Source organism: Thunnus thynnus, chromosome 11 (assembly GCF_963924715.1).
Source record: "Thunnus thynnus chromosome 11, fThuThy2.1, whole genome shotgun sequence".
In the NCBI taxonomy this organism is placed as follows: Eukaryota; Metazoa; Chordata; class Actinopteri; order Scombriformes; family Scombridae; genus Thunnus; species Thunnus thynnus.
Genome location: NC_089527.1, coordinates 3,152,621 through 3,268,271, shown reverse-complemented (window position 1 = coordinate 3,268,271; position 115,651 = coordinate 3,152,621). Strand labels below are relative to the sequence as shown.

At 39.1% G+C, this 115,651-nt stretch overlaps 2 protein-coding genes across 3 annotated transcripts; one reads left to right on the top strand and one right to left on the bottom strand.

Annotated features, from left to right (window-relative positions):
- Window positions 1-13,583: 13,583 nt before the first annotated feature.
- On the top strand, window positions 13,584-27,524 carry LOC137192262 (alpha-tectorin-like). The gene is made up of 15 exons (XM_067602801.1): window positions 13,584-13,659; window positions 14,008-14,104; window positions 14,599-14,722; window positions 14,924-15,158; window positions 17,641-17,797; window positions 20,165-20,252; window positions 20,386-20,448; window positions 20,790-20,992; window positions 21,413-21,544; window positions 22,321-22,508; window positions 22,885-23,033; window positions 23,424-23,669; window positions 25,078-25,243; window positions 25,514-25,606; window positions 25,720-27,524. Exons 2-14 carry the CDS (start codon window positions 14,053-14,055, stop codon window positions 25,604-25,606), a joined length of 1,896 nt encoding a protein of 631 aa, XP_067458902.1. The 5' UTR covers window positions 13,584-13,659; window positions 14,008-14,052; the 3' UTR covers window positions 25,720-27,524.
- A 30,570-nt stretch (window positions 27,525-58,094) lies between these two features.
- Window positions 58,095-91,999, bottom strand: LOC137192261 (glycophorin-C-like). Of its 2 annotated transcripts, XM_067602798.1 has the most exons (4): window positions 91,728-91,996; window positions 89,894-90,141; window positions 60,681-60,722; window positions 58,095-58,575 (listed from the first exon to the last, which is right to left on the bottom strand). In XM_067602798.1, exons 2-4 carry the CDS (start codon window positions 89,964-89,966, stop codon window positions 58,379-58,381), a joined length of 312 nt encoding a protein of 103 aa, XP_067458899.1. In that variant the 5' UTR covers window positions 89,967-90,141; window positions 91,728-91,996; the 3' UTR covers window positions 58,095-58,378. The 2 variants fall into 2 exon arrangements, with proteins under 2 accessions (XP_067458899.1, XP_067458900.1); XM_067602799.1 differs by lacking the exon at window positions 60,681-60,722 and having other exon boundaries at window positions 91,728-91,999.
- Between the last annotated feature and the right edge of the window lie 23,652 nt (window positions 92,000-115,651).

Genomic DNA, 115,651 nt, shown 5'->3' with positions numbered 1-115,651 from the left:
TGCCCTCTATCTCTTGATATAGTTGACAGATACAGAATCCTTAGAAAAAATGATTCACAATTTTAATAATAAGCTTCTTACTCTCTGGCGAAAGAGAAAGCAATTCCAAAGGAGAATGTCTCTCAAAAGTGGACTCAAAATGGGGACGTTTTCTCTCACAATTCACACAATTCAATTTCCCTGGCCAATTCACACAGGAAGTGTTTTCTCAAGGAACAGATATGCTTCCATTTTATTAAACGTATCAATCCACACTGAATCCGAGACGCTTTTTACACTCTGAGTCTGTTTCTGTCGCATTCAGTGAAGCGTAATCTGAGCAGGCAGCTGTTTAAATCACACAGATATCCCTGCTGTATATGTGGTTTAACATTTTTAACATGTGAGAGGAACAGAAGTGACTCTACAGCTGACGCATCGCTCTGGATTCTGTGATTGGGTGTTTAGTTCAAATATCAGCAATCTTTCTCCAGAATAACTGACTCTACCTCTACGCTTAACTGACCAAAAGATGCAAACTTGTTGTCTAAATAGAAGTCCTTTATGCACTTGAGCCCTTTTACACACCATGTAGCAAATCTGTTATCCAGCAATGCTGGAGTAAAGGTGTAGTCCTGGCAAAATGGTGTATATATTGAAGTACTAGGGACTTTGTAGATATGTTTAATTTGAGTAAGAACCTTCAGTGAATTTCTGACAACAAAACTGTGACTTACTGATTCAATAGCAGATGCAGGAATTTGTAAAAAGTAAGGAGGACAGTGAGGCATATGGTTTCATTAAGGACATAAGCTCTAATTTTAGTCACAAACTGAATGATTCATGGTCTGGGAAACCCCATTACCAGTATGCCAGTGCGCTAGCATTAGCTGCCCAATAGTAATCTCTAAATAATGGAAGACCCAGACCTCCAACCAGAGTGGGCCTTTATAGATGTTTCTTTGATAATCTGTGTCTTTTATGACCCCAAATAAATTCTAAAATGACTGACTCTAGCTTCTTAAAAAAGTCATCTGAGACCAATATTGGCTGCATTTTAGTTTTTCAATACCTTCTCAAAGGTTTAGGATTTTTTTTTTAGATTTTAAGTCCTAAATATGTGATATAGTCCTGAAAAACCTTAATGGGGCAATCCTGTAAAATTGCATTTTCTCCAGTAAACATAAGTTCACTTTTAGCCCAGTCTGTTGTGTGACCAGAAATTTTACTGAATGATTTAATATCTCTCTATATAAAGCAAGGAATCTCTGTCTGTGTGTCCTTTATCTCTTGAACTGTTCATCAGATTGACTCTGCGCTTGGCAGGTGTATTGCTGGGGGAAAAAAAGGGAGTGCCGTGTCGAATTTGGTGCAGTTCGGACGCGCAGTATGATAAATATTAATAAATTTAAACCCTGAATAAATGAGCCATCAGCCTCATAATTGTGCATTTATATTGCAGACAATGATTTTATTTTTTCAATTTTGCCCAAACCTAATATGTAAGAACTGTCTTTGGTATTCTGAATAGCTAATAAACTACATTAAGCAATATCTTTTATGTAGAAATCCTAAATATATTCAGTATTGTGGCCTATATTGGCTGGCACTTACAATCACAAACACAAGAAAGCAACACCTCCACTGTAATATATTAATTTATTTAATGTCATAAATTGTACATAAGGAAAGATATTTCTCTCTCTCTCTCTCTCTCTCTCTTACACAGTAGGCTGAGTGTATGTAGCGTAATTGTTTGTTTTCCATTCTTTTTAAACTTCAGTCACTGATTTGATGTCAGGAATATTATTTGTTTTATTGACATTTAACATTTGTTTCTGGGGAAACATTTTTGTTTTGTTTTGAAGTTCTACTCCTGTTGTTTTGTTGTTACCAGACTAGTAGGGAGTATCGGTAAAAGTAGAACAGGCCTAACATGCCCTTTTCTTAACAATGGGTAAATGTAGGGTGTGACATTTACACTGTCTTGCCTATAGCAGTTATTACACACATAAAGACGATGCGTTCAGAACATATCTGGATGATTGCACCCTGTCAGCCTTCTGCCCCTTACCCATCAACACGCTCATGAAGGAGCCTGTTTGATTGTGGCTCTGGTACATTCTTAGCAGGTTTCTTGCTGCTTTGCATATTGCAGCTAATATCATCGGGCAGATTTCCATGTTGAAAAAACAATGTTACACAGCTGGTTTTTTTTACCTGTCACATTTAATCCCTCTATGTAGGTCACACGTCATGGAGTCACATAATGTTTGATTCAGATGTCGCGTGAATACAAAATCCAATTAAAATAGTTGGTAGAACTGCCACAAAACTAATTTTTTTAAATATACTTTATCATACATATTATATTCTATAAAAATAGCTTTTTTCTGTTCTTCAGTGTAAGATCCCTCCCTAATAAAGCAGCTGTGGCTCAGTTGGTAGAGCAGGCCGTCCACCAACCACAGGGTTGGTGGTTCATTCCCCTGGCTCTCCCTTTAACTCTGTTATAATAGTACTGTATTTAACTTTATTATAACACTTCATTTAACTCTATTATAACAGTAATTTATTTAACTCTATTATAACATTACTTCATTTAACTTAATAGTTGTTGGAGACTCTATCATTAGATTTGTGAGGCTTCCTGGTGTTATTACATACTGTCTCTCAGGAGGCAGGGCAGCTGATGTTACTGAACTAATTCCAGCTCTCCTCGACATGCATCCCTCTGTCCACATTGTGATATTGCACACAGGCACGAATGACGTCATGTCCAGGCAATCTATTAAGCTGCATTATGAACTTGAGTCTCTAGTCTCCACAGTTGAAAGCCTGAGTGTGGGGTGTGTCCTGTCTGGTCCCACTCCCACTTTGACCGAGATCTCTGAATGTTTTAGCTGTTCATTGCTTTAGCCTTAACTGGTGGTTTCCCCAGCAAGACCCTGCCCAGCATCCCGGCTCTGTATTTCATAGCTTTGTCCCTGACAATGCGGGTCCTGCTGCTGCTGGTTTTGTCTCCCTTACTAATTCATTCATTTCTGTTAGGATCACTGAAAGGCAGTATGCAATACCAAAATCTATTCACAGTCCACACAGGAACAATCTCATCACAGTTAAAACCACCTCCTCAATTCCTGCTGTTGAATCAGCTCAGCTCTGTTTACTCAATCTAAGATCCCTTGCCAATAAGTCTTTTATCTGCCAGGATTTTATCATCACCAATAATACTGACTTTTTTTTTTATCATCACTGAATCCTGGATAAATTCTGATGAATGTGCCCCTCTCTCTGAGTCATCACCCCCAGAATATTTATTTTTCCAACAGCCACGAATGACAGGCTGAATGGGTTGGCCTTTCAATAATACATAAACATGATGTTAGTTGTTCTTCAGTCCCCCTTGGCTGTTTCTCCACATTTGAGAGTCTTAGTTTTTTGTTAAAGAATAAATAACCCATGTTATGTGTTTTAATTTACAGACCCCCTAAACTTACTTCTAGTCTTATTCAGGAATTTTTAGATCTTTTATCAGTCATTATGATCAAATATGACAGAGTTCTTATTCTCTGTGATTTTAATATCCATGTTTGTTGCCCTTCTTCTTCATTTACATCTGATTTTATCAGACTTTTAGATTCTTTTAATTTGACCCAATATGTGAAGCACCCCAGCCATGACAAAGGGACACACTTGACCTTGTGCTCTCTTATGGTTTCTGTGTAGATATGAACTTTATTGATTTTGCTGTCTCTAATCACAACACAGTGCTGTTCCCTGACCCCAAACCCACCACACTGATTCACTCCAGCCCCTTAAGCACACTTCCTGTTCCTCACCTCTGCCAAGCCCTCACTGCCTCAAAGTAATCTTTTAAAAGTCAAACATGGCCGTTACTTACCGGACTTACCAGAAATGATGATCGCAAATTAGCATTAGCTAGCATTAGCATTCATGTCGTCATTTGTGCTACCAAATCATTACAGACTACTAAATTAAGCCAATAAACATACTGGTGGCTTATATCTGACAACAGTATAGTGGTGCTTAGTGGTAAAAAACACATGTATAACTTACATTTGTATAATGCAGCTTTATGTTCTCATCAAAAACATACAAGATATCACATGATTTACATGTGTTTCCTATGTATTTTCTTAGTATACAGAAATATATAAAGTACCACAAAGCTTATAATGTGATACAGGAACAGATCAGTGCTGAATACTAGAAAGACTGAACACTAAAAACATTCACAGATCTAAAAGTGTAGGTTCACATCAGAAAGTATTAATGCATGTATCAAATACATGACTTACACACTCTTATCTATGTGCACGACATACAAAATATAGTCTACAAAGCTGACATGTTAACACTAGGGGTGCAATGAATCACAAAACTCACAGTTCTGATCGTATCATGGATTTGAGTCACAGATCGCATCATTTTTAGGATCAGCAAAAAAAAGAGGGAGACAAATAAAACTTTGTTTTCCATTTATTCTGTAACACACTTGCACGAAACAGCAATGATCTTCTGCCCATGGTCTTGAAAAAAAGAAAAAGAAAAACATTCAAGACAAGCAACATTTAAGATGTCCAATGTTTAAATAAAATAAAATAAAATATATAAAATATTCAATTCTCAATTATTGTAATATGAGGCATGATACCTTCCTCTTTTAAACACGGTAGTGAATGAAACAGCCTCTGTCCACATCATCAAAACTTGATGATAACTTAGAAACATGAACACCCGTCTTGTCCTGCAGCTTGTTGAACGAGCCACCAAACAAACATTCACCGCTAACGTCAGTTAGCAGCTACATGCTAATTAGCTGCTCAGCTGCAGCGCAACAAACAGTGTGTAAACATACCTACAGAGTCACTTTGGACCCGTTAGATGCTGGTTTGATCGTTACCCTTCAAAATCCTTGTTAGCGACACGCTGTCTGCCCATGACTTGTACTTACAGCAGTTTGTTTACTTTGTCTTAAATGAGACATTAAATTTTACAATTAATCCGCAGTTCATATGCCTGTTCATATACCTCTCTAGGACATTCCTACGGGCCGTGGCGGCCATTTTAGTTACATAGGTGGCACTAGAGAGCGCATTATGGCACTTTGGGGGTTAATTTTTACATTTGATAAAACACTTTACCAGACCTGATATGTGTGCCAAATTTGGTGAGTTTTTGAGCATGTTTAGGGGGTCAAATTTAGGGTTTACGTGGCGTAATAATAAAGAAAGAAAGAAAGAAACAAACACACAAAAGACAATAGGGTCCTCTGTCTTTTGGGCTTGGTCCCTAAATACAAATACTGACACATAGCATCGATTTCCATTGCTAAGTGGATGACATTCAATTGCATGTCCCATAAAAGCCTGCTACCCCTGATGTTTCGTGTATTATGTCTTGCCTCACTGAAATTAAAAATTGTCTGTCCATGAACTTCCTACAGTTGAATGACTCCAAAACAGAAGTCATAATAATTACCCCCTCTGGACCCAGCACTAGCAGCATTGACAATCTGTCCTCTAGTCTGGGTGCCTTATCTAATAATGTTTGAAAAGAGGCCCGCAACCTGGGGGTTATTTTGACTCTGATTTGTCTTTTGATGCTCAGTTGACCAAAGTGCTCCAATCCTGCTTTGCCCAATTGAGATAGCTAACCAAAATCTGGTCATTCCTTTCATCTGCAGACTTAGAAAAGGTCATCCATGCTTGTATCTCTTCCAGACTTGATTAATGGAATGCACTTTATTCTGGTATCAGCAGGCATAATATCCAAAGACTGCAGTTGGTAGAGAGCACTGCTGCCAGGCTTTTAACACGCACTAAGATAAGCGACCACATTACACCAATCCTTGCTGCCCTTCACTGGTTACCTGTGAGTTTTAGAATTGATTTTAAGATTTTACTTCTTGTTTTTGAAGCCCTGAATGGTCAGACTCCTGTCCAAATCTGTGATCTGCTAACTCCTTATGAGCCTGATCGCTGCTTGAGATCCTCCAGCAAAGTCCTATTGATGGTTCCAAAATCTCAACTTGTCTAGAGGGGACCCGGCCTTTGCTGTTCGGGCACCTCAGCTGTGGAGCTTCCTGCCTGGAGATCTCAGGCAGGCAAAGTCAGTCATCTTTTAAATCTTCTCTTATTAAGAAACACTTTTATCCTATGGCTTTTTCTTATGCTAATGATGCTAATTGTTGTACTATTTAATTTATTGTATCTTGTCTATTTCTTTGTTTTGGATCTTATTTACTTGTATTATCTGTGTTTATTGTAAAGCACTTTGTAACTTTGTTTTTTAAAGGTGTTATATAAAAAAAGTTATTATTATTGTTATTATTATTACTCTTATTATTACTCATAGCCATGCAAATACCACAGTAACAACAGTAACATCAAAACAACAGGAATAGAATTTCATTATAGTCTTAATACAACAAAAATAAATAAGCAGCAACAGCAAAGTTATTATGAACCCAAAAATGTCTCCCTGGAAACAAATGTTAAATGTCAATAAAATGAATGATATTCCTAACATCAAATCAGTGACTGAAGTTTAAAAAGAATGGAAAGCACAGTTAAAACAGTTATGCTACATTCACTCAGCCTACCTATCAAATGTTCTTCAATGACTGAACAACATTGTATCCTGAGGGCTTTTTTGTTTGTTTTGTTTTTTTCTGCAAGGCCTCATAGCTGGGTAATTTAATTATGACTGCAGGGAGTGGTTCAATAATGATCAACATCACACAGGAATGTTGTAAAGGCTGATCTGCGTGTGTGTGTGTGTGTGTGTGAAGGAGTTCAATGCTGCCCTCATGCAAACTTCGACACAGAGAAAGAGCAGCTGCACACATGAACATGAATAATAATGTAAATGTAATATTATCAATAAATCAATAAATCAATCAATTTTTATTTATATAGCGCCATATAACAACAAAAGTCATCTCAAGGCACTTTTCACATAGAGCGTACTCTTTAATTTACAGAGACCCAACAATTCCCCCATGAGCAGCACTTGGCGACAGCAGTAAGGAAAAACTCCCCTTTAACGGGTAGAAACCTCAAGCAGAACCCGGTTCTTGGTGGGCGGCCATCTGCTTTGACTGGTTGGGTTGAGAGAGAGAAAGAAAGAGGGAAAGGGGGAGGAAGGGGGGACAGAATAACAACAATCATAACAACAATCATAACAATATTGACAATGACATAGCAGCAGCCACGGAAGGATGCCAACAGGACTGTGAAGGACCGCGAAGGCTCGGCCCAGAACCCAGGGTTTCCTGTGAGATGAGAAAGCACAAAAAACTCCGGGGAAGAAGCAAAGTTAGTGAAATGCATTGATGTTACATGAATGCATACAGATGGAGAGGAGGAGGAGGAGGAGGAGAGGAGCTCAGTGCATCATGGGAAGTCCCCCAGCAGTCTAGGCCTATAGCAGCATAATTAAGGGCTGATCCAAGGTGAGCCTGGTCGGCCCTAACTATAAGCTTTATCAAAAAGGAAAGTTTTAAGCCTACTCTTAAACATAGAGAGGGTGTCTGCACCCCGGACCGAATCTGGAAGATGGTTCCACAGGAGAGGAGCCTGATAGCTGAAGGCTCTGCCTCCCATTCTACTTTTAAACACTGTAGGAACCACCAGTAAGCTGCATACTGGGAGCGCAGTGTTCTAGTGGGATAATATATAATTATATAGTATATTATATGTCATTCATCCTGTCCTCTTACAGTTAATGTGGATAATGTGGTGAGGCTGACAGAGGGAGGAGGGGAGAGGTAGTTTGGGAGAGGTTGTTGTCATCTAAGCCATGAATCTACAAAAATTTGCAAAATTTTAATGCATTCAGCTGACATATCAAATGTTCTTCAATGACTGATAAATCTTCCTTCCATAATTTTTTTCTTAACTATACTGTATTTTTGAAACTTAAAATGGGGTCAAATTAGCTATAGGTATGAATACACAAACAAGTGCTATATCTAATTTATTGACATTATATAAGTTGGATAATTACCTCAACATCTGTACAAGTCAACCCATCCACAAACATTGAATGCAGTGAAACCAGTTTGCCTAGATGGAATCATTATAAATATGTGCTGCAGTGTGACAGGGGAGCATTGCAGTTGAATATTGCATCTCTCGGTGCCAAAACCTCATAAGAAAACATTTTCTTCCCGTCTGGCCATAAAAGCCTCCCTAAGGTAAGACAATCTGACCACTCGTCTCTCTGAACACAGGAACTGTTTGCTCAACCTGTTCTCATCTCCAGGTCATCCACTGTTGCTATGGAGACGAAGACGTCCGCTTTTTTTACTTTACTTACTTTTACTTTTTTGTTTACTTTTAATTACTTACACACAGACACACACAATATTAATTGAGGAAGACTTTGTTTTAAGGATGATGATTTCATATTAAATATCCTCAGCCACATATTCTTGAGAATATAAATAATGAACAACTTGTACAGGCTATAAAACACCTTTTATTAACAGAGACAGTGTTGTTTGGAGATTGGAGATTCTAATTTGCATATTAAACACATCCACTCTAAAAAAAAATACATTATTAAACTAGCAGGCTGTGAAATAGAAGCGTTCAGGTGAGTTTGAAAGAGCTCTAAATATATAAACTAACTTTTAAAGAAATATTTAATTGAGATGTTCTTACCATGATGTCATGAGGATGTGACTGTATGTGTGAAGATGTTACAGTGTCGCTTATGATTTTTCAAAAGATGTTGTGCTTCTTCCAAGGATTGAACTCTGAATCTTAATCTTATTTCAAAGGTAAAACGGTTGAAAAAAACCTGTGTGCTTCTTTATTCCACAGAAGATATTTCAGTTGGTTTGTGATTTAATATTTGGAAGGAGCTGTAACTACTACTACTTTATCTCTGTAAATACTGTAATTGTCAAGTTTCAGCAGCAAGCTCCTCTCTCTGGGAAGCTTTGTTATAGTCATGATTTCTCACCTCACAGAGAAATTCTTTGGAATAACTGTCACACACCAGCCAGGAATCAAATCTGTCTGGTGTGACACAGATCATTAAAACCATTTGTCTTACCAAACAATAAATAATAGAATGAATATTTTAACAATTACATGCATGCATACATTAAAGATCCAAAGTGTTAGAACAACATAATAATAGATCATATCACTGATAAGAGAATTAAAGCCAGAGGAGATTTTCATTTAAATACTCACATAGAAGATATTATATTGTATTATATTTCCAGCAAAGTAAAAGAAATAGTGTTATCCCTGTAACAATATTATTGGCTGATTTACTGACAGTGATAAAAGCTCTACATTTTATAAGATTATTATTTTTGTCATGCTTCAGCTGTGTCTCAGTTGTATTTACTGTATCTATTTTTAATAAATGTCCTGTTATACATACAGAGGACAGACTGAATGATTGCTGTGCTGTGTATTTATGTGATGTGTGATGGATGTTTTCATGTTTGGAAATGTGATCTTTTTCTACTGTGACACATGGTCTGAGATAAAGTCAACTGAACTGAACTACATTGAAATTATGGGATATCAGTGACATGTGACTGTGTGTCCTCCAGCTCTCTGTCAGCTGACTGGTCTCCTCCAACATGCTCCTCCTGCTGCTGCTCTCCCTGGCTACAGTCAGCCACATGTCAGGTAAGAACACACATGACTTCATCCCCACGGCAGCCATGTTGAAACTCTACCTGCACCATGAGTTTAGGGATGTCAGCAGACCTGACAGATATCAGATGATCTGACACTCTGAGGAACAACAGAATTATTTGAACTGAGGCAGGAAGGTCATTGTCCAGCTGACTAGTTAGTAAACATTTTGCCAGCTTGTTCGTGATCATGGACCAAACATGTTGATCTGTGAGTCTACGTGGCTGCTGTGGGCTCCTTAGAGCTCTTTGTTCCTCAACATTAGTATCTGCAGCTTTTCCTGTTGTCCTGCTAACTGACTTCAGTTCACTAACTGACTCTCATCATGTCTCCATTTCTGCAGCTACACGAACGTATTTTACAACCAGTGTTGCAGCAAACGTCAGTGCATGTCCCATTACCTTTTATGGACAAGTTTACAAGACTCTATATGTGAGTATGATGAATCGTCACGTTTGAACAGCTGTATGTCTTTGTCCTCGTTGATCCTTTGTGTCCGTAACAATGCTTCACTTTTACTCAGAAACTATTCAATGTATAAATCAAACTTCTTTTGACTTAAAATGCTCTAAAACAAGCGTAATTTCCACTGAGGATGCATGAGGAGACATGTTTTATTGTTTCAGGTTGATTTTTCTTCCTGCAGTTTCTCTGAACTTTGTTTTTTGACTGTCCTGAGAAAAGATCTGAGTTGATCAAAATATTGATACGTTCATCTGAGGCTCCTTCAGTTACTAATGTGAGCTCAAAGCAATGAGCATAACTTATTTTGCTGTTGGTTCTGCTTCTCAGATGTTTGTTATGAACAGGCGGCTGTGGTTCAGGAAGCAGAGTGGCTCGTTCACCAGCAGGGCTGGGGCTTCGATCCCCGGCTCTTCCTGTCCATGTGTCAAAGTGTCTCTGAGCAAAGCACTGAACACCAAGTTGCTCCCGATGGTCAAGCCGGCATCAGTGTGTGTGTGAATGAGAAGTAAAACTCATAAAGCGCTTTGTCTGTGAAGGTTGACAAGTGCTTTATAAATGCAGTCCATTTACCATTTGCTGGGGCTGTATGCAGCCTGCAGACACAACTCAGGGCAGAAAAAATGTCCTGCAGACTTTGTTTCCAGTGAGATAGTTAAGCAGAGAGCTCTTTGTAGTAAAGTTTGTATTAAACATTATTTATTAGAATTAGGTTTTTTTATACTTTCATTTTTATGGAAAGCACATGAACATTTTTTTTTTACATTTATTTCTCTTTTTTACGTCATGACGCTCTTAAATGTTAGAGGTCTGTGAAGTTGGTTCAGAGTAGATGGTAGATGGCTGCAGCACAGAGACAGAGGAGAGCACGTGTTTTACAATGACTCTTTATCATTGGTCACGATGGAAAACATGTTAAAAAAATGCAGATCGTTCACTGTGAGGCAGTTTTAGCTCTTCAGCAGCTGCTGCTTTGTTGTGAGCTGTTACCTCCAACACACTTCTGTTAGGATGTTCCACGTCAGTGGTAACTACTGCGCCTACAGTCTGAAGCCAAAGCATTACCTTACAGTGCAATGCCACCGACGGCCCCTCGATGCAGGCTTCAAAAAGAAAGAGGCTCAGCTCCCCCAGAAAGAGTCCTGAGCTCCCCTGGAAGCAACAAAATTTTGAGTTTGGGGGGTCTTGATAAATAAGTATTAACACTTCTAATGCTGCAGTGAATGATATAAAAATATATCAAATCTATTTCAAATCTGATGTCCCGTCATTTTAAAAGTGCGTGTGAAACATGGAGCAACTTAACCTGCTTGATGGACATGTTCAGGGTGTGTTTATGTATCATGTGCTTCTGTTCTCTGTGTAATTATTGTGCACAGATTCATGTCAGATCAACAATTCTCAGCATGCGGTCGGTGCAGTGTTGCTGCCGGAGCGCACATCCTAACCGTGCATTCAGTTCAGCAGCCTCTCATCATTTCTGCATTAAATCTGAGTGTCCCCTCCGTCTGTCAGACTTAGCTGCTGATCCCGATCACGTACCGTCATGAAGCAGATTTCTCTTTTACAAAAATAAGATTTCAGACAATAATACATGTAAAAAAACACCCTCCTAAAATTTTTAATTAAATTTCTCACTAAGTGATGAGTTAATTTTTCAAATGTTTCTTTGTAAATATTATAGACAGCAATAGCCTAAATAAGTCTCTCTCTCTCTTCTTCCCTCCTCCTGAAGCTGTCCGTGGTCCAGACTGTTGCTTGACTGACGTATCGCCTTCAAAACACTGATCTGGCTTATCTTTGAACTTTATTAAATGCTGTATTTCAGCTATATGTATGTAAGCTGTCACTGATGAAAGTGTCTTATTCTTTGTTGTCAGTGAACCTTTTTACTCAGTTTGCTTTTAAGAGCAGTCTGAGTGTAATTATCAGAAATATGATGAATGTGGGGCCTGACCAACGTGGCAGCATGTAATCAAACACATGGTCACATGTAAACACACACAGTCCATTTACAGAAGTGTCATGTAGCACAATGAACCAGCCACATGACAGAAACTTTATCCTGGTTTATTTGTCTCAGCAACTCTTGACAGTGACTGTGATCATCTCTCATTCTGTCTTCAGCTGAGGCCACAGTGGGAACATGTGAAAGGATCAATAGTGAGATCTTGGTTGTGCTCACAGTTGATAAGCAACGTGCTGCTGAAACATGTGGACCTCAGAGTTCAAACACAAGCGCATCGCCTGCTGTCTGAAGCTTTGATTTCATTCATCGGCAGCGAACATGGAGACTCAGGCTGTTTGATTTCTGTGCACGTTGGAAACTGTTGGTTTAAGAGGCTTTTTCAAGTCCTGTTGGTTGATTTGTTTGCACGGATCCACAGCAGGTTTTGTCTGTTGCCTGGTGTTGGTTTGTGTGTGTGTGTGTGTGTGTGTGTTTGTGTGTGTGCGTGTGTGTGATAGCCTTCACCAGGGTACTGTACCATGAAGTGAGACTACTATTACTACTACTAAACTATTACTGCATCACATACTCAGAATACTTTGTTCATCATCTGATAAAAAAACTAAAATACTTAGTTTACTTACTTACTTTAAGCTGTAGTCTTATAATATTTGGGAATTATTTCTAGTGTTTCTACATCTTCTATTGTGGTCATGTGATTATATTGTTTCCTTTGATTTTCACTTTTTGCTGTTGCTTTAACCAAATTCTCCTGCAGGTGTTTGGTTTCATCTCATATCATATTAAGTACTTCATTCATGGTTCTGATGATGTCACTCAATATTAACAACCCCACTTCTTTCACATTAACTCACTCGTAGCTGGAAAACCAAAGTTAACAGAGCTTGTTGATTTCCAACTTCATGATAGCAGTTATCCAGTGAAGCAGCTGACCAAAGAGAGCCAGACTAAGCTGAACCTGCTTCATGGTTCAGGCCTCTGGTGTGTGTCAGACTGTCCGTGTCCCCGCTGGGATTCGAGCCCACGTCAGAGAGACATCCAGAGAGAGAAAGAAGAACAGAACACATTCACCTTCATCAGTGTTGTTGATTTATTTGTTGTGTATCTCTGATGTTAACAGGTGAACTTGACGGACAGCAACGTCGCATTTTGTTTCAAAGGCCCGTACAGGCCTGGAAGCAAAAACGACTGTATTCTGATACCTAAGGGAGCAGTCACCAGAGGTTATCTGGGTACAATTCAAAGTACATATAGACCAGGATCCCATTATCATAGAGGTCTGCCTCAACTCACAGGTTCATCAACATGCGAGGTGTACGTGGTTACAATGAATGGAAATAGCCGGGCGGTGAGTGTTGTTCAGTTTCATCAGTGTCCATCTGTATATCTCTTATAACAAATCAGTCAAAGCCTTTTCTTAAAGATTTAAGATGTTATTTCCTAACAGTGTCTGAATCTTCTGTTTTATGTTTGCAGGGTATATTCTACTTCATACAGTTTGGTGAACAAGGAGCTTTATCTGCAAGACCGTATCCAGCCTGGTCATCCAGTCCTGGGGTAGGTATATGTTTGATATGTTTGGGGACAAGTTAACACACACACACACACACACACACACACACACACTCACACACATTTCCAGCAGTTGACTGGAAGTGATTCAGATGGAGTTTTGATGCTTTTGGAGAGGCTGGTTTATGTTTAAAGACTTTTAAGAAAAATAAGAAAGTATCCAGGATGTTAACAAAACCATGAAAGCTCTGAACACTTCACAGACATGTTGCTTTATTTGGACGAGACAGTTTTAGTTCAGTTTGTCCACAAAGTTTTGTTCATATCTTCACGTGTTGTGCTTCTGTCCTGTCAGTGTGTGACAGTAACCTCTGTGATGTCGCTTCTTTGTAGGAGGCCATTGTGCAGGTCGATGATGTTAAAGTGGATGACTGGAAAATGATCCCAGGTCTCACAAACTACACGGACATAAGTGGATGCAGACACTCAGGTTAGCAGAGCAAATAATTATTAAAGGACCAATTCACCCAAATTACAAACAGTCGTATTTCATCTCTTCCCTCTGGTGGAATCTGACCAGTCAGATAGTTTTGGTTTTATTTGTCCAGGTATTGAGCTCTCTGTCTGAGATTTCTGCCTCCACCGAACACAGTGCAGATCATTCAGTTTGTGATGCTGACAGCATTATAAGACATTTAAAACATTCAACAGCAACGTCTCTTTCCACAAACAGGGTCCATCCACACAACACACTGGAGTAGTTCCAGTTCAACTACAAACCACAAACTGAACTCCATTCACCTCCATTGTATCAGAGTGGAGGCAGAAATCTCACACGGCTGGACAGATATGATAAAATCAGTTGCTTTGTAATGTGGATGAATTGACTATTTAAACGGGCCCTCAGGGGTCCTCGAAGCCAAACGACATTATAAAGTTACTGTTAGAGTTTGTACACGATTCAGCAATCTGAGTTTTTTACAGGTGCTCTACTTCTACCAAAAACGGGAAAATGTGAATCAGAAGACTCCCCTGTAACCTGTAGTGCTTCAGCAGTCCTCAACACCACTCCTTGTGGCTCCGGAGAGATCTGCCAGGGCGACGGCCAGTAAATATTTTTGATTCATATGTCTAACAGAATGCAGTTTTCTGTTCTGTCATCATTTAGTTCTGTGTCATAGCTCAGTGTCAGTGAGTAGTTTCTGTCCCATACATCAGTAGCATCTTTTCATGTCACTGTTGCTGTTCCTCAGTCATTTCCAAATGTCTCATCATGCTGATGATGCTACTTGTCCCAAACCTCTGTCAGATGTGTCTTGGATGCCACGTGCACTGTAACCGGCTCCACTGTCATCGATCTCGGCGGTCAAGTTGTCTCTGTCCCGGATCGCTGTGCGTACACTCTGATGTCAGAATCAGGCGTCCACCTGCAGGCCGTCTTCCAGGACCGCCGTCGTAAAGATGTTAGTTTTTTGGACCATGTGATCCTACATCTGGATGACCCAGGCGTTAACTTTCACCTGGGACAAGGCGGGAGGGTTCAGGTAAGTTATCTACAGCCACAGTTTCACTTGGAGCGAGTGACGGACTTTGATCCAGAGTCCTCCTCACATCCTCCTGGTTGTTGGATCTCGTCAGTGTTCAGAACATTCAGCTGTTACTGTGGGTTGAAGTTTCTGTTTTTGTGCTGCTGCTTTCCATTAATGTGCCAAAAGCAATCATCATTTGATCTTTTTGTTTCGTCTGCATCCTTTCAAGCCAAGACAAGAAGTTCATAAAAGGAGGCACCCCCCAACATATTATTTATTTCATTTTATTCCAAAGTAACACCATGGTATATGCAGACACTGTGTTAATGTTCTGAGGTAAAAAAGTCCTGTTTACTCAAACGCTTATTGTTTGACGTTGTGGTTTAGTTCACAAATATTCACTGTGCTCCAGTTTCCATGATACGGTTAATAAGTTGAAAACACATATATGGCAGGATATTTGTGCGAGTTCCATAAGACTGTCTGAGATTCAGTGTGGATTGATACATTTAATAAAATAGAAGCATATCTGTTCTGTGAGAAAACACTTTCTATGTAAATTGGCCACGGCCTCTCTCTCCAGTTCACCGGCCCTCCCCCACCATGCAATGGGTGCTGGAGATAGGAGACTGTCACATCCTCATACAGACAGCTGCTGTGATGACTTCCCCCTGTCCTGTGCATAAGCATGAACGCCCCCTGCTGCTGATTGGCCAGAGTAGTGTTGTGTTGTTCGCTCCAAGCCACTGTGTTTACATGCCCATTTACAGAGCCAGGGCTGCGTATGGACACCATTTTTTTCAGTCCACACACAGAATGGACAGTTAGCGGACCTTGAGGAGATATTTGCTGAATTTGACAAAAAGTGTATTGGATTAGAATCACTGACTTTACTTTTAATCCTGAATGAAGCTTGCAGAAAGAGTGTATACTTTAAGTTTTACTCTATTTGTTATGTAGCAAAAACATTCACAAGCACAATATATTATTAAGGTCCTATGTTACCTGAAACTGGAGAACATAACAGCCATTATAATTTCAATGAATGTTATTGAATGTGAAGAACATATTTAAAAATTGATTTTTGAATAAATAAGGGTCAAATTGAACGCAGAACACTCTCTACAGTTTGTATAAAAATGAGTATCAGCTGCACAAAAATAGAAAAGTTGTGAAATTTGATCATTTTTATATATTCTCACTTTGAGAAAAGTCATAAAATATCTGGCTGAAAGAAAAAGTGTTTAGGGTGTTATTACTGCACTCAAATGTAAAAGCGGGTCAGATTTGACCTGGATGGTGTGTAAGGGTTCACATGAGAGTTGACAGTGTTTCCTACTTACACCACAACAGGGAGTGTGACCTTACATCTGTCACACATGTTGTACTGCAGTGCTGAGAGGAAAGGCTGGACAGAAACCTGTCAACAATGTGTCATTTTGTGTATTTTTGTGGATAAGCGAGCATAAAATGTGTAATAAGTGGACATATGTGTAGAGTTATTGCAGAGGGTCATATATATGGTGGGAAAGTTGGCTATTTATTCATGTTGAGAATGTTTTGGCAGAGGTTTAACTGTTAGCTATGTCAACTTAGCAGCTAAGCTAACCTGTGCTAGGTGTTCAGGGACCCTGTGGTGCTATGTTTTAAGAGTCTGTGCTTGAATTACCTTGTTACCAGTGATGGAACAAGGACTCAGGTCCTTTACTTAAGTAAAAGTAGAAATATCACAATGTAAAAATACTTAATTACAAGTAAAATTCCTGCATTTAAAATCCTACTTAAGTAAAAGTACAGAAATATTAGCAGGTACATTTACTTAAAGTATTAAAGGTAGTAGTACTTGTTTTGCAGAAAAAAATTGCGCTGTGAATATATTAAATACATTTGATAAATTGCATTATTAATACTGATGAATCAGTTCATAAACAGCAATTTATTGTCATTATTTGATCTTCAGGAGTTTATAAGAGTCACAAGATAAATATGAGCAACAGTGAGATGATAGTTTGTGTAAGAAAGAAGAAAACTAAAATTCTGCTTCATAAACTGAAATTCATTTTCTCGAACTTTTCTCTCATCTTTTTGTTTCTTTGTGAAATATTGCAGTTTCATCTCTTTGGGTTTTATGTGTTTGAAGTTTAGAGCAACTAACAACTCACAGACATCTGAAAACACGATGAAAAGACACAACTACACACTGATTTCATGTTAAGTTCAGAACCGCTGCTTTAATCTTAACTAATACAGCAAAATTAACAGACTCATCTTATTTCATGTGAAGTGTTAATCTGAAAATCAACTAAAGCTGTAGATGAATGTAGTGGAGTATAAAGTACAATATTTCCCTCTGAATTGTACAGAAGTAAAAAAAATTTAAATACTCGAATAAAGTACAAGTAATTTATATTCAAATGTAGGTTGTTACTTTTGATCACTGCTTGCTGTCATGTTTGATGGTGTGTTTCCTCCACTTTGTCCCTCTGCTGTGATGCAGCTGAACGACACAAAGCTGAGCCTCAGCAGCACGCCTGTGGAGCATCATGGTGTGCAGCTCTCTAAGGACCAAACTGGAGTCACAGCCAAGCTGGTGCACTCCAACTACAACACCTCTATCTTCTTTGATGGCTACACAGCACAGATCCACATGACAGGTACAGAAAAACATGTCCTACATGGATAAAAGAAGGCGGCAGCCAGTTTTTTCTCTGTTTGTCTCCATATGAGAAGAATGAACAACTATCTTACAAATGTTGTTTTTCAAACTGAAACATTATTTTGCTATACGCTGATGATGCTGATTGATTTACAAAAAAGAATTTGGCTGTATGGTGCAGTAAACCCAGAATGCATGGCATCATCTTGAACAACCCATGTTTCTTTGCACAAAGTAAATTTAGTATGTGTTGTCTATATTATGTTTAGATGTTTATATGCTGTACATGTATGTTTATATTACATTTATATTGTGTGTTTATATTATGTGCTTTACTAACTCCGTTTACATTTTCTTACATTTTTCTCTGTTTAATAATAATAATAAGTTTATTTAGTATAGCACCTTCACAGAAATGAAATTCACACAGTGCTTCACAGGAATAAGAGTTAAAAATAAGACCATAAAAACATACATAGAGTAAAAACATATGCCACAAGTTCAAATTTAAAAAAACAAAACAAAAAAAAAAACACAGGCAGCAAGGTACCTCAAGTAGAAACACTTGAACAAATGATCATTACACGTAACACACACCAATCAGACAACTCAAAAAGATAGAAAAGCCAATTTAAAAAGATGGGTCCTCAATAGTTTTTTAAAAGCTTCTATAGAGACTGCTGACTGTATATATACAGGAAGAGAGTGTTGGAGCCACGAATGCAAAGGCACAATCACCTTTAGTTTTCAGCCACGAGCGAGGGACAGCCAGTAGGTCACTTAGGTCGTCCAACCAGGACCTACTGGCTGTCCCTCGCTCGTGGCGTAGGGATGGATAAGTCCATGATGTACTCAGGAGCCTGTCCCTGCAGGGCTCTATATGTAATAGCAAGAACCTTAAAAGGAATCCTAAAATGGATGGGCAGCCACTGCGAAGAACTTAAAATAGGAGAGATGTGAGTCATCCTGCTGGACCTGGTTAACAGCCTTGCAGCAGCATTTTGGACCATTTGTAGCTGGTTCACAGATGCTTTGCTGAGACAAATGAAAATGGAATTACAATAGTCCAAACGGGATGAAATGAATGCATGGACGATCATTTATAGTTCTGGTTGTGATACGATGGAATTTAGCGATATTTCGTAGATGGAAAACACATGTACGGGTCAATAATTTAATATGCTGATCAAAATGCAAAGCCTGGTCAAATATGACACCAAGATTTCTTAAATTTGACCTAACAGCTGATGAAAGGGACCCAAAACTCTTAGCTACCTTGGGAGCTATACTGTCAGAAGCAATAATGAGAACCTCTGTCTTGTCAGTATTAAGCTGTAGGAAGTTGTTTGACATCCAGACCTTAATAGCAGTCAGACAGTTGTGCAGCACAGACAGTTTATCAGGGTTATCAGGCTTAAAAGGTACATAGAGCTGAATATCGTTAGCGTAACAATGATAGGAAACATCACTAAATTTGCTGATAACCTGCCCCAGGGGGAGCATATATAAAGCAAAGAGAATAGGACCCAAAACGGAACCTTGCGGCACACCACAGGAAAGAGAAGCAGTTTCGGACATGTAAGGACCAAGAGAAATAAGCTTGTATTCTGTCTTCAACATGTTGTATCTCTTTGCACAGTGGGATGGGAGGGGGGGTTGTCAGTAAAGTGAACGATATATTTCAGTTTGGATCTATGTCTAACAAATATCTATTGTGTTTTATAAAAATACATGCTTCACAGAGGGAATAAAAGCAGCTCTCAAAGACTTATAAAGAACAGTGGAAAGAGGAAATCTGGAATAAGCCCCAACTTTCAGATCAAAGGAGATTACTGCACAGAATCATACATTACAGTTATCAGAGAGGTCTGAGGTCCTTATGTGCACGCTGGTTACTGAGGCCTTGATGTGTTTCTTGTGATTTTGGTTTTGTTGAGGATGAATTTCATTTTGTTTCATCAGTTCATGTACAGCAAACTATTGAGTTCATTATCTGCAAAATTCCATGAAAGGATCCTGATTCGTTTCAGTTGACTGAAGGTGAAACTGTATGCTGAGTCTGTATTTTAAGAGATTTTTGTTTTGGTGAGATTAATAGAAAACGTGTGCTGGTTAATATTAGCATATCTGTTAGCATATGGCCCGATGCTGCTGAGGTTGGGTCTATGACTGAAGACACTTGACAGCTGGCGTTAAGAAGGACGGGGAGCTGCTGGTCTGCTTTCTGCTCTGTTTGTACGTTCAGATGTGATCATACTGTGACTGTATGAATCAGTGGTTGACAGCTGTCCTTTAGTGAGCAGCCGTGTGCATCCAGTCCGACAATTTATTGATCTGAATCACATTCTCTCCTCAAACTGTCTAGGACCAAGTGGAAACACCCTGCAGGGTTTATGTGGCAACTCCAGCCGGTCTTTGAGTGACATGAAGGTCTCTTCGTACAGCTCAAGCAGGTAAGACCACGTCACTGCTGTGACTGCTGCCTCATCACTGGGCTGCATGTATACTAGTAGTGCCTGTGTGTGTTTATATGAAGGAGTGGGGCCTGGGTAACACTCCTGACTTCTGCTGTTTGTCTCTCCCTAGCTGTGAGAAACAGTACAATGACACTGCTGACAGTCAGATCGACTGTAGGACAGTGACTGAACGGTGAGCAGAGACACACCTGAACACACATCAAACTCTCCTTTGATCTATAAAACAACCAGAGTTACTCTTCATCACACGTTGATCTGCGAGAAAAAGAACATGTTGTTCATGTTTCATGTTGTCTGATGTGAGCAGGGATGAAGCTGGAAGCAAAACACAACTGAACTCAGATTATACACCTTTTTATTTGGGGAACAGAGTTTTTGTGTCAATCTGTCTACACAACACCTGTCCTGTTATTAGACCCAATAACACTAACCTTTGTCTTGTTCTTCATGTTAGTAATCATTGACCTTATCTTTCTGTCTGACTGGACTTGATCGTTCTCTCTCCCATGACAGCTGTAATCTCCTGAAGGAGGATCCCTTCACCTCCTGCCACAAGCGCACCAACCCCGAGCCCTTCATCACCGCCTGCACCAACACTCTGTGCAAATACCCAGCAGTGGACGGTCTCAACTGCCAGTTCCTGGAGGCTTACGCCAGAGCCTGCAGCCTGCAAAGCAAAGTCACGCTGGAGGACTGGAGGTCAAAGGCCAGCTGCCGTAAGACCGTCCTTTACTGTCATTAAGTTATGTTTTATAGGGCATGATAGGACAAGATGAGCCCAGATAACAGTGAGGACAGAACAGGAATCAAGAACTCTACTACAAGTAAAGACCTGCATTCAGATTTACAGTAAAATATGAAAAATAGAGGCAGTAGGTGCAGTGCATGTGATCAGATCAGATCTTCTGCGGACAGTGAAATGGCCACCTTCTCTGTCTACAGTGTTCCAGATGTAGACGGGACAAAGTGTTCTTCATATTTGACTGAATAAAGAACAAAGTTTGGTTGAGCTGTGTGAAAATCTCATGCACGCTGTTACTAAACTGCTCACAAGGAGTCAGGATCCGATCAGCTGTCGTTCCTGTTTATCTTACTGACTGACTCTAGTAAGTATTGATCTTTGTTTGATCTTTCAGCCTCCCCCCGGGCCTTCTGTCAGGACAAGTTCTGCAGTGTTCATGAGTTCTGTGCTGAGGACATCAGTGGTGGAACCAGCTGCTACTGTCGGGCCATTTTTGGCTCCAAGTACAGATCGACAAACACTTTTGGTATGAAGACTGAAAAAGGAGACCCGTCTCACACGTGAAATGACACAATATGACATTAAATATCATAGTTTACATGTGAAAACATGAATTTATTTTGTGAGCTGGAAATACAGCATCTGACATACTGTCACATGAAGTGAGAATTCTCTGTTGGTTCACAACAACCACAGACACTTTCTCACACTGGATCGATTATTAATTTTATTAAAAAAGTATTGATTAGTGGAATGTGATGTGCTATTTTAACCACGCAAGTACAACAACAACTGCAAGGTGGTAGGTCTTAGGCACACGGACAGTGTAGGCGTCTCTATGTGCACCTGCTGTTTTGCTTCATGTATGTGCAGCAGCACAATGTGCAAAAGGGCTGAATGAAGGTGAATAGAGATCAGCAGGTGTGATGATTATTAAATACTCTCTCAGCCAGTCACATCACTGCTCTCATAGCTCTGAAACAGCTGAGCCAATCACAGTTAAATGTGATAACAGCAGCTCAACACACAAAAGGCTTTTCTTCAGGAAATGTCTGGATGGTTCAGAGCGTCATGACATGAACACACATCACCACAAATCTGCAGCCAAAGACAGGTGGACTAGTAGTCAGTTAGTTACTATAATAATAATAGAATAAAATAAAAAATAAACACATTGATTTGGTGAAGTTGTTTATATGATATGGGACAAACGCTATTTCAGCAATAATTCTAATGTATCTTACCTCGTACATGTTCACATGTTCCCTTACTGTTTTACTCCTCGTCTGTCCTACTGTCCAGGTGAGCCGACCGTCTGCAACCAAAGCTCTGCTTCACTTACTCTGGTTGGTTGTCTCCTGGAGGAAAAAAGCATCGACTACTCTGTCTTACACCTCAATGACCCAAACTGCAGAGGTCAGCGGGACAGCAAGACCCACATGGTGACCTTCAGCTTCAACAGCAGCAACGTCTGTGGAACGGTGGTCAAGGTGGGCTTCTCTTCTCTACTTACTGACTCTCCAGTCAGAGCCAGTCAGATCCCTTCTACCTCTCAGCTGAGCTTTTCCTCACACTTGTAGTGTTTGTGATCCATGTGTGACTGCAGGGGCGTGGTCAAGACCCGCCACCTCCTTTGTTCCCTGAAATACTGGGGATTTATGAAGCTTATTCTGACACACAGCCAGTCAACACCTCAACAGTGTCAGACGTTACAGTATACAATACAGTTTCTGTACAATACAATACAATAACTAATGGGGATCTGAACAAACAAAACAACAGGTGAAATCTAAAGATGAATGCGTGGTTACCTTCACCTGAAACCTCACCTGCAGTAACACTGTCTGAATCCCTGTGACCCTGCAGGCCGACAGCAAACAAGTCGTGTACAAGAACGCCATCATGACTCGGGACAGCTCTGGCACCATCACTCGTCATGACCAAGTGAACATCGACTTCTCCTGCTTCTACAACCAGCCAGACATCGAGACCGTGGCCTTCAAAATCAAAGACAGGTGAGTGGTTCAACAGGAGTGGTTCACTGTCATAAATACTCTATTATATCTTTACATAGCAAATAGTTGTTTGCTGACATCTAGTGGGGCTGAATGTCGTATATTGCACCTTTAAATAAAGCTATGAAATGCTGAATCATGGATCTTTGGGATCAAATTCAGCTGTTTTCCCTCTTAATATGACTTAATCCATTCACCATTCACTGATTTTCATGTGCACAGTTTAAGTGACTCTCAGCTGAAAAATTAAGGATTCATGTTTCCTGCTGAATGTGAAGTGAAAATGTTACAACTGAATTTAAAACGGGAAGTTTGAGTTTCACTGTACTTAAGCTTGTTGGAGGCCTGTGCTGAAGTGTGTGTGTGTGTGTGTGTGTGTGTGCTCTGCAGCTCTGTGGTGGAGGAGATTGTATCTGGAGCATGGAAATACACTCTGACCATGAAGGCCTACACTGATGCCGACCGCACTCAAGCTGTGGAGTCCAGCACAGAAATCCAACTGGAGGAGACCATCTGGGTGGAGCTGAAGACGGACGGGCTAGATGACAAACTCGTCGCTGTGGTGACCGACTCCTGTTGGGCGACCAATGAAGCGTCATCCAGCGGGAGTCTGAGATACGACCTGATCGTTAAGGGGTGAGAGACACAGAGGTGGAAGCCAGTCTGCAGCTTTTCACTGCTGCTTTGACATTTCTCAGTCAGCTCTATACGAATAAGAAGCGAGGATTCATTAAGAATCCTGCTTTCTGATTCGACTTATCGACCACTGAAAGCAAAGTCTGGTCCTACCACACTTCCCTCGACTCTGTCGGTTACCTAACAGACAACAGAGTGTTGTTGAAGAAAATCACTCAAGTCCTTGTTCAAAGTTTGCTGTGGTGGTGGGGGGGGGGGGGGGGGGGGCTCTCAGGTAGGTGAAATCAAGGGGGCAAAAACAGGAGGGGGTGCTGCATTCAGACAGGATCAAAAAGGTCAAATCAGCAGGGGTCAAAGGCAGGAAAGACACACAGTTGGCATCTTGTTGATCAAGGAGTTGTTCCCAGACATCACTTGATTTTCAAGTCTCTACCCAGATGTGTATTTTCTTCTTCAGTGTTTACAGTATGGTGGACCACAGCCAGTGCTCAAAAGTCAGGCAAAGTGTAGTCAATCCCTCTCTTTGCGATTGCTTTTCATGTTAGCTTGTTTTCAGGGGTTAACAATTGTTAACGTCAGTGACTAAAGATACAGGAAGCTATCGCTGCTTCACAATAAAATGTCGTGTTTTCACTACTAGAAGCTGAGCTGTGACAGAATTCAGGTGTTTCAGAGATGGATGAAGAAACACTGAAGACCAAATGATCTCTTTATTAATGAATAAAAATTTAGTCTTAGTCTGGTTTTAAACATTTTTCTTGCTAAAATGATTCGTTAAGAATCAAAACCAGCAGCTAGTATTGCTTCGGTACTTACACATTATCCATTACTCATCATCTCTGTTTATTTTTACAAAACATCTCAAACATATACTGGTAACTTCCAGAGTACAGTGTTTGACTGTTGGACAACTGCAATGACAAAAATTGTTACATATAATATTTTTGCCTCTTTATTTTTCTTTCATTCTCAGTAGCCTTTCCATCCCTGATTATTTTTATATAAATGTAATTCTGTTTATTTTGTTTTTAGGAGACCTCTTTGTATAAGCTTTTAGCTTCATACCTCTCATCTGCACACACCTTTACTTTAGATTAATGTATAGCTGAATCTATGCAGGTCTGAGTGTGTTTGTATATATGTAAATGTCTTTGTATATGTGTCAAATCTTTAACCATTTTTAGTTGTGCTTTTTAATGTGCAAAAACAAAGAATAATAAGAGCCAGAATCAAGGAGCAGAATCAGAGTCAGAGTCCATAAAATAGAAACTGTCACTAACTCTCAGCAGAGAGACTCGCAGTGAATTCAGACTGAGTCAAATGCAGACGAGACGTTCAGAGGAATCTGTGATTCTGGGGATGCTGATGCAGCTTCTAACATCTGGTGTGTTTTCTTGTTTCTGAGCAGCTGTTCGAACCCTGCTGACCAGACGGTGAAGGTGCAGGCTAACGGACTGGGAACATCCAACTACTTCTCCTTCAACATGTTCCAGTTCTCTGGGAAGTCTGGTGACGTCTACCTGCACTGCAAACTCAACCTGTGTGTGAAGAAGAAGAACAGCACCTGTGCCCCGGTACGCCTGCTTCCCAAATCTACTCACAGATACATGCAGAACAGCTGCCGTCAGAACACACTTCATTAAATACATGTTCTCATGATGGGTCGATCACATCTCAGATGATCAATACCATATTCGATTTCAATGGTTACATGTCCCAGTACATTTTGACTGACTTCAACTAAAGTATTTCTTTCTATCAGAAGCTCCAGTCAACTAATATCAGTGTAGGACTGACTGAAATCTAAATCTTCATCTGTGTCTTTGTCTTGAATTTTGTCTCAGAGCTGCAGCGGAGGTAAGAGAGAACGCAGATCTGCCAGGACTACATATGAGGATGTAAACCCAGCCTTCATCACCATGGCCTGGACTAATTAGGTAAAAGCTAACTTTTAAAATGCTGATTTATGTCATTGCACTGCAGTTTGGGAGAAAAGACATCAGCATCACACAGCAGGGACTGATAACTAATCCTCTGGTTGTCTTCTCAGGTTGTTTCCATGGCAACTCGGACGGACCTACAGACTGTCGACCTTCAGCATGATTCCAGACTTTTGCTTCATCCTGATCAAGAGCCACGTTTCCTGAAAAGATTAGCTCAGTCGTTATTGCTAATGAAGCCACGCTAGCACAAAGCTGTGATAACTAAACACTCCTGATCCTCCTCCAGCTTTGATTGGCCGATTCAGTCCAGTTTAAAGTTAAGAGTTGATTCGGTCCAGCAGGAAACAATCTGCAGCTCACATGAACTGTGTGAATGAGGACATTCAGCCCCCATCAGCTCTGAGCATGTTAGCGTGGATCATGTGTCAGTAACAAACCTGAGTAAATCTATGATGGAACGTCTCTGCAGAACATTTTGCTGTGCCTTCCTCGGTGATTTACACTTTAAAAAGACCAAACAGGCAGCAACAGAACGGTTGATCTGAATCAGGTTCATGTCTTCATATCACACAGACTGCACCTCCTTCATACAGGATCTCACTGTTCTGTGATTAATCAGACCCAAAACATTGGAGCAACTTTTCTGCAGTTAAGCATTTTTTAAATAATCTACTTATTGTTACGGTGAAGGCAAACATATTATAACCAAATTACTACATCCTCAGTGCATCTACACTCCTAATCACCATCGTCAAATATTATGACAGGTTACCGTTAACAATGAAGCGATCTTTCAAAGAATCATATGAGTGCTGAGCAGCTTGTTGTACTTCAACCAAACACTTCATGGTAACAGTGATGAGCCAGGAACTGAGATCAGAGCTGAAACAGCATTTCTCCTCTGAGAGACAAACCACTTTAATAACAAGAATCTCAATTTACTCTCAAATAATGAAAAACAACTGATGATTGATCCAAATTAACTCAGGGATGTAGACATGGAAGGATTTACGGTGACCAAAGTGAATGTTTTCTTTCTTGTGTGCACTGACTAAAACAATGATTAATGAAGGGTTTTAAAGGGTTTAATTCACTACGCCTTACTTTCCATTTATTGTGGTTTCTGTATTAAACTAATGAAAACTATCTAATGGAGTTTTTCCACCAAAAAGAATGTGTATCATCCAAAAAGTCTGAGCACTGAAGGCTGTCAGATGTTGTATCAGAAGTGAAGAATAGGACACCAGCGTCCTGGTCCAAAAAGCAGGTTTATTGATTATCTGGAAAACCTGAAAAACTCAAACCTGAATAGAGTTGACCTGGAAGACACAGTGGATCCAAATCTCATGGAGATGTTGTGCTCTGAAGTGTCAGTAAAGTTTTTCAGAGAAGTGGAGGACATTTATTCCATCCTGATGGCACTGGTTAGATAAGAGACAGTCATGCATACCATAGTATAACCTTCCTCTTTTCTATTTCTTTTGTATTTACTCTGGCTTGTTTGTGGTGAACAGCAGCCTGGAGACCATCATCAGCTTGTGCCTGTAACAGAATATCAGATCATGCTCAGTTCAGTCTCATTTATGGAGGAAAGTCACTCTTGAGCCCTGAGAGAAGGTTTGCCACAAAAAGGTTTTAATGTTCAGTCTGAGGGAAAGTCCATCAACATGCTGTAGATTCAAGTGAAATGTTAACTGTGACTTCAACTGAACCAAACATGTGGCTTTAATGACACTGAGACCTGCTGTGGTGCTGTTTCATCTTTATTATATTTTTGTTTAAGTATCAAAGACCAAAAAAATAAATGAATAAAGGGGATGTGGGTAAAAGAAAAACATGAGTTTGTGTGTTTTTATGGATTTCTGTAAAGTGTAAAGTCTTCACTGTGTGCTGTCCATAATCTTCAGTTTAATTTTTCTTTAACTGCGATCACTTGGACTCATATTTGATGAGTGCCGCTGGAAGCTGTTTCTTTAAAATACAGCTTTATTTATATAGCACCTTTCAAAACAGTCAAAGTTACAAAGTACTACCAAACACCAAAAACAGGAATTTAAAAAAACTCAATAAAATCCAAAACAAAGAAGTCAACATAACATAATTAAAACAGTTACACAAATTACCATCAGTTCAGACAAAGACATGAGATAAAAACAGGTTTTAAGAAGAGATTTAGAAGCAGATGCTGAGTTTGCCTGTCAGAGACCTTCAGGTAGGGAGCTCCACAGTTCCTGGATAACAAAGGACCGATCACCCTTAGTGTCAAGGCAAGATTTTGGAACCATTCCTACGGCCCTGCTGGAGGATCTCAAGCAGCAATCAGGTTCATATGGAGAGAGATGGTCACAGATATATGAATCTGATCATGCATGGTTTTAAAAACAAGCAGTAAAATCTGAAAATCAAATATTAAAATTCTAAAACTGACAGGTAACCAGCGAGGACTGTTGTGATGTGGTCGCTTCTCTTTGAATGTGGTAAAGGCCTGTTTGTATGAGCTGTAGTCTTTGGATGCCTGGCCCGCTTAGACCAAAATAAAGATTGTTGCAGCGGTCGAGTCTGAAAGTTATTGAAGCATGTGTGACCTTTACCAGATCTGAAAATGAGAGGAACAACCTAACCTTGTTTAAATGTCTCAGTTGGACAGAGCAGGACTGTTCCACTGTGAATAAGTAATTATATTTAGGTTTTGGGCCTTTTTTTTTAAACATTGTTCGATAGGACACCCAGACCTGACTGTTCATGATGCTCGTACTGGTGGGAGAGAAGTGATTATCATTATTTCTGATTTTGAGTCATTCAAACTGCACAATTTTGTAGATTTTGAAAAAGCCTTTGACAGCCTAGATAGGGAAGTGCTCTGGAAGCTCTTAGGTCACTATGGCCTACCCTCTAAGATCATCAAACAAAAAAGAACATGTACCAGGATTTCAATGGCCGGGTGATCTGCAAGGACAAACTGTCAGACACCTTTGCCATCACAACAGGGGTGTGGCAGAGTTGTCTTCTTTCTCCTCTGATTTCCCTCATTGCCATCAACTGGATCATGAGAAGAGCAACTGAAAATCAATGGACAGGAATCCAGTGGACCTTGTTTACACAGCTCGAGGACCTTGATTTCACAGATGACCTTGCACTAGTCTCTGAAAACCACACATACATGCAACAGAAGACAGATAGGCTACAGACTAATAGTGACCAGCTTGGACTCAAGATCAACACTGGAAAAACCAAGACTATGAGGTTAAATCCGAAAACACATGATCCATAGAGGACATGGAGCATTTTACCTACCTGGGGAGTAACATCAGCAAGGATGGAGGAGCAGACAGGGACATTGAGGCACACATCAGCAAAGCACAGGTAGCATTCAAGATACTCAGGCCAATCTGGTTGTCCAAGCAACTCTCCAACAACACCAAGCTACGGATCTTCAATACCAATGTGAAGACTGTCCTGCTCTATGGCTCCGAAACGTGGAAGGCTACCGAGGGCCTCACAAGCAAGATCCAAGTGTTTGTTAACAAATGCCTGCGCTACATCCTCAAGCTGTGGTGGCCCATCAAAACCACAAATGAGGAGCTGTGGAGGATAACAAACCAGGAAAGCATAGTTACCACCATCAAAAGGAGAAAGTGGAACTCAGGGCATACCCTGAGAAAGGACTAAAACAACATCACTAGACAGGCCCTGGATTACAACCCGCAGGGGAAGAGGAAAGCCAGTAGGCCGAGAAACACCTGGAGACGTTCCACACTCCAAGACCTGAAGAACATCGGAGTGAACTGGCAAAAAGCAAAGGCCCAGGCCCAGGAGAGAATGAGATGGAGAGCTCTGGTGGACACCCTATGCCCCTCAACGGGGTAAAGAGGATTAAGTCAAGTCAAGTCAAACTGCAGAAAATGTTTGGACATCCAATCCTTAACTTCCTCTGTGTGCCAGGCTTTCTCAGGACATACAGCCATGTGTCATCTGTGAAAATCAATATTATGTTGTGGCCCAGAGGTAGCATGTAGATGGTAAATGAAAGGGGGAACCACAAAAGAGATGGTCATGAGTGGAGGTAACTTCAGTCATACCAGAGAAGAACTTGTTTGACAGATAAGAGATGACCCAATCCAGAGCCACATCACTGACGCCAACATAGTTTTTCAGACAACTGATTAAGACATGTGGCTGACCACAGATGAATGGTGTAGAAAATGTAATTTTAGTTTTTACTTGTAACTAAAGTTCTACAACTTTAGTGAACCAAAGATCATTTGACCTATTAAAACAAACTTTAGTTATGATGTATAATATTTGGTGTCATTGACTGCGGTCTGTGATCCCAGAGGACAATTATATCTCCCCTGGTAATTCTATGCCAGACTTGAACTGCAAACTGCACTTTTGCCTTTGGTCTGATTTTAGGTGAGTGACACACCTGCTCAGCTGGACTGAGGTCAGGTGAATGACAATCCCAGTTGAGAACATCCCACTGCTGGGTCATAAAAACTCCCCGTCTGCATTTGTTTTATATTTAGGATTGTCCTCCTCCTGCATTGTCCTAAAATTGGCAGACTACCTATAAAAGATGGCTACAGTTGATTCACTGTTCACTCAGTGTGGATGTGAACACACTAAAACTACTTATAACCAAGTCAGCACTTTCATTTTAGTCATTGTTTCATTTCAAATCAAATATGCCGGAGCCAAAACAACCTAAATGTGCCACTTTCTAAATTATGGACTCTCCTCTCTACTTACCAGCTGCTACTTTCCCTCTTGCTGTTTCTAGGTCATCCTGGAGCAGTCATAGGGTGAGTTTACACATCAGCCTACCCATGGTGGACCCACACGTGTCAAATAGCGACACACGACATTTATTATATTATTTAGAACATTACTTTGTAGACTGCACGCACAAACACATTGATGGTAATCTACTCATCTGTGAACACAAAGACCACACTAAAGCTTAATAAACCAAAAATTCATGCCAAAACACCCCTTATCCTTCCATATATGTCTGAAGAGGGTCCATTTAACTCACTTCTACCATAAATGTAGACATTTCACACGGACTAAGATGAGCAAATGTCCAAATGAGGTGCACAACTGCTGACAATAATGAACGAGCAATACAGTTCATATTGCTACCAGTGATAAATGCACTAGCCTTTCTGACAGAAATACAGTAGATATTATTACCTACTAGTGATAAATGCACTAACCATTCTGACAGAAAGACAATTTATAATATTATCAACTAACATCACTAACTTTTCTTACAAAAAGATGGTTTATCTCACTAGCTGCCAGTGATAAAACGCTTTTAATTCAGCAGACTGGTTGAAAATTTTCAACTAAATTTGCCTTCAACTGCCACGGGGCTAACATTAATGTGAACTTAGCATTTTCTGCAAAAATGTAGCTAGCAAGCTAACATTAGCTAATTAGCCTCTTAAATTTCAAGCTTAACATTAGATTTTGTTTTCCCTTAAGTGATAACGAATACAGTAGCTTAAATACACAGCAACCAATAAGTATTTTGTATTTAATAATGTCAATAACTTTAATACTCACCAATGAAGCAAGCTTTGGATGGTTGGTCGAGATCTAGATTTGTGGTGAAAGTGAAAATGGCATGACATTGGCTGAAGCCATGTTTGATTCTGTTGGCTGCTGGAGGAAATGGGTTGGATTTCTGTTAGAAAAGCTTTCCGGCAGAAAGCCCTGAGGGAAAACTTCCACTGTGTGCCATCGGCACTGCCATACTATCAAAACCTATGAAAAAGAGACTGAATTAAGCTCCAAACAGACCAAGCTCTGATCTAGAACAAAAGAGATAGCAGTTGGTTGATGAGTGTTTTTGAAACTTTGTTTTTGAGTTTGACTCTGATTGAAGCTGTTGTCAGGCTGTTGTCAGGCTTTGTTGGAGCAGAGAACTTCCTAATTTTACTCTCTGAGTTTCAATAGGTGGGCCACTGACGGGGGTTCACATCCTCTATTGTTGCCTTGCTATGAAAATCTGAAAGGGGCGGGTCCAGCTGTAATACTTCCTGGTACTTAAACACACAAGCTGTGCTGTAGTGTCAGCAATTTGGTATATCAGTTAAAACCAAATTGTGTAAAGACCTTTGAGTCTATCTGTGCGAGTCCACCGAACGGTAAATCCTTTTCTACTATCTACTCACGTAGCCTGCCTCTCTCAACATGTGCTACAAAGATATCCCTGTCATCCAAGGCTTTTGAAAAAATGCAGTTCTCCTTTACTCTTGACCTGTGGAATTGCCAGTCGGCTGTAAACAAAACAGAATTTATCCAAGCAATCGCTAATCTGACAGACAGATACTAGCCCTGACTGAAACCTGGATCCATCCAGAAAACACTGCCACACTGGCCGCACTCTCTGTTGACTCCACTTTCTCACACACACCCCGTCCTGTTGGGCGTGGAAGGGGTATGGGGGTTTTCATTTCCAAACACCTACAGCCTACATAATGGAAATGGTGATAAACAATTAAATGAGTCTCTTGCTGACAGACTCTCGTCCTCTTCCTTCCTCCCTCTTCCTCTTCGACTATACTTTTATCCATACTATATAATGGGGGGAAATAAGAGATCATTAATGATGTAAACTGTGTCCATCAAGTGCAAAGAGTTAAGAATGGATTACATTAAAACTAATAAGGGTTATCAATATGTTGAATGACAGCAAGATAGCCCCTTTCTGTTAGTGTGCAAGTCTCACTTAAACAGTGGATGGGACACTGGCCTGCTGCTGGGATTGAACATGTTAAAGTCTCTGTAAAGGAAAATCAGAGATTTCTGTTGAAACACATTGTACATGTTAGAAAATAATTGCTGAAAACATGAAAAGAGTGAACTATGTAGTACTGAATTGTGGAGTTAGGCCGTTAACCTGCTTTTCACCATTTCTGTGTTCAGGATTTGTTTGGCATATCTAAAATAGCTGCACCATGACGTAGAGACATTACTAGCATGACCCCCTCCAACACTATAAAAGAACTATAGCACCTTGGCTTTGGGCTGGGTGTGTAGTCTCTTGTTTGCTGGTGTCAGCATGCAATACTTTCATTGCAGGCTTAGCATTAGCATCCTGATGTATGCTGCAGTCACAACAGTAGATGTAAACTCTCTGGGCAGACAGAAAGGTCTACACTTAACTATGAGATATGCCAGGTTAGCAGAGCAGTGCCTCTTTATAATGGCATTGTCCGTGCACCAAGATTTTTTAATATAAATGCACAGTGCCCCATGCAACTCTGGTCTTACCAGAGTCATCACCTGTTGTATCCACCCTGTGGATGTATCAGCCTGGTAGCTCAATGGCGCCATCAAGGACGTTGCTGTTAAGTTTCCATAAATATCATGACGTTGCAGTCCATAATCCTTTTATTAATGGTGATCTGCAGTCACAGTTCATCCTTGTTGTTCACCAGAGACCGTACATTGGTGAGGAAAATGCTGGGTAGATATAGCTGATGAGGAGTTAGCCTTAGCTTAGCCGTTAGAGCTCCTCTCTTTCTCTGTTTGTTTACACTCTCTCCTGGCCAGCGGAGCCAGGCTGATAGACGCCGGTGTCACAGTATTAGCTGTTACTGGTGAATGGGGCCATTTTCAGTCAACAGTAGTGCTCAAGGATTATTTCAAACCCAGCTGAAGTGTCTGTTGATGGGTAGAGGTGGCGTTGTTAAAGTTCCAGTCCACCAAGAGGATATATCGATGTCTCGCTGGTGAAGCACTGCTGTGGGAGCCGCTACCTGTGTAGCGGGCCTCTCTGCCTCTGTGTCCGGTCTAACCCTTGCTGTCTCGGGGTGTGTTGTGGTGGTGCCTTCATTTTCACTACAGATGTAATCCTGTGGCCGCGGGTCCTGCCCCTTGCCGGCACATTTCAAAGAAGCGAGTAACGTTGGCACCAAACTTCATTGAAGATAACAACAATTTAACATAACGATGATTGGCGATGGATTGCTTGTTAACTACTCATTTAAGTCACATTTTTACTGAAATATGTCTGCATTTACCTACAAAATAGGTGCCGAAAAACAGCGGCTCCTAGCATTACTTTTTTAAATATCATCCATGCTGCTTGTCTTACCTACAAACAAGGTCTATGTTAAATTGTACATTTTTAATGGAGTTCAGCATCAGCATTGTTAAGTTCAGAGGCTCAGGGGCTGTTCAGTTGGGGGTGCGGTTTCAGCTCCTTCAGCGGACACACCCCCAGCGTTTCAGAGCTCAGAATACTGCTGTCTTTTCCATGATTTTGAAACCTAATTTTATATACACAGCACTTTCTTTAATCAGTCAAATTCATCTGGGTGGTTAATAACACATTTTTCTGTGGTGTGAAAAACACATATTTATTATTGCTTTACACAGATTTTAAAGGCACATAATAAATCATAACAAACCTTTTAAAAAGGTGATCAAAGTGAGAGCTCAACAGCTGCCTCTTCAGCAGATGAAGCAGTCAGCCATGGTCTCAACATTGGTCATCACATTCATATTTCATGGTAGATTTAGAATGTGCAGCAGTGCTGAACCCCCACAAACTGCAATGTGTCTCTACGTCCACAGAGGGGCACTCTTGCTCTGTGTCAGAAGTAAAGCCATATTCCACAGTGAATCAAACCGTCTTACACACAAGTATTGGTATTGTTTTTTTGTCACAGGTGCGGCTGGTAAATGCCTCTATTTTGACATCAGCACTTTAGGACTGTAAATGTTTAATGCCTTGACTGATTGTGTTTATCTTTCCAACTGTTGTTTTTGTCTCAGAGGAGACATGAACATCAGATCTCCTGTCAGGACTGTTTGTTTCACAACCATCCATCAATCAGCCAAAACCAGAAAGCCCCTGTGATTAGACATCAGTCTGCAGCTCTTGATTGATAATCATGATCTGTTCTGTTCTTAAGGTCAATATGATTAATGAAGTGAGGTCTCAAGCATATATATTTTGGTCATGGCTGCAAAGGCAAAAGTTTTCTGTGGCAGGTGAAGCTGAAGACACTGGAGGTCAAACTTGTGCCTTTTTGGTGACTGTTTGGTCTCAGTCTTGGTTTTATCACCATCCACTGTTGCCCTGCTTTTAACTCAAGGCACTGGACTTTGACTAGAGCTGAACGATTTGATTTTTCTGAACAATATTGTGATGGCAGTTTAAATTGCAGTTATTGTCTATAAATTAAACAACAGACTATAGGTGTAGATTTGGGTATGGACAGAAGGGACATGTCCCTACCAATATCAAGGTGTGGCTGAATTGTCCCTACCATTATTTTTTACCGATAGTATTTCTAGTCTAAATGTTTCAAACATCACAGAATTGAAAACATCTTCACTGGACAACACTAACATTTGTCATTTGATATTTTATTTCATTTCAGGCATGAGGCATTCTTAGCTAATCTGTAATTGTTGGTCAGACATGACATTTAACTTTATTATGTTTAGTGAAAATTGCTCCCAAAAGTGAATTAAGACATCAGGTCCTTTTTTAAATTGAAAACCAAAGTGTCAGTAACAGTTGAGTTTAGTTAACAAGAATGTTCTCTAATCCATCTAAACATTCATCTTTGAAATTAGTGGGAAAAATATTATTACTACTATATATTAAAAAAATGTATATATAGTTATTATTGTATATGTGTCATTAAGACATAAAATTATTTATGTAGGTAAATTTCCCATCTGACAACAAATCTACCAAAGTTTCAGGCAGTTTGTTCCAGAGAACAGCAACATACATGACTAAATGCACTTTTACCTCATTTAGATTTTTTTCTAGGTACATTCAGGAGACACATGCTTGATGATCTGAAGGATCTGATTGGGCTACAGCCAGTGAGCAGGTTGGAAACATATTTAGGAGCCATACTATTTAGGCTCATGTAAACAAGCAGTAATACTTTACTGTACCAGCAGCCAGTGAAGTGCTTTCAGTACAGGTGTGATGTGTTGTATTTTACTAGCCCCAGTTAGCACTCTGGTTCAGCATTCTGAAACCACCTGCTCCTGAATGTGGCCAAGACCAAAGAGATGGATCTTAGGAGGATAAGGGCTAGGACAAACACCACTAACAGAGCCATTATCAAAAGAGGAGGTGGAGGTGCTGGTCAAACATAAGAGCACTTTCAGTCAGAGAATTCTTCAGCTCCACTGTGTCAAACAGGAAGTCATTCCTGCCAACTGCCATCAGTGTGTAATATGACTCCTCTCTGTGTTGGAAGAGGGGAGGACTCCTCTGATGGTAAAGACAGACTTTTACTTTATTACATTACCCATCACATCAGTTGTATTTCAGATTCATATTTTGATCATCTTTGGGTACCGTCTGAAAATGCTGCTGTTATCATATGTATATGCATTGTGTAGACTATTCAGGTATCAATATTTAGTACACTTAATTTGACATCCATGGACAATTTTACCATTCTATTCTTTCTGTTCTATTTATGTTTTGTATTTGAGTTAGTTTATTTAGTTATTGTATATAATTTAGCCTTTGATTGCGTTTTTTTTTAACCTTTTTTACCTCATTGTGTTTTTTACCTCATTGTAGGCTGCTGTAATATTTTAATTTCCCTTTGGAATTAATAAAATAACTATCTATTTATCTATCTATCTATCTATCTATCTATCTATCTATCTATCTATCTAAATGATTACAGCATGTGATGAGCTAAGCTAGTTCGCACTTCCTTAGCAGCAGCATTCTGACTGCATTACAAAACTCAATATAAACAAAACACACATCCTAACAAAAAGACCACAGGAAGGCGTTTACATTTACATGGTACGGAAATTGTTTGGACCACATGTGTGTGATTTGTACCATCTGTTAACCTGAAAAGAACGGGGAAATAAAGAGACGGTGACAGGTAGTGTGTTTCCCTGTCTCGCTTCAGCCAGTCTGAAGAGGAGCTACCTGTAGGTCACACCGACCAGCTGTCTCACTGGGGAGGTGATGCCCTCCTGTGGCAAAAATTGGAATCCAACTCCAAATCAGAATTTACACAGTTTTAAATCATTAATAACCATTTACAAATGTACACATGAAAACTACACATAATACACAAAATTAGATCACATAGTGTGACCACACATTGTTGTGTGACACACTTACAATGATGACATGATATACTTAAAAGTTTCTGTTCATCAGCTGTCAGTCATTTATAGTCGACAGCTACCGAGATACCAGCTACTATCTGTCTGAACCTGACATATTGTCACCAGAATGATAATGTTATGATCCTCTGAAGGCTGAGAATATGATCAAACTAATATAGCAATCTTAGGATTATAGGCTGGTAAAGAAAAAGTTGAACTGTGTTGATTGAAACAGGTAAAACTGGGGAGAAACAACACATTTCTCCATGACATCTTTTGCAAAGATAAGAATCTAAAGACTGTGCTAGCAATACATTTAGGATTTAAACGGTTCATATTGTACACAGGTTCACTTTGGGGGTTTTGTTTATGCACCACTGAATGTTTAAATGTGCTAAAAACACAATGTTTCACATATACTTTCCCTTGATGCAACACCATTTTGCACAGCCCTGTCTCCTAGAAATTACGTTCATATAACTAACTAACTAAGTTGTTTTCCCAATTACGCTGGCAAACATAATTGCTGCCTAGATTAGTGTTAGTGAAAGATTGTGGGGGGCAGTAGAGCTCCCCAGCATTCAGGCAACGTCAGGTGGTGGTGGAAGTCTGGCAGCGGTGAGGGGGGGCTTTGGATGCTAATGGTGGGCGCTGACGAAGCGCAGGTGTGTGTTAAGTGGTTTTGTGCCTTTGAGTGCCCAGCTACTGTGCTTGAGAAAATAATGGCACAGATGAAGAAAAAGTGACGCCAATACCATGTGGACTGTCTTTGCTTCGCTAATCTGATAGCCTCAGGTGCACTCAGGCTCAAATTAACATGCCTCTGTCCAAAAAAATTAGCAAATAACCAGGAATAGAGCACCCACTAATGTGCCTACATACTGAAGACTCTCCTCTGGGTAATATTAATGCTGGCAGGTATTGGTTAGTTTTTTTTAAGTATCAATTTTCATTGTTATATTTGTTCAAAAGGTAATGCAGATGATGCTGATTTCATTTTATACATTGGTTTATTCTTCAATAATTTTATGTATTTTATATTATTAATTTATGTTTGAGGTTAAATACATTTCAAAGGAACTCTTCAGTGTTGTGTGATTTTTACAATGTACGTTTTAGTTGTAGAAATGTACATTATTTGGCAATAAATGTGACTCAACAAACGGTGATTCGATTAAATGATAGCCTTGGTGACAAAAAATGTTGTGTGTGTGTGTATTTGCGCGTGTGTGTGTGTGTGTGTGTGTGTGTGTGTGTGTGTGTGTGTGTGTGTCTGTGTGTGTGGAGGGGTGGGTGTGGGGTGGTCTAGTTATGTTGAGAGAAAACATCATTCATCCAGCATTACATTTCTAGCAAAATGACATTTCTGGGAGATAGAGTTGATTTTGCAACGGTGCAGTTACTTTGTGCTTATTAGCACATGTGGATAATAATGGCGAAGAACTGTAGACACTGTGGAAGGCCTCCAACGATGACATCTGATGGTGATAATTTAGCTTCTCTACACCACTGAGAATAGGAGGCGTAATTACACTGGAGAGAAGGTTTAGAAACTGAAGGTTATTCAAGGTGCATTTTATTATTTCATCTCGTTGCAAATGATGTTTGTTTGTTGCAGGTTGAAAATGAGGGATTCAAGCTGACACATGCAATTGATGTAATATGAGTTTAACAATTCACACTGAAGGATTTATGAGGTTCTGACAACATTCAAGATTTATGGAGGTGTGTATATCTCTTGCTCTCAGACATTCCAATACTTAACACAGTCCATGATACGATAAACAAACAATATGAATAAATTTTAAACAATATACTGGTGTTGTGTTATTGACACTGGTTAAAGTGGTTACTGGTGTTGTGTTTACTGTCACTGATTAACATTTGCTGGTGTTGTTGCTGCATTTTTGTACAGCTTTCTGGTAATCAAATCTGCAAATCTACCTCATGGATGATGACATCACTCACTAAAGTCTTGAATCTTTATTTATCAGCAGCTCTCTGCTTAAAGAGGATCTGCTGGAGAACCTCCTCGCTGTCTGTTTAAATCTCTCTCTCTCTCTCTCTCTCTCTCTCTCTCTCTGGGGACGTCATGGTGTAATGGTTGCATCCTTGACAGTGAGCTGCTCTCTACATGTGTGCCACTTGGCAAAGACTTAGGCAAAGTTAAGCCAATGGAGAGAAGGAAATGTTAACATCTTTTATTATTCACACAGCCAGCAGAGGCTTGAGCCCTGGGACACTTACATAACAGCCAAGCGTTAACTCCTTCATTTATAGAGACGGAGATACACCGAGTCACTGCAGATTAAGAAACTCGCCCGAGAGGATGAACACCAGCATCGCCTCCAACATGATGTGAAGCTGCTGGCCGTGAACTTCACTAAATCCCAACTTCTATCCAGAAAAGCAGATTTTATTTAAAAACAGTAATATTTTGAACATTAAAAAAACGGCTGCACTGGCTGGATAAGCTTTTCTGAATACAATTTTTATCCTGATTTTCATATGAGGAGAATAAAAAGTAAAGGAAAAGGAAGGGAAATGACATAAGGGGAAACTCTTGAAATCCAGTTAATTTGCTCCATGGCCAAAATTAAGCCTGCAGCTTTCATAAATTACCATTTCATTAAGATTCAGAGGCAAAACACATTTAAATATTCATGTGTTCTCTGGCTCTGCAGCCCTGTCTTTGATTAGATTTTAATTACATGACTTTGTCTTAAACAAATGAGGGGCGGCAGAATAAAGGCCTATTTGTCTTAGCTGATAATGAGTGCACCTGATAGGTAGCTGAAGAAGAGTGAAGAAGAGGTGAAGCTCCCTGCAGGCTGAGGCAATGAAACCGTCTGTTTCTGTGTAACTGAAGCCAGGTGAGACGATTTCACACCTGCAGCTCCTCTCACATCTTATCTTCCTTTTAGAGGTTGTTAATGAGGTTCTAGTGGTCACTGAAGTGATTCTAGAGGTCTTCTAGGAAGTTTTAATTGACTGTGAGGAGGTTCTTCTTTCAGGTGGTTCTTGAGCTGCTATATGTGGTTTTAGTGTTCCTTAAGAGGTTCTATTGGCCCATCAGGAGGTTATAGAGGTCCTTTAGGTGGATTGTTGTGGTCACTAAGGAGGTTCTATTGGTGGTTGTAATGATCCTTAAGGTGGTTCTAGTGGTCATTGGGGAGGTTCCTGGGATCTTGTAGGTGGTTCCTGGGGTGGTTTTAGTATTTCTGTAGGAGGTTTTAGTGAACCTTTGGCAGGTTCCAGTGGTCACTTACAATGTTCCAGGGTTATTTAGGAGGTTCTTGTGGTCACTGTGCCCTTCTTCTCTCCTCTCACATCTTATCTGTCTCATAGGGGTTGTTTATGATGTTCTGGTGGTCACTGAAAAGGTTCTAGAGGTAATTGAGGAAGTCTAGTGGTCTTTGAGGAGATTCTAGAGGGCAATGTTTAGGTTTTAGTGGTCCTTCAGATGGCCACTGAGGTGGTTCTAGAGGTCCATTATGTGGTTGTTGTGTTTACAGAGGAGGTTCTAGTGGTCTTATTGGTGGCTCTTATAGTCATTGAGAAGGTTATGTTGGTCCTTTAGAAGGTTCTAGTGGTCTTTCAGGTGGTTCTATTGATCACTGTTTAGGTTGTAGAGATCTTTCTCGTTCTGGTTGTCCCTGATGAGGTGCCAGAAGTACTTGAAGTTGTTCTTGTGAATACTGAGGAGTTTCTGGGGCCCTTCACGTGGTTCATGGGTGCAAATAGTTTTACTGTTCCTTAAAAATGTTTTATTGAACTTGTTGTGGATTTTCGGAGCTGATGCACTGGCAGTTGTCAGTTTGAAGAAGAGAAGACCAAACCAAACTTCGTATGATGATTCTGGGAAAACTTTAATGAAGAACCTTGCAAGGGAGAGCGACTCAAGGGACACCTCCTGTTCGTACGGTGTCCCCAAACTCGTCTGACCCTCACAGTCCAAAACCAGCCTTTAAGCCAATCATAGAAACTAGTTCGTCAGTTCCGAATCATAAACCTATGACCTAAATCTGTATCTTTGGTTTGTCTTGTTGCGTCTGATGATGACCTGCATTCTGGCCTTGGTTCGCCTGTGAGGCTCCTGGTTTATTAAACAACATGTGTTATCTTCTGTTTGAGAGAACAGAAGAGTACAGCTTGACATTCTGTTGTCCTGGTCAGTTATGGAATATCCATAACAATCCCCTCTTATTGATCAAAAGATCAATACAAATTACCAATTTATGACTGGACTGGTGGACTGTAAGGGCACAAACAGAGTAGAAACAACATCCGCACAACAGATAACAATTCTCACACAAAAGTAATACAAGAATCAACAATTGCATTGAACAAAATCAAAAGTAAAATCATCAAAACACATAATCATTTAAACACATAATGCAATAACAATAAAAGCAAACAATCAGTAAATTAGATAAAAAAAAACCCTCTTATGTACCCCTTTAAAACAACTGTCATGTGACCCATGAGTTCTGTCTTCCAACCACCAGGGGCAGTAGTGAGGCAAATCCTCAAAGAAGATCTCCTAGAACACCAAAGCGTTAAAGGAGGTCATTGACAGAGGTCACCAGTCACATGCGCAAACAACCTAAGACAAGACACTTCCTGCCTCTTACTAGATGAAATCCTAGCAACTTAAAGGGGAGTCATACAAACATTTGATTACATCATAACAATAAAACAAATCAATCACAAAGTGAAGTCTTCAACCCATGCACTTTGCGTACAGTAGAGGGCCATCACCATGGAGAGGTTACTAGCACATACGATGCATGGTGATGTGGAATCCATCCTCCTGGAGTGATCCTCTTCATTTTCATCAATTTTCAAACACACATTTCAAAAATAATTAAACATTCAATTACATTAATGAAAAACATATAAGATGACTAGATATTTAAGAGATTAATCATTAACACTACTCTATTTCTACAACTTTTCTCAAACTAAAAATGCATAAGATTAATAATCACATCATTAAAGAATCAAAAAATTATTCTAAGATGTCACCTGTAAATAGAAAATGATATGTTTCTTCAACTTTATGAAGTACAAACAAACATAACTCTTTTCAATTTAGCACGGTGTGAGTGATTTATACCAAGAAAGCTTTTAGAAACATTAAACCTACAGATTTTGAGTTTCCTCCTCCTCATCTGAAATGATACCTGGGTGAAAACGCCTCATCCAGTCCTGGAAAGTTTCAAAATCATAATACCTCAAACCTGTGTGATTATGATCTGCAGTGTTTCCAGTGACATGCACCTGGGCTGCTTGGAGTACAGACCCTGTGGTCTTTTTCACTACCAGCTTGATTATCAAACCTACACATGAGCAGAGGAGGATGAAAAGGAAGACAGCAACAGCAAGAGTGGTCAGGAACCTGACCAATCCGGACCCCCATGACCCAAAGACACCTGAAAAATCACCAAGGTTAAAACCATGACTATCATGCAATTCTTTGATACCCAGTGCTGTGTCATGTGCCATGTCCATGACGTCAGCAGTTGCATCAGAGATGTAGGAACAACATTCAGAGCCTATGAGCTTACAAGTTCCTCCTTGAGCCGCTAACAGGAGATCAAGAGCCATGCGATTCTGTAGAGCTACTGTTTTGACTTCCTGCAACTCTTTGTGTTCGGCTAACATAGCTCTGCTTGAGGCATTAAGATGATTTTCTAGGACTTTGGAGAGAGATGAGAGCTCTTGCTGGGACACATACACACCATACCAAGGGAGAAGGAAGCTGGCTACTTTCTGAGTTGATGAGATTTCTCTCTTGTATATGTGTAACGGTGGATACAGTGAAGCTATCTCAGTAGATTCTACTTCTCTGATTAGGGGAATTAAGTACGCCAAATAACAGACACCGCGTGAGTCTTCATACGGCACGCACCGATAGGCCCTGTCACCACAAACTAGATACACTCTCTCAGGCAGTGGGGACTGTTTAAGAGTGACATCTACCACAGTGTTACAGCTACTTTGTCCTAAGTCTTCATGTCCCTTCCCTATCCCTCTGAAACATAAAGAAACATTTTGTAGCTCATGAGTGAAGACAGGGGGAAGATAAGTTGAGCAGTCACGCTGAGGTCTTTGCTCGTTTTGTTGTGGCGCCGAACAGTTGCGTAACTGAATCTTGACTGGCCCTATGGATAAGGTGCCAGCCCATGGTTGCACATAAACTAGAGCTTCAGCCATAGCAGTGGTTGTATATGGTTGGGGAACACACACTTGATTTTCAGAAGGTTTTGAACAGTTAGTTTGAGCTAGAGCAACCTGAACTCTGTACTCAAAGCCTAGTTTCACATATCTTTGTATGTGAATGATGCGGAGAAGAGTGGTGAAATTAAATCCGCTTGGCAGATATTTGTCATTTACCGTTCTTGCAACGTATAGAGCAATATCTGTATTTTGTGATGACTTAACATCCACAGGATATGTTGGAGTATAGCAATCGTCTGCTTCTTCTCTAAATCTTGAAGCAAGATCATTCCAATTGAACATCTCATAATCAGCTTTGGTGAATGGAATTGGATTAGACATTGGAGAATGTATTGAAGCTGGCATATTTTGACATAGCCAACACTTACTGAGATTACGATCACGCGCATAATCAAGCATAAGACTAAGGGCTGAATTTTCTTTTCGCACTACTGGTTGCTGAGCGCTACGCAGTAATTTGTTTTGCACCCTTGGTTCAGATTTAGTTGGAGCAATTGTGTTAGTGGATGCAAAGTAACCACTCCAGGGGTAATCATCATTCTCCATGAACTTACAGCTTACCAGTTCTCCCCCCTTCTCCTGGAAATTTGCACTCCAAGATCTACAATCAGGAGAACCTCTCAGTTGCTGTCTGGTGAAACACCACAATTCCAGAGGTCTGCTTAGTGGTCTAACAAGTGAAAACGTTACCTTCGTCGACGTGGATGAACTCTGCTTCGTCTCAAACAGTGTTTTATCATATGTAGACCACCGCCATCTACCTCGAGAAAAAGTAACTGGATATGCAATATTACAATCATTCATTTTACATCTGTCAATAGGACATTTAAAAACAATAGAATTCACAATTCGTTTAACTCGGGAGAGAGCTGGTAAAATATGTCCATCAGTCTTTTCTGACTCTTTTTCTTCAGACTCTCTCATTGCAGCATTGTCAATGTATCTCACTGTTTTGTCAGGACTTACAGTGTTGTAGAGTCCCAATGGGCTCATTGATTTGTCCGTATGTCCAAGATCTGGCTCTTGGTCTGCATTTTCTGGATCATTCTGCAAAGGGCGCCCCTGTCCATGGGGCACTGGGTTCATGGCACCGACTGTGTCATGAGAAGGAAAGCCTTTCCGCTCTCCTTCGCCTGGAATCAGAGAGACTCCTGTCTCTCTCTCATTTGGACCGACTTGACCTGTCCCCTGCCCGAACCTTGTGGCGTGGATCCATTCTGCTCTGCCTTCGACCTTCAGGGCCGTCCTAGTAGTCAGCAGCACCTGGTATGGACCTTTCCACCTAGGAGACAAAGACACTTTTTCCAGAGATTTGATTAATACCAGGTCACCTTCTCGAAAGGAATGAATTGGTTCTTCCGATGGTTTGGGGAGTCTGTCAGCCACCTGTAAATGATACTTTCTCAAAATCTCTGTTAGTCTTTTCACATACTCAGTCATGAACTCATCTGTCCAAAGCAGAGTAGCTTTGTGTGGTGTCAGTGGGGGACTTGTCCCTGTGGACATTGGTCTTCCCATCAGCACCTCGTGAGGACTCAGTCCTGTAGTTGCACTTGGTGCACTCCGAATGGAGTACAGCACAATCGGCAGTGCATCAGGCCATTTCAGGCCTGTGGCTAGGACTGTTTTGGTCAATCTGTCTTTGATAGTTGCATTCATTCTCTCAACTTGACCTGAACTCTGTGGATGATAAGGAACATGTAACTGCCACTTAAATCCTAAGATTTCTGACAGTCCCTGAGTGATTTTTGACACAAAAGCTGGACCTCTGTCGCTATCTATTCCCTGCGGCACTCCGTACCTAGGGATTACCTCTTTTAGCAGACACTTTACAACTGTTCTTGCATCTTCTTTTTTCGTTGCAAAAGCTTCTACCCACTTCGAGAACCTGTCGGTTATGACTAGCAAGTATTTGAAGCCTTGTGAGCTTGGCATATGTACAAAATCTATTTGCATATTTACAAAAGGACCTGATGGGGGTTCTAAAATGTTAGTTTTCGATCTTGTATGTCTTTCCAGATGTGAATGTGTCATTCTAGTTGTACCTCGTCTCTGAGTTTTGCTACTTGCAGTGTGGGGTCGTCTCTGTGTCATCTTTGGCCTGACTGCAGGTTCTGTGTCGTCACTATGGTCTGTGTCAGACTCCTCCCCCTTACCTCTGGCTCCTTGTAACTCAAGTTCTACCTCACTTTCTCCTGAGCTGTCCTGAGTGTCTATCTCTGTTTCTTCAGCAACGGCAGCTAAATGTCTTTTCTTTTCCTTTCTTTTCTGGCTTTTTACCTGTTTGAATGACAAATTAGCTTTCTTTTCTTTTTCTGCAGCTTTCCTAGCTTTTTCTTCGTCGGCTCTATCTTTCTTTTCCTGTTTAACTCTTTCCCTTTCTCTAGCAGCCTGACTGTCTCTTTCCCTTTCTCTAGCTGCTATCTGCTCTTCTCTATTTTCTACTTCAGTCTGTAGTCTTTGTCCCTCAACAGCTGCGGCTAGTAAGAGAAATTCATCGTCAGTCTTTGCTTGTTGTGAAATGGTTTGATCAGTCATGTTAGCAGCTGAAAAGGGGTTTGAAGGTGAAAGTTGTGGAAAAATTGAAATCATTGTTTTGTTTGTGTGTGACTCTTGCAAAGGCACTCCAGCTTTGGATACAATGGTCAACAAAGTTTGTGGAGAGGGAGCATCCGTTTGCCGTTTTGCCCAACCGTATATGATAGCTTTGGAAATGGCCTTCACATTCTCACCATGCCTCTGTTTAATTTTCATCATTTCTGTAGCTCTGGTTTGCAACTCTGCTTCCAACATAGGCAAGTGACATGCTGTCACACATTTAACACAGTTCTCCACTGCTGCTCTGAACTCATCAGAAAAACGATCAACTCTTTTTTCATCCAGACTCACTCCACACCTCTGACGAGCAACAGTTAACCACACATTTACACAATCTTTCATATACGCACTATCCCAAGATGGATTTCCAAAATCTGGGTTAACATTGTACTCAGCAATCTGAAGCTTATCTCTATCAAACGCTCCTTCGTATGGCCATTCGCCATCTGTCCACTGATTCATAAGGGAAGAAAATGGAAACACAAAAGTCCATCCTTTCAATCTACCAACAACTCCCGCCGGAGATTGTGGAGAAAACATCGCTCTATATTGTGCATCTGTGAGTGTGTGGGGGTTTGCTTCGGGAAGCTTATCAATGGCAGATTGACCTTTTACTTCTGAATTGGTGCGTTTGTTTCCTACTGAAACAGATTTGTTCTTTCTCTTGTGTTTTGGTGAATGAATTAATTTTGTAGTAGATTGTGTTCTACTCACTGCTTTAGACGTGTTGTTGCCCATTTTAACACATTTACATTAAAAACATCACACAAACAAACACATCAAACACAAAACAGACACATCAAAACTTTCCCAGCATCACCGAAGTTCTTTTTTTTACACCTCTCTTCCTGGTGCAATAGCAGTGATCTGAAGCCAAACCGACGAAGCAACTCTTCGTCTTGTGTACACTGTTTATTGTTTGAAAAAATTTTTACCGGCGCCCGACTCTAGGACTTAGAATCCCAAGTCTGAAAACATTTCTCACAGGACACAGAGTGGATGATCCCCGATCTTGGCTTAAACGAAATAGGCCAAATCCTACCCCGAAAACGTCTTTTCTATAGTTTAAACCTCAGGTGGGTCCCCCTGTGCCGGACGTAGCCCGAAGCTAGCCCAGAAATCCCAGCCACTTTTGTGGCACTGCAGGAGTTAAGACTCACTCAACTCTGCCTTTTTTTTTTACCTCTTCACAACCACATGCTTTGCACCTGCTTATCACTGCACAGTTTCAACACATTTTCATGTGTTTAGATTCTTTAACCATCAGCTTTTTGCTTTTTTTTTTTTTTTTTTGTTCACTTTGTGACCACCTTTAAAGTGAAAGTGATGCACAGTTTCTTTGTGATTTCGTCAAACGCAGACATGGTAAGGCACAACAATAAAATAAAATTATGCACTTACCACGTCTTTGTTGTGTTGAAATCCTGTTCGTGACGCCAAATTGTTGTGGATTTTCGGAGCTGATGCACTGGCAGTTGTCAGTTTGAAGAAGAGAAGACCAAACCAAACTTCGTATGATGATTCTGGGAAAACTTTAATGAAGAACCTTGCAAGGGAGGGCGACTCAAGGGACACCTCCTGTTCGTACGGTGTCCCCAAACTCGTCTGACCCTCACAGTCCAAAACCAGCCTTTAAGCCAATCATAGAAACTAGTTCGTCAGTTCCGAATCATAAACCTATGACCTAAATCTGTATCTTTGGTTTGTCTTGTTGCGTCTGATGATGACCTGCATTCTGGCCTTGGTTCGCCTGTGAGGCTCCTGGTTTATTAAACAACATGTGTTATCTTCTGTTTGAGAGAACAGAAGAGTACAGCTTGACATTCTGTTGTCCTGGTCAGTTATGGAATATCCATAACAGAACTGTTAGGAAGTTCTAGAGGTTCTTAAGGTGGTTTGTCACGGTCATTTAGGAGGTTTGATTGGTACTTTAAGAGGTTCAAATGGTCCTTTAGGTGGTTCTGGTGGTCACTGACGAGCCCCCAACCCCCCCCCCCTTTTACCTCCTCACCCTTCATCTTAAATGTTATTGCTTGTCACAGCTCCTCACAGCCACATGGCCAGCTGATGAAGAGTGTGTTTGGATTCATTCAAGCTGTTAACAGAAAAATACATGGAAACATTTTCTTCCACATGCTTGCTGTGCTCTTTACTTTTATAGATGGTTTTAAGATGCTTTGTATCTCCTCACTGCCTCTGATATTTGCTCATTTTCAGACGCCAAACTACAGGTAGATGAGGATTTTCCTGCATCGTGTAGAGTTGAATTTTTGAGGAGGTTCTAAACATTCATTAGAAGGTTCTTGTGGTGACAGAGGAGGTTCTAGGGTTCTTTGGAATATTTTAGGGGTCTTGTCTGTGGTTCTTAACTGCTCTTAATGAGGATGTTCTTGGTGTTTTAGGTGCTCCGAGTTGTTCAAGTGGGTCTAGAGGTCACTGGGGGGTTCTTTTGGTTGCTTAAAATGTTCTAATGATCATTGGGGGGGGGGGGGGGGGGCTTTTGTGGTCCTTTAAGAAGATCTTGTGTTAAATGAGGTTTAATGCTTCTTCAGGAGGTCCAAGTGGTCATCGAGTAGGTTCTAGAGGTCATCAAAGGGGTTCCAGTGGTTCTGAAGGTGGTTTTAATGGTCCTTAAGGAAGATCAATGGGCTAGCAGCCATTATGGTTGGTTCTAGCAGCCATTCAGAAGGTTCTAGTAGTCACTCTGGGGATGTTCTAGGAGTCATTTATGTAATTCAAGTGGTCCTTTAAGAGGTTCTAATTGTCCTGTATATGGTTCTTTGGGTCCGTTAAGTAGCTCTTGTGGTCATTGTAGTGGTTTTAGAAATCCTTTAGGTTGCTCTGGTGGTCACTAAGAAGGCTCTAGTGGTCCTTTAGGAGTTTCTAGCAGCCACTGAGGATGATTTGAAGGGGACCCATTATGCTTTTCCTTATTTTCAGACATATATATATATATATATATATATATATATATATATATATATATATATATATAATGTCACAATGTCAGATGTCCATGTTAAAAGTGGTTGATGTGTCAAATAATGAGGTAAACATATGTAGAAGTTATCCCTGTGAGCAAAAAGCATTGGCTTCAGACTGCTCTGTAAACTAAGTTACCAATATTTTTTTCTACTTTCAGCCTGAGCCAATGCTAGGTTGTGACAGATTTCTTTATGTGGACATCTGCTACATGCACAGCATTTGAGTTCACTGCTCTGCTCCACTAACATCATGGTGTTTTTCCATTGTGTTAGGGGTAGTCATGCTGAGCCATGACTCCACTACACAGCACAGTAAATAAGTAGTTTACCTGTTGGAGGTGTGCTGGTCGTCTGCAGCTCTTCGTTAAACATCATCATCACTGTGGCCGTTTCTGCTTGTACTATTCCTCCTTGCATTATTTCTGACTGATCCGCTGAACAAATAGCTCCAAATGTTGTTGTTGCAACTGTTTTTTAGCATTGTTAACGAAGCTTCGTTAATTCAGTGAGGAACACGTTTCACTTCCTGTAAATTCTTCACAATAAAAATTTCCCATTATTTAGTCATTTAAAAGCTTTTAATTGGGGGGGGGTCCTTAAAGAGACAGGAGCTAAAACGGACTATAAAGAGACAAAGGCTATACTGAGCAGCTGCATGAACGGTCAGTATAAGATAAATATGAATCATGTCAAGCTACTCTGGTGGAGTCCAAAAATAAAAATTTTGAGCTGGAAATGAGCATAATAAGTCCTCTAATAGGTCCTGTATGTGGTTCTACTTATTCTGTAAAAGGCTCTAGTCATCCTTTGGGTGGTTCCACACACTAAAAATCAAAGGTGTTCAAAGGTGTTTTGTTCTTTGGGTGGTTGAACAGTTTTGTGAAATATTCGATTTATGTGTTCGACAGTGCTCTCCGCTATATGACTGGATCCAGACTGGATGTTTATTGAGTCTCCCATTTCTCCACTCTCTGCCTCCTCCCCTCTGATGGGACATTACACATACATCACATGCTGCATCTCTTTATCAGCCTGAGGGAAGGACGGTTTAATGATCCCTGCTAATGATATCAGAAAGACAGGAAGCAGGTTGTGCTCATGTAAGCAGTGTGTGGTCCCTCATGGAGGAACTGCCATGCTGATTCTTTTTGACCAAAGGCCTTATGGCTCCTTTTACCTCCTCTCTCAGCAGTTAGCCATGTGGAATGACACCAGTTGTTTGAAGTGAAGATATGAGATGTGGCCTCTGCTCCACTGATCTTTCATAACTCATTTTTAAAAAAAAAAACAAGAAAGTGCAGTGCAAGCTAATATAATACCTACATTTCTTCATGAGACTGACCAATACATTGAATGATGAGGCATTTAAAATACTATGTATCAGAGTTAAACATGTCCTAACAAGATATTGAAATAAGTGACGAACTGTGACCATTGGTGCAATGTGATTGGTTCATTTTAATGTCTCTCCAGATTGTCGCTTTGTTTTGCTGTATTGGCGAGGCCTTCTACAAACTTACAGAGAGACCACCAATCACAGAGCTCCCTGATATATTTTTACCCAGAAACTAGCCACAGAAAGATCGTAATTATGTCAAGGGGATTTATTTTCTTGTCTGTTGTTGATTTTTCAAATAATGACAAATTGAAGTGATTTGGGAAGGTTATTTTTGACTTAGCAACATTTTGATATTATGGTAAATGACTTTGAGAATATATATAAATATTAAAGAAGAGGAGAAATTATTTTTACGATAAGATTTTTGTTAATCTTAGGCCCTCTGTGAGGGACTAGCAGGCCCTTATGATTCCCCAATGAAATATAATCAGTATTGTGCTGTTAAAACAATGTTTTTACATCATGTACATGTATAAAATGTTTGTTTCAATAGTGAAACACACAGTGGAACCAGTGAAACCCTTGCAGGCTGGAAAACAGGAGAAGAGGAAGAATATCCAGTGAGTGTGTGGGAGAAAGGCTGGAGGATGACTCAGAGTTAGCAGCAAACAGGCACACACAAGCCTGGACAACAACCGTAAATATGGAAACAAAGAGGAAAAGTCATCAGGCTGCAGGCGAAGAAGCTGCTGAGCTGATGTGATGTTCAGTGGCAGTAAATGCAAAATGCAGTCACTACAAATTGGTTAAAATTGAGTTATGGAAGGGGAGACAACCTCACTCTAAGCACCAATTATTTTATTAGATAATCAACATTTGACCATTTTTGGTCTTTCTCAAGGCAAGCTTCAAACATACCCTTCTATGTACACATCTAACACTTGGTACTAAATTATTATCAGTGACTTCATCAACAAGTTACAAGGATACACTTGAGCTCATCGCTGGCTGAATCCAAATGTCTATCCTCTGGACTTGCGGGCGGAGGCTGCATTTGATGTGGAAATTTCCAAGTTGAAATACCCTGTCTGATGACCATAATATCTCTATTACCTTGACAACATCAGATTATTATTGCCTCATACACTAACGTAAACGACCAACATGGCTTACTGTGAGAAACTAGTCTTTTTATATAATATAATATAATATAATATAGTATAATATAATATAATATAATATAATATAATATAATATAATATAATATAATATAATATAATATAATATAATTTTATTTACAGTGTTTTTAGGCAGGAGAAATATGGCCTTAAGTTGATTACTTACCTTTCACCGTGTCGAGCTTCACCTCACCTCTGTGGAAGCTGCCATAACTCAGTGACGACACAGCGTCTAGTTCTCGGTGAAGTCGGGGTGCATGAAATTTGCACAAGTTTCCCAGTATGAGCTTCGACTTTGAGAGCCATTTCATCATACTTTTTCAAGTAGGATTTCTGAAATTATTGAGTGCAAAGGTGCATTGAGCCCCTGCAGACGTCTGTCGTATGTGCGGTGATGTGATCACCATCATCATGTCAAGTCTGTGAACTTGCTGGACCATGAGGGCATAAAAGGCAATATTAGAAAGGACTTAGGACCTCCATGGAGAAATGACATTCCTTTTTTCTGCATGATTCATACAACAAAAGTGAAATTTTCCCTTATAACACTGCTGATATTATATTCAGGTCTGGTGAATTCTGCAGCCCAAACGGACTCTGGAAGTCTGCAGAAAGTCAGAACGAGCACCCATGTGGACTTGACTGAATTGTGCATTTGGACATCCCTCAGTGCGGTGAAGTCCAGAAATCTAGATTCACTGACACATTTTAACTTTTGGATGGTTCACTTTAAGCTGTGCTATTTAAACACCTGAAATACTCACTGTTTTGGTAAGGATTAGACAGAAGGTCTTGTTTTAATTTATGCCTCAGTTATTTCAATATTTACTTTATCATGAGTATCATGAGACCAATAACTATGCAAAACTTTATGTTATTTTTCAGACATCAGCTTAAGTCTGTTTAGTGAAATCCAGATTTAATGGAGATATGGCTATAATTTCAGTGCACTGTATTTAAGCTTCACACAACCAGCTCTGAAATTATCAAACCATCTTGTAAGTCATAAACATGGGACTGTCTCCTGTCTCCACCATCCATCGCATTTGACATGAAACACAAATCAATGGGGAAACAAACACAACCTTGGTGCAGATTCAAAGAAAACATCTGCTGTTGCAAATACAGAAATATTTTGTCCTCAATTATAAAACAACCTCCACTTTTTGAAAACATAATTTACATTAAATTATTCTTCTATTCTGGCCAGTAAGGGGAGAAGGTTCATTTTAAAAAGCCTTATTTTTTTCCTTTACTATCTTCCTTCCCTCATTCCAATGTTTCTTTTCTCTGTCTCATCTACCAGCTGAATGATTGAACTCCTCACTGCACACAACTCTTTTCAGTCTTGAGCAGAAAAACATCGAAGCGGCAGCATCTTTTCTATATATGAATACATTTTTTTCCTCATTTTTCTAAACCTGGAATTTGTGCTTGTTTGACTTGACATACCTTTTATTTGCTTTTAGTTGAATTTTACTCCACTGAGATGAATAAAATATTGGTGCATCAAAATAATGCAGATCCATCAATATTTCAGTAGTTTCTGTTGTAAAGAGTCAATTTTTACCATTTCAATCTAGGCAGAAAAAAAAACATGTAGTGTGATGCTGCTGGGAGCTGCTGCCTCCCAGTCACATAGATTTATTTACCCTCATTCCAAAAAGGAAACAGACTGTGTGCTGTGTGATTTGGAAGAAGTTTTAACTGACTCCCATTTTCTTCTGTGTTCTTCCACATTAATGATGACTGAAGAATGTCAATTTTTCATGAAATGGCTCAACAAAACTCTGAAATATTCTGGTGCGCAGACCAAAAACCTGAACAGTTCCTGCGTGGAATTGCAACTAAAACCCCAAACTGTTGTTTTTACATTTCTGTTTGTGTATGTATTAAACAAACGAGATATGTGTTTAATTAGTGCTAGCAAAAAATACATTTGGTGTGCACAAGGTCTGCACTGGTATGTCCCACTTCCAGGAAATAGCTATTTCTACCAATTCTGTATTGTATGTTATGCAATTACTAATCCATGATGTGTGTTTTTTCTTGTGTATGTATGTACGTGTATGTACCCCTGGTACACCCCTGGTCAATATCACTAAAATGTTAAAATTGTATTAAATGGAGAGGATTTCTAATTACTTATTTGTTTTTAGACAATACCCAAGAAGAATTAAGCCAATTCACTTGAAAAACAGAATGTTTGACTATTAAATTACAATGAAAGGTCAATATTTAAGAGCAAACTGCAGCAAAAGTCAGCACACCCTTCATTAGTAAGACTTTGTTCTTTTATTTTTCAATATTTTATATGCCCGCCCTTATTTTTGATGACAGATTCAACCCTTCTGGACATTGATGATACCAATCTTGCCCAAGTAAGTGGAGAAATGTTCTGTCATTCCTCACAGATAATTCTTTTCAGCTGCTCAATAAGGGGCAAACTCTAGACTTAATCATCTCCAAGGATCTGAACATTTCTAAGGTTGTGGTGATGGATGTTGCTCTCTGATCATTCCTGTGTTTTCTTTGAGGGTGCTTATCTCAAACAGAGGTAATCACAAAACAGTATATCACTGAAAACACGTGAAATATTTATTCAGACTTTCTCTTCCACACCCGCCCTCTCTTGGGTCTCAGTCAATGAGCTTGTAGCTAATTTCTAAAATTACAAATGTTATTGATGCCATTGCACCCACTAAGATGAAGGTGGTCTCTGGTGAGAAAAGATCTCCATAGAGAAATGCCACACTGGCCAGAACAGAACAAAAAAGAGAGTGTCAAAAAGCTGAACGCAAGTGGCAAAAAACAAATCTCCAGGTTCATTATGACATCTATAAAGAGACACTTTGCATTTATAATTTGGAACTGAGAAATGCAAGGCAGTCCTTCCTCTCTGACATCATTGCCAAAAACAATAATAATGCACGTGCCTTGCTTGTCACTGTCTGCCTACAGGCTTTTTCAAAATTGTTTCAAACTGCATGGCCTCAGATCTTCTACAGATTGTCAACACATCTCTTCTCTCAGGTGTCTTCCCACAGGCCCTGAAAACTGCCGTCATCAAGCCACTCTTAAAAAAGAACGATCTAGACACTTCACTAATGAGCAACTATAGGCCCATATCAAACCTTCCATTTTAATGTAAAATCATTGGAAAAAACTTCTTGCCTCTAACCAACTGTTTTGATGTCTTCCAGTCAGGTTTCAACCAAACTACAGCACTGAGACTGCTCTTATTAAGGTCTTCAGTGACATACACTCAAACGCTGACATTGGCAGAATTTCAGAATTCGTATATTATAATAACATAACATATTACTAGACAGACTTGAAAACTGGGTGGGACTTTCTGGAACAGTACTAAACTGGTTTGAATCCTACTTAAAGGACAGCGAGTACTTTGTGTCTACAAGTAATTAAACATCTGAGTGGAAAAAAATGACCTGTGGAGTTCCCCAAGGCTCCATTCTCGGGCCTCTTCTGTTCAACATCTGCATGATCCCACTGGCTCAGATTATGGAAAACAACAAAATGTTACCATGGTTATGCAGACGACACACGAATTTGCATAACCGTGTCACCAGGGGACTATAGTCCAGTACAAGCACTGAGTAAGTGCATCGAACAAATCAATGATTGGATGTGCCAGAATTTTCTTCAATTAAACAAAGACAAAACTGAGGTAATAGTTTTTGGAGCCAAGGAAGAACAATTAAAAATCAGCACTCAGCTTCAGTCAATAATGTTAAAAACCACAAACCAAGCCAGAAATTTCGGTGTCGTCATGGACTCAGACCTGAATTTAAAGCAACATTAAGAAAATTACAAAGTCAGCCTACTATCACCTGAAGAATATATCAAGAATTAAAGGACTTATGTCTCAGCAGGATTTGGAAAAACTTGCATGCATTTATCTTCAGCAGACTTGACTACTGTAACACTGTCCTCACAGGTCTCCCTAAAAAAACAGACAGCTGCAGCTGATTCAGTTGCTGCTGCTCGAGTCCTCACCAAGACCAAGAAAGTTTTCAGATCTTTACACTAGCCTCCAGTCTGTCAAAGAACTGATTTTAAAATACTGCTGTTGGTTTATAAAGCACTGAATGGTTTAGAACCAAAATACATTTCTGATCTGCTGCTACATTATGAACCATCTAGACCTCTCAGGTCATCTGGGACAGTTCTGCTTTCTGTCCCCAGTCAAAACTTCTGGCTTCTGTTCAGTAGCCTGCTAATGATCTTGTGCAGTCTCACCATCTGGTTTCTTAACTTGTTCAGGCAATTCCTCACCATGTGGAACCATGTTGCATTAGACACATCCCAGGCGTTCACATGTTCTTCTATAACCTTGTTCAGGTTTAATTATATTAATTGGAAGTGACAGGTGTAATCATTATTGTTTCAATGGTCACAGGTGTACTCACTTTTGTTGCATTGAGGTTATACTTTGAATAGGGGTGTGCCTGAATACAAAGACGTTATTCAGCAAAGTACAAATAGTGTTTTTTTTTTTTTTTACGAATATTTGTTTCATACGAATATTTTAAAAATTATTTGTTTTCGGGAAGAAAAAAAAACATGTCAAATTCTAGTGTGCAGGTTGGTTACATTACAGTCACTGTCCTCTGCTCCGCTGTTACGTCTATCAGCAGGTCTCAACGAGGGGAGTCACATCCACCTGCTACATGAAACACATTTCCTAATTTGGATGTCACTCCTGGAGTTGGGGGTGTTCCCCAGAGATAAAGCTGAACTACTGACACAAGCAAAGTGCTCCCAAGGGACCATAACCTGTTGTTCCACTTCTCCTTTCCACAAAGTTAGGTTGTAAAAAATAGACAATAAATGAAAAGTACAAAGCAAGAATTGCCTTTGAAGTTCCTCCCTACATGTTACACAGTGGACTTTCTCTGTGTTATGGGTGTATAAATAGGTAGAGGTCTGTCTGCAATGAGGTGATAAGTAAAGTTTTAGCTCAGTAGTCAGCGCAGTCGTCTATCATCTGGGTACTCCAGTTCCAGACTCAGTGTGGGGACCTCCTTCATAAGGTAGTTTATTCATGAACACTTATTGTAACACTTTAATTTTCTAAAATTAAAAACGAAAACAGGATTTTTAGGCCTCTTTCCACTTTTATTTATTCAAATACAAATACAAATAATTTTGCTGCCTCAACAAATACAGATACAAATACATCTCTGTACATCCCCACCCCCTACATACTCACACACACAAAATACAGTTGCACTTCCTCAACAAAGTTGGATGGTCAATAACTGAATCATCTGATCCTCCTTCACTACTGCACTCTGTCTGTTCCGTATTTCTGTACTGTAGAACATTAGCCAGATTTATATATATATATGCTATACATATAGTACTGTGGAAAAGTTTTAGGCACCCTAGATGTATAGATTCTTATCCATTATGCAATACCATCAGGGAGGTGTCTGATCGGTCCCAAATTTATTCATGACATGGCAATGACCCCGAGCATACAGCTAGAGTCATAAAGAACAATTTTCAGCAACAAGAAGAATGATGAGTCCTGCAACAGATGGTATGGTATGGCCCCCACGGAGCCCTGATCTCAACATCATGGAGTCAATCTGGGATTACACCTGAGATGGCCTAAATAATAAATCCACAGAAGAACATTCTTTCTCCAGGATGGTTACAACAACCTACCTGCAAGTTACCACGAAAAACTGCGTTAAAGTGAACCGAGGAGAACTGCTGCTGTTTTAAAGGCCAAGCTGCTCACAGCAAATATTGATTTCATTTAGGTTTCTGCTGTTTACTCAACTTTAAGTTAATTGATAACTTAAAACAATTTATAGCAATATTTTTATATTTTTGTATTGTACTGTATATATATATATATATATATATATATATATATATATATATCTTTTGCACAATCTATGTTCACGAATGCTGCGTTTTTCAATGCCTGTACCAATTCAACCTTGCACACATTTACATTCTCTATTTTTTATTTTTCAACCTTAATTTTAATTATTGTAAAGTTTCAATACCTGTGCATTTATGCTACCTTTGCATCAAGCCAAGGAAACACAATTTCATTTCTTCATAGGTAGCATTTGACACTGAAAAGTAAATGTAAGTAGATGTAGGTAACTGTGGTGAGATGACAACAAGGGTCCTTGAGTCCTAGCTTGTTGTGCAACATATCACAACCTCTTGACTTTGTAGCCTACATTATACATTTCTCAAAGAACTTCAGTACAAAGTCAAGGGGTTATAGTATGTAGCACAACAAACTAGCAAAGCTCTGCAAACGGAACTGAAATTCTGCGCATGCCCAGTAGCAGGTTACTTTCTTATTGCAATTTTTACTCTTTGGAGCCGTTTCTAAACTAATGTGACTAAATTTTTCAGAATGAAAGAACATGTCACCCAGTGGAGTGTGGCTCATTAACATGTTTTTAATATTTTTGAAACATGTACGGATGGACTTTAGAAGTTCACATTTTGAGTAAGGAATGAGAAAAAATAGTGAAATCCTACTACTGTTGTTTGTTTACATTTCCAGAGCCAGAGGAAGCTGGCCAATCAGAACAGAGTGGGCTCATCAGGAGGCGGGCCTTAAAGAGACAGGAACTAAAACGACCTGTTGAGACAGAGGCTGAACTGAGGGGCTGCATAAAGGACCAGTATACGATAAATAAGGTTTCAACTATAAATCATGTAAAGACATTCCAGTAGAGCCCCAGAATATAAATATAGATGTGGAAATATGCAGAATATTTCCCCTTTAAACAATATTCAGGCTTATATGTACATTGAAAGAGCTATTACTTGCTGTAATCATTTATCCTCTCTCTATACTGGCTGGAGATTCCTTCATTATGTGACTCCGATGTACAGTAAGTGATGAGGGACAAAATCAACAGTCCACGTTCTCTGCAAAAATGTGTTCACAGTTCAGCTGAGGCCTCATATTAGCTTCTGCTGAACTTTCAAATGCAATTTTTCCCCAAAACAAGGATGATCTCTTCCATTGGAGACTTTTTAAGTTCACAGCCTCAAAGTACACTACAGACAGACAAACTGGATGGACAGAAGATGCATCTCCAGACACCGATGTTTTGTTTTCAAACTGATGTCAGATCAGTCACACTGATATAAAAAGAGTAAATGTGAAAATGGAGCAGAGCGATTTTTTTTTCCTGCTGCATATCTGGCCGTTCATCTTCCAAAACCACATAAATCCACATCAAAACCACAGTGAGGTCCAGTGAACACAGCAGCAGCAGTTTGCACATGCTCAGATGAAGTACTCCTTCTTGCTGATGTCCATGGCGTCACGCAGGGCAGGGTCGCCTCGCAGCGCTGTGTCCGCTGTCTCTGCAAACTCCATGCCCTTGGCCTCGTTGGTGCGATACGAGCCCTTGTGTCTGAACATGTAGCGGATCACAACAACCGCCAGACCGATCAGCACCAGGATGACGGCGGCGATGACAACTGGGAAAAGGAAGATAAATGAGTCAGAACAGACTGAGATGAGGTTTCACAGTCACAGCTGGTCTCACACAGATGCAAGAAGAAGACAGAAAACATCATATGGTTTATTTTCTCTGCACCATATATTCAGTATAAATCTTCTGCAGTTATGTCTGAGTCATATTAAAGTACATTTTCCACCATTCTGAAATCACTTTTTCCCCTAAATCTGTATGTGAATTTTACAGAGCCCAGGAGGGGCCATAACCCTTTTCCTCAAGAGGGTCATGGGTAAGCTGACAATGGGTGGGAGGAACCTCTTGGACAGGTTGCCAGCAGCGATAGAGACAAACAACCATTCACACTCACACCTACGGGCAATTTAGAGTCGCCAAATAATCTAACCTGCATGTTTTAGGTCTGTGGAAGGAAGCCACAGGAAGCCGGAGAGAACCTACACAGGCACTAGGAGAACAAGCAAACGTATAGATATACAGCGGAAACTGCTTATGGTGATCACGGCTGCCTGGGTCAAATTGATCACTATAAGCAGACGATTATTATAACCAATTTTTTTCTTTTCCTTTATTTCTCATGCAGATTACTATCTAATTGACATTTGTATATTATAGCTGGCGATCAGATTGATTAGAGATTATATATATACATATAAGAATATATAAGGATGATATGTAAGAATGGTGTTCATCCCTCCAGAAGAGTTCCAGAAGAACAGCATCAATTGTAGAATCAACGCCAAGGCTGAGGAACACCATTCTTCAAAAAGATATTCCCTTTTTTGGTGTTTTGATGATGGTGGTGGAGAGCGCTGTCTAACACGTCAGTCCAAAATCTCCCACAGGTGTTTTCATACTCATCAAACCATTCAGTGACCCCTCATGCCCTATGAATTGGGGCACTGTCATCCTGGAGGAGACCACTCCCATCAGGATAGATATGTTTCATCATGGGATAAAGGTGATCACTCAGAACAACTTTGTATTGATTAGCAGTGACCCTTCCCTCTAAGGGGACATGTGGACCCAAACCATGCCAGCAAAATACCCCCCAAAGCATAACAGAGCCACCAGATCCCCTCACTGGGTCAAACATTCAGATGTGTACCAGTTTTTCCTTTAGTTTGTCACCTGTCTGTAACTCCCTCCCCAGTGCTTAAAAAATTATTTGACGTGCGTCCCCCGTTTTGAACCGCCCCCCTCCCTCTCAAACACCAAAGACTATCAAATAAAACTTTTGAATTCTGGCTATAAAAGCCTTTGTATGTACGTCTGTCCCATTCTCATGAACACGATATCTCAGAAACGCCTTGAGGGAATTTCTTCAAATTTGGCACAAACGTCCACTTGGACTAAAGGATGAACTGATTCGATTTTGGTGTTCAAAGGTCAAGGTCGCTGTGACCTCATGTCCATCCTATTCTCATGAACACGATATCTCAGAAACACCTTGAGGGAATTTCTTCAAATTTGGCACAAACATCCACTTAGACTCAAAGATGAACTATTTAGAATTTGATGGTCAAAGGTCAAGGTCACTGTAACCTCACAAAACACGCTGTTGGCCATAACTCAAGAAATCATATGCTAATTATGACAAAGTTTCACACAAATGTCTAATAGCATAAAATGAAGTGAGGACATTTTATATCCGAAAGGTCAAAGGTCAACTTCACCGTGACATCACAGTGTTCTGCAAAAATACTTTTCTTGTCATTATTCAACACCATAACTCAGGAACAGAAAGGGAGATTGTGACCATGTTTCACATTTGGTCGGATACCGAATTGTTGACACTAATATTGGTTCCCACCTTGAAACTGTGGTGATTTTACTAAATTCCGTCAAAGTAATCACTAAGAATATTATATGAATCTGGACACACATGGATGTAAACTGCAACTTGACAGGTTGTTGGGGGCATACATTCTCAAGGCGGTATTTCTAGTTTTCCTCAAGAGAAGTGTGTTTTTCAGTCTTAATGAACCAGGGCTGCTGTCTGCACTCAGCAGTGTATCATTGTCTACAGAAGCAGAAATGAGGCTTGAAGAGACAAAACTGGTGGGATTCGTTGAATGGCTCATACATGGTGAGAAAATCTGAACTCACCTCCCAGAATGGCATCAAAATATCCGTCATCCACATCGTAATCTGCCACAGAGAAAACACAGAAGATGTTAGCTGAACATTCACAGAAGAAGGTTTAGTGTTGTTTAATGTGGAGAAGAAGGTTTACAGATGAACATTAAATCATGGAAGAATTTGAGACCTTTTATTGTAATACAGTAGAAACCGGTTAGTGATCACATCCGTCAGGGTCAAATTGACCACTATAATCGATGATTATTATAATCGATTTTTTTTTCTTTTTCTTAATTTCTCATGCAGATTACCATCTAATCAACATTTGTATATTTATTACATGAATGTAAAATAATTAAATGGGCAGCTTTGCTATTTACTGAATTTTATAAACTGTTTCAAAATACAGTACAGCTGTTTCAAATGCTTGTTGTTTCTCTGTTGCGTCTCATTGACTCGTTCTTGTTTGTCATGAGCTTAAATGAGACTACGTTTTTCATTGAGAGAAAAAGACTTTTTTCCTTTTCTTTTTCCTGTCAGCCCCCCAGCCTGAAGCAGACGGGTTCTACGTTGTGCATTTAGGCTGCGGGGGCGGGGCCACACTGTAACGCTGCACAACCCTGCCATGAGGGAAGACAAAAACATTAGGAAGAGGGGAGGACATTGCTCTTCATTTGATAACATTAAAAGTAAAGTTAGGCTTTGCTGATGGCTTCCCAACTCATTTTAAAAAAGACGAGAGAGAGAGAGAGAGAGAGAGAGAGAGAGGAGCAGTGGTCGAGCGAGCTAGAAAGTGGATGAGAACAGCGAGCACTGGTAGCGAGAAAGCCGGTGAATGAAAGGACAAAAAAGTTATTTTCTGATTGTTTCACAGAGGTTACAAATAATCACCCACACCCCGCACCTCCACACAAACCTGCAGGGGTGCGCCACAATGCCTGATAATGGTTCCGCAGCCACTAAATACACATCATACGTGAACTATGGGAGTAAGGTAAGTAATTACCATAGTTTTTCCCATATGTTTTCATGTATGAAAAGACCCATAATGAACACTGGAAGTGGACTACTTGATTACTATAAGCAAATTATTTACAGCATTTGTATAGGAATGATTCTGACCCAAGCTTTTTGATCCATATAAGTGGTTGATCACTGTAACCGTGATCACTAGAAGCAGTTTCCACTGTATTGACTCATTATCTAAATTAATTAACTAAAGGTAAAGCAACTTAATTTGAGACTGTCCTCCCAAGAAAAACGACACAATAGGTCGTAATGTCAGTCACCCAAAAATGACCTACAGTTACGTTTAAGTGACAGCTGCCATCTAGCAGCTGTAGTAATTATGACCCAGAGCAGTAGTGCAGCTCAGATGACGTATAAACATGTGGACAGATTTCCTCATTCAGAGGAGGAGGGTGGATAGAGGCATTAACCCAACAGAAGACTTCTGTTCGTTTCCTGTTTGAAGTGTCATTTCAGCTGGAAGAGTGACAGAGTTTGTCAATTTCTGACAAAGTTGGAAGAAAATATTCTCAACAGACCTTTCTCAACTGTTGGACAAAATCTAAGATGTGGGAGGAGATTTAGATGTTTGGATGCAGATGACTTTGTTATTGTAACAGCTGTGAATTTTTCATCAGAGTTTGTTTGAACAGTTAGCTCGTTACAGAAAGTGATTAAAGGTAATCATGAGTTATTGCTCAGGCAACATCTGCCCGCCTTCACTCGACTTTCTGCTGAAGGACGGACGTAGCTCCACATGAGTGTGTATGTGTGTGTTTGTGTTTGTGTTTGTGTGTGAGAGAGATCTACAACTGGGATCCATCCCATAAGCCCAGCAGTGTTCAGCACACAGTATTAACGTTCAGCCTGATGTGCGCAATTAACAGAGAGGCTCATTAATACCTAATCACCTCAACACATCGAGGTGTTCGCCCACTCGTTAAATTCTCATTCTGCTGCGTTGTTTACAATGTGGATGAGTTCAGTGCAATTAAAGCAGAATTACAAGACTCAATCATGTGGGACATAAAGAGACAGAGAGAAAGGAAATTAAACTTCACTTACTGCAAACTGTAAAAATATCTCTGCTCTAACAAGTTATTCGGCCAAATGAGTCCAATGTGTCTAAAAACTACTTTTGAACTCTCCTCTGTTTGCGATATAAATCCACATTTCAAGAATTTTCTAGAATCAATCTTGTAACAAGAGAAAACATGCTGGAAACAAGAGTTATTTTTCTACTGATTTACTGATTTGCAGATTAAAGATATCAAGATATCTTGGTTGAAATCAGGCTATATTTTGTTGAAAAGTGAAAGTTTTGAACAAACCACATGTCTAGACAAGTATTAGATTCAAGAATCTTGAATCCCATCAGCTTTTAATTTAATACGTTATATTTGTTAGCAAAGAGTTGCTTATTCCCACACCCAGCAGTTCAGAGCAACATTATCATTCATTTGGAGTCGTGTTTCTGTCCACCTGGTGAATGTAAGTCCAATATTCACTCTCTTTTGTCTCTGTTTTTGCTCTCTAACAACTCCTGAGGGAAATAGCAGGCTCTTTAACTGCTAAAGGCTCCACTATGTTCACCAGCTAGTCTAGCTAGCAGATGGGTGGAGCCACTCTGGAGGTTGACCAGAAGGCAGAACAGATGGGTGGAGTCACTTGGGAGGACCAAACGGCAGAACAGATGGGCAGGACTGCTCTGGAGGTCGATGATGTAGGTGGGACTCCTCTGGAGGCTGACAGAGATGCTCAGGGCAGAGACCTTGAGGGCTGAGACATCGACAAAGCCACTCAGAAGGGCAGGCATGCATGCCCTAAGATGATGAAAACAGGATTGAACTGACTTGCTTTTGATCAAAAATGACACAAAGATTTGCAGCATTTTTGTGTCAGCACCCGAATATTTTCATTTATCTAGGACATTGAGAGGCAACTACATTTTTTGAGACTAGATCAGAGAGTTAGGGATGTACAGAGAGCCCAGTATTTGTATTTGTATCTGTATTTGTTGAGGCAGCATGAATATAAATTACACATATGAGTGGACAAAAATGACATGCGGGGTTCCCCAAGGCTCCATTCCGGGGCCTCTTCTGTTCAGCATCTACATGCTCCCACTAGCTCAGATTATGGAGAACAACAAAATATCACCACAGTTATGCAGATGACACACAAATTTACATAACCATATCACCAGGGGACTATGGTCCAATACAAGCACTGAGTAAGTGCATTGAACAAATCAACAATTGGATGTGCCAGAATTTTCTTCAATTAAACAAAAACAAAACTGAAGTAATTGTTTTTGGAGCCAAGGAAGAACGTTTAAAAGTCAGCACTCAGCTTCAATCGATAATGTTAAAAGCTACAAACCAAGTCAGAAATCTTGGTGTAGTCATGGACTCAGACCTGAATTTCAACAGCCACATTAAGACAATTACAAAGTAGGCCTACTGTCACCTTAATAATATATCAAGAATTAAAGGACTTATGTCTCAGCAGGTTTTGGAAAAACTTGCATGAATTTATCTTTAGTAGACTTGACTACTGTAACGCTGTCTTAACAGGTCTCCCTAAAAAAACGATCAGACAGCTGCAGCTGATTCAGAACGCTGCTGCTCGAGTCCTCACAGAGACAGTGAAGAAAGTGGATCATATAACTCCAGTTCTCAGATCTTTACACTGGCTTCCTGTCTGTCAAAGAATTGATTCTAAGATACTGCTGTTGGTTTATAAAGCATTGAATGGTTTAGGGCCAAAATACATTTCTGATCTGCTGCTACATTATGAACCATCTAGACCTCTCAGGTCATCTGGATCAGGTCTGGATCATAACTGCTGCTGCCCCTTTTGCACAGTGGGTTGTCTCCTACCACAAATTGTCATTATCTGGTTCATTTGAGAATCATTTTAACTCTGTCGAAGAGGGGTTGTGCTAGATAGTCAGCATGGCCAGGTATTGTTTATAAAATAAACAAAATTTTAGGTAGTGGGGGCTTAAAGGTTGGAGAAGTGAGCTTGTGACTGGAGGATTGCTGGCAGGATAAATCTGCACGGGGAAAGTGAAAAAGCAGTGCTTTCCTCTCCTTTATTACCACCACTAAAGTGCCCTTGAGCAAGGCCCCTAACCCTAACTGCTCCAGTGAAGCTGCTCAGTGGCCAGCAGATCAGACTATGGTTGTACTGGGCAGCCTCCATGTATGAATGTATAACTGTGTGAATTTGATCAAGGCTTTTCTGAAAAAGAGAGCACTGCTCTCAGAGAAATTCCCCTGAATAAATAAAGGTTAAAAAATTTGCTGTGAGTAAATGTGTGCCGTTTTTGTTAGGGTGTAGCCTATCTCTTTTGAGCATCTCCAATTCCAAAATGCATCAGAGTGATCAATATAGCTGAAACTGATGGCAGAACACAGCACTTGAAGCCATTGATTAAAACCAGAAAGCCGGCTAAAACCTTGACGCCCTTTTTTCAGTTGGAATGGGCCCAGATACTACATACAGACTTTCATAGTTACAGCAAGAAGTTCAATATCATGTTGGAGTTTGATTGATTGTTCCCAGCACTCAAGAACAAGATAATAGCAAGTACATACGTAACCTTTGCAAAGTCCAACTATAATCCTCTTCAAAATATACTTGAACTGTACATAAACTGTTGCATAAATTTAAATTTAACATTATTTAAAATTCTTTAGCAACAAGTCTGTCTTGCATGATCAAACAATAGATGATGAGTGTCTACAAACTCTATTATGCTGTAGAAAGTTCCACTATATGTGGCTGAGACAAACTCTATTCAAGTCTACTTTAAACTATTTTAATTGGAGACAAATTAATATAGTTGAATGTCTTGCACCATTTCTGAGGAATTTACACAATTTGTGCAACGTGTACTGAACTGGAACTGAACCTTCACGGATGACCATAACAAACACAAACAAACATCACAAAACTGAGGCAACCACCAGATATTCTGAGGCAATAGAGGAGCTGTGTTTCTGCACCTTGCAGACATCCCTTGATTACAATCTCAGAATGTGAATAAGAAGTTCAAAATTTCCATGTACTCTGATGTAAGTGACAGATAAAGAAAAGCTCACTTTTTTGTGTAAAGTCATGTAACATCAGCATGAAACTGATTGATGTCTTGGAGATAGATGATATGTGGTAATACAAATAAGAGGAAGTTGTAGAGTTATAAAAAGTAAAGCCAAGAGAGGCTCTAGGGAGTTGGTTCCTTTTTCTTTTTGTGGGACCTCTTTTTTCCTTAGGGTCTTTTGAGAGATCTCTTTGAGACTCTCTTTAATCTTTTAATTTTTGCTTTTTAATTTTTTGTTTAAGTTTTTGTATTTTAGTTTTTGTATTCTTAGATTGCTTGCTTTGTAAAACCAAATAAAAGGGTTAGGGTTAGGGTTAGGGTTTTATTTTTATACACTCCAACCAAAGTTCCTGACTTGTGCTCGTCTCTGAAGTCCTCTGGTGTTCCTTTAAGGTAAGAAAATACGCCCCTTCGGGATAGGCTGACCTTAGTTTTGAAACTGTTTAGATTATAAATTATTGAATTTTGCAAAGGTAAAAATTAGTGCTGTTTATAGAATATCAGAGTGGTAATGGTTCAGTGACTGAGGTTAATATATTGCTGAACATGTGATAGAGGTATGATTTCTGTCTAAAATTAGGTTGAGTGTTTTATAATTAGGGGTCTAATTGGCTAAATTGTTAGGGCTAGGGCTCTGAAGCTGCCCTATAAAACCAGGCGAGTGCCCTCGACTGACAGAGTGGGGCTCCTCCAGAGATGACCTGTTAGGAGGCCATCTTGGAGGACTTTCAAACCTCCAACACCTATTTGCACCAATACACTTCGTTGTGACTCAGGCTGTCAGGACATACTTGACTACATAGGCCCGATGCTAGTGGTTTAACGACAGCTGGTGATTATAGAAGCCAGGCTGAATTTGGTTCTCTAAGCAGGGCTAGGATAGTCGTGCGTCTGTAGATTTTGGGAACTACGTTCGATACCTAGGAACACCAAACCATTAGCTTTATTAAAGAAACAGCCCTTGCTTCCCCAAGGACTATTTAGCAAGGATGACTGCTAATCACATCACAGATGGAAGCAAACTGTTCATGAAATGTTGTATAAACTTAAATAATGTTAGAACATGTATAGCATGTGATTACAAAAGACACAGTTTGCCAAATACCAGTGTGTGCCTAAATGGCTCTTACAGTATATCTATAGCTATTAGTTGCCCTCTTAGTTGGCGGTCCCGAGTATCTGCTTGCCTGACGGTAAAATCTCAGCACTGACAAGTTTATTTTTTAACTGTAAAATGTCCTGTTCAGTACATACAGTCACAATTTTTCAATCAAAAATGTCAGGCAACTTTTTAAACTATCAAATTTCGGTGTTGGTATCAACCTCAAGACTCCAGTATCACTCTACTCTATCTGCTCTATTTCTGAGGCAACACTGGAGCAGGGGTAGCTAATGGAGACTCACAGTTTTTGTTTGCCTGCCGAATAGAGTTTAATCTGACCCAAGAGGGATGAAACAAGTCAACATCCAGAAGGAATGAATGTCAGAGCAGGTTGAAGAGCACAAATCTCAGTCACATTTGTTTAGTAAAGCCAGAGCCTCATTAGCCTCGTTAGAAAAATCCAGAGGCCTCTGCAGGACAAAGACGGGACATATGCTCTGCCCCGCCGGCAGCCACGGGCCTCTTCAGAGGGCAGAGGAAAGGAAGGAAGACTCTCCACACAGAATATCTTGTCCCCTGGGGAGTGTCACACACGCCTTTCATCACATTCCCAGAAGTGGCGTTAATCTCACCCAAAGCCAAAGACGAAGAAAAAGCTGCGAGTGTCTCCAAGCAGGAACTAGAAGCCAAATTAATTTCACCCTGCAGCGCTGCGGCTGACACTGTGCTGATAGGATATTCTCAGCAAATACATACATGCAAAAGCAGGGCAGAAATTTAACTCTTTTGACTGAATCATTAAATGGGAAGATGGGAATGAAACACACACACACACACACACACACACACCATCACAATCAAAACGAGAATGTTATCAGTGTGTGCAGACAGACTTTGAGCTCTCGGGGAGTTTCTGACCGTTGTGGCGCTGCAGTTGGATCATTTATGGACCCTGTGAGGATGGACGGGCTGTTGAATGGAGCCAACAGTGTGACAGAAACAGCCCTCAATTTGGCAGCTTCAGGCCAAACATTCAGTGGACGCTTTGTGCCATCAATAGCCATCATGTTGTTATCAGCCAGACTCTGTGGAGATGTTTGTTATTTGCCTAAAAGTCTGCAGGCTGAAGGGGACCTGATGCTGTCGGCTCCACGCTGAATCGGTTTAATAGGAAAAAGGTCCAGAGTGTTTTCAAAGGAGCAGAAACAGCTTTGGTGAATAATTGGACACTTTTGCAATCCCGAATTTCTGCTGGCAATGATTTATGAACGTAGAAATATAAATGTACACTCTGCAAAGCAGCTTCTGAATGCTGAGTTCTCCACAAGCCTGATAGATGACTGAAGTGAAATGATGGAGTGTATCTATCTAAGCTTGGGCCTTTTTTTTTTTTTTTTTTTACCCATTTCCATCATCTGACATTTGTGAGTCTGACTGAAGGTGAAAATGTCCAATTAATGTCTGGCTGATGCTTCCCCTCCAACCAGCAACACTTCCATCACCTCTCTATGTTACCTCACTCTCAAGAGTCACTTCAACTAAGTTGTATTTTTGGTTTTAGTTGTCTTGTTTGAGATATCTGTCTCTGAAATTTCTATTGTAAAACTTTTCCCCATTAATATCCTACAGATTTTCCTTAAATTCACCCCAAAAATATCCTTGTTACTAATCCAACACGCCTGCGTAAATCCTAATTTCATGAAAATGTTTTTGTCCATGAAAAACAAATTTTCTGTTGGAAATTAGACGTATATAAATGTATTTTTTAGGAGACAGTGTATCAACTGAAGGTGATAAAGTACAAAATGGCGAGCTGATGCTTCCCCTCCGACCGCCACCAATCATATCTCACTCTTCTGCTCTTTCCCCATCATAGATATATGATCGGCCCTGCTAGTCATCAGGCCTCATACAAGAACCACTCATACAAACGGATTCGTTCTTAAGAAGCATGTATGAGACATTCATCAATCTCCTTGTACTAAGAATTTTCTATGAGGTACGAACAAAATTTACGAGTCATGGACAGACAGTCTGACTTTCTTCACAAGAGGAGAAACACTTGATTGATTTAAAATGATAATGTCTTAATCAAAGTTTATGCAAAATGAATATTCTGTTCGCCATATTATCATCAGAATCAGAATCATCTTTTATTGGCCGAGTTTGTTTACACATACAAGGAATTTGTCTCCCATTTAGTGGCTCCTAATGTACTTTCACAGAATAACAACACAACAATCATGAGGAATATTCACAAGGAAAGACAATATACAGGTGAAAGCGTTTCTGTGAACTGTAAACAGGAAACAAAGAGTGCAAAGAGTGATGAGATTAATATTAAATGATAAAAAAAAGACATTTATGTACAGTATATACAGCCTGTTCGGATATACAGTAGTGAGTGGAATGTATTGCACATTTTGTATTTTAGACTAAATTAAATATATAGAATTTGTAGGTACAGTGGGTATTATAGTGTCCAGGGTTATTCCACAGTGCAACAAGTGAGTTAATTATTCATAAGTGTGACATGAAGGGGAAAAAACTGTTCCCATGTCTGGTGGTTTTGGTGTTCAGTGTTCTGTAGCGTCTATTGTCCAGAAGGGTCTGCAGTTATCATTATCATAGCTGCCAATTTACTGAGAGCGTTTTCAGATTTTATCATTTTTATTGGCATATTTTAACCCAAAGAGGTTTTTTTCAGTGTGATGATTTTTCTGTCAGTAGCAGCTGTAAACATCTGGCTCAGTGTCTCTCTGCAGCTCTCTGTCCAGCATCATGTTGTGTTGCAGCTGTAATATTCTCTCCTCTAATATCTCTGCAACGTCACATGACCTCCTCTCATATTAGTCACTTTGCTTTAGAAAGATACTTTTTTAGCATCTAACTTCATGTCAAAGTGTTTCCTCTTTATTTCTGTCACGGTACAGCTGCTGCTCTGATGGATTCATGTTTTCTAATTGTTTCAGCTCCTCTAATATGACGACTGACAGTGATAAATGTGTCTGCTGGTTTCTGACAGCAGCAAACCTCAAACTCTTTTCATTTCATTCTCTGGGAACGTTTTATTGTGAATGAAACAGCGGAACAGGTCGCCTCATATGGACATTTTAGGGGCGTCGATGATGCTGATTCCTACACAGGTGATTGTGCGAAGAGGTCTATCGGCTCTTGTCAATCAATCAATCACTTTTCCAATCACTTGGACTGCATACTTGTGTTTGAGAAACATCAATATAAATTTAGTTTAATGTAAGTTTTAGTTGCCGTAAAAAAGCAGCATTTATTCTTTGAGAGAGATCATCAGGTCGGTGCTTGTACTCTGGTTGGCTGCTGTGTGTGCATGTGACTGTATCCAGGTAAATAAATTCACTTCACTCATAGCTACACAATAGAAAGATTAAAGCCACTTCTTATTGTTTATAGTGGTAACACTATATCAGATTCAACATGTTGTAGAAGAACAGTAGAAATTATTCCTTGTGTCTTGGTTTTGGCATTTCTTTCTTTAGAACATCCAAATGCAGCACAATAGTCTGGTATTTTGGTGATTTTTATGAACATTTTTTCCCCTCTTTTTAATCCTTGTTTTGTAGAGACATGCATGATATGAAATCAATTTTTATTTATAAATAACTCCCCTTCCTGGCTACACCACTGCATGCATATATAAATATGTTCCTTCACAGTTTAAATCTACAGTAAATGCAAATAAATCTAAACAATTACTTCAGCTTTCATTCTTGTTGGTTGTTTTTAGTGCAGCTCCTCTTAGCTCTCTCTCTGCTTCAGTTTTATTATATGTTATGAGTTCACTGAGTCTTAAGCAACCTGCAGCTATTCAAATTTATTCTCATCATTCTCATTTTTCACGTCACTCCATCATAAAGATTATAAAGCAGCAGTAAAATCATTAATAAAGAGGAATTTTAGTGAAAAAAACATATTTGAGTGAATTTGGGACTGTTGGAGAATTATTAGAGAAGTTGTGTTGAATGAAGAATTACAATCTTTAAGGAGAGCAACTTTCTAATCACAGATATTTTATTTTCTTCTTCACTTGTTATATTTATTGTAAATAAATCAATATATGAATGTAAATAGCAATCAAATGTAACTATTTGAATGTATATGATTATATAAGTTTAAAAATCATTTAACTTACAATTACTACTTCAATTACAATTAATTAATTATTCTACTTCCTTATTGGTATTTCATAATTTTAAGGAAAAATAATTGAATATCAAAAATGCATCTTTTATCTTTTTATAGATTTTTAAAAAAAAATTCAGTTACATCAGTAATTAATTAAAGTTATGCCTTATATTTCTAATTTGAAAATTCAAGTTGTCATGAAATACATGTTGTGTTTGATAAAGCGGGAAACAGATTATGTGTGAGATGGAAAAACAGAATAATGAAGTTAGATTTAAAATCATTTGAAAAAAATGTTTGATCATATATTGACAGAATTGTTAAGTGGATGATAATGATATTATCTTTTATATGTATGTTTATGAAATATATTTGATTATATTTCTATTATTACTCCAGTGGCTTTGCATTAAAATAATTATTTAAAAAAAAGCTGAAACTGAAATTAAAATATTTTTTTCTTTCAGTAATTATTTCCTTTAAAAAAAATCAATCATTTAAACAAATAATGATTGAATTCTAAAATGGAATCACAGTATTAATTTATAAATAATTTATTACATAATTTTAAATCTATTAATTATATAATTTCAGTTATTAATTGCATTTATTTATTGTAATAATACATTTTTAAATTAAAGCCATCACAAAATGCCAAGTGTAAATGTTAAAACATAAATTAATGTAAAGGAGACAAATAGATTGTGAGATGGAATATAACACAATAATAAATATATAATAACAAACAAGTAAAATTTAAAAACCTTTAAATTGAATTTATAATTCAATCAGTAGTTCTTCGTTGAAAGACATTAATTTGAAATTGCGTTTAACTTTAAGCTTTTTATGCATAGTTTAAATAAAAATGGTGTTCATTTTTTATTATGTTTTTTATTAATCAATTTATTAACTAAACTCTAAAAGGTCCATTACTGCGGTGGCACAGTCCAGACCTCAAATCTGAAGGGTTAATCCTCTGGCGAGCAGGAAAGGGGATCAGTGAATTTCAAAGATGGATGTTTCATGTGTCAAAGTGGAGCGTTGACCTCAGAACGACCTCAGCCGGAGGAAACTAAACATTAATCTCTAATGGATTCATCACATGCTTGTGTCTCTGCAGTATATGAAGAGTCCAGACATGTTGCATGAAGCTGCAGTGGAGCAGGTGATTACGGTGCAGTGCTGCAGGCTGACCAGTTTCTCCACAGAAGGTTAATGAAAGGAAATGATTGTCGGAGGGATGCTGAGTGGATCATGGAAAGAGGAAACAGCCCGCCAGGAAAAACGAATCATTTCCTTTTCATGAACTGGTACACAGTACACACTGTGTTCACTGCTAACAAAAGCACTGGACAAATAAAAGCTTTGACCTGCTGATGGCACCAGATGAAAATTCAGAAGAGCACCAAAGTTATTACAATTCACCCTGAACTGCTCTGTCTCCTAGAAATGATGTTCATATACGACTAAATTGCAACAGCAAATACATTTTGCTAGAAACTTACTGCTGATGCATTACGTTTTCTCTCAACATAATGAGAAAATGGTAATTAACGTATTTGACATGTTGCAAAAATGTTGATAATGAACATATAAGTGAAAAGTTCACAGACAACATAGTTGTTTTTTCCACCAAAATACAGAAAAAAGTCTGCAGTGACTTGAGGCTCAACATGTTAATGATCTTCCACTAACCTGAACCAAACCTGAACACACACAGGACTCATCCACCCCGACCTGCTCCCTCCCACTGCAGAAAAATATATAAATATAGTTTCATTCATTCATTCAAAAAAAAAAATTGACCCATGAACATAACTCAGGCAGTAATTATATTTGCAAATGCAACAGAATTGGGAAAACAATTAAGTCGTATATGAACATAATTTCTAGGAGACAGGGTTGTGTTGAGAAGGATACAAATGTCTGTTGGACCTCACACAGACTCATTTCATCAACTTCTTTATATTTGTTCTTTTGGCTGATTGATTTGTTTTGATTTAACCATAAGTTGGTACTACGATGTGTAAAGCAAAGACAGGTGACAATACAGGTGGCACAGATGATGCTGATTATCTTATAGGATGCCTTGTGTGATGTTTGAATTGTATAGAAAGTGTTTTTTTTTGGCCCAATATATGCCAAAAAAACCCCCAAAAGTCTGTCTTCTTATATCAAAATCCAAACACGTTTTCTTCCTGTAAAACAAAATACGAAGTATGCTTATGTAGGCTTGAACCAACCAGTTTTAACCAATAATATCACATCCACCAATCAATCAATCTTCAACTTTTAGTGGCACAGAGCTAAGATACATTATGAAACCTTTCAACACTCATCAATCAAAACCCTCCTAATGTTACGTCCCGCCTGTCTATCCTGTTCCACTCTGATACTTTCAAAATGCCGTTTCATCTGGACTTTAAGACTGTGAGACCACCAGCATAAATGAGATGGGGTTGAGGTCAATGTCAATACCAAATTTCATGTCAATCCTTCCAATAGTTAGCAAGATGTTTCAGTCTAGAGTAGTGGTGGGAAGTTCAAGTGTTGTGTTGCTTTGGTATACCTGAGTCTGGACTTCTAAATATTTGGAGTATTTCAACTACTTTGAGTTTGAGTATTTGTTGTTGTTCAGGTATCTTTCAGGACACATTAACAGGATGTGCAGGTATCAAATAGTAGTAAATCAATTTGTTACTTTGATATATGCGTTGATGCTTTGTGTGCTTTACTTTTACAGTAAATAAACAAAAATATACAAAAGGTGGGGACACATGAGGACTGATGGGAGTGAACTGGAGCAGGTCTGTTCCAGTCTCTGCCAGCTGGTGTTGATAAAATCATAAAGTGTGTGTGATGTAAGGATTCTCATCTGAAGTCTGCAGATCAAGTTGCTGCCAGTTGTTTTCATGAAGAGATTTTTGAACATTTTTAATATTTGTGACTGAAAAAAAAGAAAGGTTTGTGGTTTAAGAGAAATGGAGGAAAAGCTGATAATGAACATTTCTACAACATCAAATCAAATCGCTACACAGCCAACCACAACCTGAACTTCCAGTCCATATTTCCAGCACCTCTCCATCCAGGATCTCACACAAACTCTCTGCTTTTTCTTCTTTCTTTCTTTCTTTTTTGCCTTCAGCACAAACTGCTCTGCATATGAACCTTACAAGAGGCTCATCGACCTCCATGATATTCATCCAACCACTGTCACATCCTACTGAGACTTTTTTCTGTTTTGGAATCTTTGTGTATTCTGTTTAATTGAGTTTTCAGTGTTGCTATTATGTCTCCTGGTTTTCTCTGTTTCCCTTGTGTGTTCCTCCTGTGTTTTTGTCACCTGTTTGTTTACTTTAGTTCCTGTTTTATTCTGAAATATCTTCTCCTTGTGTCTGGTTCACCTTTACTTCCTGTGTTTGATTATCTCATGTGTCTCACCTGTGTCTAGTTTGCAATCACTCCCAGTGTATTTATAGTCCTGTTTTCAGTATGGTCTTGGTCGAGTCGTCTGCTTTTGTTCTACGTTTATTCCATGTTCCTGGTTAGTGTTCCTGTGTCTGTGTCTCCTGCATTTCTGGTATGTTCTTGTGACTTTTGCATTTTCATTAAATATTTCTGCATGGGATCTTGCCTGCCTGCCTGCCTGCCTGCCTGCCTGCCTGCCTGCCTGCCTGCCTGCCTGCCTGCCTGCCTGCCTGCCTGCCTGCCTGCCTGCCTGCCTGCCTGCCGTTTCTGCATTTGGGTCCATCTGCTCGAGTCAACCAAGACCGAACTGAAAACTGTGCTATAAATACACAGGGAGTGATTGCAAACTAGACACAGGTGAGACACATGAGATAATCGAACACAGGAAGTAAAGGTGATCCAGACACAAGGAGAAAATATTTCAAAATAAAACAGGGACTAAAGTAAACAAACAGGTGACACAAAAACACAGGAGGAACACACAAGGGGAAACAAAGAAAACCAGGAAACATAATAGCAACACCAAAAACTAAAGAAAACAGAATACACAAAGATTCCAAAACAGCAAAAGTCCCGGTAGGACATGACAACCACAGCATGTTTGGTATTTTTGCCCAATCGATTAATAGACTAATAGTTGCAGCTCTAAAGTAAAGCTGAGTAGGCGGGAGAAGGCGAGAGTTTTTGTCACCGTCAGACGTGTGAACATATGACTGTTTTCCTGGAGACAGCACTAGTCTGAGCCGAAGTGATGATAGACCAAACAACAGCATAAAAATAATACCAATAATCAGTAAAGTCATACTCAAGAGAGGCTGGATAAGTATCAACATACTGCTCAGAGAGTGAGATTATGAGGAGTTGGCAGAGTTGAGATGACCTCTGGGAAATTGGATCTGATCTGTTGGTCACCAGCCACAGAGTTATTTAATGAAGCAAGAATATTATTTTTGAGGAACAGAAAAAAAATCATATTGGAAAATAAAGCTGGGAGGGTCTCAGTAGTGATAACTGACTGGCTTGAAGCAGTTTTTATTTATTTTACAGGAGAAACAATCGCAGCATAAATCATTCAGTCTCTGGGCAGAGAACAGAAGCTGCACGAGGAAACTTCTCCATCGACCTCTCAGAAACACTGAGACTTGTTGACTTAATCTCCCAGAAATCCTGTGCATACTTTAAATGTTCTATATGTAGGATTGTGAAGCGATTTACATGTATTAATGGGTTTTTTTTATTATTTCCATTGAGTGAACGGGTAGTAATGTATGAGGAGGGGGGCTGATTGGCTGGAAGTGAGAGATGCTCTGCAAAACACAATGTTAGAGATCTTTTATGTAATTATGAGGAGAGTAAGTGAGGGAAAAGATGTCACCTGCAGCGGGATGTTGACTGCACCTCATTTAACCCTTTCATGCATGAATTATGATAACCTCAGTCAGGATCCTAAGTGTTTTTATTCCTCTTTAGGCATGGAAAAAATATTTGAACTTCACTTTTTTAAACACACATTTTTCAAGGAGATTTGTCCACTCAGGTGGACAGCATGCGTTTGAGTTTTCAACTGCAGGAATATGTATTTAACAAACCAATGAATAAAATTATACATTATTTGAAACTATAAAATAATATATATTTTCAAAGTTGTTAAACTAATGTTTTAACATATTTTAAAATATTCTAATACTGTTTGGTGCAATGCAAAACATTGAACCTTGTTCCTGACTCCTCAGCCTCTCCCCTCTGTGTTACTGCATTTATTAGCACATGAGCTACAGATAACTTGAAATGCAGAAGATCCTTCTTTTCTAATCCAGACATTCTTTTGAGGTGCCAGGCGTTCCCTCAGCTCCCTCAGCTCCCTCAGCACCCTCAGCATCCTCAAAACTGCAAGTTACATTCTAATAACATAAATCAATTGATTTACAGCCAAAAAAGTTACTGCAGATGAAGCATTTTCAAGAACAACAAAGTCGCAGTAATAGTATAATTGTAGTTGAAATATAGCCAGCGATGCATGATGTCTAACTTAGTGGACAGATGGTTAATTGTCATTTTCTCCAAACATAAAATCAATACTCGTAAATTTTAACAATTGTATTACTCCTTGGTTGTTACTTGATGTTACAAAATTTTATTTACCTGCAAGGGTCTATAACTATGGAAAGATTGGCAAGATGTTCCTGAGCTGCTGAGCGTTTCCGGCCAGCTGGCGGCCATCTTGGTTTTGAGAAATTTGTGTTGCACTTACAAAGTAAGTAAGTGCAACACAGTGAAAGGGTTAATGACCACAGATGTCACTAATGAGAAAGAATTTCTGATTCCTACATACAGAACCTTTAACTGAAACATATTTTTCCTGCCTGTCTGGTAGTGAGTCTAACTCTTCATGGATGAGGAGCCTTCATACTGTAATTAGTTTAATTAATTTATTAGCACAGGCAGAAAATACCAATATATATATATATATATATATATATATATATATATATATATATATATATATAATACACAATGACAGGGATTGTGCTGGTGAGATCAAAAACCTGTGTGGGCTTGTGAAGGAATCTCACCAAAGAAAAAAGAAGGAAAAGAAGAAGGAAGAATAAAAAGATTATAAACATAGAAAAAAAATTACAATCCAACACTATGACAATAAAAAGTAGGACTCACATAGCCTGATTAGGGTTAGGGTAACCCCTAACCCTAATCCTAACCCTAATCCTAACCCTAACCCTAAACCCTAACCCTAACTCTAACCCTAACCCCTAACCCTAACCCCTAACCCCTAACCCTACCCCTAACCCCTAACTCTAACCCTAACCCTAACCCTACCCCCTAACCCTAACTCTAACCCCTAACCCCTAACCCTAACTCTAACCCTAACCCCTAACCCCTAACCCTAACCCCTAACCCCTAACTCTAACCCTAACCCTAACCCCTAACCCTACCCCCTAACCCTAACTCTAACCCCTAACCCTAACCCTAACTCTAACCCCTAACCCTAACCCCTAACCCTAACTCTAACCCTAACCCTAACCCCTAACCCTACCCCCTAACCCTAACCCTAACTCTAACCCCTAACCCTAAACCCTAACCCTAACTCTAACTCTAACCCTAACCCCTAACCCTAACCCCTAACCCCTAACCCTAACCCTACCCCTAACCCCTAACTCTAACCCTAACCCCTAACTCTAACCCTAACTCTAACCCCTAACCCTAACCCCTAACCCTAACTCTAACCCTAACCCCTAACCCTAACCCCTAACTCTAACCCTAACCCCTAACCCCTAACCCTAACCCCTAACCCCTAACCCTAACCCCTAACTCTAACCCTAACCCCTAACCCTAACCCTAACTCTAACCCTAACCCTAACCCCTAACCCTAACCCCAACCCCTAACCCCCAACCCCTCCTTAATGTAAAAAATAACAAAATTAACAACTAACAATAAAAAAAGAAAAGTAGAAAACAAAATAATACCAATCAAATTAAAAAAAAAAAAATTTCAAAAACAGGTGACTTGTGCTCTATAACTGGGTAATACACATTCAGTGAGGTTTGCAGATGTCAGGTATCGTGGTTCAACAAATAATCCTTAAATTTAAATTTAACGTCCCCTACAGAAGTAGATTGAGCTACAAGATTATAATAATTGTTCCATAATTTAGCTCCTCTGAATCTGATGAAACACTGACATCAAGTAATGTCGTTCAGAGCCCAATTATGTTCCAAACCCTTTTATGTATATATAATGGTGGATTTCTACTCTAAACGCACTCATAAATAATTAGTAATAAAAGTTAATTGTGTGTTTCTTATTGTCATTTATTTTCTTTGTATTTTATAAAATCATGTTGCATTTATTAGTTTTTCCTTTGTTTTCTTAAGTTGAGGGGAGGTTTGTTGTATCAGCGTGTAGTTTCTGTGCCTCTCCTGTCGCACCTATTTTATCTTTATTAGCTGGATTTGATGCTGTTGTATATGTGTATAGATAAAAAAAATTAAAAAATGTATATGTAACCCAAAAAGACTTGAGTTCCCTTCAAGAACCTCAACTTGGATCGAAACATTGTCTACTTGAATACATTTTGTGGCTGCTATTAATCAGTTTACCATCCTGTCATGCTATATCTTACAGAATGTAAGATTTCCTTCATCACACAATATACACAACAATTGTCTTTTTCAGAAACAAAGAGTCTGAACGCCTTTAACAAGAGCTCTGCAGCCTGTTAACAGTGTCACCGACAACAGGAAACAGCGGCACGATCCTCCATTTTTAGCATGACGGCGGATGTCGGACGAGACGACACAGGAGCTGACCTCAACTCGTCTGAAGCTGCCAGAAACACAGAGAGACACAGTGAGGAGAATTTTTCAATTATCCACTGTGTCTCTCTGTCGGCATCACTAGAAATTACCTGGTCAGACGAGGAAGGAAAAACTGGACAGGTGGGAGAGGCAAAGAGAGGTCATGAGGTAGATGACAGAGTGAGTCAGGCGGCTGGAGGAGGGAGAGTGAGGCTGAGAAACTCAGAGTGACAGGATGAAACAAAGGGCTGGAGGCAGAGAAGGGAAAGCACTTACAGTGCACAGGAATGAGACGAAGAGAAATCGATAAGTAAAATGTGGCAGCAGAAGAAAAACAGCACTAAAGGGAGGAGGAGGGAGAGGAAAAAAAAAACCCAGCTGCAAGAGGAAACCATCTAGTGCCAGCTCAGTTGGAACAGGATGTGTTGAGTTTTGGAGCTGCAGGCTTTGGAGGTAGTTTTTCCTTCTGAGACGAGAAAGAGGAGGAGGAGGAGGAGGAGGAGGAGGGAGTGTCGCTGGTGAAGATGTATTGGGAAATCAACAGGGAGGGGTGCAAAAGGCAGAAATGGTGTCGGGTGTCTGTTTATCTTACAGCCCCAAGAGCCCCCCTCCCTCCCCCACCTCCTCCAGTCTTGTGTCAGAGATAGGGAAGGAGAGCTGCAGCCCTACAGGACTCCCCTCCTCCTCCTCCTTCTCCTCGTCTTCTTCCTGCTCTTCATCTCTCACGCTGAGCTGCCGTCTTTCCACAGACAGCCCATCAGTCAGGGATTCTGGCCTACAACTGTTCAGCCTGCCGTCCAATTACCCCCAAAAAAACTTTGTTGACACTGAAAAACATCTTAAGCAGCGTTCACCAAAGTCACGTTTGCTCGCCCACGTGAGACAGACGGCGCCAGAAGCTCGGTGATGTAGTGACTACTCGCAGGGCTGGTTAGTAATAGGTTGCTGGCGCGGTCGGGCTAGTTAGTCACAATACCTCCCACAGCTTTGTTCTATTTTCTCTCTACTGTTCTGTTTACCGTTCAATAAAAAGTTATTAAAGACTGAAAATAAACTCAACTCTCCACTCAGCTTTATTTATATAGCACTTGATCCAAAGTAAAACAAAACAACACAAAAACAAAGTAAAGAAAGGGCACATTAGCTGGTTAGGTTCGGCACAGTTGAAAGCTAACGCATAAAAGTGAGTTTCTTGAAAATCTCCAATAGGGAGAGAATTCATAGTTTTGTCCCCCTTAACATTTAGTCCTGGATCTGTGGACAGACAGAAGATCTCAGATCTCTGACAGTGTGATATGGACACAGAGTTCTCTGATGTAAGAAGGGGTGAGAACATTTAACCCTTTGTAGAGCAGAACATTTTGAATTCAGTTTGATAGCAAACAGGGAGCCGGAGCAGGGAGGTGAGGATGGGAGTGATACGGTCTCTTATTTTGTCCTCATTAAAACTGTTGCTGCAGCGTTCTGAACTAATTGGAGATGAGAAAAAGAAGACGAGAGGATGAGAGATGAAGGCATGGATGGCTTTCTCCAAGTCAGAGGCTTGGAGACAACCTGATTGATTTGTTTGTCAAACTTGAGAGTCGAATATGCCTCCAAGATTTTTTATATGTGATTTAACAACAGGAGACGATTAGCCAAGATGAAGAAGAAATAATGTCAGTTAATGGTTCCAATTTGATCCAAATAATAAAACTTCAGATTTAAAGTTCTCCAAGTTAACAAGTTTGCTATTGTTCAATTAGCAAACTTCTCTAATGGGACAATAATAAACATTTGTACCATCGACTCCTGTCTCACATCGGTCTGCAAACCACGTCTCTGTTGTGGAACGAATGATTTTTACTCTGACAGAGGAGGTTCAGTAAAGAAGTTCAGCACTGTCAAGACAGCTTGTTTGTAGTCAGAAGTGCAGATTGGTAAGTCAAAGTTCACAAAATTTGAACTCAGCATGAAAGCATTGTGTGCATTTAGTTCGTCGCTGCAAGCAAATGAAATCTGGTCAGATCAAAAAACACTTTTATGTGTCGTTCTGGACGTATTTCGTGGTTTCATTTGGAGGTCTTGTTGTTTGCACAGGTTACAATTCTTTCATTTAAAATTTAGAATTTTGTAAAAAAAAAAAGGTGAGTTTGTGGATCTTTTCACAGCTCATAGGATGACTTGTAATTTATTAGAACCTTCAACTCAGCGGTTCACCTCGAGGACACGACAACATCGCTACAGCAGTCCAACAGGAAGACGAGTTGTCAGAGGATCTCAAAGGTTTTAAACAACCAAGATTTCACCAGATTATCTGAACCACTTTATTTGGATTCATTTATAAAGCAGAGAATCACAAATTTGCCTCACAGAGGTTGACAATCTGTACAGCATAATTAGCAGTCCCGGTGGTGGCTGAGCTAAAACAAAGTTTATTTTTGTTTTTAATATTCTGATTGTATGATTATGATTTTATTGGAATTTTGGCTGTGTACCAGGATCCTGGTATCTGACCACTAGGAGACTTTCCTCTTAAAAGCTAGTAAAAGACAGTGATTGGTTGACAGATGACCAGTGTGTCAGTGAACATGAACGGAAATATTCATCAGGCGGATGATGAGGAATGTAGATCGATAGATTACCATCTGTGTGTTGATACTGTGATATATATTGTTTCTAGTTGACAAAACACACATTTTTCATACAGTAATTCTAAATATAGCATTAATTTTACTGGTAATCCAGCAATGTCCATGAAATTATCTTTATTAATACATTTATTACAGTTGGTTATCATTTAATTTATTATTTAATCATTATTTAATCCACATGTAACAGTCTAACCCAGGGGGTCGGCAACCTTTTGGATGTCCTGTGCCACCTTACAATGTTTAAAAAAAAAAAAACACAGCCCTGAGTGCCAGTTCATTTTCATAATGAATATTTATCTATTTATTTATTTATTTACTGCTGCTGCACTCTACACACACGCCCACACTTTATTACTTGCGCAGATGTATGAAAATTACTAGGGCATAAAAGAAAATTTATTCAGTCTTACCAATGTAGTGCGACCTTTGACCCTGCTTTGGCAGCACACAGATGTTGTAAACACGTTGCTCTCTTAACTGGTTCAGCTTTATCAGCCTTTTCCTTGAAGTTTTTTTCAGGCCTTGTTTCAAAATGACGTTTTACACTTGAAGTTCAACACATAATATTTTTTCACAGCAGGGAGTAAAAACATCTGAATTAGTTTGTCCAAGACGGCTAAAAGAGGCGAATATTAGACAACCTACTTTTTTTTTTTTTTTGCTTCTGCCATCGTCAGTTGTTCTTGAAATAAAGCAAAAAAGGAGGCCAGCTAGCTTTCCTACATTTTCACCACCGCTGTGATGCTGTGATGTATTTTGAGACTAATTAATTATTAATTAATAATTAATTGTTTTTCCAGTGTCTAGTTGTGCAAACTGTCATCTGCTGTGTTATTGGATGGTTTCAATTTGTTTGATTGTTCTTAACTGGCGCCATTATTTCATTAATGTTTAATATTTAGAGACTGAGCCCAAAAGGCAGAGGGCGAGGACCCTATTGTTTTCGTGTGTTTGTTTGTTTGTTTCTTTCTTTTTCTTTCTTTATTATTATGCCACTTAAAACCGACTCCATTGAAAGTCTGCACCAACAATGAAATTATTTTCTCCAACTGCTCCTGGTGATGTCACTCCCTCAGTGCTGTGAAACATTCCGCAATACACACTCATTATAAAATCACAGGAGGAGCAAGAAAAGACTTTAAAACTCACACTCTAATATCTCAAAAACAGTAAAAGATAGAAAAAACATGTAAATTCAAGATTTGTAGGTCAAACTCTCGTGACTCATTTAAAGTTCAAATGAAGTTTGTATCTAAAATTATGTGGAAGCAGTAAATGTTCAAAAGGTGTGGGTTCACTCACACTCTCCATTCAAATATATGAGTATTTTTCTGTGTCCAGCTGCAGTTACTTATTGTCTCTACACACCTGACAGTACACATGTCAATCAAACTTTCAAAATAAAAGCACACAACACTTGTAAGAAATATCCCTCATTTTTAAAAAGCAAAATGATCTGATCCTGACAGGCCAGAGTGCGAGGTCCCGACCAACACTGCTTGCAGCTTTATTTAAATGAATGTTTCCAAAACACTGACACGGTAAGGCTCATTGCCTGCAGCATTTGACTGATTGTGAGCAGTGACTTACGAGTCCTCTGTTCTACTTCTAACTTCTCTCAGTCAATCAATCAATCAATTGATCAATCAGTTGATCAATCAATCAATCAGTCAGTCAAACTTCATTAGTATTTCACCTTTCATACAGGTTAGTGCAATTTAAACAACTTTACCACAACTTAATAACTAACTTGAACAACTTCCGCTTTGCATGGGATGTATGACGAACCCTCAGTTAGCTCCAAGCTACTGAGTTCTGTCAACTACAGTCACGTTACCTCACGATAAACTATTAATTTTAACATAATACTAATATAAATTCTCTATCAGCTACACGCTGGATGTAGCAAGAATAACAGGAATTTATTCATTTATAAAAAAAATAAATAAAAAAAAAGGAAAAAGGGCACTTTCTGTCTCAGAGGCGGACAGGTGCTCAACCTACTTTGTTGAACTCATTTCTGCTCCTTGTGTCTGGTGTTCCCATTCACTCACCACTAGCTGCAGTCAGCTGTTCGAAGTGGAGGAAGTGTGCATGGTTTGAAGTCCTTGTGATTATTATGTACAATGTTTATAAATGATTACAGTTTTCACGTAACTTGCCCGACACTGGTCTAAAATAGCCATTATAATTAATAAAACTGTGATGCTCTCAGACATGTCAAAAAAATACAAAAAAATTAGCAAAAGAAACCCCAGTTTACAAATCTTTGTCTCATCTTCTGTTCTGTATTTGGGAGAGCTCACGGTGTGTTATCCTTTAAACTGACATTATGCTTCTCCGGGCTGCAGCCTAAACACGGGCCGCTCAGAGACGTTTGCGGTGCGATTTATTTTATACTTGTTTGTAATTGGTTTATGTCTCCTCTTGCCTGTGTAGGTTCACATAAATGTTTACACGTGTCTTCAGAGAAGCAAACTGTCTTCACATACCAGTCTCAATATCTACAGCGAACAATCAGCTTAACTTAATAACTGCATAATTACGTGTACATTTGTGCGTAAATTAAGCTAAAGTGCACTCAAGCCAACTACACTGATCAATGCTGTTTCAGTATTAGCAGAAAATTATCCAAAAGAAAAATTTAAATCATCCACACAGAAAACAACCAACAAAAATTAATACCTGACTGATTAATATTAGTCTGGTAACAAGATGCTTTTTACAGTATTTTTGAAGCAACAACTTCACTTTTTGTCACATTTTTACATATAAAAAAATACAGTGTTTTTGTGCTAATGTTACTGCTACTCTTCTGCTCTTCCTGCCTCCTGTCTGTGCTACCTATTCAATGCTAAAACCTCTGAAAAGGGTTGACAACATCCATTATAATTCCCACCTGTTCTCCTTTTTTCTGCACATACAATATAGAACACAAACATGGTGTTGGAGCCATTCAGCAAATACATATCCTCTGCAAGCAGCCGACTTTTCTTTTGCAATACTCTACATGAGTGGTGTGTTGTTTCGCAGCTGGCACATCCATCTCTCCTCCCTTCAGGTTTCACAAATGTCCATGTTGTCTTTGTTTAAATAAAGGCACTTCACCTCAGGGAAGCAGCCATACAGAGCAGAAAATCAACAACATCATTGTCTGGCTGCTCAGTGACTGCCTTTCAACACTCAGCTGTGGATGGAGACTGACAGGAAGCACAAACATACAAAGGGAGCACCTGGAGTGGCAGGTGAAAAGATGGCAACTGCTTTTCACTGCACGAGACACCTGACCTGGTAAAAACCCAGGCACTCAGCGGGGGAAAAACATTTTGGTTCCCTATTTCAGAGGGTGTGGTGATGAAAAAAATAAATACACCTTCAGCCAGTCACATCACTGGTCTCGTAGCTCTGAAACAGCTGAACCAATCACAGTGAAGCATGACAACAACAGCTCAACAAATGAGGAAACTGCTTTCCCATGAAATCTTGTTGATGTTGTCTGGAGCGGAGCAGCTCAACGAGAACAAACAGCACCACAGATGTGATGATGGTTTGGGTTTTTACTTACTTACTTCAGGGTTAATTAGTACAATGACAAAAACAAATACATATGTTCAATATAACATTTAATTGCTTTCGGCTCTTGAGTACTTTTTGATGCTTTACTACGACTTTAGGTGGTTGACAATTGATTTTATTCTTTATTTATGAATATATATAGGCCTTATCAACGTATTTGATATTTTTGCTTTGAACTACAGCTTTTTCTCCCACCTGTCTGAAGTACTGAAGTTCTTTGAGAAATTTACAATGAGGACAAAGTCAAGAGGTTGTGACATGTAACACAGCAAGCTAGTGAAGCTGTAAACAGAACCGCTGCTAGGTGGTGTCTGCCTTACACAGAACTACTCTCTAGAGACTGAAAACATGATCACTATTATTAGTCTTTGGAGCCGTTTCTAAACAAACTAATGTGACAAAACTATTCATGATGAAGGAACATGTCACCCAGTGCAGCGTTGTGGCTCACTGATGTGTTTTTAATAGCTTTTGGACAACAACAGATGTGACGTGAATGGCAGTGAGCATATTTTAGGACACAGAGGCTATGGTAGAGACCAAGTAGCAGTAGTAGTAGTAGTGGAGGTTGACATTGCAGTGGTGTTTACATCTTATCCAACTTATCAATTGTCATAACCATTCTCACAACAGGAGTGCGATTTTTCAGCTTAAAAACAAAACAATGGAACTCAGGTCACAGAGTTAACAAAGAGGCATCACGTGGCAAAAATCAGCTGTAAGACGAACAAACATTACCTTCAGCAACATTTGCTGACAAATGTTCATGTGTTCATAGCGTTTTCACACAGGTTATAATAATATATATAAGTTATAATCAAAACACGTTTGACTGTTCCATGGTTACTGCTAACTCTGCATACATGGCGTACGGTAGCCAAGCTGTGTTGTTTGTTGTTGGTTTGTTGCTACACATCTTACTTTGCACAACTAGATGGCTGCACAGCTACATAACTGATCAAAGATATTCTGTGTGCGTTTTTGTTTAGACAATGATACAGTGTTATCCTGACTGGGTACCTTCATTACACCTCGGGCACACAGACATCAAAGCAATGCACACTGAGCAGTTTAACTGGACGACAAAGAAACAGTAAGTTCTCACAGGGAACAACACTGCAAATGGATGAAGATGCACCACCAGATATAGCTGCACAGTGGTCACAGGTGGCTGAAGCTGCACTACAGAACGACACTAGAGAACAGCATAAATACAGTTTTTGTCGCCGCAGTTTATACTGAACAGGATATAGAAGGAAGAGTTCTCCCAAAAGAAGATGGATGAAAGATGATGACATGAAGGTCAGGTACTGCACTGGGCTTCCATGTTTTGCTGCTGTGACAGGTGTGCTTCTTACTTGCCTACCACAGAAAGGCTGAGAACTTACTCTTTTTCAGATGCTCCTCTTGACTCTGATGCATCTGAATTGCACACACCTTCTGCATAGACTGAAAGACTGTGTCCACCACATTCAGAGACACCACAGGTGCACTGTTTACACACCTTAGCCCCCTTGGTGCACTGGCCAGAGAGACGTTGTTTAAAGGCAGCATGCCACATCAGTTTGTGGAGGCTTTTGGCAATCATGTGGTTTTTGTGGACTGCTTTGAAATTTACACTGAGAGAGCATCAAATCTGAAAGCCAGATATTTTCCCATTACAAACATTAGCACACCATAAAGTATCTTATTGGCATTACACCACAGGGAGATATCTCTTGCATTACCACAGGGTTGGGGAGGCTGTGCCAGTGACAAGCAGGTGACTGAGAACATAAAATATTGCCTGGAGACTTGGTGTTGGTGGATCGTGGATTTGACCTCGGGGATGGTGTCAGACTAATGTGTGCAGAAGTGAAAATCCCTGCATTCACAAGAGGACGCTGCCAGCTGGATGCAAAAGATGTGGAGGAGACACAGCAGATAGCTCACCCCAGGGTCCATATGGAGGAGGTGATTGGATGTGTATGCACCAAATACACCATACTAAGTGAGACCGTACCAGCGTGCATGGTGCTCCCATGTGGAGGCGAGGACATGATTTCCCTTGACAAGACTGTGTCTGTGTGCTGTGCCTTGACTAATACGTACCCCAGTGTTTTTATGAAAAAGTTACTAAACTGTATACTTCTGAGATAAATCCCCTTGTGATGTAGACTGTATTAACTACTTTATTCATATGTTGCGTACTACATGTGACCTTAATAAATGATGGAAAATTAATCCAAATCTGAATTTCTTTATTTGTGTAACATGTTATTGCTAGTGTAATGCTAAAGTAAATATGTGTACCAATGCTGTGCAAATACAATAGAAAAGAAGTAAAGTGACAGTGTAACAAGTACTGACATTTCAAATACAATTGAGATTTTTTTTTTTTTTTAAAAAAGGCAAATAAAACATATAAAAACATAAAAACTATTGCTCTGAAAAGTCCAGATAGTAATTGTGTCTTCTGCTTAAGTGTGCAACACACAGGTGCTCAGGTGTTCCTAATAAAGTGCTCGCTGAGTGTGTTTGTGACAAATTTCCTCATTCAGAAGAAAAAGTGGCCACAGGAGACCAGTTTCCTGTTTCCTGTTGCGGTGAGTCGGGACAGTTTTTTAAAAAGCGTAACTACGATCATTCCCTAACCTTTAACCCTCTGTGGTTATTATTGTAGTCATGACAATGAAGGTGGCCTAACTTTAAGGAAGTAGTAACTTTACACCCAAATCACATGTTTCTCTAAGCTTAACAAAGCGATCATTTTAACCCAAACCATGATTTTTCCCTAAACCTAACCAGACCTGAAGCACAGCATTGTCACATCATAAAACATCATTATTGTTTAACAGTGATGTGTAACAGTTTTGGAAAACTGAGTCACATGATCAAACCACGTGTTTGGTTGTTTAATTTGGAGGACTGAGAAAAGAAGAAAATCATCACTTTTAAGAAACTTCTTGTGGTTTCATTTAATAAAAGACTTAAATGAAAACTATGTTCATTACAACATTTTTGTTGTTCTGGTCATCTGTTCTGTCGGTGATGATAATAACAGTTGCAAAGTTTGAGGAGCCGCTAGTGCTGGAACTTCTCTTTTCTCATTTCAAATATTCCTCCTCAATATTTCTGAACATGAAACACGCCCTGCTAGCTCACACCCAAGCTAATGCTAGCTTACTGGGAACACTGAGTGCTGCACACTTGGGCTAACATTATCTATTTTAGCTAAATTGTGCTGACAGGGCAGGTATCAAGTCACGTCATAATCAAGTCACATTAAACTCAATGAAATATTGCGACAATAGTCTGACTCAGTGTGAGTCCCGGAGTCGGGGAGAGCAGCAGGTGACCCAACTGTCAATCACAGCTGTCAATCAACACCAACACAGCAGACATCAAAGCTACTATAAGTCTTCAAATCTTATTGATGGAGCAATAATTTCCAAAATGACCACCAGCACACTTATTAGAGGGTCTGAATTTAGAGATTGAGACCAGAATGACTCATTGAAAACAATGATTGACTGAGTATCTCTGGAGAGGAGTTGAGGAAGCATCTAGCAGCTGTCAGTGACACTTTAAGATACTTCAGCCTCAAGACATGGTAGTTGTTGCTTGCTCTAAATACTACAGTACCCATGATCCCCAGCTACTGTTGCTATGGAGAAGAAGTCAATAAGAGACTCTTTTCATTGATGAATTTGGAAACAAAACATGATGTCAGTTACTGAATTTATCAAAAATTAAGAAGCAGATATGTTCTCACACAGTTATTCATCTCGTGTACTCATGATTCAACAGGGGAAACATTACTTCTGGAAACATGGGTGTCTGAAATAACCCCTCCGACTCTGAAACTATTCTACACAACAAAAAGGTCAGACGATCAGACAGGTTGGAAACAAACCCGCAGGTTATTCAAACTTATTGGGAAGAGAAAACAAAAGCCAACAGTAAAATTACCACCAAACTGTCTGTAAACATCTGTCATAGTTGACACATCCACTTCCTGCTTCATCTTTGACCCACAGTTGTTAATGTAATTGTGCTTAAACAGTTTTGTGTTGAATGAATGAATTCAGGTGCGTTCACTTTCATTGTGACTTCCAAATCAAGTGGTTTAGATAATCTGCATGAACTGTCGGTTTGTTTCCAACCTGTCTGACTTCTCTTTAGCAATGTCACCGTGTCCACAGATCTCAGCTCTTTACTTGGCAAGTACAACGTTACTATTACTGATATAAATGATGGGTAAAACTCATAGACAAATATGGATGTAGTTATCGGGACGTCACCCGTTGGTTTCTGAGGAGTGGTTTTGAAGCTCAAAGTGGCCCACTCCAGCCGTCGCCATATTGGCAGTGCGTGATGCTGCCTAACTCCCAGCCAATCAAAAATGGGTAAAGAGGCGGGCCGAATGGCTGAAACAAGCCACCTAGCGGCTGGCGGACCTGGCACTCAAAGCAGCCATGTCCTTCATTATGCATAACTTTACGGCTTAATAAAATTTGAACGGATGAGTTATAAAAAAATTCACCCCCCGTACAGTTGTCATGAAAGAGGAAATTATCTACAGAGATCAAAACCGTTGTTTGTACCAGGCTGTAAACATGTTTATTTCTGCTGTAAAGTTGGCCATTTTAACATGGGGGTCTATGGGATTGACTCGCTTTTGGAGCCTCAAGTGGCCATTCAAGGAACTGCAGTTTCTGGCACTTCCGCATCGGCTTCATTTTTCAGCCCCGGAGGTTGCCACTTGGTTACTAAAATAAGACAGACATTCTACTTAATCTGGTTTATCCTTTAAGATACTACATCATATTTCAAAGTGTTGGTAATATTACTATGTTGCAAATGAAAATAAGTGTTGATTCACACTCACCGGTCAGCATGGAGACTGTGATGGTTTCTGTTTGTGTCTGAAGAGAGGTTGGCGTAACTGAAGGTTTGTCCATGATTGTATGTGATGATTTGTGACCACAGAGAGAGAGAGAGGAAAGAGATGGAAACAGAGGATTGTATGTCTCCAGTGAAAGAGAGATTTAAGTGAAGTGATGGGTGCCTGTGTGAGTCAGGAGGTGAAAGGTAAAGAGATTTCTTCACACTTTTCCACTGTCTGTCCCGATGTTTCTGTGGGAAAGAAGAGAAAATCTAGATAGTTTCCCCACATCTACTAACATGTAACCAAGCACAGAAACACAACTCCAGTGGGTTAATGTTACTCTGCAGCTATTTGCCATGTTTCTGTCAGTTTGTTTTGAGGTCAAAACTTACTTGATGCAGCTTTAAACAATGAGTCTGGTGATATTCCATATTTTTGTTATTGTCAACAAATGCCATGAAAACACCAAAACCAACAACTGTCTTATTACTGAGAGTACTGCTGTAACTGCTGGCTCCTCTTTTTAATTTCACATCTCATTGTTTGTTATTGATTCTTGTTAACTTGTGTATATTTTGAATGTCATATGCACATTGTTTTGTACAAGAAACAATACATTTGTGACAGTTTTTAGCTAAAGCTTGTTGTGCGATTGCTACTGCAATTTAAACCGATGTTGTGTTGGTGCTATATTTACCCAAACTGTGTAAAATTGTGCAATAAGAAAAGGCTTCCAGGATGAGGACTCTCTTCCCCTTGGACTAATAGCATCTCATGGAAACTTGTGTGAAAGTGTGTTGCAGCTTCAAGTCTTTTTCCACAAACAGGTGTTACAAAAGGGAGAGTTGTCTTCTATCCAAGCCAATACAGTATATAGTTTCAATTTTTTAAAAAGTCTGTCATTTGTAGTTTTTAAGAAAACATTGCTCAAACAGGAGGGAATAGTGCATTTCTTGGGGACTATTTTCAGTGGTGGATCAATCCACAGTTGGAGCTTTAGTGAGTATTTTGGGCAGCAGGATGGTATGTGTGAGTTGGGGTGAGCCCAACCCTCACCCTAACTGTGAAACTGAAAGGATTACTCCAGTGATTTATTTTTATCATAAAGTTGGGGGACCCATGAGAGAGATTAAACAAAGAGAACGGTCAAAATCAAGGCAGCGGAGGTCGCAGTATCCCCCTAAAACATTGCATCCTACATTACCCATAATGCAACTTGATAGCATCTTCTCATTGGTCCATTTCTGCCTGGTAAACATCCACCTCTTTCACACTCCACACCTCCAGTAGTCTGAGATTACTCAGCCTATGAAAACAGAGTCTGAAAAACTAACCCTGATGATGTCATGGTGATGTCATCGGGGTCAGTTTTTCAGACTCTGTTTTCATAGGCTGAGTAATCTATACCATGAGTAGTAAACTGATCTTGAGATGTATGTTTGATATTTTAATTTAAAAAAAACTGATCAAGCAGATTTTTGTATTGACTTTTCCTACCAATTTTCACACTTTTAGATTTTTTTTTTTTTTAACTTTAAGAGGCTGTATATGTGGTTTGTATGTGAATGAATGGCTGATGAAGTTGAACTGACTGTGTATCTGCTGCCTGCTTCTTCAGCTTGACTCTCCAACATGTTTCTTCCCAGTTATTCTCAGTGAATAAAACCTGCTGCAGGAACCGTTTCCTCCTACAGTGCCTCAGCGCCGGAGAGTGTTTATAAAAAGACTGTCAGCCTGACAACTGGCCGCCTCCCAGCAAACTGATAATTACAACTCAAACACTCTAACTCTACAGACTCTCAGCTGCAGAGTTGATTTTAAAATAAGAACTCACCGCTGTCTCCGTCAGCCGAGCCGGACTTCCTGTCTCTTTAAAAACACACACAGTCATGTGAAAGCTGATCTCCACCATCAAATAATTTCCAGTTTGTTCAGTTTTTGCATGTTGCAGAACCAGGATGACAATCATGTGAATTCAGTGTGCTCTTTTGCAAATTGACTGGTCTCTGCTCTTTCATCCCAGCAGCAGCTCCTCCCAGCACCATGTAAATAACCCACAGCTGTTGTGTGGGCTGGATTTCACTCTGGGTCAGAGGGAAGGGAGAGTCCCTCCGGCTTCAAGTCATTTGTCAGTGATCTGCAGCTCTCTGAACTCTGATACTGGCAGTGGGTCACACAATAATTACATTAGCAGAGTTAGACTCTGAGCTATGGAGGCCCATTTCCACAAGGAAAAGAAAAAACATGCATGAGTTAGGAATGAAAGAAAGACTCCATATTATGGTGATACAAAGTCAACATTTTGACATATTACCTCATAATTATTACTGTAAAAGCACTTATGAATTAATATCTCAATTTTAAACAAAAGTTTAATTCTATATTTGTATCTCATAATAATAATAATAATTATTATGATTTATTGTCTCATTATAGAAGCCTTGTTTACACAGTAACTTATTATTTTGACTTAGCATCTTACAATTTTGACGTAGTATCTCACAATTCTTAAAATCACAATTTTCATGTAGTATTTCATAATTCTTAAATATGAAGTCATAATCTTGGCTTAGTATATCTAAATTTGTTCTCATAATCTTTATTAAAAAGTCATATTCCTATTAAGTTCCTCATGAAATCATAGCTTTGATTTTGTGTTTGTGCATATTGTGTGTATTTGTGCGTATAAAACAATAATCTCTGATTTACTATTTCATATTTTATTTTTTTACTGTAAAAGTCATAATTTTGACAGCTTATCACATAATTTTGACTTAAAGTCTATTTTGATGTAGTATCAGAAGTTTGACATACAAAGTCTTAATTTTGATTTAGCATCTTATAATTTTGATGTAGCATCTCATAAAGTCACAAGTGTGATGTAGTATTAATGTAGTATTTCTTAATTTTTATATACAAGTACAAATTTTGATTAAGTATCTTAAAATCTTGACTAAGAATCTTAAATTAACAATCATGTTTGCATCATATTTTTTACTTAAATTCCAGTGTAGTATCTCATAATTTCAATTTAAAGTCAGAATTTTGACTATATACTCATGACTTACCATGAGTATTTATCTATTTATTTCCTTTTTATCATTTCATCGATCTTTTTCTTTTTCTGGCATTAATGGGCTTCCATACTGAAGACCACTTAGTCATATTCACAGTTCAGAAAACTAAGATTTGAAAGGCTGAAAGTAAAACTATTGCATGGAAAACAGGATTTGAAGGTTTTAATGTCTGTTGTACCAGCTTCATACTCACAGTGTTTTGTCCTATAACACAACATGATGTAATATGTACCTAATATGTTATGTACACAGTAAATGTCTGAATTAATTATTTATAATAATGACAATAATAAAACTTTATTTATACAGCACTCTTCAAAACAAAGTTACAACATGCTTTACATGGTTAAAACATTTAAGTATTACAGTTAAGCAGTAAAATCATTAAAAATAAAACAATAAAATACTCCTGGCAAAAGATTAAAAATAATAATAATAATAAAAAAATAAAAAACATTTTGGAAATAAAACACTGTGATACCAATTAAATAAAGGCCTTTTTAAAGAAGATATGTTTTGAGAAGTGATTTAAAAGACGTCACTGATTCTGCAAAAGCCTTTAGCCTCTAGTCACCTTTAGTCTTGAGCTGTGACTTAAGAACAGTCAGAATAACAGTCAGTTGTAATGTGGGCATGGTCTTGATCTATCAGATCAAAATTCTCTTTTTATTTTTCTCTGTACAGAGAGTGCCTTTAAAATAGGTAGAGTAAACCAAACTCCATGGATCAATATTAGACAGTAGAATGATAAAACTGTCCTAGTTATGGGGAGAGGTCTGGCAGTTATTAAGATATGTGCTAAATTATTACCACAACAATGCATTTCTCAAATTGTTCAAACATCACTTCTTACTCATTTAGATAACTGTCCAGTAGTGTAGTCAACTGCATCAAATAATGACTAAAAACTACAGTTATTCCAGAATAGAGCTGCAGGATGCACATAACCTTCGGCTGGTCGCTGGTGAGGGACAGGATGGTTATTTCCCTGCTCTGTTTTATAAAAAAAATATTTCATTGTCTAAAATCCCCAATGTTCAATTTTCATTTAGTAATAATGACCATAACTTAGATATTAGGCATGCATCAAGAGGTTGTTTTTCACTTCCTTCCAATGTACTGTTATGTACAGAGGAATGAAAGTATGGAATGGTTGCCATCAGACATTACACATTTAATCAGGCCAGGCTGAGAGAGAGAAACCAGATCACAGCCTGTTTATCTGCACAAACTGGGATTTGTATTGGATCCACATGAGTCAGCTCAACATCAGTAGAGAGAACAAACACTCAATGCTAATCTCATTTGTCCCTGTGTTCCAGGAACCATTAAAACCTACCAAGCCTTTCATCATGTACCTAATGACAACTACAGTTCCTTCAGTCTAACAGAATTCAGGCTGGGGAAGAAGGAGGATATGTTATTATCCTGCTGTATGACTAACAGACAGTTTCAAATCACTGCAACTAAGCTGCAAGCAACCTAATCATGAATTACAGGAGCTGATACACAACTTCCGCTGTGAGGAGAGTAAAAGTACTCATTATGCAGACTGGCTTCTTTTAGAGTGTTATATTATTATAGTAAATTTATACTGTTTGTTTGAAAAGTAACTATAAGTGGCAAATAAATGTAGTGGAGTTAAAAGTACAATATATTCTCTGAAATGTAGCTTAAAATGTAAATACCCAAGTAGTACAAGTATCTCAAAATTGTACTTTAGCACTTGAGTAAATGTACTTAGTTACACCCTTAGCTTAGTAAAGCTAGTTAGCTTAGCTTAACTGGCTTTACTAAGGAAAGCTCAACAAACTCAGGCATCCTTCCCTCTTCTTTCCTTCTCTCACCTCTAACAAACAACAACTCTCCCCTTTAAGAGGTCCTCCAGTCAGTCTCGGCAGAACCATATTTCTCTTGGGGTGTCTCACTTTTGCACACCTACATCAGGTAATTGACAAAGTAACTTATATCAGTCAACATTATCGATCCAAACAGTACTATTGTTTATACAATATACTCCTTACCATCTGCCAAGAAACCCATGTACAAAAACAAATACTAAACAAAATCTTTGATAATGTCAGTGAGGGCATAAAAGCAGGAAGTGGTTGGGTGAGTCTGGTAAGCATCAAAGTGAGCGAAGGATTGATTCAGGAAACTCAGGATTAAATCAATAAACAATAACTGAACTTAAACATTATTTGTATGTCTTGTTTTAACCAGAAAATGCTGATGTAGCCTAACTAACAAAACATCATGCTAAACACAAACAAACCCCAGATAATAAGCGCTAGCAATGCTACAGATAAAGATACTGACTTTGCAAGAAATACATCACGGTGCACATGGGACTAAGTGTGTGGTCTCACCCGTTCTCACAAGCTGCATGAAAAAGTTGTCTATAGGCTCAAATGAGGCTCAATAAGATTTTGATCTTGTAAAATGATGTTCAGAAATTCTTTCAAAGCTTGTGATTACATGTCAGCCACTATAAACCTGTGAGAAACAGCTTGTGAATGTATAGAAAAGACTCGTAGGTGAGAATGTCAAAACTTTCAACGGCGAGGTTACACAAAGACTCTGAGAAAGAATACATGCTTCTGTGAACATCTGAGTACAGGTTCAAGGCAGAAAACTACGTGTGAAACACGGCACTCAAAGTTCCCACACTGTGTGTGACACTAAAGTTACACACAGGCAGCAGCTTTTACATCTGGTATCAGGGCCAACATTTGTGCTAAATCTTGAATGTGTGTGTGTGCAGTTTCAGATAGTTTTCTGCTTTGAATCTGTACTCAAATCACAAAAGCACTTCAGTATTTCAGTAACCTCACCATTGACGTACTGTGTATAAAGGTTTTATTTTGACATTCTCATTTTTTTCCTACAACTTCAGATCTTTTCTGAACATCCGAAAACGTCAATCTCTCATTCAGAGTTTTTTCACAGGTTTACAAAGGCTCATCTACAACCACAGGCATCATTTCAGTCTTACTGACCATTATTTGAGCCCACAGGATTCCATACAGAATCATCAATGTGCGTATATTTTCCCTTTGATTTGATTTGATTTATTGAACAGGACAGTGTGCAGTATTAAGCATAAATGATGCACTGCACCAGAGTTAGCTTGAAGCTAATTTGCATCTGTAGTCCATTACAATCAAAACATACAACAGCACAACAACAAACAGTACAAAGCAAAAAAAAAAAAAAACCTCACAAAGAACATACCATACAAAATACAAAGCTACACATCACATACACCCACAATGTCAATTAAAAATTAATAACGTAAACTAGGCTCAGTGGTCACACTTTCCTTGGCACACTAACATTATCAAAGAGCTGAGTATATATTATGGAACAAAAACATTATATTTGAAATAGATTCTTTGTCTCCAAACTTTAAAAAGATTAAAAATAAATAAATAAATAAATAGCAACCCCTAGAGGCTGCAGTGTTCATTACAGCCACAATATTGCTGTATATTTATAATATATTTATAGTAATAATAGTTTATATTTTTGTTTTTTATATACTAGATGTTTATTTAATATTATAACATATTCTATATTTACACCATATATACATATATCACATTTGGTATACTGTATATATGAAACATATAATGTATTATTGCTTATACATATTACAATAAAGATAAACAAATGTTATATTGTAACTATATGTAGTATGAAAAATATAAAACTATATCACATATTATCAAAATAAAATATAGAATACATCATGATAATACATATATAAACATTTTAAAATATAATTTGTTATAAATCAATATATGATATTCTATATATTGTATTTTTATATATCTTATTTTTATATGTAAACCTTTAGACAATTTTACAGTATATAGGTATTTATATATTTACTGTATTTGTTTGTATATATTTAAACAGTGTTATTTATTATAATGTTATATTTTTTATGTTTATTTTAAATTTAATAATATTTTCTCTATACTAAATTTATTTGATCATTTATAATGACTAATCATATTGTAAATATTTATATTACATACTGTATATTACATTTGGTAAATTTACTGTATGTTATACATGTATGTTGTGTTAGTGTGTATGTTATATATATTATACATTATATTTATCAAAAAAGGACATTACGATAGTATTATATATGATATTACAGCTATATTATATTGCTATAGCTTATTGTTACTGATAGGGTGTCACTGTGACATCATGAATCATTTATATGGGACTCTGGTCAGTAGTTGTTGATATATTTCACTCTTGTACAGATCATCTGACCAATGGTGAACAGGGAAAAACTGAATAAAAACTAGAAACATAAATAAATAATAAAAAAAAATAAAAAAAATGTTAACTTCAGAGGGCACTTTGAAGCTTGTATATTCTTTTAGCTGCAGGTTACATGGATGCATACTCTGGTCCCCAGTCGCCTCATTTCTTACTTTTATCGTTCTGATCTTTTCTGAACGTGTCGGCAGCAGCAGACTTGATTCTGTGTGTTGAAGAGAGTAAATAGTCTCCGTCTGACTGGAGATTCATCCTGACCAAATAAATCTAACACCTCAAATCCAAATCTCAACCCACAAACACTAAAGAGTAAAGAGTAAAACGGATTTGACAGATGTGATTTCTGTATGGAAGTTCAAGGCTGCCAAGATTAAAATGAAATCAAATCTAAAAATGAAAAAAAGAGTTTGTACATTGTACATTACATATACGTTATGTATCAATTTTTTCATTTTGGTAGTAATTACGCATTTTCACCCTGTAAAATTATAAAACTTTACTTTGTGAAGGTTACGTAATTTGGATTCAAATATCTCACATATAATTTTAGACCAACATATAAAATGTAAAAAAAAAAGACACAGAACACTACATTATTGTTCATGAGAATGTCCTTAGAAAGTAATATTTTGTATTTGGTGTTTCTTTTCACAGAGACCCTAAGATGACCATTTTGTCAAGTGTTTTGTGCTCATAAGAAACAATCTCATTTTAACTCAAGGTTCACTTACTAGCTTTTTCTGAAGCTTTTATCATTGGTTATTGTTGTTGTTGTTGCTAATAACATGTGACCATTCCTTAATTATCTGTGATGACAACTAAGCAAATTCAATCTGCTGAGGAAGACCATGAGATGTGGTTGAAAAGTCCAGAAAATGCCAGTAAGTGGACCGTTCTTTGTTTTGTTTTTTTTCTTTGTTATTTTATGTACATTGGATAGGTGCATTTTACATTTTAATAAAAATGTTCATACACAATAGACACATGAATAGAAAGTATAATTTGAATTTGATGAAATGATTTCATTGTAATATTGGCAGATCATAGCCCTAACCCGAACCCCAACCCTAACCCTAACCCTAACCCCAACCACAACCCTAACCTAACCCTAACCCAAACCTAACCCTAACCCTCACCCTGACCCATACCCTAACCCTATCCCCAACCCTAACCCCAACCCTAATCCTTAACCCCTACCCTAACCCCAACCCCAACCCTAACCATAACCCCTAACCCCTACTCTAACCCCAGACCTAACCCTAACTCCAAACCTAACCCTAACCCCTAACCCTAACCCCTAACCCCAACCCTAACCCTGCCAAATCAAGTTCAACATATCCAGGATTATCTTTTGGTTATCTGGCATTGACATTGACCGTCCAGATAACCCCTAACCCTAACCCCAACCCTAACCCTAACCCCAACCCTAACCCTAACCCCTAACCCTAACCACTACCCTAACCCCAACCCCAACCCTAACCTAACCCTAACCCTAACCCCTAACCTTAACCCGTAACCCTGCCGAAGCAAGTTCAACATATCCAGGATTATCTTTTGGTTATCTGGCTTCACTGAGCCTAACATTGACCGTTCAGATAACCAGAACTATGAAGCTGGTTATCAACTGGCTCAGTCAACTCTGGGTTTAACAACTGCAAGCGTGTTCACGTAAAAGAGGCGGGGTTGTTAATTACGAGTGACATCATCAGAACCATGAATGAAGTTCTTCATATGATATGAGATGAAACAGTGATATTAAGTACCTGCAAAAAACTTCAGTTTTAGGCACAGCAAAAAGTCATATTCAACGAAGCGAAATGTAAACAAGCCTGTAATCATACAACAGAATAAGAAGATGAAGAAACACTAGAAATAATTTCCAAATATTAAAAGTAGGCTATGACTTAAAATACATGTGGGAATTATTAATATATGACTTAAGCTTGGAGTGAGTATTTCTTGCTATTTAGATGGATGATGAAGAAACCATCTGAATAGGCCACATAAAAAAACTTAAAAGTAACGTCAGACTGTTTCTGCTACTGAAGAAAAGAGTGTAAAAGTAGTTAATGACTGATGAGTCTATCTGACCCAAATGTTGCTTTATAATCATGGAGCCCAGTAACAGTGTGAGGATTGTTTTTCCAATAAATCCATTTATCATCACAGTTGTCTTGTGTTATTCTGAGCTGGAATCAGAGTGTAAAATCATCCACACTCTCAGCTGTCACTACGGGGAGAAAATCAATGATGCAAAATTAAAATGCAACTAAAATCATCATTATGTGTTTAGTCTCGTAAACAATCTCTCCGTTTGTTAGAAGCTCTGTTTTAAAACCAGAGTGTAAATAGAAAGTCTGGAACAATAAAATGTTTCTACTGACCCATAAGAATATATATTGATCTTTTTACTTGTCACTTTATTGTAAACTCAAGACTTTTGTCCATGTCAGGATCTTGTAGGAATGATGACTCCTTTTTTTCCAGTGATCTGATTGGTCAGTGGTCAGGGTGTTGACAGGTTGTGATCCGATCCTCTAAAGCTGTTCAGCATACGTTGCCATGGTGTTGTATCGCGGTAAGAAGTGAACCACCGTCGTAACTCTGAAAACCCAAATTTAAACCTGAAGTTACCTCGCTAACCACAAATCCTGCTTCGTAGCTGATCATTAAAACCTGTTTTAGGAGCTGAAACACAACAACACAACAAATTGATTTGCCATCATGAATCATTTCTCTACTGGTAGAGAGAGCAAATGCCAGTCGATAAAGCTGAAGAGTGCTACTTCATGAATGCAGGTATGAAAAACCAGGTACTCTTTGGATTCAAGGACATATAAGACCAAAAAAAAAAGAGTTTAGACTTGTACTTTGCTTTGCTTTCCAGATGTCATAACTGAAAAATACCAAGGCACACTACTTTACAAAAATTTAAAAGCCTTTAGGAAATGGGCTTAGCGCCTACGCGTTGCAACTCACAGTCTTTTTCAGGGCATTTAAAAACAAGTGACAGCTCATAGATTTACCAAGGCTGCTGTCAGCTGCAACCAGAATAACACTGGATAACTGACTCAGGTAGATTAGGTCAATTCTAACAAGGTATCAATATCTTTAAGGTTAGTAAATCCATCATAAATAATCAACAGCATCGGATATTCACAAACAGTCATATTGAAAAATAATTACATAGAAAAATACCCATATTTCAATATATATATACATATATAATGGTACAATATAGATGATTCCTCAGTATAGGTTCCAGTACTTCACTGAAGTTGGTTACCTGCAATCAGGAGAGAGATAACTCGGGAATATAAAGGGATTAACATCACAACAACAACAACAACAACATTACTGTGATATATTTAGGCCTCTGCTGGTGTTTATTTGTTTGCTGGTTCTTTCTACCCAACAGCTCCACGTCCTCGCAGCGGGACATGTAATCAAACACTGTTTAGTTAATGACTAATAAAGAGCAGCAAACCATCTGCATGTGAAATGGTGTAAAAAGCCGATATCATTATAACCAAAGTGAGAGCGATGCAGGATCCGAACTGACATCTCGATGCCGCAAGGCGTCTCTCTGACACGTTGATGGGCCGATAAATAAAGAAAAGTCATCTGTGTGGAGCTGAATGGATTTATAATCGCTGTTGTTTCTCTTTAATGAGGCTGAGTGCTGCCTGTCAGGCTCTGCAGATGTTCAACAAACTGTTTTCACACCCTGAACGCTGCTGCCAGATGTTTGCCTGTCAGTCCAGCTATTACTTTAATTACACTGAAAGCTCATTGGGCCTCATGCAAGAACTGCTTTTCATCAAAGGGAAGAAATGCTTATAATTATAATACATTCACCTAAAATTAATCTCAAGTTTAAATGTGTTACAAAAAATTAACTAACATGAAAATAACAATAAACCTTATGCTAAATTATTATTCTGTTAAAACATCATGATGACCGTCAATTTTACTGAGAGGTGCAACGTGTTTTTTTTATTTATTTTATTTTATTTTATGATTTTATCTGCATAGTTTGGCATGACTCCAGGCTGCACGTAGGCAAACATACACAAGTGTTTTACAGTGAAATTTAAATTACACTTAAACATTTAAATCTAAAATAAATAGATAAATAACAGTATGAGACCAAATAAAAATAATTTTGATGTCGTATTATTAATTCAGTGGACTCAAACACAAGTGTATACATTTGGGTATTTATCAGGATTTTTGGATGCTTTCAAAAAACATCACAAAAAACATGCAAACACCATTTCCCACAGATAAACTGGTATTTATAAAAACAGATGAGATGAGGTGGAGACGGAAAAATGATCTGAGAGGTTGAAACTAAATAATAAAACATGATTGTTATTAATAAACTGCACTGATTGTCCGATTTTTAAGCGTCTACACAGCAATCTGTGAAATGTAAATCAAAGGAACATTTATAAAGTTTATATTGATTAATACATTTTGGATAATCAATTTTATCACTTTTAATTAACACAGAGGACATCATTTTATTTCGCTGTTAATATTCTTCTTATTTGATTCTTTATTGTGATGCCCTGTAAAGTCGATCTGAGCTGCAAACTCATTGATCACATTTCAGATTTTTAATAATGATGATGATGAGATGTCACTGCAGATGATGGTTCACAGGTCCATGTGATATGGAGGATATAAATACTATTACTTCTTTATCATTTGTTTCATTGACGGGTGTAAAGACGAGTGGATCAGGCAACAGTCAGCTGCCAAAATGAACATTGAAACTGGTTTTGCTCACTATTATCATCCCTCCTGTTCATACTGGTCCTTTAAAGATTTCTTCCTACTGTGCTTCTGTAAGTGATGAAGGACAATTCCTCATTTTGGGAAAGATGTGAAGCTTCTATTCAGCTTCAGCAGTCTGAGTTAGTCACATCAAGAGGATATCTGACACATTTACAGTCTTTTTAGCATCAAATTCCCTCTTTGTGTTTCCTCGGACAGTGTTTCCCTGTTGAGCTGCGGTGGAAGTATAGTAACAAAAAGAGGAACTTTGACACTAAAAAGACTGTAATGTTGAAAGATATCTACTTGATTTGACTCATTTGGACGCTGAAGCTTCATATTAGCTTCAGATAAACTTTTAAATACATCTTTTGCACAGAAGGAGGACTGTGGATTTTGTCCTCCGTCACTTCCATTGTAAGGTCATTATGAAGGGATCTTCTAATGGTCAGTATGAACAGGAGGAATGATTACAGCAAGAAAAACAGCTTTAATGTTAATTTGGGCTCCTGACTGTGAACCCGTCCTTTAAGGGCATATCTTCATCCATATGTGGCTGATTGTGAGAGTGGAAATGAGGCTCGTGTATGTGCCCCTAGTGACAACCAGACAACCAGAACCATGAGTACAGTAACTTTATAAATCATTTTATTCATCTGGCTCCTGGTCTGAGACATTCTCAATAGCTTCTTAATCAGCTCTGCCAAAGACATCAGACAAAGAGAGATCAATTGGAAATGTATAACAATATTTATTGATGTTAGCGTCAGACAGAGTTTTGGTGATTAGACTCCATTGACGTGAAGAATACTCATAAAGCGTAATGAAGACAGGAGACAGGACAGGATCCCCCTGGAGTCTAGACGCTGGTGGTGGTGGTGGTGGAGTGGAGCCAGCAGGCAGGTGGTTGATGGACGAGTCTCTCTGGATATCATGGAGGTCATGGTGGTGATGGAGAGCAACTGGGTCGCACAACAATAGTTCTGAAAGACAGAATGGCAGAATTGCAGCAATGTTTAAAAAACCGGCATCTAGAGACTGATTGGCCAGAGGAATGTGGGCAGAAAGACAATTGGTCACATATGTTGTTGTGGGAAAGCAAGAACAGAACGGGAGGAAATCCAGACATCCATCCGTAGTGAAATAAAGGCAGAACACGAGAGATGAGATCTTCCCTCTTCAACTTTCACCAAAGCTTCATTTGGCAGAAAGTAAAGTGAGGATACTTTCAAAAATAATGCCATGAATAGTTTTTATTTATGACACTTGACAGAAAGTTGAGTAAACAGAAGAAACCTAAATTAAGTCAACGTTTGGCGTGATCACACTTTGCCTTTAAAACAGCAGCAGCTCTTGGTCGGTTGTTCCTGCATCTTGGAGAAGTTGCCACAGTGGATTTAGGCGTCTCAAAGTCCCTTTACACCTTGCATTAAAAATGATATGATTTAACCTGATTACATTTACACCTGGTATGAATATGTGTCTCCAGTGTCCACAGCCTCAATTTTGAATATCATATCAGCAGCTTGTTTCTGAACAGTGAGATCGTGTCCAAGTTTCCTCACAAAGTCTGTTTTTCAAACGTAGCTGGAGGTTGTTAGCTTAGCTTTAGCACAGATATATTATTTTCCTTTAGCTGAGTAACAGAAAGAAACCATGTTTTTAAACTTCATCCAAAGATTGAAGATAAAACAGTTAAATCCAGCTGAGTCTCGTTCATCAGACAGTCGGCTGTAAAATGTGCTGAACACACACAAACAACCACTCGCCAATAATGGAGGGAAGATTGTCTCCAAAAATGAATTTCAGCCATTACTGACATAAATTTCCATCCTCTGGAAGGCTGTAAAGACTTTTTAGTGATGCAAACTGCGACTACAGAAGTTACGTAAACACTCAGCGTAGCGCTGGGGGCGGCGACGGGCTCATGATGAAGCTTCCTGCAGATTTGATTTGACTTTCGGGTGTGACACCGCCTGCTCTGCAGCCAGGAATTTCAAAATTTCATATAACTTAAAAGAGTGAGGAGATAGAAGTGAGTAATTTTACAGCACAGGAGGCCCCAACATCACCCTGATCCATCTCAAACATGGACTTTCTTGTCTTCTACAATACCAGCTCCTACACTATGATAATACTAAAACCAGGTAAACCTGTCTTAAACTCTGAATCATCTTCTTTTAAATCACTTCTTCAAACTCACTTTTATCAGTTTATATTATCTGTATTTTTTCTATTTGTATCTTATGTTTGTGTAAGGCACTTACAAAGTGGAATTACAACAGGCAATCTGAGCTCCACACTGTCCTTGTGGTTATTTTTACACTTCACACATATCTCATCAGAAACACCCGATGTGTTTGTAAAACTGTGGAGAGCCGAGGGACCGCTGATGAAGCTGATGGCAAAATCCATCTGGATTTAAATAGAAATGACTGTTTCAAAGTTTAAGAGAGAAAAGCGGGAAGGACGGCAGCAGGATGTGAACTGGTTTCTCTACATTCTCCTCTTATTTCCTGTTATTCTACCCTCAGATAAGGTTTTTACAGACACGAGAGAAAACTCATCAAGTACAGGAAACAGTTTTTCTTTGCAGACAACCTGAGAGGATTATTCTTTTTTTGAATAACAACAAAATAACAACGTTTAACCACAACCTGACCCAGACTGCTTTTGAGTGACACATTGCTCTTACGTCACCTCACCTGTCATCATTCAGATACAGGAACCAGCTGAAGCCATGATATCAATGAATACAGTGATGAACTCATTAATGAACACTTACAGCAGTGTCTCTGCCTGGCTGTCACACATTTTTATGCTCAAGTTTAAGGACTCGGTTTCACATCTCCAAATAATACAGAAATGCTGTTCATGTACAGAGTTCTGCAGTTTTTGTACTCAAATAGCATCATAATGCACTTTTACTTTGGTGCAGTGGAAATATATATTTCCTCCTGGACCTCTGAGATTTGTATATGAGTTCTCCTGCTCTACCGCACACAGCAGACAAAGCCTCTCTACATGTATAAACTGTATCTATTAGGGATGTGCAGTATTTGCATTTGTATCTGTATTTGTTGAGGCAGCAAAATTATTTGTATTTGTATTTGAATAAAAGTGGACAGAGGCTTAAAAATCCTGTTTTTGTTTTTATTACGCTTTTAATTTTAGAAAATTAAAGTGTCACAATAAGTGTTCATGAAGAGTGTCAGTAGTTCAGCTTTATCTCTGGGGAACACTCCCAACAACAAGTGATGTCCAAATGAGTAAATGTGCGTCATGTAGCAGGTGGATGTGACTCAACTCGTTGAGACCTGCTGATAGACGTCACAGCGGAGCAGAGGAGAGACACTGAGATAGTGATGTAACCGACCTGCACTCTGGTATTTGACATGGTTTATTTTTCTTCCTGAAAACAAATAATTTTTGAAATATTTGTATGAAACAAATATTCATTAAAAAAAAATCCACTATTTGTGCTTTGCTGAATAATGTATTTGTATTCGGGCACACCCCTAGTATCTATGACCCCACATAAACACAAGATCAGGAACAAGAAAAGTCAAAATGTATCCCAGTGCCTCTCTTACAAAGAAAGAAGAGAAATTACAAAAGTAATTTCACCTACTGTATGCATTTATAAAAGAAATGAGCAAACGTTACACATCCTATATAATATTATTTCATGCAGCAACATTTTCTGCCTTTATCACACTTTCCTGAAGCGCAGGTACATCAGGCCTTTCAGTGACTGAGAAAACACTTTACAGTCTACTGAAATATAAAGTTTTAGACAGAATACAAACTGCAGAGCTGATCGGAATCACAGCGTTGTCTGAGAGTTTTCTTAATTGGAGAGTTGCTTCACAGGAAGCTTATGTAAGATCAGTTTTAAGACTCCAACGTGCTGTCCTCGTTTTCTTCTGAGCAGCCCTGCAGGAGTGTGACAAGCTGTGTGTGTGTGTGTGTGTGTGTGTGTGTGTGTGTGTGTGTGTGTTGAGTCATTTTCCACAGCAGTTTCTCATTATCTCTGGTTTCCCTTTTGAGTGTGTAGAGCAGCCACAGCTACGTACAGCACAGGGGAACTAAAGAAATCCTGGAGCATCGTCACAAATGATGTCAAGACTTCCAAAGCAGTCTGGGAAAAGGAGAGAAGATGATTAAAGCATCACAATGCTTGTGTTCCACCTCCAGACGCCACACTGATTCTGAGCAGGTTTGTGCCGCAGCAGCCTGTCGAGTGTTCACACTGGAAACCATTATAGATTTGTAATGGTTAGAAGAGTAATCAGAGATCTCAGTGTGGACAGACTGAATCTGTTCATGTTCACTGTTGTTGCACAAAATATAAAACAGTTTGGACCTAAACAGACACAAAAAAAAAATTAAAAACATTGCTGTGAAGCAGCTCCAGTAAGACCTGAGAAAGATCTGTGAAAATACATTTTAATATACATTTATTGTTGCTCATATTACATAATTCTCTGTTAGAAAATTGCTGTTGTGAATTAAAGGGCTTTGGTTCTGTTGGGATCATCACATTATTATAAAATTAATCATTTTAATGGACAGATTCAAATTGTGCGTATACTGTTGAAAATTATGTTGCAATTACTAAAACTTAAGTTGCAATTGAATCAGTTGATTTTAGGCCTTTTCTCAATCTGCATTCTTGTCTGTTCATGTATTTACTTGTGATGGAAACATCAGTCTAAAAGACAGGAAGTGTTCTTGCCCCGTCCGTTTTAGACACAGGTAAGTGATTCTGCGTAAACACTGTACTATGACAGTTTTTGTTCTCTAATTTTAAACTAATTTCCTGGAAATTTCTGTGTAATTTGCAGATATTTAACAGTCAATGTTTTCAACTGACAGAATATTCTCAGTTTTCAATGTGTAGTTCTGTGTGTCAAAAGTAGATATTAGGTTGTTTCTTTAAAATGCTTAGATGAGCACATTTCCTGTATACTATGAAATCACATGACCACTTCAAAGAAACGTCCTGAGAATTAACAAGTAACACAAAAGCTACTGTTAGAAAATGACTGAAAACATTATATCACTTGTACCAAATGGCACCATCCTGTCTGTAAAAATAAATCATTAAATAACCGCAAATTACCCAGAAAAGTTCCAGAAGATGAGTGTAAAAAGCAGGAACCAGCTGTAAACTGGGACAGCTGGTTTTAGGACTCCTGTGCTGCAGTTCCCAGACTGAGCAGCAGGGGGAGCTGTGGCTCCTGAACACAGACTGGAAGCCGCTGAAGAAGCTTTGATCCTCTGCTTCCTCTGCTTCTGTTTGGAAATAATTCACCTGAAAACTCCTCGTCTTCATCAACATCATCATCATCATCATCATCATCATCAATGATTCAGCTCGTTATCTCCTTATTCTCTTCTTCTTCTCCTCCCTCCCTCTTCTTCCCCTCCTCTTCCTCCTCTCATTTCTTCTTCTTCCCTCCTCTTGCCTTCTCCTTTTCATCCTCTTTTCTGTTTTGCTCTTCTGTCACGCCCTCCTGCTCTTGTTCCCCTCTTTCTTTCCTCTTCCTCCTCCTTCTCTTTCTTCTCTCCCTCCTCCTCCTCCTCCTCCTCCTCCTCGTCCTCCTCGTCCTCCTCCTCTTCTCGGCTCACAGAAGCGCGAACAAGTCGGTGAGTCTCAGTCTGACTTTAACGCCACATGACTGGAAATCTATGACGCTTGGTTTGGTCCACAGGGTGGTGGGTGACACACACACACACACACACACACACACACACACACAAGGAACATGTTGGAAATAATAGTGTGTGTGTGCGTGTATGTGTGTGTGCACTTCTTGAGATCACCTTTAATGGATTCTCCATGTCTTTAAAACCTCTTGAAGAAAAACGTGTCAAAAATAATTTCCATGCAGTTCATTGGTTGAACTGATTTTAATTCTCTATTTAATTATTTTTAATTGATGACATTTTTTTTTTTACCTGGATTTAATCTAATAAACTAATGTCATTGGGCTGTAAATAAACACTGGTAAGACACTTGCAGAGTAAATAAACAAGAATTGTACAATTACAGCCTCATATCATCCAATCACTTATGATGCTTTATATTCACTTTATATTGCAGCTCCGTCTCCTGCATATATTCTGCAGTATTATTATGACGTTGTAAACCCTCTGTGTGGCTCTTTCGACGTCCAATTCACCTTTGACCTGTTCAAGACAATTTTATTCATATATCACAAATCACAAATTTACCTCAGAGGGCCTTAAAATCCGTACAGCAACATCTTCTATATTTACACCCTCGATTCAAATAAGGAAAGATTCCCCCCCAAAAATGCCTTTTAATCCAGCGGCGGCCATGTTGCAGTTGGTGATTATTTAATGTACACTTTAACTATCAAAAGTGTGTAAAATTGTAAAATGTAAAATCTTGACGGACTACGGTAATATTACAGGTTCATCAGCACCAAACTGCATGTTATGGAGAATTTCTGGTGTTTACTGACTGAATAATGATTCCTGCCATCATTCGTTCATTATCACTGAGTTTTTCTGCAATCTCGATGCAAGAGGGCTGCATCACCTGCAGATTTTGAGCAGCTGTCAGTGACGACCTCTAACTTCTCTCAGACTGAGGAGCTACTTATAAAGCGAAAATCTTATGTGAAATACTCTCAGACCAAAAACTTGAGAGTCCTAAAGTTAGGACTGACACGGCTCATAAGTTTAGAGTTTCTCTGAACTCGGCCAGTTAGGAGCTACTTTTAGCCTGAGGATGTTTTGTGAATACGGCCCCTGGAAAGAATAACACCTCCTCTTGAACTAGCGGTCGGTTTATAGATGCTCAGAACTGGTTTGCACTAAGTGTTGTCAGACCATGTGGGAAATCAAGTAGCTGTTCCACGCGGCTACACATGAAGGCAGAGTGAGACATCGGAAAAAAAAACTGAGGATATGCGCTCAACGCTCTTCTTCTTCTCCTTCTATGAAATGCATCCGTGCTAGAACTTCAGAATCAACACACAAACCAACCTATAAAGATTATTATCAATGCACATCAACCACACGCAGGTGGCAACGACACATAGATGTTAAACTGACTGGTTAAGATACATCTGGCATAACTTCCCATAGGACCAAGGACTTAAACAATCAAAACACAGTTTCCTCATGAATATTTACAAAAAAACAGGTCATGGAAAAAATTCTCATTGAAACCACCAAGTGTGAGATTATGCAAAAAAAAAATCTATTCAAAAAGCTTCTCTGTTGGATGGATTGGGCTGATGATGGGGCGTCCTGTGCTTAAATTATTTGAATATTTGAAATTTGCAGCTGCAGAGTGAGTGTTGTTGAGGCGGTACTCGTTATTACGTCACACCAGAAAGTCAAATCAAATCTGCAGGAAGCTTCATCATGAGTCCGTCGCCGCCCAGCGCTACGCTGAGTGTTTACTTCTGTAGTCGCAGTTTTGCATCACAGCTGGATGACGAGCAAAGCAGCACACTGGAAGTGTTGCTGGTTGTTCAGCAGCGGATGGATATTTAAGTCAGGAACGGCTGAAATTCATTTTTGGAGACAATCTTCCCTCCGTTATCGCTGAGTGGTTGTGTGTGTGTGTGTGTGTGTGTGTGTTCTGCACATTTTACAGCTGACTGTCTGCTTAACGAGACTCAGTACACCCCAGGATTGTCTACTGTTTCATCTTCAATCTGTGGATTAAGTTTTAAAACGTGGTTTCTTTCTGTTACTCAGCTAAAGGAACATAATATATTACCACTGACTGGTGGAATTAATGTCAGCACAGATGGAACAGCTGTAACGATACATCACATACAACGCCAGCGCAAACATGAAGGACAGAAGTGCAAAAAGACAAAAAAAAAAAAACATACAATAGTCTTCACAGCTCCACATACCACACAATACAACTTGTTGTGTATTCATCAACTGCTGCAGGGAGGAAGCTCCTGCGTCCTTGTGACCTGTTCCTTCTGCCGGAGGGGAGATGCTGGGTGGAGAGGGTCATCCATGATCTTGATGTTGTTGATCTTTGTGAGATGGTACATTGGGTTCATCTCAAGTCTCTTAATTTATGTCTCCTCGTTCCTCGCCTGAACCGGAAGTTGTTCCTGATGCGCCATTTTGACAGGCGTCCCAAGTCTCTTATCTCTGCTCGGAGGAGCGAGGAGCGAGGAGCGTCTTTTACCGGCCGACACGCCCCCTTATTGGATATCAGTTATTGATTGGACGCTGCAGCTGATCAGACTGATCTGATACATCACTGCAGTTTCATATTGAAATGGAGACAGATTACAGATTAAATTTAAGTGTATCACTCCCAAGTTTTATGTTTTTTTATTATATATTCATCATTTAGATAAAAGTCTGTTAATTGTCGGTCTGATCAACAAAAGAACCATAAACAACTTTCTTCATTTATAAGAAAGTTTTTTTTTTCATGATGTTATTTCCTCCATTAAACAGTTTCTTGCTGACAGACAGACTCTTCCTGACTTTAATTTGATCCATAATAACAGTTAAACACATTTATATTTTACATCATTTATCGTCATTTCCATTCAGTCACATGTGAGGCTGAATATTCCTGAGCGTCGGGTTTGATATGAGTTACATCATTTCCATTTGCCCTGAAACATTTAGCCAAATACATATTTTCCAGTGTTCAGAAGAAATGATCATATTCTGGGTTATTGAATGATGAATTCACCATCAGGATTATCAAAAAATACAGATACAAATAATCAATAAATAGTATAAACGCATTCCCTGAGTAGAAATGGTTCCTGTGCGTCTGAGCAGGACACAGTATAAATGCAGAATGCAGGTTTTTATTTAGGTGTTTGTTAAACAGGAAACAGCCTGCAGAAAGAAAACAGCTGCTCTAGTGGTGATAACTGTGAACCTTTATTAGTATTAACACAGTGCACATGTGTGCAGACACAAACTCCATCAGAAGTTTCTACAACTGTTAAAGCCGACTGACAGCTGATCCAGCTGTGATCAGCTGATCCAGCTGTGATCAGCTGTCGCCGTCATCAGAAACGGACGTCGCTTCACATGATGCATCAGAGGAGAGGACGTCTCATGTCTCTGAAAACAAGTTTCCTTGTTTCCTCTCTCCTCACTTGGTTTCCTTGCGTCTCTCCTTGCATCCATGGTGGGAGGGACTAAGACGCAAGGAAAGGACGCGAGTGAGGGAAACGTGGATGCAATTTAAGAGACTTGGGATGCAGCCGTTGTGTGTATATGGAGTCCAGTGTGGGGAGTTTGTGCTACGACTCAACTTCAACACGATCTCACCGACCTGAAACATCCTGTTGAAGGATCAGACTCTGCTTCGTTGACATTATATACTGTCTAACATCTCCAGCTGCAGACATTACTGCAGGTAAACATGCTGCTGCTTTCATTAGGTCCTATTCTGATTGGCTGGGGGTGAAGGTGGGTGCCACACCCCCAGCCAATCAGAGTAGGGACTCATTAATAATGCAGATTTTATGTAAATAGCTTCAGAATCAGGAGTCTGGGCTATAAGGAAAGATGGATTTAGGGAAAACTAAACAACTTTTGGTGAATAAAATGTCACAGAGATGTTTAAAATAGACTCAGGATTTATAAAAATGAGTCAAAAAAGGCCATAATAGCAGCTCTTTAATAAGCTGATTGTCATCACTTCACATCTCTGTGTTTGACCTCCGTCTCCTGCAGCTCCTGACGGGTTCAGACTCCTCTGGATCTAATTATCAGCACAAAGGAGTGGTTTCACAGGTCAGCTGGCTGATGAAATGTTTTTAATCCCAAGTCTTAAAAGTAGAAACTGCAAATGTGTCACTCTGCGAGATGCGAGGATGTTAGCAGGAATTTATGTTATTATTAGTAACTTAAGTTATTCTGATTACTTAAAAGACGACAGCGATTAATGACTATGGAAGAATATCAGGTAGATTCAGGCTGCTGAGTCCTGCACAGTGATGACAGAAACATTCAGACGCTGACAGAGACCACAGTTTGTCCTCACAAAAAAGAAGAAGAAGAAGTAAATCTGGGAGCAAAAAAAAAAAGACACGACAGACTCTGAGAAGAAGAGACAGCAGCAAAAACAAAACAAACGCAGCAGAGCGAGGAAGGGAAATATCAGCAAATTGAGTTTTGTTGTCGGTAAAACTTTATGAACTGTATTATCAGTTCAAATGTATGTCTGTGCTCAGATATCATAAATCATAACTCCCTTCAGCAGTTCATTAATTTTTTTTGTGTATTAAAACAAAGTCAGACTCGTCTGTTTACTTTTTTCAGTGAAACCGTCACTTCCTGAAGCCTCAGCAGATAAAAACTTATATTCCTCCTGAAAGAGGAAAACCCCATTTAAACATGTGAATGGATTCAGATACATTATATACGTTAAGGTTGTCTGTTACCTTGATCAGTAAAAGAGAATCATACTGTAGATCAGTATGATCTATACACTAACAGAGCTGCAGCCAATCACTGTTGATCTCTGCAGGCTCGCTCAGTGTGTGTGTGTGTGTGTGTGTGTGTGTGTGTGTGTGTGTGTGTGTGTGTGTGTGGCCATTCACACATATGAAGCTGGACTCCTGTTGGTGTGTTTATGACGTTGCTGCTGCTTGGAGTTTGCAGTTTGGAGATGGACTTATTGTTTCAGCTGCTGCAGGTATTTAATGAACTCAAAGGAAACATTTCGACACACAAGCAGCTGTGGACAACAAACACAACATCATACTGATGTCAATGACACCTGAACAACATTACTGGGAAAGATTCAGACATCAATCTAACATAGTTGTGGCCTTTTAAACTTCTTTTAAAGTGAGTCATCTTAACAGGGCTTTGCTTCTTGACTCAGTCCAGATCACAACGCTGCAGCCGCCGACTCTGTTGCCTTCAACTGATTTATTCTCACAAACAAAACAAAAACATTTCTAAGTCTAACATGATGTCAGTGACTGAACCGATGCTCTGTTCTGCACATATTTCCTACAGGTCTACTGAAGAAGACGCTCCTCTTCCTTCTATCACAGCTGATCATCATCATCTGATTAATCACAATAAATCTAAAAATAACGGCTTAAAATATTAAGTTAACATCAAAGTCAAAAGTAAAGATTTACATCACCTCAATAAATCAGCAAATTGTGAAAATATAATTTGCAGCCAACTAACAAAAAAAATGGCTCTAAAAACATGTTACAGACCTGCCTGAGTCACATTACTGGCTGTAGGATTATTTTGATGGATATTTCAATATGTCCACAGATGCAAAATGCTAGTGAGAAGTAGAAGAGGCCAAATAGAGCTGTGTGTGTGTGTGTGTGTGTGTGTGTGTGTGCAGCTCTGCTGTCTGAAGCCACACAAATTGTGGCTTTTGTGCTCTCTGCAGTTTTTATTATGGACCAATCTCTGTGCTGAAATGTGGAGAAAAACCTGAAACATTTATTGTCTGAAACTTTACTGCTTTGTTCTGTTACATTAAAATACCAGCTTTTAAGGACCAAAACTATTCAGACCTTGTTCTTTTTCTGAATAAATACAGCTTAATAATAATAATAATAATAATAATAATAATAATAATAATAATAATGATATATGTTAATGTTTGTATTTTCTGTGCACCTGCAAAGCACCTGGCAACCTACCATCACATATGGATGTAATGTTTGGGTGTCCACATACTTTTGGCCAAGTATATTTAAACATACAAAATATTGCTCATTTAAATCTGGTCTATTACATGTTGTACATTTGTGTGCTTTCTCTGTCTTTCTCAGTTATATTTTACAACACATAATATAACAATTATGAAGATATCTTTTGGATATATTTTGTAGGAACTGTGTTAGTTTTTTGTGATTCTTTCAGGCACTGATGGTGTAATTATCAGTGTGATGTAATATAAACCTTGTTCTTTATCATGTGGGGTTGAAACATTGCCTTTTTGTGTGGGCTTTTTTTCATTTCTTCATCGGCCCACAGCTGTACAGCCGCAAGTGTAAAAACGTTAGAGATCAGATAATAAATCCACAGCTCACTAAGCTCTGTCTGAGCCTCAGTTGAAATCAATTACACCTTGGTGTTTGCTCTTCCCAGCATGCTTTGCTGCTGTGTGGCTCTGACCTTGTAGAAACACCCTCTGAGACGCTTTCAGCAGAAACAAGGTGCAGCACTAATCACTGAGATGTAAATTTCTCCTCCCGGTCAGCAGGGGAATCGACATCAGTGGGGAGGGAAAAAAGTCGAGCTGGCAGCGAGATTCACTGACCGCAGTGACTTCCTGTTTCAGTTCAGGACAGAACAACAGGCTCTGCACATTCTCCACCCGCTGCTCCCAAAATCCATACAGACACTTTCACTGAGACTGAGACACTGCACATTTCCAGCTCTGTATTTATATTCTGGGGCTCTCCTGGAATATCTTTGCATGATTTCCTTAAAAAAACCTTATTTATCTTCTACTGGTCCTTTATGCAGCCCCTCAGTTCAGCCTCTGTCTGAAACAGGCCATTTTAGCTCCTGTCTCTTTAAGACCTGCCTCCCGATGAGCCCACTCTGTTCTGATTGGTCAGCTTCAGGAAGCTCTGGAGGCTCCAGAGGCTACGTAAACGAACTATAGTAGCAGGATTTCACTCCTTTTTCTCGTATTAACTTCTCAAATCCATTTGCACAACAATCTGACGTCATCACGAGGAGGAAGTAGAGGTAACTTTGCGAACAAAGTTCTCAGAGCAGGTTGAAGCCCTGACTTTTGACTTTCAGGCAGCATTTCTACATATGTTCACCTCAAGTTTTGGAACTTTGACCATGTTTAACATTTGACATCATAAGAGGATATAAATAACAGAATATGAATATGTCCTGCTTAAAGGAAAGGGTTGTCATAGCAGGAAACAGACTTTAAGCTTTTGGGCTACAGTTTGTGATCTAAAATCTGAATGTGTTGCAGAGAATAAAATGTACAGTGTTAAGTGTAATTGTTACTTGTTTTTGATAAGCTCCTTAGACATTGTATGGCTAGTATTGACCCAGTGATTCTAATTTCTCCAAATGAAGGTTGGTCCACCAAGTATTTCAAGACACAAGATTCCCTCCTGCAAACTGTATGCCTCCATGTGAGGTGGCGTTGAAATGCACATAGGCAGCTGTTGGTTGCAGCATTTTCTCTCTACCACTGTAGGCATTTCTCTGCATCTCTGGCAGACACACCATGAGGGTTGGAGCAGCAGGTACCAACCGGCTGATGACATCAAGCATCAGGCCGGGGTCCCATGCTAAACATTGCTCCAACACTTGGCATACCTGATGTAAATCCAAGTGTTGAATTTGCTCCTAGTAGTTACAAGATACATAGTAAAAAAATGATGTTTAGAGTCACATAACATCCACAGCTAAACAGCAAACAACGACTATTACATACGTCGTTTGAGTTTAGAAACAGACATCACTAATGAGGTTACTTACAGGTTCATATGCAGTCCTCTGCAATCTTAAATTTTCAACCCGAGCAACGTCCTCAGCGCTGAGGTCCTTGGGTGTTCGGCCCACACAACGCCCTCTCCCCCGTCTTCCACAG

Coding starts and splice junctions, on each gene's coding strand:
- LOC137192262 (XM_067602801.1), top strand. CDS start 14,053: ATGATCCCAGGTCTCACAAACTACACGGACATAAGTGGATGCAGACAC. Junction 15,159..17,640: donor GACAAGGCGGGAGGGTTCAG/GTAAGTTATCTA, acceptor GCTGTGATGCAG/CTGAACGACACAAAGCTGAG. Junction 21,545..22,320: donor CAGATCGACAAACACTTTTG/GTATGAAGACTG, acceptor CCTACTGTCCAG/GTGAGCCGACCGTCTGCAAC.
- LOC137192261 (XM_067602798.1), bottom strand. CDS start 89,966: ATGGACAAACCTTCAGTTACGCCAACCTCTCTTCAGACACAAACAGAA. Junction 60,723..89,893: donor CACAGTCTCCATGCTGACCG/GTGAGTGTGAAT, acceptor TCTCTGTGGCAG/ATTACGATGTGGATGACGGA. Junction 58,576..60,680: donor TTTTGATGCCATTCTGGGAG/GTGAGTTCAGAT, acceptor TCCTTTTCCCAG/TTGTCATCGCCGCCGTCATC.